The following is a 144179-nucleotide window of genomic DNA, read 5'->3' on the forward strand; positions in this document are numbered from 1 at the left end:
TCAGTTTTGACGTCACCTGATCCAGTTTTTTCAGGTGACGTCACCTGATCCACGATCCACAGATCCACAGACAACTTATTTTTATATATATAGATAGTTTTTTTTTTTTTACTTATGTCCTGGTCGTCATTTATACTCCCTGTGTCCCGGTGCTTTGTTGATTGCTAATCGAACATTCCTTTTGTCCTGGTCGCTTTCTCTTTGAGTGTCGTCATTTATTAGTTTTTTTCCTTTTTTTTTTAGTTTTTTATTGGTTTTTACCTTTATTTTAGCTTATTTTTCAGTTTTTTCCTTTTTTTTAGTTTTTTTTTATTTTTTATTTTTTTTAGTTTTTTACCTTTTTTTAGTTTTTTTAGTTTTTTTAGTTTTTTAGCTTTTTTACTTTTTTTATTAGTTTTTAGTTTTTTTTGTAGTTTTTGCCTTTTTTTAGTTTTTTCAGTTTTTTTTTAGTTTTTTATTGGTTTTTACCTTTATAGTTTTTTTAGTTTTTTAGCTTTTTTATTTTTTTTATTAGTTTTTAGTTTTTTTGTAGTTTTTGCCTTTTTTTAGTTTTTTCAGTTTTGACGTCACCTAATCCAGTTTTTTCAGGTGACGTCACCTGACACATCCATCCATCCATCCACAGACAGACAACTTATTTTTATATATATAGATATATAATATATATATATATATATATATATATATATATATATATATATATATATATATATATATATATATATATATATATATATATATATATATATATATATATTTATGTGTATGTGTGTGCGTGTTTGTGGGTGTATTACGGTGAATGTCCGAAATTGTTGAATTTATACATTCAACAGTGAATGTATGAAATACTTTTTTTCCCCTTGGACTTAGTCAGCGTTACCAGTAGCTTTTTCAGTTTTATACAAGGTTTAATGGTAATAGGTTAGGTTGGGTAAGGTTAGGTCCTTAACCAATTTCTAATATTTACAACCTAGTTTAACCTAACCTAACTTTAAATTTTACCATCAAAGCTTGCACAAGACCGAAAAAGCTGATTCGCAAAGCTAATTGAATCTGCGCAGAGAAAAAGAAATTTCTAACATTCACCGTTGAATGTGGGCATTAACTAGATTTTAGACATTCATAGTAACGGGAATCCGGCAGCTTTGCCGCCAGGCCCCGGCACTTGGTACGCGACAGACGTCTATATATACACTCTCCTGAGAATTTCCATGAGGGGGCTGCAGGATTTTCTAGCATTATTGAAAAAAAACATAAGAAAATAAATAAAAAAAAGTTTCTTTTTCAGCTGGAAGTAAGGAGCAGCATTGAAACCTAAAACGAACAGAAATTATCAAGTATATAAGGGGGTTTGTCTCCTCCACAATACGCCACAATATTGAGGGCAACTAGGCCTACTCCCGACGCCTTTTTTTTTTAATCAAAATCATCCAATCGAAGCTATGAGAAAGCCATATAGCCAAAAAAAAAGAAGAAATTTGTTAATTTTGTTTTAATTATTCATGTCCATGAGCGAAAAACAAAACATGCATTAATTCAAAAACATTCAGTAATCAAATAAAAAAACAAGTATTTTTAGCTGCAGGCAAGGAGCGACATTAAAACTTAAAACGAGCACAAATCATTCCGTATATGCAAGGGTTTTTCCCCTCCTCAATGCCTCTCTCTTTACGCTAAAGTTTTTTTTATTGTTTTAAAAAGTAGAGTCGTGAAAAAGAGTCAAACTTTAGCGTAAAGAACGGGGTGTTGAGGAGGAGACAACCCCTTTCATATACGGAATAATGTCTGTTCGTTTTAAGTGTTAATGTCGCTCCTTACTTGCAGTTAAAAAAAACTTGTTTTTCTTTAATTAATTTCGTTAGAAGAACAATGCCATTACAATATTCGATACCAACAAAATTTGGCGCAAAACCCATCACGGACCTAAAAAGATGCTATAAACTACGCAACTGTAGATGTTTAATTAAACAGATGTAGATGTTTAAATTAAACATACATAAACTACGCAACTGTAGATGTTTAATTACACAGATGTGGATGTTTAAATTAAACAGACATAAACTACGCAACTGTAGATGTTTAATTAAACAGATGTAGATGTTTAAATTAAACAGACCTAAACTACGCAACTGTAGATGTTTTTATATAAACTCGTGCTCTAATTGTATGCTGACTATAAAAGAACATTTCCCTTAGTTATACGCGGGACATTTTGCCAATTCTATTCATGTTTAGAACTGGTATGCCCAGCCTGGATAAAGCAGGAACTGCCGCGTTTGTGTGTTAATTAAATGAAAAAACAGGTTTTTTTCAACTGATTGTAAGAAGCAATATCAAAAATTAAAAAGAACATAAATTATTACGTATATGTGGGGGTCTGCCGCCTACTCAATGACTCACTTTTTACGCTAAAGTTTTTTATAACATTCGAAACAACTTATTATTCTAACCAAACGACCCTTGTGTTTCAGGAATCGTTCCTAAAGAATTGGGACAAAAGGTCAAACTTTAGCTTCAAAAACGAGATATTGAGTAGGAGGTAGCCCCCCGCATATACGTAATAATTTCTGTTTGTTTTAAGTTTTGACGTTGCTCCTTACTTCCAATTGAAAAAAAAATTTTTTTTTTATTTTTTGACCCTTTTTAAGTAGTTCCAGGGAATCAGGCTCTCCCTCCATGGAAAATTCCTTCTTCCCACTGAAATTCCCACATCGAAAGCTATCCCCACATAAAATACCCCTCCACCAGGAAAATTCTTCCCAGACAGTTCCATTCTAGCTGAAATTTCCCTTCGAAAATTTTCTTGCGGACAGTCACGGGGGAAAAATATTCCTTAGAGCACTTTCATTTGAAAAGATTGTTTTTAAAAACATGCCGGAAATCTCATCCTCCGTAGACAAGCTTTGCTGCAAATACCCCGCCCCCTAGTAGAAACTTGCACCCGAAGAAAATTCCCCCGGAGAGTTTATTCCGTTGGAAAGTCGCCCACGATGCCCCCCTTACAGAAGAATACTTTATGCCACTGCAACCCGGTAAAAATTTTCCCTTGTACAATTCCCCTTGACATCTCCAAATTATAATATTGAGCCGGCGAAGAGAAAGTAGGCTAAAATAATAAAAAGAAATTTGTACATTAATTATGCCGGAAATTTCCCTCTCCATGACAAACTATCCCCGTTGAAAATCCTCCCAGCAGGAAATTCACCCTCCCCTCCATCCGAAAGTGTATGCTTACTTTCCAATAACAAATTCTATACGAAAACAATGGGCAAATCTTGTAACTTGAAGACATTTCTTTGAGGGGCTTTAGAGGGGGTCATATTATCTGTAGAGGAATAATTATTGGGTTTTTTAACTATGCTCAACAAAATGGCTACCTCCAAACTTTGAGCTGACGACTTTAAGGAAAAATGGGGTGGGAGGGGGCCTATTTGCCCACCAATCTTTCGGATCACTTAAAAAGGGCACTAGGACTTCTAATTCTTGTTCATATTTGCCCTTTCCCGATATTCTAGGACCATTGGCTCGATGTGATCACCCCTGGAGAAAAAAAATCCACAAAAATCAACGCTTTTTTAATAAGATTCTTTAATGAACTTAATCTGATGATGAGATTTTCGTTAAAATATCTTGACTTTTAGAGGATTTTTTCATCTTTTTCTCAGCTCTCAGAATTTGATGGGTAACACTAACCTTAATCAATCGTATATATTCGGAGTCAGCATAACATGTCAACTCTTTTGATATATCTATTGATATTAAAAATCCGATTTTTAGAGTTTTGGTTACTATTGAGCCCCGTCACTTCCTACTTACAGTTCGTTACCACGAACTGTTCGACAAGCTTGTTTCAATGCCACATTAGAATACCATTGTGAGAAGATAAAGTTTGAATAAAAATCAAACAGTTCGTGGTAACAAACTGTAGTAAGGAGCGACCCGGTTCAATAGTGACTGAAACTCTAAAAAACAGAATTTTAATACCAATAGTTACATCAAAAGAATCATATTTTAATGCTGATTTAAAACATATGAGTTTCATCAAGTTTAGTCTTACCCATCAAAAGTTACGAGCCTGACAAAATTTGCCTAGTTTTAGAAAATAGGGGGAAATACCCCCTAAAAGTCATAGAATCTTAACGAAAATCACACCATCAGATTCAACGTATAAGAGAACCCTACTGTCAAATATTCAAGCTCCTATCTACAAAAGTGTGGAATTTTATATTTTTTGCTAGAAGCCAGATCACGGCGGCGTGTTTATTTTTTTTTTTGTTTTTTTTTCACAGGGGTGATCGTATCGACCCAGTGGTCCTGGAATGTCGCAAGTGGGCTCGCTCTAACGGAAAATAAAGTTCTAGTGCCCTTTTTAAATGACCAAAAAATTGGAGGGCACCTAGGCCCCCTCCTACGCTCATTTTTTCCAAAGTCCCCAGATGAAAATTTTAAGATGGCCATTTCGTTCAACATAGTCGAAACCTAATAACTATATCTTTGGAGACGACTTAATCCCTCATAGTTCCCAGGGGAGGGGCTGCAAGTTACAAACTTTGACCATTGTTTACATACAGTGATGGTTCTTGGGAAGTGTGAAGACGTTTTGAGGGGGACTTTTTTAAGGTGGGGGGAGAACAGAGTGACAGAGGGAGGGGGTTACGTGGGAAGATCTTTCCATAAAGGAATTTATCATGAGGGAAAAGAATTTCCATGCTTTTAAACAAAAGCATTATTTAAACAAAAAAAATTAGAAAATAAATAAAAAGTTTTTTTCAGCTGGAAGTCATAATTCAGGCTTTAGTGTAAAGAGCAAGGTATTGAAAAGGGGGTGAAACCCCTCATACACGTAATAAAAATATACAAATATAAAAGTTTGCTACGTAAGCTAATTCGTAAGTTAAGTATATTTATTACTAATAAAAACGTTCGTAAAAAAATAAAAAGCTTTAGTTGCCTTTTTAAGTAACCAAAAATTGAAGGGCAGCTAGGCCTCCTCCCACACCCCTTTTTTATCAAAATCGTCCAATCAAAACTATGAGAAAGCCATTTAGCCAAAAAAAAATTAATATGCAAATTTCGTTTTAATTAATCATGTACGGTGAGCTAAAATTAAAACATGCATTAATTCAGAAACGCTCAGAAATTGAATAAAAAAAACAAGTTTTTTCAACTGAAAGTAAAGAGCGACGTTAAAACTTAAACCGAACAGAAATTATTCCGCATTTGAAACGGGTTGTCCCTTCCTCGACGCCTCAGTCTTTATGCTAAAGTTTTTTATTGTATAAAAAGTTGAGCTGTGAGAAAGAGTCAAACTTTAGCGTAAAGAGTGGGGCGCTGGATAGGGGACAACCCCTTTCATATGCGGAATAATTTCTGTTCGTTTTAAGTTTTAATGTCGCTTCTTACTTTCTTTTGAAAAAACTCATTTTTGTATTTAATTTCAAAAAAGCTCAGGCCTTCTAGCTCCAAAAGTATGTCCTTTAAACTTCGTATTCTCGAAAAGTTTTAATGCATTTTTATTTTTATAGACAAACTAAAGTACCCCACTAGTTGTGAGCCGCTTTAAGGAAAAGCCCATAATGAAGAGTCAAAAATGAAGGCTTGGTGAACAAAATCTTGTTGTAGCTTGGGAATCTCTGTTTAACTTATCTTTTTTACAGTGTAAGAAAAGCGTGCATTTTGACATTTTTTCTAATGTCCTCAATTTTTCTTCGGGATTTTAAATCCTGGTTTCTACGTCTTCTCTTAAGTTTGTTATGGGGTTCAGCGCAATTCAATTTGATTATAAAATATCAACTTTGGTTATGCTTGAAGGCTAATAAAGCCTGTATTCCTAAAATTCTATTTGTAAATGGCTTTGACAAGTGCGGAAGAGTGCCTTAGGTCGACATAGGATATGACAGAGGAGTGCTCATCGATGCACTGCTATTTTTCCACTGAACGCTGTAAGGGGTGAAGCATGTGTGACCCTAAATTTCTTTTAATGTTTTTTTTATGTCTTGGAAAGAATCAAAGCACGTATACTGTATTGACTGACGTTCAATCTGTTACTTTATGTTGTCCAAAACAATCTAACATTGTTCTCTGGATGTGACACAAGGATGTGACAAAGTCTAGATGGAAACACAATAGGGGGCTCGCCCTTCTAAAGCGGCGTAGCAGTCAGTATGATTTGCTTTCAAGTGACTAACTTTCTCTCAGGTCGGTAATCAGATTTCTCATCAGGACGTCACTGTTTTCGACATTTCATGCAGAGAACCTTGGATGGCTGGAAATGGAGTCGACTTTGTTGAAATTTACTGGGACTGATTGTTTCCAGACATAAAGTTGCTTTTTCAATTGTCTCAAAATAATTATTGCTCGGCAAATTGAATAATAGGAATGTGGGTGAGTTTAGGTGCTCTATGATATGTTACACGTGTGTCACCTAAAGAACGTACCTAACATTTTTGTTCTCCATAGGTAAATTGGCAAAAGCCGATTGCTAAGCTCTTTCAAAGGGAAGATCCGTGGGAAATGTATGTTCAATCACGCCTTGGTCCACCTTATTTTAATTGCCTTGCTCATCTTCCCAATGAGAACAACAGAGCAAGTAGTTTTTGATGTTTATTTCAAGAATGCAATTTTTTGTAGGACCGAGGCGAAAAACCAGTCTTTGTGATTTATGCCTTAGCTACACATAATCGAATCTGTTGATAAAAAAAAACAGATTTAGTAATTAAAAGTGTTTTTTTCTTGATTTCAACGTCAAACTTGTGCTACATGTGGAAAATATTGAAATAACAAGAAATTCATGCGGGAAGCTAGCATCAAGTGTTCCTAAGTATTGCTTACTAGCATTATCTTTGCATCTGTTGCCAGATTTATCTTACAGATATAAAAAGTATACTTTTTTTTTATTTTGAATAGACTGCCGTCATCTTAAAACTTGATGGTTGGATGATCTCTATATAAATTAAACAAAAAAAAACAAGTTTTTTTAAATGAAAGTATGGAGTGACATTAAAACTTAAAACGAACAGAAATTACTCCATCAACGGCCCGACAACGGCTTTTCCTCCTCAACGCCCCGCTCTTTACGCTAAAGTTTGACTCTTTCTCTTAACTCTATATTTTAAAACAGTAAAAAACTTTAGCGTAAAGAGCGGGGCGTTGAGGAGGAAAAGCCCCTTTCATATATGGAGTAATTTCTGTTCGTTTTAAGTTTTAATATTGCTCCTTACTTTCATTTAAAAAAACTTGTTTTTTTTTGTTTAATTTCTGGATGTTTTTGAATTAATGCATGTTTTGATCTAGGCTCTCCGCACATAAATAATTGAAACGAAATTTGCATATTAATTTTTTTGGGTTAAATGGATTTTTCATTGTTTTAATCGGAAGATTTTGAGAAAAAAGGAGTGAAGAAGGAGGCCTAGCTGCCCTCCAATTTTTTGATTGCTTAAAAAGGCAACTATAACTTATAATTTTCTGCGAATGTTTTTATAAGTAAAAAATGTACGTACCTTACGAATTAAATTACGTAGCGAACTTCTATATTCGCATGTTTTTATTGCGTATATGAGGGAGCTCACCCCTCGTCGATGCCTCGTTTTTTACATTAAAGCTTAAATTTTGTCCCAATTCCTTAAGAATGACCCCTGAATCACAAAGGCCGTAGAATAAATAGTTGAAAATACTGAAAATACTTTAGCGTTAAGAGCGAAGCATTAAGAGGAGGTAAACCCCTCATATGCGTAATAATTTCTGTTCGTTTTAAGTTTTAATGCTGCTTCTCACTTTCAGTAGAAAAAAATTTTCATATTTATTTTTCATTGTTTTTTAAATAATACTAGAAAATCCTGCGCCCCCTCCATTGAAAGTCTCTTCCACCATTACTACATGTAAACACAGGTCAAAGTTTGTAACTTGCAGCCCCTCCCACGGGGACTGCGGGGAGTAAGTGGTCCTCAAAGACATAGTTATTAGATTGTTCGACTATGGTGAATAAAATGGCAATCTCATAATTTTGATCCGGTGACTTTGGGGGAAAATGAGCGTAGGAGGGGTCCTAGGTGCCCTGCAATGTTTTTTCACTTAAAAAGGGCACTAGAATTTTTAATTTCCGTTAGAATGAGCCCTTTCATGACATTCTAGGACCACTGAGTCGATACGATCACCCCTGGAAAAAAAAAAAAACAAAAAAACACATTTTTGTAGATAGGGGCTTGAAACTTCTACAATAAGGTTCTCTGATACGCTGAATCTGATGGTGTGATTTTCGTTAAGATCGAATGACTTTTAGGGGATGTTTCCCCCTATTTTCTAAAACGAGGCAAATTTTCTCAGGCTCGTAACTTTTGATGGGTAAGACTAATCTTGATGAAAGACTAAAAGACTAAAACTTATATATTTAAAATCAGCATTAAAATGCGATTCTTTTGATGTAACTATTGGTATTCCATTTTTTAGATTTTCGGTTACTATTGAGCCTGGTCTCTCCTTACTACAGTTCGTTACCACGAACTGTTTGATTTGTCATTTGTTACTGTATAAACTTTCTCGCAGCATAGGAAGGGGGGCCTTAGACCTCCTATCCATAAGAAAATCTTTAAACTCCTCTGGGAATTTCACCCTTGCATATAGTCACTGTTACCCCTAATGGTTGTATCTGACATCGACAATCAAGAAATAATTGCCGAAAACCGTTTGCTGAAATGCATTTAAAAGAAAGATCAGATGGGGAAATATATGTTCAATCACACTTCAATTCTCCATACTGCTGGTTCTTCAGCAGCATGATTTCAGGTAACGCGGGAGAATCTTTCCATGGAGGAATTTGTCACGAGGCAAGAGCATTTTTATGAAGGGACTGCAGGATTTTCTGAAATCCTGAAATCAGAAAATTCTTGAGAAAACCTTAGCAATGGATTTTAGCAATTACTTCAGGATTGTGAAATTGTCAGATATGACATTTAGGTGTAACACTGATGATGTAGTTAAAAGATGAAGAGCAAGACTAGCAACCTTAATGTTACTCTTGTGGGTGGTATCTCGTGGGTCTTGTTGGTTGTATAAGTGGGTGGTATCTCGGGATGAAATCACCCAGTTTACTTAGCAAATCTTCGAGAGTCTCTTGACTGAGGCGGTCTGCCCAAGCAAATTATTCTCTGGTACACTTTGCTCTTAGTTTTATTTAAATTTTATTTAAAGCTGTCTAGAGTCAATAGGCTGTCTGCTCCCTTGGCTTGGGCTCAGGTAGCAGAAAGTAAGGAAAGAAACATGCAATCACAATCCTAGCCAGACTTTTCTCTCTTTTCGCGAAATCCGAATACGTGCGCTTTTCGCTCTTCAGTCAGTTAACTCAGCTATAAAAAAAAGGAAATACATTTTGTTTCTCACTCAAATCCAAAGATATTTTTAGCAGATAAGTACTTGTTTTGTACTTTTGGGAAAGGTATTAACTGTAAAAAGTAATTGGTTTAAGGTTTGTAAATAGTTACTCCTTCAGTTGCAATAAATAAGCTATTAGACAACTCTGGCTAGACGCTGACATAAAAAAAAGCATAGTTTAGCTAAACTAAGACAAATTTTCAGCATGTGAAAACTAACGAACTATATTCCGAGAAGAAAGCACAAAAAGGAAAAATATTTCTAAAACATAAACAAAATGTGATAAACGGAATAAAACGAGAATTTTGATTTTTGAAGTTTGTCTTTTAATTTGGTTTTTCAGATTATATTTTACATTATGTCTTTTATTCGCACTATTTGACAGATGTGTGGACTCTCGCTTCAGTCAAGGCACATATCCTACTGGAAATGAATCTCAAAAATTGTTTCCAAAACATTTCAACCTTTGCTTTTTTTTCACAGGCTGAAAATTCGCGTTTTCTGTGTTTAGTTTTTATGTTTGCTTGCAGTACACGAACTAAAATTAGTAAAACTGAATTTAATTTCATTATTTACAAAGCCAAAAACTGATTAGTTTTAGCCGCTTCCCTTTTAAGTTTTTAATAACAGCCTACAAACGGAATATCTTGTTTGTACCTTTGCCTCCAACGAAGAAAATGACAATGTGTGACAAGTAGTCTCCATAGTTGCTCTCAATTGAAGGCTATTTAGGAATAAGGGCACTCCAATAGGAAAATTTTCAACATATTTTGTGCAACCTAAAGCTCACTCTCTCCTCCCAACAAAAATACATGGTCCCTCTTGTACAAGGAACAATTCTCGAAAGTATCAAGCCTATGAGAAAGCCAAGCTAAAACACAGCCATCGTTTTACCACTCTAAAAACGATCTGTGTACAGCGGGCAATTTGCATGGTCTAGGGCCCTTGCCTCTAGGACTATGTGGGTCACGTCATGTCTGGAGTTATATATACTTGATATTCTGATTGTTCAAAGAAAAATGGTAATCTTTGATGCTGTGGAGGGTTGTGAGGGTACCTTTCAGAAAAAGCCACGGGACGGGGGTCGCTCACCCCTCGGCATTTGCAACCTCAATGAAAGCCACTAGAACTTTCATTTCCCAATCGAACCAGCTTCTCTCAGATTCCTAAGACCCCCCCTACCCTTGTATTGACCAAGGGGAAAAATAACACGTGGAACACACTAAGTCACCACCTTCAGTGCCTGATAAGGCGAAGAATGTTCCTCACGAGCGCTTTGATTCTAATACATGCATATTCTGACTCTATTACATTTATTCTAATCCATCTAGTAATATTGCTCATAAAAGCCAAAAAGCGATTAGCCTTAGTGGTTTCTCTTTTGGTTTTTAATAACACAAAACGAAATATCTTGTTTCCTTGGCCCTTTGCTTTCAGCGAAGGAAATCAGAATGTATGACAAATGTGTTTCAATAGATGCCCTTAATTGAAAGTTAATCAGGAAGAAGGATAAACCTGGTCAAAAGAAATTGATCCCTCCTAGATGAAAGGGAACGAGGGAATTCTGACTCCTCTTAAGTGAACGACTTAGCTTTGCTCGCTTTGATATGCCTGAATGAAGCTAAATACTCCAGAACTGATGACGTTGACGATATACTTACTGATGTTCTTAAGATGATGAGTTCACTTAATCTTGTTTTAGAAAAAAGACAAAACTTATTAGTTTTAATGCTTTTTTTTAGAGATACAGGTTTTGTGCATCCCTAATAATAATAATAAAAATTTCAATCGAAAGTAAGGAGCAACATTAAAACTTAAAACGAAAAGAAACTATTACGTATTAAGAGGGGTTGCCCCCGCCTGATTACCTCACGCCTCACGCTAAAGTTTCTTATTACTTATAAAAAAGCTTCTTAGTGTCTAATTAGCGATCCTAGTGTTTCAAGAGTTTTTCTTAAATAATGGGGACAAAAGGTCAAAATCTAGCATAAAGAACGAGGTGGTGAGGAAGGGGAAATCTTAACACGTAATAATTTCTGTACCCTTTAAGTTTTAATGTTGCTCCTTACTTTCAATTGAAACAATTTTTTTTTTAATTTCTGATCGTTTTTAAATCATGGTTTGAAATTCGGTTCCCTCTCCACGGAAAGATTCTCTAGGTAATTCAATCTCGGTGAAAGTTTACCCTGGGAAATTACCGCTAACATCTCTACATTTAAAATCGAGTCGGCGAAGAGAAATTACGACAAATAAAAGGTCGCACAGGTATTCTGGAGAATCCCTCCAGTGCAAATTTCCCTTGAACAGTCCCCCCAGAAAATTTCCTCCCAAACCAAATCCCCAAGCAGAAAATTCACCCTCCCCTCCACCCGAAAAATGTATGCATATTTCCTAATAATAAGTACTGTGCGTGAAAAATATACAAATTTCATGGCTGAAACCTTTCCCTACGGGCTTTGGGGAGTTAGGTTATGGCCAAAAGCGTAGTTATTAGACCTTTCAACTATGTTGAAAAGTCTATCTCAAATTTTTTGTCGAACGAATTTGGAGGGGTGGAGGGGAAGAGAGCGTGAGAGGGCGACTAGCCCCTCTTAAATCTTTACAGTCACTTAAAAAGGGCACTAGAACTCTTAATTTCCGTTCGAAGGAGCCCTCTCCCAATATTGAATCGGACCATTGATTCGATACGATCACCTCTTGGCAAAACAAGAAAACAATAAGGAACAAACACGCATCCGTGATCTTTCTTTTGGCAAAAAAGATAAAATTCCACATTTTTGAAGATGGGAGGTTGAAACCTCTACAGCCACATTTTCTAATGCGCTGAATTCAATCGCCTTACTTTTGTTAAGATCACTTTAATTTCATTAAGATCACTTAGGGGCAGTTTCCTTCCTTTTTCGGAAATCAGACAAATTTTCTCACGCTTGTAACATTTGGTGATTAAAATTAAACTTAACGAACCTTATGTATTTGTTTTTTTTTTCAGAATGTTGGTTACTATTTAGCCTTGTCGCTCCTTACTTACGGTTCGTTGCCATGAATTATTTTATACTAGGTCTTATGAGGCCTAATTGTGTTATTATAAATCGACAATGCAACTCGTAAAAAAAAAAAAAAAAAAAAAACTATGAGAATATAAATGGTTATAATGAAACAATAATAATAATGCTAACTTTGATAAAATGTATTAGAATTAGATTTGGACTGGTTTTTGGCAGTTTTGTCTTATTTTGCGTTATGCAATGTTGTTACACCACCTAATCCTACGGATAATAATACATAGCTCGCTATGTACACCTTATTGACTTAGAAAGAGAAGGAGGGACGAGGGAATTGAAAGTTCGAAGAATCTGCTCCTAAAAGTGCTTAACCACCTGCATTGAAAATGTAGCAAAAAAGAAAATTACACGTAAATTTGTCAGATTTAGCTTTTTATGGGGACAGAGGCCTTTTGTTAGCTATACCAAATTTCTACCTTCTCATAGAAAACAAATATATAGCATAGAAATCATCATAGAAAACACAAATATTTGCATATATATTGAATTTGAAGACTTTTGCACGGAATAAACTTTGATTTGAGTAATATGCCTGGTTAAAAGTTTATTAAGTTTAAAACATTTTTTATTCATTTTTGCTCCCTAATTTTATATTATTCTGACATTCATATATTTTATGTGCCAAAAATGGTATATTCCTGGAAGAGTTTGTAATAAAAAAAATGATGACAAATTCCTTCAGGGTGCTTTTAGAATACGTTTTTTCGATGTCAAAACTTTGCCAATTTTTCGTATACCATTGATTTTGATTTAAAAACATACGTAACGTAATACATTATGTTTTTTTCTTATGCTTATTAGAACAATTTCAAATAGTATTCTCACGCAAGCTACACAACTACGTGTCAGCGCAGGTATTGTAAACTCTGGTTAAAGGAGAAGCAAAACCATTTTTTGACCCCAGGTAAGAATCATACTTGGCACCTTTTTAATTTGTCCTATCATATTCATCAGTCGAGTTTAAGGCTCACATTATCCTTCAAAACATATATACGACAGCCTTAGCACTGTACTTAATAATCGAAATTGGCAGCACATGAAGAGATAACAGTTTCCCTTAAAAACTGTAGAAATGAGGTCCTTATCTCTCAATAAATTGGAATAAATAGGAAATGAAAAAAAGAGAAAAAAACAAGAGGGCAACACAGGACTGTCGGTCCTGCCACACAATAAATGACAAAAACAAATAATATTATTAAAAATATTATAATATTAATATAATTATTAGTTTTTCGAAAGAAAACAAACCTAACTTAATACCGCTTCAATTAAAGGAAAAGACAATAAAAGGAATAATACTTTGGGTATTCAGCAGCTGGAGGATGTTTCATTCATCTGTAGGCTACGTCCTTAATGTCGTGCTCAAAACCCAAAAGTGTTTGCGATAATTCCCCAGGGTTTTGCATTTGATCCCCTGAAATTTATAACTGAGTCTTCATCAACCATCAGTTTTTATTGTTAGCTTTGTGGTTTTTATGATAGGCGAATTTCCTTAAACATTATTCCTTTTAAGGGATAACTCCCACAAGATAACCCCACTCCCACAAGGGAGTGGGGGTTATCTACATTTTTGATGACCTTCTGATTGGCAGATACGTACCAATCTGAGAAAAAACTGCACCAAAGACGAGAAAAAGAAATTGGTCATCCCTCCGTGCTAGGTCTTCCACCACTGAGGTTTCAACACTTTGACTTTTTTTCGCTTAGTAGTGTGCAAGCTTTTAGTATTAGGCCTATACATGAATCTAGACTTAATCTAGACTAACGCTTAAAATATTCGAGTTATTCCCTTTTTTAAGTAACCGTTAAATGATGATACCAAATGGCAACAAAACCTTATTAAGTATTTCAAAAATTGGTCTAAATTTTATTTTGACTGTAAGAGTGTAATGCCTCAATTTGTCTAAAAAATATTTAACCTGCTTTCTAAAACAAGCAATATAACTATAGCCAGTAGGTACAAATTCCGCGTTCCGAGTTCGTTTCAACTCTAACTTCTTTTTTTCTTACATAATTCCTGTCCTATCAGGTTTCATTGGAATTACTTTTGCAAATTATCAGCGGCCTTATTTCACGCAAATGCTGGGGGGGGGAATATATTTTTCAAAATCCAGGGAGAGGGACCAATTTTGTTTTCTTCATTTTTAACTAAAATACCAAAAATAGCATCTTCAATGAAAATTCCTCCCCCACTCAAAGGGAAAGGTACTTTTTAAATATATGGTAGAATACCCCCACACCACTCCAATTAATGTTAGGGCAAACTATGCGCTTTTTAAATGGCAAAGTTAATTGTAGAATATATCCTGTTTCAGGATCCAGTTATGTAAGCGAGACCCTTGGAATTTCCAACTACCTGCCATTAAGATCCCTCAAAAAAAAAAAAAAAAAACAGGATTCAGATATATTCCAGAAACGAAATATCTCTTGAAAGTTTCTGGTCATCAAAGCGTTCTTACACATCCTCTAGAGCTTTCTTTAAGCACACCAAAAAACCTCCTAACAATAGATCCTGAATCGTCAAAAACGCTAATTCAATTTCACTAATGGAACAGTCTCGTCACATCAAAATTCTCATGGTGGCTTATCCTGGGGCAATATCACGCCGAAATTGCTCATAAATCTAGGGGCTACTCACTAATTTGTATTGCACAGCCCAGAAAAGAAAGTAGTAACTGATGGTACGGACGAAGAGCCTCAAACAAAACTAGATGCAGGGCATATAAAATTGGTGATACAGGATATGTAGTAAGTGTTATGGTTTAAGGTAAACAGATATGTTAATAGTTCTTAGCCCCTGTTGATAAATACAAGCGTCATGATGGAACACTGGCATCCAATCCTCGGTACACAAGTCAAGAGACTTGCTTAGCCAATAGGAAATCAAAAAAGACCATCTCTGGCTCCTCATTGGCTAAGGGGATCAAAAGTAAGAAGTAGCCGGCGCAAATGTCCTGAGGCTTATTGGTTTCTTGCTTCCTAAGACAGTGAAAGTGAAAGCTTGTGTATAGGTGGATCTGAACAATGGAAGACAACAAAGATAGTAGTTCAAGTAAGGATATAACTAGGGCCGTAGCCAGGATTTGTTAGGGGAGGAGTTTACCAAAAATAGTTGTTTTCATGTATTTTTCTTCCTTTTTTACTAGTTGAATAACATTTTTGTGGAATTCAAACAAGAACCCCACCCCCTGGATACGGCCATTGATATGACTCAGTATTTTCAGTAGAAATATTTGAAGTTTGTGCCGTAATGGCCTTAGGCCTCATAATCAGGAGGGGGCAAGGTATACCACGGGAATGTAAAAATATAAAATAAAAAGAATTTAATGTCAGAAAAAAGGGGGAAGCTTCCCCCTTGCCCAGGTCTAGAACCGCTACTGAGCTAGTATACATTGATAATAAGTTACCTGAGAGAAAAAATATATAAGAGGAGAGGGGTTGTGCCCGAACACTCTTCTGTACAATTTTCCTGCTCCGACTTCAGCAAATAACCACGAAAATATTTTACAGGGTATGATTTTGATATTCAATTTGTACTGTTTGCAAATAGTCCCACTTTGCACAGAAATACACCTTATACAAACTACTTTTTAAGCCAAACATTGCTAAAGTTTTTTCTTCTTCTTCTTTCCATGAGAATGCGGGCGCGAAAGAGAAGAAAACCAGACATAAATCTGTGTATTACAGATGAATTTACTTTTATTTGTAATTGAAAGTTGAAGTTTAGTTGAAACTTAATTTGAAAGCTTAATTTAGTTGAAACAGAAGTTTAGTTGAAATTTGTGTGTTACTGATGAATTTAATTTTATTTTTAGTTGAAACTTAAATTGAAAGTTGAAATTTAGTTGAAACTGAAGTTTTTTGAAGTTTAGCTGAAATTTGTGTGTTACTGATGAATTTACTTTTATTTTTAGTTAAAAGTTGAAATTTAGTTGAAACCGAAGTTTTGTTGAAGTTTAGCTGAAATTTGTGTGCTACTGATGAATCTAGTTTCATTTTTAGTTGTTAGTTCAAGTTTAATTTAAACTTAAGTTGAAAGTTGAAGTTTAGTTGAAACTGAAGTTTTGTTGAAATTTAGCTGAAATTTGTGTGTTACTGATGACTTTACTTTTGTTGTTAGCTGTTAGTTGAAAGGTGATGGGTATGTCAGATGGATTTGTGAAAGAAGTGCAATGATTAGATTTCTCATTTGTTGTTTAGTAGAAATGTGCATGCCACTTTAGGTGCTGCCACTTATTTTGTAATTTTGTTGCTGGTCAATTGTCAACAATAACCAAAATTTAAATGGACTTAACTAAAATATTTTTTATTTAATAATAAAAAACATAATGAACGTAAATGACCGACGCCCTAATAGGGAGAAAACACAAATAACATAAACAGCCTAGCAAATCACAATATCGTGTTATATATATGCCCGTCAAGAGAGGGATAAACATGGGAAGAATATCCAGGGCTTGAGTCTAATCAAAATCCGGTGCAACATTTTTTTTTTTTAGTAAGCACACTATTTTATTTAATAGTAGAATATATAGAACGCTTTTAGTTTTCCAAACAAGACTTGGGGGGGGGGGGATCAAAAAAAAATTTTTGCGGCTCATTACTGGCTCTCGATAATCTCTCATTATACATGGAAAGGTAGATAAAATGAGAAAAGTTATTAAATTGTGGTATTAAATATAAAAAAGCAACCTTTTTTATCTGAAAATAAGGATCAACCATAAAACTTTAAACGGATAGAAATTAGTATATGAATGGGGGGGGGGGACTTGCCTTCCTTCGACCCTTGCTGTTTACGTTAATGTCTTAAAGCTCTTTAAAAATACTTCTCATTCAAAATCAAGGGTCAATGTGTTTGAGTAGCCTTTCATAAAGACTCAAGACAAAAAGTCAAACTGCAGCGTAAAGTGTGAGGGTTCAGGAAGGGGCAGCCCCTCTCTTTTACAGAATAGTGTCTGTTTGTTCTAAGTATTAATGTTGCTACAATTTTCCCAGAAACTTTCCTCCCCACCAAAAATTCTCCACGCGCCAAATTTCTTCCTCCCGCAGGAAATTAACCCGAAAATTTTCCGTATATGTCCCAATAACAAATGCTATATGTGAACGATACGGGCAGATTATGTAACTTACAGCCCTTTCCCCAGGGACTATGGAGGGTTTTGTCATCACCAAATGTTCATAGTTATTAAAAATTTGGAAAATATGGAGAGTCGTTTTCATAGTAATTGAACCTTTCTCCTATGCTCAATTAAATGGCTATCTAAAAGTTTTGATCGGCTAGATGCCCTCCGATCATTTTGGTCACTTAAAAAAAGGACCAGTATTTCGACACGGTCACCCCTGAATAAACAAATAAAAACGCATCCGTGATCTTTCTTCTATCAAAAAGTACAAAATTCTATATTTTATAGACAAAAGCTTGAAACCTTAACAAATTTTGCTCTCTGCTATGCTTAATCGGATGGTGTGATTGTCATTGCTTTACTTTTCGGCGGGACTTACCCCTTTTTTTGAAAATCAGGCAAATTTTCTCAGGCTCGTAGCTTTTGGTGGATAACATTAAACTTAATGAACTTTATATATTTGGAATCAGCATAAAAAGCCATTTCTTTTTATCTAAACGGTTTTTTCCAATCTAAACCAATAAATACAAGAGCATTGATCAGTATCTCGTAATTAAATTATCGTAATTTTCTCATCATGTTTCACAGTTTTTTTACTTTTTTGGGGAATCTCCTTTCTTTGTTTTCTTTTATTTCATGCTAGGCATGAAATAAAAGATTCACATTTCTTTTGCGTTCAGGTTGTACATACGACAATACTGCTGTGGAAATTTCATCGAGTCAGATTAAATTTTCAAATCGAGGTAGTGAATTTTTATTCATTCCAAATGCCAACTTAAAAACAAGGTCTATTAAATTGCCTTCCTCATTTAGTACTGAAGTAATAAAAAGATTTTCAAACCACCATGTAAGATTTAAAATTTTAACTCATTAGAGGGAGGGTCAGCGGAAAGAAATTTACATAGGCCTAGCATTAAAAAAAGAAGTTCTAAAAGAAGAATGGGTTTCTTCCGAATTCACCCATAGGAAAAGGGCTTCTTCCACTCCGATAGAAAAACCTGAAATAACCTCCCTCGTGAAATATTGATTTTTTTACATGGAAAATTATATCAAAATATTTGTAGTACTATGCCGAATGTGTATGAGTCCATTTTTTTCTGAAATTAATAGGAAAGCGAAATACCGTATAGATGTTGCCTTTAAAGGTTCTTGTAAAATATAATATTACAATACTTCCTTGATCCTTGAAATTAGTATAATTATCGGAATGATCTACAACTTTATTTTTAGGGTGGTCCGTTACTTTAGAGGATCACCTTGTAGTGTCGATCGTGAACTTTTTTCAGTTTGTGGGGTCAAACTATTTATAATTTGTTGGGCGGTCTTGCTATACCTTGTTGAGCTTGGATAAGAGATCCCAATAAATGACAGAAAACTACAAGCTGACACCTACTTTCCCAGTAATCTTAGAAAAAAACATTAAATCCTAGCGTTTTGTGCTGAAGATATTAAGTTTTAATGAAAATTACGTCACCAGAAAGTGTGAATTTTCTTTTTCGATTAAATGGAGCAGAAATTACTTTTTAAAGTCCAGGAAAACGCAGTCCATAAAAATGATCTAGCATAACCGCTAGGAATAATCTAAAAATCAGCACAGAGGAATGATAATTTGAATAATTTGGCCGCTTTGGGAGTTCCCTGTGATTTTACCCACTTTGATTGACAAGCTTGCAAGCAAAAGGGACGTAAAATTATTGTCTTTTCATTCTAATTTCACAATCAAACCACAATTTCTCTAAAGCTTTCGATGATGGCTAGTCCCCTGGGAGAATCTACTAATAGGCCTTTTGTGTAGGTCTTTGTGGAAGTCAGCCGGTGCTGGAGCTCGTAAAATGATTTTAAAGTATCACCGTGAGGAAGATTTTATCGGTAATCTCTGCTCAATCGGTATAGAAGTGCTATCTGCTCTCCACCATTTGAACCGTTAAGCATAATTGTTTAACATCTCATGTTACTCCGAAAATAATTTCCGCAAAAGGGGAGCAGTCAACATACAACACCCATGTACCCACATTACATGCCTAATCCAAAATTCTTCCCATGAATGAAAGGAGATCAGAAATTAATTTCTAACCACTCCCTTCACCTCTGAAAAACTCCTCTATATTTATCTGAAGCCACGTGGAGAGTGAAAATATTAGGGCATAATTGACAATATTATTCCTCGTTTTATTAAACCTTAGATGAATCAACATAGTTAAATGAAGCTTAAAAATACATGACTATAGTAACCACTATATGCATTTTAGGAGTGAATGCACCATCACGTGGTATTTTTGCCTCTGAAACTGGGAAGTAGTCCAGGACTTTTAGCTCAAAAAAGGGTCGAACCCGGACAAAATTGCAATATAAACGAAAATGGTACCAAAATGATCAGAAAAAAATTCTGTACAACATACTAAAAGTCCCCATAAATCCGAGTGGGGCGAGTACCCGAAAAACAGGGGAAAAGGGGGAAATGCGGGGGAAAATGGGAAAAATGCCGAACATGCCCAGAAAATAGTTTAAAGTGAGTTTTCTGGGGTTTTCACATACGCTGATTACGAAATTGACATCTAAAATTCAGTATAGAAAAAGAGTACTACGCAAAATGGGGGAACAGGGGAAAGAGGGGAGAAAAGAGAAGAATACAGGGTAGGGGTAGAAAGCGGTTTGAAAGATATTTTCTGGGGTATTCCTATCTGGTGATTACGAAATTGAGAAATAAAATGAAATAAAAAAATCGATTAACATAAAACGAGGAAATGGGGGGGGGGGGAGGGGAAAAGGGAAATATACAGGGTAGGGGTAGAAAGCATGTGGAAATGTGTTTTCTGGGGTTTTTCTATCTGCTGATCACGAAACTGACCCCTAAAATGAAGGAAAGAAAACGAGAACCATGAAAACCGAACAAAACTGGAGAAAACAACGGAAAAGGGGAAGGGAGGCCTGACTCCTGAGCCAGCTGCTAATGGCTAATAAGTAGGCCTATGGACAAAATAACTCGCTTAAGTATCAAACTTGTACTTTCTTGAATCACAGACATTTCTTACAACCATTTGAATTACTAAACATAAAGAAAACAACCGCTTGGCAGTTATATATAAAATGGCTATTATATGTAAAATTTGCACTTTCGAAGGCAGTATAGTTGACTTGAAAAACACAGCATTGATATCACTAGTCGAGCTCCTCGTCTTCGACAATCTCGTTGTCCCTGTTCAAACCGTTGATACCCTGACATTCTCCGCACGCGAACGTACACGCTAATCCATTTTTCTTGCAGCTGCATCGCGAGTTCTCGCAGCCTGTCTTACAGTTGCATCTCACGACACTCGAAAGAGTCTGAGGTGCGGGCAACAAATGGGTCATCACAGGTGAGTATTTATGGTCTCTGAGGACCCAACCCCAGTCAGCCGGGTCGAGGTCAGCTGGTTCCCCTTTCCAACGGGATACCTGGAGGCGCACTCGCTGGGAGTGGAATGAAGCTGCAGCTTCGGTTGGCGGAAGCCTTTCAGGCTTAACAAACGCCGTAGTAGTAGACGAAGAAACTTTTTCCAAGAAAATTCGATGTCGCAGCTTAGTGAGATCTTCGTTTGGTCGTGCTTTATACAAGCTGAGGAGAAGATATTCACCCGCTTTCACAATTTCATCTTTGGACGATGATTCATCCAGAAACACTTTGCATTTTTTTCTGAACACTTCGCTCTTCTTCAAAAGAGGTAGCACAGCTTGCTTTCCAAGTCCGAAAACTCGTGAGGTCGTGTCACATCCCAAGAGTGCGTGCCCTACCAGAAGCAGCCTGGATACTTCTCCCATTTTTTTTTGCACTTCGTTGAGGCACCAGAACCGTGTTATCGCTTCTTTTGCGTTCGTTGACGATTCGAAGTAAAGTGTTTTTGCATTAGGCGGGAGGTGATACAAGAGTAGAATCAGAAGGTCAGTGTCGTTGCCAAGAACTATTGTTTCAGAGTTTTCTGCTTTCAACGAAGTGTTTCAGCGAAGCAAACAGAGTTTCAACGAAGTGCAAAAAAAAAAAAAAAATAGGAGAAGTATCCAGGCTGATTCTGGTAGGGCACGCACTCTTGGGATGTGACACGACCTCACGAGTTTTCGGACTTGGAAAGCAAGCTGTGCTACCTCTTTTGAAGAAGAGCGAAGTGTTCAGAAAAAAATGCAAAGTGTTTCTGGATGAATCATCGTCCAAAGATGAAATTGTGAAAGCGGGTGAATATCTTCTCCTCAGCTTGTATAAAGCACGACCAAACGAAGATCTCACTAAGCTGCGACATCGAATTTTCTTGGAAAAAGTTTCTTCGTCTAATACTACGGCGTTTGTTAAGCCTTAAAGGCTTCCGCCAACCGAAGCTGCAGCTTCATTCCACTCCCAGCGAGTGCACCTCCAGTTATCCCGTTGGAAAGGGGAACCAGCTGACCTCGACCCGGCTGACTGGGGTTGGGTCCTCAGAGACCATAAATACTCACCTGTGATGACCCATTTGTTGCCCGCACCTCAGACTCTTTCGAGTGTCGTGAGATGCAACTGTAAGACAGGCTGCGAGAACTCGCGATGCAGCTGCAAGAAAAATGGATTAGCGTGTACGTTCGCGTGCGGAGAATGTCAGGGTATCAACTGTTTGAACGGGGACAACGAGATTGTCGAAGACGAGGAGCTCGACTAGTGATATCAATGCTGTGTTTTTCAAGTCAACTATACTGCCTTCGAAAGTGCAAATTTTACATATAATAGCCATTTTATATATAACTGCCAAGCGGTTGTTTTCTTTATGTTTAGTAATTCAAATGGTTGTAAGAAATGTCTGTGATTCAAGAAAGTACAAGTTTGATACTTAAGCGAGTTATTTTGTCCATAGACCTACTTATTAGCCATTAGCAGCTGGCTCAGGAGTCAGGCCTCCCTTCCCCTTTTCCGTTGTTTCTTCCAGTTTTGTTCGGTTTTCATGGTTCTCGTTTTCTTTCCTTCATTTTAGGGGTCAGTTTCGTGATCAGCAGATAGAAAAACCCCAGAAAACACATTTCCACATGCTTTCTACCCCTACCCTGTATATTTCCCTTTTCCCCTCCCCCCAATTTCCCCGTTTTATGTTAATCGATTTTTTTATATCATTTTATTTCTCAATTTCGTAATCACCAGATAGGAATACCCCAGAAAATATCTTTCAAACCGCTTTCTACCCCTACCCTATGTTCTTCTCTTTTCTCCCCTCTTTCCCCTGTTCCCCCGTTTTCCGTAGTACTCTTTTTCTATACTGAATTTTAGATGTCAATTTCGTAATCAGCGTATGTGAAAACCCCAGAAAACTCACTTTAAACTATTTTCTGGGCATGTTCGGCATTTTTCCCATTTTCCCCCGCATTTCCCCCTTTTCCCCTGTTTGTCGGGTACTCGCCCCACTCGGATTTATGGGGACTTTTAGTATGTTGTACAGAATTTTTTTCTGATCATTTTGGTACCATTTTCGTTTATATTGCAATTTTGTCCGGGTCAAACCCTAAAAGTCCTGGACTAAAGATCAGTATACAATTACTGGATAGTTCTGAATGGATTGGCTGTCATAGAATTATTAATCGATAGCTCTGTCTCTCTTTGGGGCATAATTGTTGTTTTGTATTGCAAAATGGCAGAAATTGTAACTTTGCTATTGAATAATCTTTTTTAATGCTTAAAAAGGGCAGAAGAACATTTAATTTTCGTTTGAATGATTCTTCACCAATTTCTAAGAACACTGGTTTGATCCGATCAAATTTGGGGAAAACAAAACAAACAAATTTATTTCATTTCATTTAATTTTTGTTAGTACTATATAACTCAAATACAACAATAAAGAAAAACTGAAAGAGTAAATGAAAAAGAAAACAAATACATAAGATAGAGTAGCCCAAAAGGTGAGCTTTTAAGGGGCCCAGTCAATACAACAATAATTTCATATTAGGAAAAAAGAAAAGAAAAAAAAAGCAATATAAAATAAAACTATATGTATCAATGCATAACAAAAAGTGGCAAAAGTTACGACCGAAGAGACAAAAAATCGGGAAAAGACCAAAATACAAAAATCTCACAACAGTCTAAAAAACCCACAAGCAGAGTTAAACAATATCGGAAAAGACCTTTCACACGAAATATCGGAGGGAAGAGAATATCCATAGTTTGGTAGCTAAATAAACTGGAGAACGCCCGGAAAATAGAAATTCGAAACAGTGGAAGTTCGATGGAGAGATAGGACGAAGGGAAAGGGAAAGATTAAAAGAAGGTACATATTTGGAAAGACTACACAGGCTTGTAAGAAGGGAATTATGTAAGAATTTATAAGTTAGGAGGACACAGTTCTTTTTTACCAGGGAATACATTTTTAATACCAGTATCATTATACAAATCAGCAGAGGGGTACACTTGGTGAAGGCCAAACATAGCTTTCACAGCTATATTCTGGAGGCGTCGCATAGGAGTTATTAGAGAAGAAGCTGCCACACCCCAAATAGAATAACAACAAGAAAGTCGTGAATCGAAAAACCTATAATACAGTGGGACCATTACCTCAGTGTGAAGAAAGGATTGAACTCTCTGGAGGACACCAACATGGCGAGAAACTATACTTCGGAGATAGGAGAGATGAGGCTTATAAGAAAGGTTAGAATCCAAAAACACACCCAACATTTTAATTACCTGAGTTTGTGAAATAAGGATATTATCACACGGTTCCGTGATCATTTTTCTTGGAAAAATGCAAAATTTAGTATCTTCGTACATAAGGACTTGAAACTTTTGTAGTATCGTTCTCTGATATGCTGAAATTAATGACATAACTTTTATTATGATTTCCCACCTTTTTGGGGATGTCTTGCCCCTTTTTCAAAAACTTGGCAAAAATTCTGAGGACCATAGGTTTGTTGGGCTCTATAAACTCAATTATATATTTCACCAAAGCTTCTTTTTAAAGTATTGTTTATTATAAGCACGAGTCACTCCTTACTTACAGTTCGTTACCACGGACTGTTTGGTTTAAAAAAAAAGTTTCTTAAATTTAGTTTATTATTTTCTTAAATAAGTTATCGTGTCCGCTGTAGAACGGGAGTTTTTCACCATTTGGCGCTCATTTTCCAAACTTAACTCTGTACTCCTTTACACGTGTATTCTCCCAAACAAAGGGAGGCCATCGGTTAAATTCAGAGTCATCTGACTGTTCGTTCAATTCATCTGAAGCATCTCTAATGAGGGTAGTTTTTTTAAGAAACAGGCAACCCCCCTCCTTTTTTTAAAGAACCAGTTGGCCAATACGCTAATAGATTGTGTCCGACTACGCAATACTTTTTAAATGTTACTTGTACTGGTAATTGGTCTAGAATAACAATTCATTTTTATAGGCTCTATGCTTACAGACAAATGGTATAACGCACGCAGATTGGGCATCTGAGACTAGAAGGATATATAATTGTCCTTTCAATTGTTCTTAAAATTTTTACTCGCAAACATTTTGGATCTGTTAGGACCAAAATTGCTGTTTTATGGGCAAAACAATACTAGAAAGCAGAATATCCCGATGGTTTTATTCAGTTTCTTACAAAAAGGCTCTTGAATCTTTGAATTTTAATTTTAATGAACCTTCTTTCAATAGTCTACGACTATTGGTTCGTTGAAGTCACCCTCAAGGGAAAAACAGAGAGGCGTGGCAATTCTTCTCTGGAAAAATAAGAAATATTATATTTTGTAGATGGTATCTTTAGGGTTCTCGCACACATGGTATTTCATTATTAAATTTTTCCTTCAAGATTGCAACCATTTTTGGGTGAGTTTAACCCCGTTTCCAAAAATTATACTAATTCCCATTTGCTAAGAGCTTTCAATGAGAAACTGAAAAAAATAAATGCGAAAAGTTATACTACACAAGCAGAGAAAATACACTCAATGTATCAATGTTGAGTGTCTTTTCGTTTCTTGTGTAGGTCACTTCAAAGATTTTATTTGTTTTTTTGTTTTTTTTTGTTTTTTTTTTTCGAAGCACTGAAGACGACTTGGTGGAGGCCCTTCTCGAAATATTTGCTTATTTTCGTTTCGTATTTTTCCACTGGCTGACACAAACCTCGTTTTTCTTACCTATTTGATTATATTTTGCATTTATTATTTGCTTCTTCTTTGTTTCTTGCGTCATGTATAGCCAGTGTGGTCTTAGAGTGTATATAAATTTTGATAATTATAAACATATCTCAGAGTTCTTATTTGCTAATATTTCAGCCTTATTGGAGTTAAAATTGCTATTTTGTGCCATGAAATGGCAGAACATTAGACTTTCTTTTGCAAAATCTTTTTTACAACTTAGAGAGGGTAGTAGGACTTTCAATTTCGTTCGAATAGACTTCCAGCTCTCGAAATACTCCTCTTTTTGTGGTCACCCTTCTCGAAACAAAAAACAACTTCGTATTTCGTATATAGGGGCTTGAAATCTCTGTAATAGGGTCAAGCTGAATTTGTAAATTTGATATTGTAATTTCTGTCAATATCAATCTTATTTTAGTTTGATCTGCCGTTATTCGTAAATTGATTAAATTTCCACAGGATCGTAGTTTCTGGTGTGTAACTTAAAATTTTAATAAATTTTACGCGTTTTGAACTATTGCCCTTGTTCCAGAATCTCTTTTTTCTTTTTTCTTAATTTTTTTTTTAGCTATTGTTGCTTTTAGCACAAGTTGCTCCTTTCCTAAAATTCAAGATATTCGAACTCGAACTGTTTGAGCACTTTTCACTATGAATAAAATGGCATATGAATGGTCTCACCATAATTTATTAGTTAATAAGTAACACTATAAATAAAGCTAAATCATTCCGTCGACAATCCAGATTTTAGGCATTATTTGCGGAAAGTCTTGTTTTAAAAGGACAGAAGTTTCAGTTACGAATATCCTATGGAAAGTGGAGCTGGCCTAAAGACAGGCTAGTGAAAATTATAGCGAACATCACACCTTTGTTAATTCCTATATTAACGGCGCCAGGTGCTTAAAGGTATCTGATATGCCGCTATTCACTTACCTGATTCTGAAACCTCGAGGTTTAAATTTCTGTTGAACCTTTTTTTGAAGGAATCAACAGAGGGATTTGTAGGAATAACATCCCCAGGAAGATCGTTTCAGATAGAAGTGCAGCGCCGGATGAAGCTCCTCCTCAAGTACGCGGTTCTTGTCGTGTCCTCCTTTAGATAATTGGACCTAGCTGTGTGTCTTCGCGTCTGCCTTGTTAGTTGGCAGACTTTCATCGCCCTAACTAATTTATTTCAATCAACTTTGGCAACTTCCATTCTTAACCCGTAAAACTTGAACTAACCATCTTACCCACTTTTTTTTAAAAAGTAATATCAAAGCAAATTTTTTCTTATAGTTTTCTTTTTTATTGTCCTTCAAACGAGCACCTGAAACTATCCTTTGGAAAATTTGTTTCTAAATTTATGGCTCGTCTTTCGAAGCGCCTCGGTTTCGAAGCTATTCTTTAACACTTTTATTAGTGTGACTTCTAAAATACTAATCTTAGTTTCAAGACATGCTCTCTTATTTTTTAGTTTTATTTTTTAAATTGGAAAAAAAACAACCTGCGCCATTGTTGTTTTACTTCGCTGTATCCACTCTCTGTGCTAATAATTTTCAATCGGTCATTTTTCTTTTCACATAGAATTGATTGTTCATCTTCATTTATCTCTTACTAAAGCAACTTGGTTTTCTCAACCTTAATTTTCAAATTTGTTCAAACTTCCTAAATTTCCAAAATCTAAAAAAAATCTCTTAATTTTGCTCACATTTATGTCTTAGACACTGAATCATTTTGCCTACGTAATCCCAGTTTAGGAGAGTTCTACCTTCCCATTTCATACCATATTCTTCCATAGTATTTGGTGTGTCACTTAGAGCCAAATTAATTGAAGTTGGGCCCAAAATTTTTTGTCCCTGATCCTTTTAAAACTTAAAGGGGTAAGTCCTTGGGCCACGAAGAACTTAATGTGAAAAAGTGTTTTCTAGGACACAGTTCCCATGAAAAAAAACGGGGCTTACTAGAGCAAAAAGGACTTTACTTCTTCTGGATGGAAACCTATATGTTTAAGTCTTAGGAATAAGTGGAACCCAATCCACAAGGAAAGACAAAAAAAAAAAAAAAAAAAAATATCAGTCTACCCGAAAACGGGCCCTGACAAAGGGCAAAGCGGTCCAAAACTTTTTCCCAGCCATTTTGTATGGGAAAGATGGTTGTTGAAACTAGGGAAGGGACTAATCGGATTGTGAATTCAAATTTCTAGTGCCATTTTTTGTGCCAAAAGTGATTTAATGCAGCCTGTCTCCTTCTCATGCCTAGGTAGTCAACATAGCTCCCGCAGCCCAATCGCGATACTTTTAAGTTGTAGAATTTAGCCATTGTTCAAAGTCAGATTTTAGTTGAAAAGGTAGCCATGTTTGGCCTCGGTTGTCTGATCAGCTAAAAGCTCTTAGAGATTGTTCGCTAAGGTAATATTATCATAGTCTCCCAAAGCCTTATTCTAGAAACGGCACGAGTACTTGAGGAAATCAAAAGACCCGGTTTGTACCCGGGTTGTCAAACTATTTGCAGTTTCTAGGCAATGACTTAGGTTATTGAGTTGAAACTTTCAGGCAGTAATGTAGGAAAAAAAAGAGGGGCAGGACTTCAAATTTGGTGTTGCGTATGGACGCTAAAAATTTTATGTTTCCGACCCAACTAAACATTTCATACCATAAACCTCTATGGGAAATATAATTTATTTACCTCTTAGCAGTGAGGTAAATCAAAAGGCACTAGGTAATACGAGGTTCACAAAGTAGCGTATTTTCAATGTTAGGACAATCCCCTAACAGTTATGCTTATTTGGAAATCCGCGCTTACAACTCGAGATGCGATCATATCTCTAGGTTATTCTTTTGCTGAGCGTTTTTTCAGGCTGATTTGAAGTTACCAATGAGGATAAGTGCTAATCTGCTTAGGCACTGAAAAAATTATTTCGAACCTTCATCACTCTGTGACATGTAAGCTGGGCACAGAGTCGATCTCGGCTGAATCTAACGGTGCTTGTTCGGACCATTTACCCATCTCATTTACAGCACCGGACATCAGAGTCTGAAGTACTTTTGAAACTCTTAGTTTTTCAAGAATTTTGACATTTCTGGACTAATTTCAAAATTTTTGAATCAGAATATGGTAAGTTTTAATATAATAAAATATGAAGTACTTTTTTTTTAATACTTTTTCTCAGCCTGAATTCCAACTAGGATTACAAATGGTTAGCCATCTAAGTTCTTTGTATACATGGGCCATTTGATTGGTAAAACGCTACAACTTTAGACGAGCACTGATAACGAAACGTTTAGAAAAGAAAATTGGGCGTGCCAACAAAGCTTTAGTTGTTTTTTTTTGTTATTTTTTTTCAAGCGAGATTGATATACGTAATTGCCTTTCCGGTAGAGGTAATTACGAAAAAGCTAAGACTCTTTTTTTGTTTTGACTACTTAAAGTTCTAACTTGAGGTTGTATTAAGAATCGGGCTTTTTTTTTATCAAACATTTCGTGGTAATAAAATGCAAGTAAGGAGCAACTCCGCGCAATAGTTTGGTAACAGTAGATCAAAATAATTGGCTTTTTATGTTGATTCCTAATATGTAAAATTCAATAAGTTTAATGTTACCCATCAAAAGATACGAGCCTTAGAAAATTTGACTAATTTTGAAACAGGGGTAATAGGTAAAATCCCCAAAAAGTCAAGCAATGTTATTAAAAATCACACTATCAGATCCAGTATATCAGAGAGCCCTACTGTAGGGGTTTGCAACTCCCATCTACAAACATTTGGAATTTTAAATTCTTTTGCCAGAAGAAGGATCCCGGATGCATTTTTTTTTCCATGGATGGTTGTATTGAACCAATGGTCCTAGAAGATCTGGAGAAGACTCAATCTAGCGAAAATTAAGAGTTCTAGTGTCCTTTTTAGCTGACCAAAAAGATCGGGGGGAGACTAGCCCTTTTTCAAGTCCATTTTCCCCCGAAGATAATTGATCAAAATCGGAAAAGGCCATCTGATTCATCACAGTTGAAAGGTCTCATAACAATGTCCTTGGGGGTGACAAGATCCCCATAGTTCCTGAGGAAAAGGCTACAAGTTACGCAATTTGTATGTTGTCCACACTTAGCATTTGATATCGGAAAACATATTGAAATATTTTAAGGGAAAAATGGATTAGGTTGGAGGAAGAGCGTGCGTAGCTTTGTTGGTCTCAGGTGGCTTGGTTCTGCAGTGAGTTATTAGTAGTAGTAGTAGTAGTAGTAGTAGTATTTTCCATGGTGACATTCTTCCGCGAATTTTCATGGGAAAGCTTAAACAGGGGTGAAAGTTTAGAGTTAAAAGAGGGATGATTTAAGAAAATCTGATAGTACAGAACAAGATCTTATGTATACAAACTCGAAAACAAAATTCTTGAAACTTAGGGTGCTTATCTAAAAGTATCTTTGTCATCACTTGCCAAACCTTTAAAGTGATATAATCCATCGACACATATAGACTAGCCTCTACAATTCAGTTTTTTAAGATGTTTTTCCTTCAATGGTGTTTAATTTAAGAATAATGACGCAACAAAATACTTAACATTACTCCATTTGCATCATTTCATGTACGAGCCCCTAATAATTATAGGTTCTAAATACATCACCGTCTTGGTTACTTTCTAGGCTCTACTCCAAACCACAATCTAATAACAATAAATTCAGTAAAGCATATATTTTGCTCACCTCCCTTGAAATATAAATTTAAAATACAATAAATGGGCAGTGACATTACTTATATTTTTATTCAAAAATGAAAGGAATGGTAAATATAAAGAATCAAATGAATGTTAATTGTTGTCATTTGGAAATCAAGGTGAAAACGTTTTAACTAAAAATTGGTGATAAATCCAGGCAACACAAAAAACAAATTGACTGAATGGGGGGTAGAGGAGGGTATAATTTAGCTTATTATTTTTTTATGGAGGTGCAAAATTTGGAAACTTAAAGAAATTAGCGTGTATGCTGCTTAGTAAATATGTTATATATAGAGTGAACATATCAGTTGCATATTGGATTTCCGTCAGTTTGATAAAAGACATGTTCTATCATCGTGTATTATGTCATCACTGAACACTTTTATTTCAGTTTTGAAATAAATATTTAAACACATTATTTTACACATTTAAACACATTATATTCTATTATCACTCACGAAAAACATTTATTTCAGTTATGTGGAAAAATTTTTTTTTTTCAAAAGAAAATAAAAGCAACATTAAAACTTAAGCAAACAAAAGCCATCCCCTTGGTAGTGGGCTGAATGTCATCACGACCATCCGCTCTTTTTGCTCAGTAAAGGTTTTCTTATGCTTTATTGAGATACCATAAATTAGGGTTGCTATTCCTAGTAATTTATCACTATTTCTAGTGATTGTTTATATTACATAAAGAAAAAAATCACTAAATCAGCACATAAATCACTAGATTATTGAACAAACACACTAAATCAACCAAACAACCAAATTTTGTGATTTCTTTTTCACCGGGTGGCGACCCTGGCATAAATACCTTTAATATGTTGGGCTTTAATAAAAAACGCAAGGGTTTGGAGATGTCAGCAACCTCTCGTATTTAGTTCAATTTCAGTTTGTTTGAAGTTTTGATATCACTCTTTACTTTTATTTTGAAACACTTATTGATTTTGTTTACTTTTTCTTTATTAGTTTTGTATTAATTTTGTTTTCATGGATTCCACCTCCTCTGAATCTTAGAACCACTAAGATAAATAATCTTAGAACCTTCGGTTCTGAATCTTAGAACCACTATAAATAATCCAAAATATTAATATTTTATCTGTATTTGTAACACTTTTGTAATTCCAGATGTTAATTCTTCATTGCCCATTAAGTTGAAAATAGTACCATTTTGTTTTAAATTGGCATTTTTAATTGGAAAGCATCAGTTATTCATTTATTCTGCTATCTATATAAAAAATTGCCTTTGCCACAGGTGTATTTCTTGTGACAGATTAATTGTCCCCCACCCCCAAATTTGAATGCCATACGGCAAGTAAGCCTCTAGAATGTGATTTATCATGTCGCTTAACCTGTAATTGAATATTGATCCTATACTAGTTAATCCTATCCATTACGTTCAGGGATTTAAAGCTATATTGTCAAAAAGGATCGGAGTCCGGAAAAGTCGTGGTAAAGGATTAGAGATAGTAATGAGGTCTTTCTAGAAGCAGAAGGTGCCCAGTCAGCTGCTCTTAGAACGCCGCCAGGGATACCTAACTCTGTCCAGCTTGATGGTGATTAAATTCCTAAAGATGCTCTCAAGTCACATAACTAATAGTTCATAAAACTTTCTGGGCTGGGTTAAGAGGATAGTTGATAAATTTTTGTCTATGCTCATGGTTGTAAAATGATGGTGGTCAGAATTCCTTCAGCCCTATGGAATACCAAAGATTATGTAGATTTTCAACGCATTTTTTTCAATATTGTTCCCCGTACCCATCCATCCAAAGCACCATAATACAACTAATATTAGAATTTGTTGCAAATTTGGTCCAAACTATAAGTTGTTGGCTAAAACCTTGATTCTTATGGAGAAAAACCAAAAGAGTCTTAAAAATGTTCTTTTATCAAGCAATATAAAAGCTATGTCAAGTGAAAACGAACATAAATAAATTTAAAAAAACTTTTTCCACAAAAGTAGTTTTTCAAAAAAAGTCTAGAGTCAAGAAAAGTCATTAAACTAAATACGAGCAAAAATAAAGTCAAGTAATAATTCAAGGGTGAAAATACCTTAAATCACTATTAATTAATGTATGAAGCCCAAAAACCCAAAGAAACCCAAAGAACAGAAAATATAAAAATATAACCAAGTCAAACATAAAATAAACAGAAATGACCACAAACGGGAGTAGGGCTAACACTCCCTAAGCATTCTAGGGAACAGAACGTCATTTGGAAGAGGAATGGGAGGGGGATCAGTTTTGTGGTTTCTAGAGAAATTGCCAATGCGCACCCGTCTGACTGATCGTCTTTCAAACAGTAAGCTGTACGAAAAATGTAGTTCTATCCCTCTTCCTAGGTCCACACTGAGATAAAAGTTGAGATGGACAGGGAATGTTCTGTGAATGAAGGATGACAGTTCGCCAAAGATCGTCCTTTTTCAGCCAATCATCTAGGAGCACACGAAAAGCAAGTATTCCCCTAATGGAGGAAAGGAGGTCACCAGGAGGGATTTAAAGGAAATTGTAACTTCTTTGGTCGGTGTAAAGACGGAGGCTTTGAGAAGATTGATATAGAGGAGGAGTGTCCGCAGTTTTATTGGTCTCAGGCGGCTTGATGCTGCAGTGAGTTGTTATTTGTAGTGGAGGTTGTAGCACTGCAGAGAAGACGTTAGTCTTATTCTTCTTTGTGTTATCTCTGTTCGTTTTAAATTACTGTCACCCATGTTACAGCGACAGAACCCGTGTTACTGTCGTGTCGCTTGTACTGGTTATTAAATGGGACAACACCGTGACACAAATATACAAATTTCGCAAACGTTGTATTTTAGAGGAAATCTAACGCGTATTGGAGATGCAGGGTGAAACTAATCGGAATAATCCTATTAATGTTTTTGAAGAGGGGCTGGCGATTTGAACTCTTAAATTTCGTTACACTATCTTGTAGGACAGTTCTGAAAACGCTAGGTTATTTGAATGAAAGGTCATAATATATTGCAATTACATAATATATTACAATATATTACTATTTCAAGCACCATCCTCTCCGATAAAGTCAATGAAAAACAGTGTCCTTTAAAAAGTACTTCCGACTCTTCAATAAATGATTGCTTAAAATGATCAGGTGTTTGGAGAATACAATGTCAATACATCAATTTGTTCGAAATGTACAAACAATTTCTCTATAGTTCTTCACTTCTGCTTCGTTAACCCCTTTAAATCTCCCTCGAAAAGTGAATTGAATCAACGAGTCAACTTTTCTACTCTAGATGCTCCGCTTTTTATTCGCCCCTCGGTAGTTCACTGATTTCATCCCGCAAAGTAGACTCTCATGTCGGCTAAAGGTAATTATTATGGAAATAGAATTGTCTGTGTTATCACATTCAAGTCATAGCTCGGATAGAAGAATTACTTTTTAAATCAAGAAATTCGATTCTATAGCACCTGCCGCTAGCAAATAAAGGACATATGGTGCCTTTGAAAGATAAAAGAATAAGAATTACCACCCAACTTCCTACCCCGGGAATTCCCCAGCAAAATCTTAGAAAAAATCTTACATTCTCTTGCAAAACAATTCAAAACCACCTCCTCGCCTAATATATATTATAATTTTTGCGTGTTTAGACCCTTGTAAATTATTTTGTGGTTGCTCCTGTATATATATATATATATATATATATATATATATATATATATATATATATATATATATATATATATATATATATATATATATATGCATAAATAAATATATATATATATGTATATATATATATATATATATATATATATGCATAAATATATATATATATATATATATATATATATATATATATATATATATATATATATATATATATATATATATATATATATATGAATATATATTTATATGCATATATATGTATATATATATATGTATATATATATATATATATATATATATATATATATATATATATATATATATATATATATATATATATATATATATATATATATATATATATATATATATGCATATAAATATATATATATGGATATATATATATATATGTATATATATATATATATATATAAATTTCCAAATCATAAAAATTTGCAATTATTACAAATGATGATTCTCTATCAAACAGTTCGTGGTAACGAACTGTAAAGGAGCGACCCGGCTCAATAGTAACCAAAACTCTAAAAAATTGAATTTTGATATCAATAGCTACATCAAAAGAATCGCAGTTTAATGCTGATTTTAAATATATAAGTTTCATCAAGATTAGTATTACCCATCAAAAGTTACGAGCCTGAGAAAATTTGCCTTATTTAGGAAAATAGGGGGAAACACCCCCTAAAAGTCGTAGGATCTTAACGAAAATGACACCATCAGATTCAGGGTATCAGAGAACCATACTGTAGAAGTTTCAAGCTCCTATCTACAAAAATGTGGAATTTTGTATTTTTTGCCAGAAGACAAATCACGGGTGCGTGTTTATTTGTTTGTTGTTTTTTTTTCTTTTCCCCAGGGGTCATCGTATCGACCAAGTGGTCCTATAATGTCACAAGAGGGCTCATTCTAACGGAAATGAAAAGTTCTAGTGCCCTGTTTAAGTGACCAAAAAAATTGGAGGGCATCTAGGCCCCCTCCCACGCTCATTTTTTCCCAAAGTCAACGGATCAAAATTTTGAGATAGCCATTTTGTTCAGCATAGTCGACAACCGTAATAACTATGTCTTTGGGGATGACTCACTCCCCCGCAATCCCTGGGGGAGGGGCTGCAAGTTACAAACTTTGACCATTGTTTGCATATAGTAATGGTTATAGCGTAAAGAGCGAGGGATTTTGGAGGGGACAACTCATTTCAAATACGGAGTAATTTCTGTTCGTTTTAAGTTTTAATGTCGCTCCTTACTTTCAGCTAAAAAAATTAGTTTTTTTTTTGTTTAATCTTAAGAAGAGATTACAACAATTCAAAAACTTTAAAAAAGAAAACCTAAAGTTTCTAGCTTAGTACATATCGTTGTTAGAAATGAGACTAGCTTCAATAATCAAATATTTTTGAAAAGTCCTAGTATGAGCTGACATTAAATAACGTAAAGAGCAAAAAAAACTGGTAATTAAAAAAAATTATTTGTTTATATTTTAACAATGGATTAAAACAATTCAAAAAGCTTTAAATAGAAAACCCTTTTGAACGCAACTAGTTATATAATGTCAGTAGGAAGACAAAAAAAAAACGACGAATGATTATTTTCTATTTTGACGTGTGATTGCAACAATTCTAAAGCCTTGAAAAGAAAACCCAAAGTTTCAATCTTAGTACATATCGTTGTTAGAAATTGGATTAGCTTCAATAATCAAATACCTTTGAACAGATATCAGAATCTGTAAAAGACAACTAATTGCATAAAGAGCAAAAAACTGGTAGTTGCAAGAATATTTGTAAATAGTTTGACAAGGGATTGCAACAATTCAAAACCTTAGAAAAGAAAACTAAAAGTTTGAAGCTTAGTAGATATTAGAAGTTGGATTTGCTTTAATAAACAAATATTTTTTAAGACAGCAAATTGTCTGCGGTTAGAAGACAAGCGACAATAAGATTCCATATATAGAAGCCTGCCGCGTGTCGAGTGCTGGGGCCCGGCAACTGTTAATTGCAAAAATATTTGCATATATTGCAAAAATATAAAAATATTTGCAGTTTGTCGTAACAAACTGTAAGTAAGGAGCGACTCGGTCCGAAAGTAATCAAAACTCTAAAAAACGGAGATTTAATAACAATAGACACCTCAAAAGAATTGAGTTTTTATGGTGGTTAAAAGCATATAAGGAGAAAAAGTTTAATCCTACCCATCAAATGTTACGAGCCTGAAAAATATTGCCTTATTTCCGAAAAAAGGGGAAACACCCTACCAGAAATCTTGGAGTCTTATTGAAAATCTCACCATCAGATTCAGTATCAGAGAACCCTATTGAAGGGGCTTCAAGCTCCCACCTTCAAATTGTGGAATTTTGTACTGTTGGCCAAAATGAAGATCACACATGTGTGTTTTTTTATTTTTTTTTTTTTTGTTCTTCCCAGGGGTGATAGTACTAAGTCAATGGTCCTAGAAGATAGGAAGGGGGCTCATTTTAAGGAAATTAAAAGTTCTAGGGCGCTTTTTAGTTACCAAAAAGATTGAAGGGTAACTAACCCCTCTCTCACTCCTTTCTCCCAAAGTTTGCCGATCAAAATTTTGAGATAGAAGTTTTGTTCAGTATAGTATAAAGGTCCAATAGCTATGCCTCTGGCGATGACATGATTCCCCATAGCCCCCGGGGAAAGGCCTGCAAGTTATAAAATTTGCCGATTGTTTACACATAGTATTTATTATTGGGAAATATACAGGCATATTTCGAGGTGAGGATTTTCAAGCGAGGGGAATTTTCTAAGGGGAGAATTTTCTGTTAAGAGGGAAGTTTTTGGGGGTAAGCATTCAAGGGGAAATTTTACAGGGGGGGATCCGCCAGAATTCCTAAACGAATATCATTTTATTTATCTTACTTTCTCTTCGGTAACTTGATTTTACTTGTGGAGATTTTATGGGGAAATTGCCTCGGTAAAATTTCCAAAAGGGTTGGAATTCTCTGAGGGATTATTCCGTGGAGGAGAATTTTCCGTCGGAAAAATTCTCTATGGAAGGTTATCACCAGGAAAAATTTTCCATGGGGAATTTCTCCGTGCGAAAACTTTCCGCGGGAGAAACTTTTCAACGGGGGAGGGGGGTCCGGGAAAAAAATTCCTTATAGGCGCAAATTCCATAGGAATCGAAAAACGATCATTAATTAAATATAAATGAGTGCTTTTTTTATTGAGATTATGCTAAGGAGAATTTTTCAGGCGGAATTGTGAGCAAGAAATTTTCTGGAGAGAATTCACAGCGAGGATGGAATTGTCCTAGTGGAATGTTTTGAGGGGGTGTGTATTTTACTCGGGAGAACTTTCAGTCAAGAAATTTTTCTTAATGGGGAATTTCTATGGAGGGAGATGCAGGTTTCACGGCATTATTTGAAAAATGATCATAAATTAAAAAAGAAAGTAAGTTTTTTCCAACTGAAAGTAAGGTCAATAGCTGATTGACATTGAATAGTACTTTTGGAAAAATTGTGAAATCATTACTGATTCAGTTAGAGAATCATAAGTATTTTTACAAAATGTTTGGTGAAATATATCGTCGGTTAAGGATCCAACTAACCAATACAACAATCAGATTTGGTTTTCACTCGGTTGAGTACTTCAAAAAATTGTATAGAATTTTATTCCGGAGTTTAGAACATAAAGTGTGCTTTCGTCTTTACATTATACCCTAGAAGTAAAATAATCTGAATTATTTAGAATCCAGTGAGACACCTGAAGTTGCATCCCAAGATCGTTCATCATCGCCACTAATCACATCTTCACAAAAAAGAACCCCTTCCCCCGTCGATGCTCCAAACTTCCAGCGGGAACAAACATTTTCATTTCCCGATGGTATTAGATTTCTTCAGCCACCCTTCCCAGCATATGAAGCCCGCTTACCACTACACAAAGACCCGAATCAACTACCCCGCCACTTCACCATTGAAGACTTAAGGAAGTCGAGCAGCAGTAGTTCCATAATATCGTCTTGGCCTAATGGAGATGGTGTTACTAGTGAATTTGAACAGGATAGAAGAAGATTTGACTCAGATTCAGGGGGACTAAACTGTCTAGTTTGTGGTGACACCAGCTCTGGAAAGCACTATGGAATATTAGCTTGTAATGGCTGTAGCGGATTCTTTAAAAGGAGTGTAAGACGTCGGCTTATCTACAGGTAAGTTTTAAAGTACTTTTACCTGACAAGTCGTAATTAAACGTAGAAATTAATTTGCTTTATTTTGGCCTTGTTACACAATTGAAAAATAAGAATATATGAAATTATTTTTTTTCATGTTTCAAAAATAAAACATTTGGATTTTGGTTTTATATTTCTGCATATTATTTCATAGTCTATTTAAAAAAAATTAAAGTGATGATTTGGTATGCTTAGTAGAAACGATGAAAAAAGAAGAAGAAAAAACAAACAGTTAGAAATAGATACATGACATCAAACTTAGATGTTATAGCTCTTATCTTAACAAAGAATTAATTAAAAAGAACAATGTGTTTCTTACAGATATAAAAAACGAAGTTGAACAAAACTAAAATAAACGAAAACAAACAAAAATTGTTAAGGTAACTGGTTACGCAAAATAGGTCTACAAAAATAGCACCAATAAAACTCGTGATATTTTCTAATGCAGAATTCTGAAAACTAGCTAGCAGTAAACTGAACACAAAAGAAAACCTCCCCCCAAAAAAGGGGTGTTCTCTTGAGAGCAGAAGATTCTATGACTAGCCTGCACAAAACAAAGACTAATTTATGTGTACCTCTATAGTCTTTCGGCGACCATGATATAGATAATGTTTAGAATACAATCATGATTCTTAAAAAAAACTCAAGCAATTTTACCATGGATATGTAGGCTATACTGTTTATTATTACTGTATGCCTTTCATGATTTATTTTTATGGTGTATACGTTTTTTTTAAATTAAATATGGCTTTTATTATTATTAATATAAACATTTTCTATTATTAAATATTTTTTATTAAATTAAAAAAAATATTAAATAGATTTGTTTTTATTTTTGTTAAATATAACTTTTATTAGATAGCCCATTTTTCAAATCAACCTCAAAAGCCTTGTTATATGATCCTTGGATACGATTTATTTATATGATCAATTTGTGGTCTATTATTATATGATGTATTTTGAGTAAAATGACTGTCTTAACTTTTCTATTTGATGCATTTCTGGAAAACACAACGTGCAGGAGGGGTGGGGGTAGATGCCCTCCGATCACTTTTACTCTTAAAAAGAGCACTAGAAATTCTAATTACCAATCCAATGAGTCCCCTACAAAGTATATACAACCATCCTTTCTATAAAAACCTTAAATACCCCCAGAGCATAACTGAAAACCCAGAAGTGAGACTAGCTTCAATAATAAAATATTTTTGAAAAGTCTTAGTATGAGCTGACATTAAATAAGGTAAAGAGCAAGAAAAAACTGGTAATTAAAAAAAATTATTTGTATATATTTTAACAAGAGATTAAAACAATTCTAATTATGTGTACCTCACTAATTTATGTGTACCTCAATAGTCTTTCAGCGACCATGATATGGATAATGTTTAGAATACAATCATGATTCTTAAAAAAAAAAAATCAAGCAATTTTACCATGGATATGTAGGCTATACTTTTTATTATTACTGTATGCCTTTCATGATTTATTTTTATGATGTATACGTTTTTTTTAATTGAATATGGCTTTTATTATTATTAATATAAACATATTGTATTATTAAATATTTTTTATTAAATTAAAAAAAATATTAAATAGCCCCAGAGCATAACCTTAAATACCCCCAGAGCATAACTGAAAACCCTTGCCCCGAGAGCTACTGGGGAGGGGTTGGTCTCGTCAAAGATATAATTTCCAGACCTTTTAACTACGATAAACAAAATGGCTCTCTCCAAATTTTGATTATATGTTCTTTAGGAAATGATGGGCGTGGGGGGAGGGCTAGTTGCTCTCAAATCACTTATAACTCTTAAAAAGGGCACTATAACTTCCAATTTGGAACCTATTGAGCCATATGTGAAGCTTAAATGACCACCTATTCCATAAGAACCTTATATGCCCCCAGGGCATGACTTACAACCATGCCCCCAGGTCACTAGGGGGTAGAGTCAGCCCTAGAGGCATTGTCTTATGTTATTTGAACTATTTTGAACAAAATAGTTTTCTAACGATTTCAATCAGATTCGTTTGGGAAAAATGGACAAAGTCTGGGGAGGGGGCTAGTAGCCGTACATCAGTTTTTACTCTTTAAAAAGATCTAATACTTCCAATTTTGAACCAAATGAGGCTCCTCTTGGGCTTATAAAACCATCCCTTCCATAAGAACCTTAAATTCCCAAGGGGCATAGCTTACAACCGTCGCTCCCAGGCTCTTGTGGTTTGTTTCAATTCGAAGAGCCTTTTATAGGAAGTTCGAACATTTTGAGTAAAACGGTTTATCTCAAAATTTCTATCAGATGTATATCGGGGAAATACGAGGTGTGTGTGTGTGTGGGGGGGTATCTTCCCTCTAATCACTTTGAAAATTAAAAAAGAACGTAGAACTTTTAATTGCCACCCCATTGAGCCCCCTCCAAAGTTTGTACGTCCGCTCTTTCTTTAAAAAATCCTTTTATACCCACAGGGAATAACTAAAAACCTTTGTCTTGATGGTGGTAGGGGAGGAGGGGGTGTCATCCTTAAAGAAATAATTTTAGGACTTTTAAACTACGCTGAAGAAAACGGCTATCTCAATCGATTGGATGTGTTTGGGTAAATGATTGGCGTGAGACGGGGGTTTGTTACCCTCCAATCACTTTTGACTATTAAAAGGGTACTATTCCTTTCAATTTCCGCTTGAATTAACCCTTTTCGAAGTTTGTATGACAACTCCTTCGATATGCCCTGGTCTACAAAAAAAAAAAAAAAAAAAAATCGTTCTTTGCTTATGTAGCGCTACAGCGCTGCCTATGATTTCAGACTTTGAGGTATATATTTTGGCATAAAGATTGGTGGTGCCACTACCTCAGCCCCTAATGTGTTAGTCCAAAAAATCTTATATTTTCAATGTTTATATTTATTATCGTATAGTTTTTCTACTCCCCTAAACGCTTAGCAAAATATAGATACGACGTTTTTGCCGACCGTCGGTGAGAAACTATAAGTAATTCATGTAGTCCGTCCAAAATTGAGGCTCTAAATGATTTTTTTTTAAACTCGTGACCTCTCTAGATGGTTTCGTCAGGCCAGAATAATGCAGGGTGCCAGTTTTCAAAAAAAAGAAATATATGAGCCGTTTTCAGGAAAAATTTATGTCTACATAAATACATACATGCACAGTTACTCCTTTAAAGAGAGTAGACATGGATATAACAAAAATATTGATCCGAGATTTTCTGTTTGTAGATGATAATATATCGGTAGTGAATGTAACGTGTCAATATCTCTTCCTTTTCAATTTAGAAAACCATTTGAATTTTTAGATGTCAAGCCGGGACTGGTACTTGCATAATAGACAAAGCCCACAGAAACCAATGCCAAGCATGTAGATTAAAAAAATGTCTTCTTATGGGCATGAACAAAGATGGTAAGTCAATTCAAGTTACCCGTTGTATTTTATGATGAAGAAAGTGATATATTCTGCAAGAACATGCTACCTAAGAAAAATAGTAAATATTTATTTTTTCCTCAATACAATACAAAGGAGCAGGAAAAGCTTGTCTGTTAACTTTACTAGTAAATAAACAAAATAAAAAAAACGCATGACAATTTTACTATTGAGCAAATAGCAATCTGGAAATCATAAATGCTTCTGAATTTTTTTATCACAAACCAATTTTAGCACCTCAGTTTCTCATTAAGATTTAGAGTTTTGTTTTTGTAATGCACAAATTTCGAAACCACAACTTCATGTCAAAGATAAATTTGCAGTAACTCAAAAAACGTATTTTTATTTGTATTCTTAGAATACAGTGAAAAAAATCATATGAAAGGTTGAAAAAATCATAAATGAAAACCTGAAATCTATCTTGGGCGTTTCAGACCCACCCCAAGAAATATTTTAGAAATGTACTTTTTAAGGGTAATGTTTTCGAGCCAATTTCATAATACTATAGAGAGAGTGTGCTAAAATGAAATTATCTATTTGTATTGTCCTTTTTATTCAAACAGTTGGTTAAACACTGAAAATTCTAGCTATCCAATGTGGAATTATAAGTGACAATTTTGACGGACTTGTGCCACCTCGTTCTCAGGCATGTCAAGTTGAAAATTTGAACCAACAAAACATTTATTATCTCCAACTCGCTATATTTTATGTACTCTAAAATGTTTCCGGTTAAGTTCTAGTTACACCTTAGTTAAGGAGTAGAAGGTTGAGGAGGTGTAAATATCTAGGATAAATTATTTGATTTTCAATTTTAAAGTCACTTTTAGCTTTCAGGGGAAAAAATTCCTCTTTTTTTATTCATACATAACAGGGTATATATGAATAAAATATTTTAACATTTTGACATTTTAAGGGTGGCCTACTGAACAATGAGCAAGACAGTAATCAAGAGCCATGACTTGGTATGTCCAAACTTGTCCAAAGGAGCCCCTTCCCTGTATGGCATTCTCAAATGAAAACAAATGTTATAAAAAAAGCGTTTCATTATTATTCATTACCCCTTGTTTCTTTTAAAAACAAAGGAGTTCATCCTCATTTCTTAACTAAATACAAAAATAACAAAACACTTGTTTTTTAACATTTGTAAAATCTATATTATTTGACTTTCAGAGTTGTTTCTGGTTTAATTGTAGCCCGATCCCCTCCTCCTTATGCGTAGAAATAACTCCGGGCTATATCCAAAATTTGGCTAATTTTGCAAGATCTTATAAATTTTTTTTTTTGTGTACTATGAGCCAACAGTTGATTAGAAGTAAGTTCAGAGATAATAGTCGCCTATTTATGTTCTGACCATCCTCGTGGGACTTTCCGGATGACAAATACTGCCAGCTCATGCAGAGAGGCTCAGTATATTGCTCCGTCTTGTGAGGTACACAAGACATAGTAATCAGTCACTTTCGTCACCTGCCTCATGGACCAAGGCCATGGAGATATCTTTGACGGTTACCTTCAGGAGACTGCTGAACTCGATTCAGTTTGAACTCGATGGTTTGAGGTTGTCAAACTAGCTCAGTTATTACTTCTCAGCTCTATTAACAAACTTTTATTGGACTGGATCCTTCAGCTTACTTCAAAATCTATATTGCTGTCAGTGTATTTGATCCTTCCAATGCTACGGATCCATCTCATCTCAAATGCTGAAGCTGTCTTTCATCTTCGGTTTTTAATATCCATGCTTTGCGTCCATGCATGAATGTAGGATTACGAGGCTGTGGAATAGGCGAGTATAATTTTGTTGAATAGGTTGTTGTTTTTCCAGAGGTTGACTAGTCCTCGGAAGTAAAAGCTAGCAAGTGCAAGCTATCATCTTACATCACAGCTATGTCAATTATCAGACGACAGAAGATTACCCAAGTTAAAGAAGTGATCTACCGTTTCTACTTTTTGTCTGCCTATGATGATAAAGAGAGAGAGAGAGAGGGGGGGGGGTATTATCCAGTTCATTTCCCGTAGCCACCATAATTTCAGTTTCTGGTTTTGATATCCGTCCCACACGGCTTAGTGGATTCGCAAAGTTTATCACCTTGTGCCTGCAGGTACTATGGATAGTTAACCGGGTCGTCTATATTACATGTGCAAGGAAGAATGTCTATCAGCACCCCTACTATTTTCTTGCCAATTGCCGAATGATGGTCTGGTCAGACTGGTCACACAGACCTTTGATATTATGGACTATCTCATTAGGGATTCCATAATGAAAGAGAATATGCCAGAATCCTTTACATCATATCATGAATAATGCCTATCAGAAATTGACGAATAGCGGGTAAGGTCCTTGGTTGAATTCAATGTATAGTTCCATAAGTTATCAAATGATGAACTTATCATCGATTACAGATCCACCTGTGAAAAAGTCGGCCTGCTATTCTTCAATGGTAAAATAAATAATTTCCTGTATGGGTTAGAAAAAGAATCTTGTTAAAGCACGCGATTGGTGACTCGTGATTTAATTGAACGGTAGTTTTCACATTTCTCTTTTGATACCTTTTGCGAATAGGGACAGTGGTATCCTTGCACCATTTTACAGGCCTGACGCTTTACAGGTAGGCTCGAGAAAGTGCGGAGGATCTCATTTCCTTTAAAACTGGACATATAGAAATCTTCTTGAAAAAAATAAACAGTCCTGAATAAAATCAAGGATACCCCCTTCATCCGAGGAAAGTAATGTGTACATATGAATCACTGAGATTCTTAGGTCCCACTAACTTCTAGATCTCATACCTTGCCTTACCTAGCCATTATCTAGCCATGATCTCATCTTTACCTAGCCATACATGTGAAAGCACTGAGATTCTTAGGTCCCACTAACTTCTGGATCTCATACCTAGCCTTACCTAGCCATTACCTAGCCATGATCTCATCTTTACCTAGCCATAAATCGGAAAGCACTGAGATTCTTAGGTCCCACTAACTTCTGGATCTCATACCTAGCCTTACCTAGCCATGATCCTACCTAGCCATTAACTAGCCATGATCTCACCCTTACCTAGCCATACATGTGAAAGCACTGAGATTCTCAGGTCCCACTAACTTCTGGATCTCCCAAATATGCATGAAATGAATGCCTTGTAAATACTGATGAGTGTGCTACCCAGAATTATTTTCACCTTGCTTCAAAAGATCTGGCTTTCACTAAAATTGGGCTTCGGTGCCCGATTCTGTACTCCTTTGCATCTAAACTCAGGATGACTGCTTGCTAATTTCGGGATCTAATGGCCAATAAGTTCATGGTAGGAGCTTGCTATTTTGGTGTCCTGTTCTCGTAATCAAATTGATAATATTGTCGTATCTAACTGTATATAAGGTAGACTAGCTACCAATACTTTCAAGAAAAAATAGATATTTAATTTCTATTTCAACTTTAATTTTAATCTCAATTTCTATCTCTTTACTTTAATTTTTATATTAGATAATTTTTTTTCAATAGTAATGCCACATATTTTCTTCTATGCATGCTATTGATTCCTGTTTTCATAGCATTACGATTTCTAAAAGTGATGCTCCCACTGGTCTCCTTTATGCAGAAAGCTATTATCCTGCCATCTATAACACGCTACTGGTTTTTCATTGCGTCGAAATTACCTACCTACTTCCCCCTTTTTAGATCCCTTTGAATTTCATATGTTGAAACTTCAGTTCTTTTTTAATAATCATAGAGAATAATTTGAAAATGAACAATAAAATCCAAAAAACGAGGTGATTTGATAGTCAGGGAAAAGACAAGAATATGTAAATTCTTGTCGAGATTTTTACCTTATATCCAAAATATAAGAACAAAAAGTAAAAAAAGGCCTCAGAAAAATTGAAAATCTAAATGAAAATCATTATAGAACACAAAATGAAACAGAAGAAACACTCTCTGAAGTGATGGTGAGAACACAGCTGAATAAAATGAACGCAGACTTCATGCCAGAATGAACTTTTTAATTGAGTAGTTATTTTTTCTAAGGTTTCTCAAATGCTAGTATTTCATCTGATATGATAAAACATCGAACTGAGGATTGATGCATCAATGTGTCAACTGTTTTGTCCAAGAGCGACAAGATTGCTGTAAAAGGCAAAATATGGTCTGTATGGCAAAGGCTTGCATAGAACAACCAAGGGTTGCGAAGTTGTAAAACCACCTTAAAACCAGGATATCTATGTTGGACTCTGAAGGGACTAAATATTATTAGCAAGATTTTTTGTACACCTTCTAAATAACTTGACTATCTCGTTGTCCAATGCCGAAAAACTGAATGCTTTTGTTTTCAGTAAGTGTTTTTTCATTGGTGTAAAATAATATCATCATTCTCATTTTGTAATGCTTGAAATAGCAATTTTCTACTCTAAATGAAGCATTAACTTCATTGAGAAGCTATTACTATTTCTGGAATGCCCTTTCTGGATTAATCAGTCCTTGCCAAATTTCTAGGAATTGAATGCATCGCTTTTTTCACTGTAAAATCTGGGTGGAATTTAAAAGGATGGAAACCGGTTCGAGAATTTTAAACTTTAATCCTATGGAGCCCAGAAAAAAGAATTTTGATCCATATTATTTCAGGTTTGACCTTCAATCTAATGAATTAAGCCAAGGTAGAAAAGCTAAGCAACCGAGACAAAATTTTTTGCTTAGTATTCGATTTGACCAGGCTTAAAAAACTCACAACGAATATTAAGGTGATTCCTGATGGCGTCATAAAAACTTAAAGCCTAAATAGTCACTTTTGAGATGGTACTATTAGGACTGGATTTTAAACTGGATGAATATGTAGACCATCATAAATAAAGAAAGCCACAATAACGACCACGATTAAATTGACTTTTCGATGGTTATGACTAACTACAGTAATGATTCTAGAAAAAAAAAAAAAAAAAAAAATAAGCTCATAGATTTCATGAAAAAGTGTTTTCCAGACATGTTTTTGTTGCAAATTTGTCTTTTTCTTTTTTGCAGCTGTCCAGAATGAGCGTCAACCCAGGAATAGTGCCACCTTCCGACCTGAAATATTTGCAGAAATGGACCGTGAGAGGTTTCTTAGAGAAGCAGCTGCGGCAGTTGGTGTGTTTGGGTAAACATATACACTATTAAATTACTTAAAACACGACCTTGTGCATGATCTTACGTCTTATACAAAACTATATGCGCTGAATTTTCGAGAAAGGTTTTAGGCATTAGATTTTTTTTCACGGAAGGGTAAGGCCAAAAATGGATTTTTTTTTTTTACCAGAGAAACAATCTACAACTGTCAAATTTGAAACTCTGCACTTTATTTGTATTTTTGAATACCAGGATTGGTAGATAATGCCTTCTCCTTCTCTTTAGGCAGGGCTGGCATACCTAGCTAGTATTTAAGGAATGTAACCGTTTTTCTTATGACACCTTTCGGTGTATTTCTACTAAAACATAGTTATTTTTATGTTTGGCATTTTTCCCATGCAGAGCAGATGTTACCCATAGTAAGGACACTCTTAATTCTATTTGGCATGAAAGGTTTTTTTTTCACTTTTCTATTTTTAAATATTGATACTTGTTAACAGTTTTATGGTAGCTCGGATAAATAGAGGTGCTAGCTAAAAAAACTGTTTACTAACAACTCTCAGGAATATATTTATTTGACTGGAAAGTAAACCAAATACCACCTTGAAAAAAAAAATCCAGTAGCCTTTCCATCCCAGCAGATATTTTTAGGAAACTAAAAGAAGGCTTTGCTAACTAAAGAAATAATAGCAGTCATGGACTCTCTCCCAAAGTTTATATCATAGAAACAAGTCTTCCTATTTTCCCGCGTAACTAGTTTTTAAATATTCTGGTTCAAATTCTCTGGAAGGACAGTTATTAGTAAAACTGTTAGCTAATAATTCTTTCTAGGACGCTGAAAAAACAGAACGGTGTTTCCACTTCGCCAATCGTTGCAAAGAGCTTGATAGGTTATTCCATACTAGGCAACCTTTCTTCAAATCTATACAGGCTTAGGTACACTAGTTTCTCCAAGTTTCAGAAAATCTTGCCTCCCAACCCAGAAGAACTGGTGACTTAGGGTAATTCTAATGAAGGTGACCTATACTCAGTAGTACACAATAAATATATTAAAAAGTTTGCACAAATTTGGCAATAAATGACACAATAAAAGCATCAAATTTACGTCCACTGCCCTCACATCTCGTAAACGTAAAACTAGCATGGTAATTTTTTTTTTTAAATATATTACACGTTAGAAAATATATTGTAGAAGTTAAAACAAAATGCATCATGTGACCTGGTCTTGAAAATCACCAATAAAACTTTATTAGTTCAATTATGGCTGTCTCACCTTCCTTTTCTCTAAGGTTTTTGCCTCAATATTTGTTGCAATTAATTCCTTTCAGCGACAGATTCTCGCCCATCTTTCATTCTGGTTAATTGAGTTTTTCTAAGACGTTTATCCCCTGTCGCTGACTGAGATCACAAACTTCCATTCAAGTAAAGGTTACCTACTCAACCGATGTGGCATATTTCATTTCCTGAAATGGTGCCAAAAAACTTTTCGTGGAAGGAATTCTGCCCGTGGGGACCCTTGCACGTAACATATGTGAATAAAAAAAAAAAGGAGTTGTAATTATTATGTAATGAGGGTTTGCATGTCTTTGTGTTTATGTTTGTCTCAGAAAAAAATATGGAATTATATCATTAAATAAGCTGGTACTCTTGGCATGTGCCCTTCTTATAAAAACAAGATGTTTATTTTTCAAAATATAGAGCATTAGTGTGTTTAAGAGAAAATAACCATTGATATAATAGCGCGTAGCCCAAGAACGTTCGGAATCATCCTTTAAGTTTAAAATTATTGTAGTGACTCCCCGGGATCACCTAGTTTCTAGTACGTTTTTTTTTTATTTCAGAAAAAAAAATACTGGTAGGTGAACCTTTGTTGTAAATTATTGGTTGTCTCTTTTAATTTATTGTATTCAAATAAGCAGTATATGTTGTAGATATAGTATTTACAGCTTCTGTACATTGCAAGACCAATGTTGTTCGCAGATAAAGTATTTTATTTTTCCAAAATATTTTTGTATATATGGAATAATCAATTCTAGTCTGGGTCTTAGTATCACGACTAAATTGCGTGATGAGACTTTTTTTTAAAGGGAAAAGTTGCACAATGTCTATTTGCCTGCTTAAAGCAATCAACATTAACAGATTAACAGAAAAATCATCTGCTAATTAACATTAACAGATACTTGACATTACAAATTTTTTTATTAATTTGCTTGATATCAAATTGTATGCAAATATTAGAGTGAAAAAAATAAAACTGTTTTTGAACATTCCTGTGAAAGTAGGAAAAAAGGGACTTCAGCTTGTAGAAAATCCTCGTTTCAGTAAATTTATTGCTGCAGTACATATTACCACAGAATGATTCTGTTCCTATTTTAGTTGTCTAATTAAAAACAAAAGAAGAATCGTTATTTTTTTCTATGTCCTCCTTCTCACCCACAAGTTCCTAAAGTTTTGAAAAAGGTATACAGGACTCCGCAATAAATAGTGGTATAACATGTACCATATGAAATAAGAAAAAAAAATATGCAAGTAGATAGGGTAAATTGTTCAATGGTTTTCGAAAGGCATATAATTCATTTGAAAGTTTATTCAACGAAAAAAGAGTGAGGAATCCCATGAGAGTGATTTGACAATATTCATGAAATTTAGCTCAGACAAAAGAAGTGTAACATTTTCCTTTTTTAAAAATGCCAGAGTTGTGTTCTAATTGATACATTTTTCTATTTTAAGTTTCCATTCTGTGTCTTCACGCTTAAAACCATCTATTTTCTGTCTTCATAAATGTCTTTATTTATATTCTTATTCAATCAGTGTACTATATATATATATATACTGTTTTCACTTTTAGTTCACCCATGTCTCTGTTTATGAATATGCATAGTAAACCTCAGTTTCAGCCGTATTTGTTGCCTCCTCCAGCATCAATTGTGGATCTTTCACCAATTGCTCGTTTTCAGCCGCAGCCATTTTCAAAACCTCCAACTAATATTCCTAAGGTTCCTTCACCTTCTTCAAATGGTAAGTTAGATGTAAAAAACCTCCTCTGGACACAAACTGTTTATCGGTTGCAACTACAAAAATTCAAAACATATTTGTCAGTTTCTCAGTTCTCTTTCAAATTTACGCTGCGTAACCTGCTATATTCGGGAACTCTGTGCTTTTCAAATATGCTAATAGAAAACCTTGGCTTCAATCATCTTTGCTATCTCCTACAGCTTTTTAATATAGATCTTTAACCAATTGATTATTTTATGCAACCCCCCTTCCCAAATCCTTCTTGTAAGGCACCTCCTTCCAGCTTTCGTCAACTTCTGACAAGACAAATATTCAACCTTTTATTGGTTCCTAAACGTTCACGTGTTTAGTTAAATAGATATATTAAAGATTCTACAATTTTTAATTAAAATATAACAGAAAAGACAACGTATTTCTCAGTTTTCTTCTCTGTTTATGCCCTGAATGTCTTTTATATGTCATATTTCACGTGACATTCCCAATATCATTTTAAACTGTCATATTTCACGTGACATTACTTGCTGATAGCGTCTTTTGAGCTACCGCACATAGAGCTATTACAGAAGAGCAATATATGAATGAGGAATGGAATAAAAGTGTTTTTCACAATGCTCCAAGAGACGAAATGTGTATTTGTGCTAACAAAAAATGTATAGATCAAATGTTTGAAAGAAAGCCGGTAAGTGATAAAGTAAAACACTTGCAATTACTAACTGGTTGCATATTTTATATTCAAAAATGCTTTTAACAAAGAATTCATAGGAAATTAGCGTTGAGAGTGGTTAAAAGGAGAGGAGAAGACCTCTCGTGCAGAGGATAAATTCTGGCCGTTTCAAGTTTAAATACTATAATTTAGAAACGAAACTTTAAAAAGGGAACTATAGTCAGAATTATAATGATCTGATAATAAAAATTATATGAATGAGGGTAAATAAAAACGTATTGAAACTTTGTTTTTGCTGATTTTTCGCTATTTCGTCCCATTTCGGATTATCTGCAGGACTCCCTTTTCTGAGGTTGTCACGCAAAATAATTATGTTAAAAATAAAGTTTTCTTTATTCATTATATTGATATCTTATAAATTCTTGAATTTTAAAAGATTTTTTAACAAAGCAATATTCGTGCAAAATGGGATAATGCCTGAAAAAAAAAAGAATCGATTGACAAAGAAAAACATTTTTTTTCGAGTTTCATGCCTCTCCACTGGAAGAAGTTGTTTAAGCTCAGTTGTTTTGGCTTGAGAATTTTCACTCATTTATATAAACAATGTTTAGAATAAGTTTGGGTCAGTTTTACTGTAAAATCGGTCTGAATTGTGAACTGGTGTAAATACTGAGCCCCAAATCTTCAGGGTAATGAAAAAAATCAGATTAATGTCTGAAAAATTGGGGTTAAACAGCGCTTATTTAATACCATCCAAAATTTTACTCGCACTTCCCGTTTTCAGTAAAATAAGTTCATCTTCTCTATTTTCCTAGCTTATATAAATTAGAAAATTCCAATTATTAGGTGACTTTAAACATTCACCAGAGGATCCTCAAATAAATGAAAAGCCTGTTCCTGTACAATTCCTGCCATTCCAAGCCAACAATTTAGTCTTCCCAGTTTTACCATCAGGAAGTGGTGAAAACGTTCATGAGCTTGCTGGACGAATACTTTTTTTGGCGCTAAGATGGGCCAAGAATTTACCGTCTTTCGCAGGGTTGCCACCAACTGATCAGGTATTTAAGTATTCGTACTTCAGATGTTTCACATATACTGACTTAGCTGTTAAAAGAGCGATATAATCTCTGGTTCGACTCTAAAATTAAAAATTTTATACTCAATGATTAGTTTAGATTTTTTAAATATTCCGACTTTTTTTTTATTAATTCACTCAAATACTTTCTGTCAAAATCAATAAAAAAAACCGTTAAAGTATAAATTGAAATACTATTTACGTTATAGAAAAAAAAAATCAATTTAGAAATTGTTACTACATACTTATTAAAACATTAGCTGTCAAGAACAATCTGGGAGGTATGAAATACTATATTACTTTAACAGTTTTTAGTAAAGATTTTAAAAAGGATATTTAAAGGCGAATCCAAATTAAATCAGTTTTAGTTGTAGTTAAGGCCGTTATCTTGAAGTAGGATTTATGAAATGAAATATTTTCCCAACATTAAGTTATCTTGTTGTGGAAAATAGAAGTCACATATTTGTCCTAAATACTAAATGAGATTCATTAAGTGTTAATGCCAAATGACGCAAGAAAAACAAAGTTCATACAACACTAAATCGTCATAAACCTTCGACCCCTCCCTTTATTTTTCATGTTTTTTACAATTCTTGTCATAATTTTCAACAATTGCTGCATAAGCATTTGCTTGCCCTTTTCGACCCCTCCTTCAATCGTCGGCTTGCTAGCGAAGTTTATAATAGGATTGTTCTTTAAACGCTAGACTTTTGGGCCTTAATGTATAAATCTGCCTTAATGTATGAATTAGATAAAAAAAAGTTTTTTTTTAACTGAAAGTCAGGAGCTACATTAAAACTTAAAACGAACAGAAATTATTCCACATATGAAAGGAGCTGTCCCCTCCTCAACGCCCCGCTCCTTGCGCTGCAGCTTTTTTATTGTTTTAAAAGAGTTATGAGAAAGAGTCAAACTTTAGCGTAAAGAGCTTACGACATTGAGTAAAACTTTGTTTTAAGTTTTAATGTCGCTTCTTACTTTCAGTAAAAAAAACTTCTTTTTTATCTAATTTCTGAACGTTTTTGAATTAATAGAGATTTTGAATTTGGCTCACCGTACATGGCTAATTAAAACGAAATCTGCATATTAATTTTACTTTTTTAAACCAATAATAACCTTATAATAACCTATTTAATTTCTGATCGCTTTTTAAATAACATCAGGAAATCCAGCTCCTCCTCTATGGAAAATCTCCTTCCCCCACGAGAAATTTCTCCATGGAAAGATTTTCCCACGTAACTTAAATTAGTGATATTTTTGGAACTAATTTTGTAAGGCATAGTAACAAAACGGCCAAAGAGGTCGAAACTATTTTCATGAAAATGAGAGTCATAAGTTGAGCAATTCTCAAATGACTGAAATAAAGATCTTTAAAAGGTTACGTAATAATTGTTCGTTTGTTTTAAGTTTAATAATGTTCGTTTTAAGTTTCGATGTTTTTCCTTACTTTCAATTAGAAAAAATTTTTTTTTATTGAATAACAACCAGAAGCCGATCACATACAATATCTTTGCTTTATCATCACATAAAAATCATAGTTATGAAGCTGCTTAAAGTAAAATTAAATGCTAAGATTGGCCGGAAAATAACACAAAGAAATTATTGCTTATATCGGCCATTATTTGACAAATTCGAACTTTAGCGTAAAGAGCGAGAAATTGACGAGGGGGCAAACTTCCTCACATACGTAATATAAGAGGGAGGAGCACTCTTTACGCTGATGTTTGAGTTTTGTTCCAGTTCTTTATGAATGACACCTGCATTACAATGGCCGTTTAATTAGAATAAATAGCGCTTTTGAAATTACTAAAAACACTATAGAGTAAACAGCAAGGTATTGAAGAGGGGACGAACCCCTTCATATACGTAGCAATCTCTGGTCTTTTTTAAGTTTTCACGTTACTCCTTACTTTCAGTTGAAAAAACTTGTTTTTTTAAAATTTAATTTCTGATCGTTTTCAAAAAAGGCTGGGATATTCAGCGCCCCCTTCGTATATTATTCTCCCCCATGAGAAATTCCTCCATGGAAAGATCCTCCCACGTAATCCAATCCTCCCCCACCACCAGAAAAAATCCCACCTGAAAACATCTGTATACTTACCAATAACAAACAATATATGTAAATAATGGGCAAAGTTCATAATTTGCATCCCTTCCCCCGAGGACTGTGGGGGCTTAAGTCGTCGACTAATTTGAACAAAATGGCTGTCTCAAAATTTTGATCCGAGGACTTCGGAAAAAAATGACGGGGGGAGGAGGCCTAGTTGCCCTCCAATTTTTTGGTCACTTAAAAAGGGCACTAGAACTTTTAATTTCCGTTCGAATGAGCCCTATCACGAAGTTCCAGGACCACTGAGTCGATACTATCACCCCGGGAAAAAAAAAACAACATACAAACGCCCATCTTTCATCTGGCAAAAATACAAAATTCCACATTTGTGCAAATAGGAGCTTGAAACCTGTACAGTAGTGTTTTTTGATACGCTGAATCTACTGGTGTGATTTTAATTAAGATTCTCTCACTTTTAAGGGGTGTTTGCCCCTTTTTACTCAAATAAGGCAAATTTTCTCAGGCACGTAACTTTTGATGGGTAGGACTAAACGTGATGAAAGTTATCTTTAAAATTAGCATTAAAAATCCCATTCTTTTGATGTATCTATTGCTATCAAAATTCCGTTTTTTTAGAGTTTCGGTTACTATTGAGCCTATATAGTCACCGATCAAATCGTTTGAATTTTAAAATTCAAACGATTTGATTATGCTGGTTTTTGTATTTCATCCGAATTTTTTACTTAAGCTTCCTTGAATACTCTATGCTCTGTAAGGGCAAAGGGTACCAGATACTGTAATGGTAACCACGGCTGCTACCAGATATTGAAATGGTGAATGGTCCTTCACCACTTACTGGAGGGGAAAGCCTCGCTGGCGCAAAATATTGTAATGGAATGCCTCGCAGTTATCACTACTGTAAAGTAAATATAGAGTATGTTAATACCCTTTTATGGTATACCCTGCTCCAGGGTATGGTAACGGACCCAACCTTTGTCACGACTAATATTTCTAGCTATCTCCTTGGAAGGCAAACGGGCCCCCTGTCGATACACTAGTGACGGTATTTCTTGCGAACTCTTTTCTTACCCTGCCTGGGTTCCTGGAAGAAAAATTACTCAAGACTGTAGAAAATAGCTTACTTGTATTCTTCCAAAGGTCACTTGGACAAAACACACATATACATAAACTCGGAAGAAACAGACTCCCAAAACAGGAGTCTTAACAGCTAAAACACAGAGAGAGAGAGAGAGAGAGAGAGAGAGAGAGAGAGAGAGAGAGAGAGAGAGAGAGAGAGAGAGAGAGAGAGAGAGAGAGAGAGAGAGAGAGAGAGAGAGAGAGAGAGAGAGAGAGAGAGAGAGAGAGAGAGAGAGAGAGAGAGAGAGAGAGAGAGGCTGAAAGAAGAATAGACAAAGGAGAAAGAGACGAAGAAAGAGGGAGAAAGGATAAAAAAGAGGAGAGCCTTAGAAATTAATTCAGTTAAACAAATGACACTGTTAAATAGTAAGAAAAAGAAAAAAGGGGAAGACATTTATAAACAAGGTGATTATAACGCAAAAAAAGAAAGGGTTGCATTTAGGGACGTGTCTAGGATTTTTGCTTTACACAAAAGCTTAAAAAAAAGCGAAGAAAAAATTTGTTTATATGCTTTTGTGTTAACTTTTTACGAGTCGGACGAAAATTTCAGGGGGTTCCAAACTGATCCTTCCCTTGGATACGACCTTGGTTGTATTTGAGCCAAATCTTAGTAGCACAGGTTTTACTCTCATTTAATCTTATTTAGTACCTTTGGACTCCTAATCTTTCTAAATTGTTTTTAGACATCGCTGCTAGAAAGTTGTTGGCACGAGCTGTTTCTCCTTTTTGCTGCACAATGGTCTGAACCATCTGGTTGTGGACTTTTCAAACCGGAATCTTATCCTTCTTATTCTATGGACAAAACGAAAGAATCCATAAGACTAGAGCTCCAATATTTTATAGACATCATTACGCGCTTTAAGATCCTGGAAGTCGACGTTACAGAGTATGCGTGTCTTAAAGCTATTTTACTATTCAAGCACGGTAAGACAATCTTCTTTAAACAGACCTGTAATTTAACTTCGGAAAATTAACTATTATTTTATTAAGAACAAAATAAAACGCTAAGCAATCAACTTCGCTAGTTTCAGATTCAAAATAATTTGCTTCAAAATAATTTTGATCAATTTCTAAGCAGGGACTTTTACTCACTGTCCTACTGGGGGTGTGTTTTTCATTCCTCCAAGAATTAGGGTATTTAGCTTCTTCTTGTTCTTTTTATTGTCTTCAAAACAATCAAACGGGTCAATTAGAAACTCCGGTAAATTTGGCAACAAAAAAATAAATAGCAAAAGCTGTATATTTTGTTTTCCGATAAAAACCTCTTTATATACTATTTTCAATCATGAGTAACTTTACTGGTAAGTTTTATTTTCTGGTATATTTTTCGAAAATAATACAAATTTATACAAAAAAAAAAAAAAAAAAAATTAAGCATGACACAAAAAATGTGCTAAAAAAAATCGTCATAGATACATCACCGTTTTACTAAAGATAGCTTCATAGTTTAAAAACTAAAAAGCAGGGGCGTAATTTGCTATGGGGCAGGGAGGCAACTGTCCCTCCCAGACTTCAAACCAAGTTCCCTCTCCCCCCCAGCTGAAATTTAGTTTCTTCAAATATCTTGTCAAAACTAAAATGAACCTGCATAATTCAAGCATCAATAGAAACGGATAAGTTTTCTTTAGTTTATATTTATCTTTACAATACTATAAACCCCTTTATATAGTTCTATACAGTACCAAATGGCTCATTTTTTAGTTTTTACAGTCACTTTCACTTGATGTGGGAAAAGTGGCTCCAATATTGCCCCCTCTCCCGAGGTTTTTGACGAAATCATCCCACCGCTAAAAAGTTGACACACGTATTAGGAACGTCGCTATTCTCGAACAATTCAAAATATGAACGCAAAGTCCGAACAAATTTCGTTTGAATAAACAAACACGGCTTCGATGAACTAGCACAAATATATGCGAATCATCCAGTAAAGTCACTTTACAACACTAAAATGAAACTACACTACCTTCAAATGGGCTCCGATTGAAACTATCCTACCTCCAAATGTCATCCGATTGAAACCGTCCTACTTCCAAAAAAGGGTTAGTTGTCTATCTTTACGAATTTTTGTGTTGAATCCGAATTTGCAGCAGAATTGGCACCACGCCAATAGATATTTTCCAAATCACCTTTTCTGTCTTATTCTACCTTCCAAAGTTGCTTTTACGAACCATGAAACTATTCTAATTCCTTATTCGGACTTGGGATGGTTACATAGTACCACAGCCAGTTATTATAAAAGAAACTCTATTGTTCGGTTGTTCCCCTGTAACCTCGTTTGAAGTACTGAAAAAAAAACTTAAAAACTTCAAAAGTTCTCATGAAAAGTAGCGACTTTGAAATGAGGATCATTTCAACCGGAGCACATTAGAAGGTTAGTTGGTTTCAATCGGAGCGAATTTGGAGGTAGGAGAGTTTCATTCTAGTCCCAATAGTGAAACCTGTAAAGACTGCGGATTTTTATTCCTTTGTTTTTCCTTTATGCCATGAAAACGGAAAATATGACCCAGTAAAGATAAAACAATATCTAAAAACAAGCGTTATGTTAGTTTTTCTGATCTCACCGAGCTGTTCGGCATGAATAAGTTGAACGTCCATACCCAAGAGTATGGGTAATTTGCAAGAGTGAGAACTGGCACTAGTTCTGATTAAGGAACCTCAGCGCCATCTAGCGTTTGACAGCACTTGACACTTTTTTCAGTATAATAATAAGAATGATTAACTTGGTTTGCGTAGTTGGTGAAATTAGTAGTTACAAGCGTCTGATTGCAGTTCCTGATAGGAAAACAATTAGAAAGCTAGAAAAGTGCAAAGTGTCGCCAAACGGTAGATGGCACTGATAATTTTTGTTGCTGACACTAGCACCAGTTTCCACTCTTGTACGTTACCCCAAGGACCAAAGACGGAATAAATATTGGCGCCACAAGAGCCTGGCATCATCCTATTTTGATCCACCGCTGTAGCAGAAGCTGAGTCTTTTAATTATACCGTAAGTTGGTCAGAAAATTGCTACTGTTCTTGTGGGTCGTGCAAAGATTTTAGTGATGCTTGGAAAAAAATGGATTTAATTTTAGTTGTGAGTTTTAATACGGAGGCTCGTGTAAATAAGAATTATTTGGTCAAGGTTTCCCAAACTGATCTGATGTGGAAGGTTTTCCACAGGGAGGTGGCATAAATTGCGAAGGAAAGCGTATTGATTCGAGAATGATGCACTTCTACGTATTTTATTTAGTATTCTATATTCGGATTTGCCTGAAAAGGTGCATTAACTGCAAGAGTAAAGCGTGGCACTATTCTTGGTAATTTCTGCAGAAAATGTCTCAAATATCTCCGTAGAGACAGGGAATGATTGGTCGCCCATGAAAAATTGATGTCCTTTGTAGTTCAATTTGCTTTATTGTTGCCACTTATTTCAATGCGGATAGATATATATTGCATATGAATTTTAGTGTTTATTCCGCCGAGAATAATGATTAAACTTTACTTTAAATGTTTCTACGCCTTCAACTACATTTTGAAAGGAAGTACAGGCACATTGGGCTGATATAGGGTTGGCGAATATTGGTACTTTTTACAGGATGGCACTCTGTCTTAACAACATTTCTAGTGCCAAATTTATGGCGTGGCTTTCTTGGGACAAAATATTGAATTCGTTTAAAAGGTTCCAAATTGTTACAGAACATCGATCTTTTTTTTAAATATTTATCGTTTTCTGAAGGAAGCAAATGCCTGGTCTTTTGTAACCGACGGAAAATATTTGTTTGGTTAATGAATATTATAAAAAACGCTGATAATCTCATAGCCCAAGGCAATTCACTGCAGGTGATAGACTCTATAACATTGGTTTCGGCTAAAAGAATTCAGTCTTTTGATTTTGCGACAATGTATACTAATCTATCACTTAATTTAGTGTTTGAAAATTTAAAAACGGTTATTAAGATATCGTTCCTCTTATCTAGTAAGAGGTTCTTAAAAATAGACACTTATAATAAAAAAAGCCAGATGGATAAACTGCTTTAACACTACAGTTAGTTTGAGATGTTACAGCCTAGATATGATTTTTGACTGATTAGAATTTGTTTTATATAATACTTATATAAGGTTTAATGGTAATTTATATAAGCTAATTGTGGGAATTCCCATGGGGGGGGGGGAATGCCAGCCCATTTATAACTGACTTATTTTTAAGTAAACTTGAATATAAATATATGATGGATAAGAATAATCCAAATAACTTAAAAGTTGCTTTGTCAATAATAAAAGATATTTAGATGAAATTTTGGTTTTATAATTGTAAGGACTTTATTGATATTTCTAAAAATATTTGTCCATCAGAGCTAACTCTTGAACCTAGTCATGGCACAGGTCTAGAAGATCACTTCTATATTTGAATATTAATATTTCTGATAATAATAAATTAGGTTTTAAAATGTATAATAAAACGGATGATTTTTATTTTGAAGTGATTAATTTTCCGTTCCCTGAAAATAATATACACTCAAATATCACATATTCAGCATTTTATTCACAATTACTCAGATATGCAAGGAATTGTAGTAGTTACATTGATTTTAAAAATAGATGTAAAATTTTAAGCCAAAAATTGATTTTAAGAGGTTTTTCTACAAATAAATTAACTTGGTAATTTAAAAAATTAAGTTTTTCTTATAATGAACTTTTAATTGAATACTGAAAGAACTATCTTGAAATACTTAGTGAAATTTTTGAATGATTTACTTTCCTTGTTACTAAGAACTGCTAGTCCCTGACCTGTGACAGTGGATTTCCAGTGGATTTTGCATATGTTCTTTTTCTCAGGTCTTAATTTGTTTTTTTTTTTTTAATTTTATTTAAGTCACATTTGCATTGATTGAGAAGATTTGATAATATTCTAAAATAGTAACAAATGTTCAGTTTTAATAGACATGTTGGATAGGTACGATCATGCAGGTTAACATAAATACCCGAGGGCCAAAATCAAGGTAGGATAAGTAAGTTCTGGAGTTATTTAGTTGTTTTACATCGTTTTTTTTTAATAGGCATATATTTCGGGGGTGATACCTAGCAAGGGGATGCCGTCGGGAATCTACGGTAGGGACGCCACTTGCCAGGGTAGGGATTTTAAAGTGTCGAAACCCTATAGGCAAGTGTGTATTCTATTGATGAGCCCTTGTGTTGGGTTGTCGCCTCTGTATTATTTGTCTTTTTTTTTTTTTTTAATATTCGGTAAATGACGACTTATACTTACTTACGACACCACTGCCTGTCCATGGATTATTCTTTATGGTTGATTGTGTATGGCTATGCTGTTCGACCCCTGTAATTGGATGGATGATTTGGGTTAAGGTCTCATTCAAGTACTGATCTATATTAAGTACTAAAGTAGGAAAACAGTCTTCCTTTCTCCTTCTGTCTTTTTTTTATGGATGTTTATTTCTGTGTTTGTGCTGTTGTACTTGTGATTTCTTTTTTCATTATATTAAGTTGGGAGAGCTCATATCTCTGAGTGTCAACAGAAATATTATTAACGACACTAACACTGGAAGTAGGTGAATATAGTTGATGTTTCCGCAGAATTGTCGTTCAGATCTTTTTTACTTGCAAATTTTCATATCTCTAAATCTTCATGTTTCACAATTCCACAATCACATTTTATACGTTACAAATAATCTTTTTTTTGGGTGAGCTCAGCACAATCTATTCCATTTGCAACTAATAGTTGGCAGAACTTTTCTTTTCAATTTATTCAATCAGTACTCTCATCTTCTTAAAAATTCTTTGCATGCAAGAATTTATCATCTTCTTACATGTAAGATTGTGTAAAAAGCAGGGCTTTAGACTTGTTTATAAGTCATAACCGATCCTGACTCAGACATTTCAATATACCAACTCCAATTCTGACTCCAACTCCTGAAACTTTAAACATAATTGCTCCGACTCCAATAAATTGTATCTGTAGTACTATAGTGTAAGTAAATCCCATTCACTATAATCAGCCTAAAATATTAATTTTGTTTATTATTGCCCCTCTTTAACAGTATTTAAGAGTATTTGGCTTGACTCCAGCCTTTATGATCATAACTACCGACTCTGAAGGGTCTTAAATTATTTCTGCTACTTCGACCCCACTCAGCAAAAACTTGCCAACACTCCAACTCCAAAGCTCTGGTAAAAAGAACGTTAAGTGTTGTCAAAACACTATAGAAACCATTGCCAATTAGCATCATATTCAAGAACTAAATTGAGCTTGAGCATTCAAGGAGATATTCAATCCTAGTTGACTGCTAGCGTGTTTTTTTTTTTTTTTTTTTTTTTTTTTAAAGGGAAGTACTTCCATGACTTTAACATGTAGAAGGAAAGGAAAATTTTTTTTTTAATATAATTTATTAATATAATATTAATAATATTTTTATACAATTTTTTAACATGTAGCAGAAAAGGGAAGGAAATTTCTTCCTTTGCAGGCACTTCTGCATCTTGTTACATGTCATCAATGATAGAAATTATGATTTTTCATCGAAACTATCACTATAAAATTTTGCTAATAAGAAATAACACATTTATTGAGAATTTTTTTTTAATTTTACTGTAAAAAGAAGACCTTAACTCCAAAACCATTAGGAATAAGCTTTCGTTATTTCTTAATCCACGAGCCTCAAATTTCATTTTCTTAAAAGACATCATGGCGTCAGGGTAGGCTTCAATTAGGCCGAGGTACAAATGGCTTTGGAAGCCCCCTCCCCAGGAACACAAGAAAACGATAAAGCTCTAGCAATATTTTTACAGAAATACCACGATTTTCAGGCTTAAAAAAAAGGAAAAACAAACTATGACAACCCTCACTCTCGGAGAAACTCGTTGGCCGAGATGCCCAATCCTTCCCACCCATAACTAGAATACAAATGATGGGAGATGCCCTTTGCACACTTTTACATAATTGTCCTTTTATAAATGTTTTTCGTGCACGATGTATGATAGAGTTTAGGTGTCGTATCATCATGTCCAAAGCCGAAAGTTAGACCAGACCTTTTCCAAAACGCATTTACCATATTCCTAAAAATCTTCTCTATAGTTCCTCATCAGTCTTAGCTGAACTTTTGTGAAGTGTTGGGGCTAAGGCTCTCTTAATTTTTGTCCTTTTTATTGGTTTTTATTTATTTTTAGCTAGGAGCTGTATGATCACCCATCAGACTTATTATTGGTTTCTCTCTTCTTAGTTTCTTCTATTAATTTTTCACTGGAGACGACTATTCGTCGTTTTAGCTGGAATATTTTCTCAGCTTTTCGCCACTTTTTTAGATTAAATTCAATTCCTTGAATGTAGCGGGAAATTCGACTTATTTCTGTAAAACAAAAGCAATATCTAATTTATCTCCCACGATCACTTCACTAATGTAAATCTTAAAATAGCACTTCCTCCACGTGCAGGGGGTGCACAGTACATGATTCCATAGTACACGTAACACAACTTGCGAATCACCGCATATAAAGAACCTATGAGGAAAGTTTCAGTTTCTAAAAAAACAAGAGGTAAGAGCTCATACGGTATGAGTTCTACCGAAATTCTAAGAATCAATAGATTGATTTAAAAGGAAAATCAGAGGCTTAATGCCGGTCGGGATTTCAAATAAGAGGTCTGAGTCACGAGGTCCTTTTAAATATCAAAATTCATTTAGATCCTTTCACCCTCTCGTTAAGTCTTTTTCTCGTTAGGTCGTTAAGTCTCGTCAATTTTTCCTATTCCTTCAGCACCCCAAATTGTCGAATTGGGGAAATATGCAAGAAATATGATTTCATCTACATGGCTTCATGACAGCGCTGAACTTAAATACGACCAATACCAAGTTAGTGCTTTAATTCAACATTTTTTCTTTCAGAGATTCCGTGTCTTCAAAGTAAAGGGGAAGTTGAAAGACTCCAAGAGCAAGCGCAAATAATGCTAGGTCAACACATACGCAGCAGCCGACCTGAAGACATAGCTAGATTTGGCCATTTGCTTTTGTCCATTCCGTTGTTTCGGGTTGTTAGTGCAGAGAGAGTAATAAACCTTTTCTTTCATTCAACAATAGGAGATACGCATTTCAGTAGAATTCTAACGGACATATTTAAGAGTTGTTAAGAGTTAACATAACTTATATTGATTACATGTGCAATTTTGTTCTCGTTTCGTTTTCATTAAAAACCTTTTCTTTCCAGAATTAATTTTCAATCAGGGAATTTGAGGGTCATTAAAGAAAAATGGTGTTTAAAAACTCTGAAACTTGGACTTGAAAATTTGGTCTGAAATTTGGGCTCTACCAAAAATCTGAAATTTGAAATTTGAAAATTGAAATTTGAAATTCGAAATCTGAAATTTGGACTCTACCAAAATGCGTGCACGTATACTTGAACCAAGGGAGAGGGAGGGGCGGGACATTTCCATTTTCTGACAAAAATATTGAGCTGTATCCTTGTATATACAATTCGTTCTTTTCATTTTTTGTTGTCAATATCACAAATGGATAAAAGAATATAAGCCAAAGTCTGCAAATTTTCACGATGAAATTTTGTCGCTAACCCGAAGTCATGTATTCGCGGTTTCCAAAGAGAAGAAAGCAAGTTTCAATAGAGTACCTTTAGGTTGTTTGGAAATAGAGAAACTAATTAAAGATTACCTTCCTCACAGGGATTACTAGAGTTGGGGCAGTAATATTCAGTACTTTAGTTTAGCCAACATTAAATTTTGAAACTCAATCAACAAGTTCTTTTTATAACACATTGATATGTAGTTTGCAAATTTTAAAAAGGATACTTAACGTTGAGGTTAATATTCAACATAAATTCTACTAAGGGCGATCTAGAAAACGATAAGAGCTCTCCTCACATCCTGAAAGTTCAACAGGGATGTTTGAATTTGCGTTGGGGCAGTAATATTCACTACCCTATTGCTTTATCACATATACGGGCTAGAATGAGACCTTTTGGAATAAACAATTTTCATGACAAAATAAGACCAATGTACAGCGAGTTGCGACACCGGATACACATCCTAGAAATAACGTTGTTCAACCTACACACTTAAAGAATTCTAAGTAACATTCTACAATCGCAGAATTCTTTAGTTAAATAACATTTATAAAAAATAATAACAGGCATATTCCAGTGGGGATAAAATTAAAGAGCACATAAAACGCTAGGAGAGCACACTTATGGAAAAAGCCACCATCACATAAAATTTTATCACACCCAGTTGCAACAGGAATTGGTTTTTTTGGCCGTTTTATAGAACATTTTGGAAGTGTCACTAAGATTCTGAGATTTGGACACTAAATCATCCAGCTTTTCACCACGTTGCAATACAGCTTCAATCGTGTTATGCTGCAATATAAACAAGAATGATTTATTAAAATACTAACCCATTATCAGGTCAAAATACAAGAAATCTATATATATATAAATAAGTTGTTTGTCTGTCTGTCGACTGACGTCATTATAAGGATTGAGCTGTATGTCGTCATGAAGTTAGTCATCATATACCAATTCAAAAACGAATGTATTCAAGCCGAAGTAGCTGAGTTGGTAAAGCGTTATGTTCCAGGTTCTAGGTCCGAGAGGTTCCAGGTTCGAACCTTGGCTTTAGCATTAATACAAAAGAAGAAAAAAAAACTAAAAAAGGTAAAAACTACAAAAAAAACTAAAAAGAAAATACTAAAAAAAACTAAAAAAGCTAAAAAACTAAAAAAAGGTAAAAACTACAAAAAAAAATAAAAAGAAAAAAACATTAAAAACTAATAAAAAAACTAAAATCTGAAAAAGAAAACTAAAAAAAGGAAAAACAACTGAAAAATAAAGGAGAAAAAGAAAACTAAAAACCAGGACACAGGGAATATAAATGACGACCGGGACATTCAAAGAGAAATTACAGACTGGGACACTGGGACACAAATAACGACCGGGACACTCAAAGATAAATTACAGGCCGGGACACCGGGACACAAATGACGACCGGGACACAGGGAATATAAATTACGACCGGGACGCTCAAAGAGAAATTACAGACTGGGACACTGGGACACAAATGACGACCGGGATACTGGGAATGTAAATGACGACCGGGACACAGGGACACAACTACAATGGGGACGCCGGGGGCACAGGGGGATATATAAATGACGACGGGGACACAGGGAATGGTCGATTAGCAATCACCATCAACAAAGCTCAAGGGCAATCATTAGAATAATGAGGTATAGATCTGAATACCGATTGTTTTTCCCATGGACAATTTTATGTTACATGTTCAAGAGTCGGTAAACCTGACAATCTATTTATATGCACAGATGATGGGACATCGAAGAATGTTGTATATTCGCAAGTTTTACGTAGTTAAAAACATATATATATCTATCTATATTCACAGGTGGGACACAGGGACACAACTACAATGGCGCGTAACTAATATGGCGCGTAACGACTTACGCGCGCGGGGGGCTTGGGGGGCGCGAAGCGCCCCCACCAACTAGGTGTTGGGGTGGCGCGAAGCGCCAACCCAACAGCTAGTTTCACATAATTTTGACGTTTTCAAAATAGTACCTTCACCGGTCCCCACTCTTGAGAGAACAAAATCTAACAAAAGAAAATACATCACTTTTTACTTTAAACTGTTTTGATTTGCAAAAAATGCATACTTTTCATTGATTATGACGACACTATATAAAACCCTTAAAGATTCAAGTTTAACCAGCTCAAATAAGCAATTCAAACATTTCAAATTTGGCAAAATAATCCTTCAAACTAAATATGCACTTTACCATTAAATTATCGACATGCTGCGTTCTGACGTACTTCTGAATTTGCAGTAGAAAGTTGACAGATATTCAAAATTATGTTGACATTTTGCTATTTAACATTTGATCTGTGCCTTTTATGTCGGTTTGTAATAGCATATCGAAAACACTTTTTTGGCTGCAAATTCAACAATAATTATTTAATCAGTTACCTGTTTAAATAAGTAATAATTATTTAAATAATTTAATAATTAGTAATGATTAATAGTTTATAATTAATTATTATAGTAATAATTAATAATATTTAATAATTAATAATTATAATATAATTTATAATAATAATGATTACAATTTAATAATAATTAGTTTAATAATTAATTTTAAATAATCATTTAAAAGTCAGTTGTCAATTTTTTTTCAGTTCATTAATTTATTTTTCATGCTCCATAATATTACTGAACAAGAGCAAACATTTTTTTTTTATCACATCAATTCACTTTTCTATTTTTGAATTTGCTCCTTGGATATACAATTGGTATGTCGACAAGGAAAATGACGGACCTCTTCTTTTCTGGCATCAAAACACGACAAAATGTCGATATTCCACAAACCAAGCCCTTGCTGTGTCGACAGAGAATTAGATAAAAGGGAAGCATTCCATGTCAAGTCGACAGAAGTGATAATTCGAAAGCAGTTTTACCTACCTTCCTTAAGAAAGAGGAGAATCACTATTGTTCAGATTAGTATCCTTTGAGATGTAGCAATATGTGATATTTGGTATTAGCATATACTATTTGTTCCTTCAACTTTTGAAGCTCTTACTGATAATTCCCAATTTGAATTCCACAAAATAGTAGCCTACAATTAAATGAGCAAGACCAAGAAGTAAAAATTCTGTAAGCATCCTAATCTTCAGAATTTATGGTGTTTAATTGAATGGGAGTGAGATGCGAGGGAAAACAAAGGGCTAGGAAATCTCTGTTAGGGCAATTGAATCCAGCAATTCATAACATAACAGTGGTAAAGAAAGATGATGAGACCCCATGACAGAATAATACCTGCCTTTCATTTGCGAAGGCGTATTACCATTCAAAAACAAACAATTGATGACAGCTCGAAGTTGTATCTTTTCGATTTCCACAAAAACTCTCACGTCGACTTACTCAAACAATTTTCAAACAGCAACTTTTGTCCAAAATTGTTAAAGATATTCATGAGTATCTTAAGGACAACAAAAAGCAATGTCATAGCCTTATTTTGCTAATTAGATAAAAAAAAAAGTCTTTTCAAGTTAAAGTAAGGAGCAAACTTAAAACGAACAGAAATTATTACGCATATGAGCGGGTTCGCCCCCTAGTCAATACGTCGCTCGTTACACTAAAGTTCGAATTTCGTACCAATTCTATAAGAATGATCCCTGAATCACGAAGGCCGTTCAATTAGAATAGATTATACTTTTGTGTAAAAATAAGCAAGGTCTCTCGTTTATGGTCTCAAAGGTTTCACGTCTATTTTCTAATATTGGTCTTTCTCTAATTGTTGAGAAATGTGAATTTCTAGTTTTTAATGGTCCGACTTCCTCTGATGCTCCCTTAGCTTGTCGTGGTTTTTCTATACCCTTTGTTTCCGCCTTTCGGTCGTTGGGTATTACTGTTACGAATTCAATTTCTTGCCTACGGCAGTGCACTGTTCGTGATGTTCAAAAGAAAATTCAAATGGGCTATTCTAAGATAGTTGCTAATCGAGGGAAGTATAATAGACGTGCACTCGGTAGACTATATGCTACATTCTGTGATCATCCTGTCCTTTATCTTTCTGCTTTTTATCCCAAACTAAAGAAAAAAGATGTTAATCAGATTCGGACTTTTTATTTCAGATATTGTAAATTTTTACTTTATCACCCCCCCCCCTTGGTATAGCAATGGGAAGATAATTCGTAAGTTTGATGTCCCTGATATAAGTGTAAAGTTGGCCCTCCTGCATGGAAGGTTGTCAGAATCAGCTTTTTATTGTTTATCGCCTCATCATCCTTAGGTCCGTCTTTCCGGTTAATCTCATTGTAGCGTAGTGTTTTTTTCCATTTGTAGTGTATTTTACTTGTAGTGTATTTGATTTTTTTTTCTTTTTGTTACTCCACAAGTGCCATAACTTGTTATGATGTGGGTTATGAATAAATTATTATTATAGCTCTTTTGAAAGTACTAAAAAAAACTTTTGCGTTAAGAGCGAGGTACTGACGAGGGGGCGAACCCACTCATATACGTAATAATTTCAGTTAGTTTTAAGTTATTTCTGATCGTTTTTTAAATATTGCTTTGAAATTCGGCACTCTCTTCATAAGAATGTCTATAACAAAATGGCTATCCCGTTCGAATGAATCCTCTCGGGATATTCTAAGACCGCTGGACCGATACGATCACCCCTGAAAAAAACAACAAAAAAAACAGGCATTCATGATCTTTCTTCTGGCACAAAATACAAAATTCCACATTTTTGCAGATAGGAGCTTTAAGCCTCTAAAATAGGGTTTTCTGATAGGCTGAATTTGACAGTATGATTTTCAATAAGGTTCTATCAGTTTTAGGGGGTGTTTCCCCCCTTTCCGAAAAAAGACTAATTTTTTCAGGCTCATAACTTTTGATGGCTAAGACTAACTCGACGAAACTTAATTATTTGAAATCAGAACAAAATCCAATTCTTATGATGTATCTTTTGGTACCAAAATTCCGTCTTTTAGAATTTCACTTACTATTGAGCCCGGTTCACTCTTTACTTATAGTTCGTTAACACCAACTGTTTGAAAAAAACTACCAGTTTTCAAGGTAAACTTTGTTTTGCTGATTTGAGTAGAAATAAACGACATTTTTTTTTTCAATTTTGATAGTGATGTGAGGCAAAGAACACACACTTTTCAACTAATAAAATTTGCTATTTTCTTATTAAAACATTTTCCCAAATTATTACAATTTAGGATATTTATTTAAAATATTATACAAATTTATCGATTTGTTATCGAAACATGATTTGTTATACTAAAAAAAAGAAAAAACTAAATTCTAAAGTGATATAGCCTACGACAAATGTTGAATATGATGCAAAAACAGAAGAAAAAGGGGGACGTTTAAACTTATTTTTCTTTTTTTTGTCTTGAAATTGCCAAAAATTATTCTCACTACACCTGTTCTATCAAGATTATATATATCTTCTTTGTTAAACATGATTAAGAAAGCTAAGATATCCAATTTAGTACTCAAGGGAATATCACTACATATTGGCGAAAATTTCAGTGAGTCACCATTGTGGAGGACTGCACTGTTCATGTCCAGATAAGAAGTTAGCTAAAATACAAAGGAGAGACTTCTAGATCCCTAAAGTCGTAGCTTGAATATAGATAGTAGACTTGACATGCATAGAAGAGAATTAGGAAAGACAACTTATCGAATAGTCATATCATTGGGATAACTTTTCTAATGAAGTCGTTGAGGCAACATTATTTGACAGCTTGAAATGTCAACTGGTATGCTCAGAATATCATCATAAGCATTACAAACCTCACGGTTGTTTATTTGTTTAGTAGCTTTTTATTCCTTTTACACTTATTGCAATGAAAACTATTTCTTTTTTAATATTGAGGTTCTGTTGTGATTCGTTTTAAAGGAAGGTTATTACCAACAGGCTCTTAATTTAGAAGAGAGATGACAAATTCATAAAGTCTTTCCTCTGTTTATAATCCAATTGAGTAGTATATTGAAGCAACGCTTACATTGTTAAAATAATAATAATTTCAACATTCTAAACCACATTATTTTATCAAAATATTATAAAAGAGGCAGCAAAGTTAAATAACAAGCTTAGGTTTTCAAAAAGTCCACGATGAAAGTGCTTTATCTTCGTTTTATACTTATTGCAATGAAATTGATTTCTTTTAATACTGAGCTTCTGTTGTAACTAAATAAATAAATGATCCATCTTAAAAAAAATTATTAATTTTCCTCGAAATTGAGGAGTATTATAAAATACATAAATGAAATTACAGAAGAAAAATGAAACGCTTCAACACACGAAACAAAGCATTGATATTAAATGGGCTTTGTAATATAACTGAATAAGGCATGTAAAAAAAACAACAAAATAAAATCAAACACTATTTAAATTCTAGGCGACAAAAGGAAAAAAGTTATGCATAAAGAGAAAATTTTCACACTTATGGTTAAAATTATCCCTAATAATCCTAGTCAATTTCAACGGTTCTTTAAATTTAAAACTTAAAACTAATTCAATATTAATATGAAATAGTGGAGAGAATAAATGTTCAATGGCAGGGTATTTTGTAATTCATTTCATTTCTGATCAAAAATCTCAACTTTGTTCTTCACCCTAACAACTCACCATAATAATTCTAGTTTCATCCAAATCAGCCTGCATCTTTGCTAGTGAATCTGCCTCCTTAGGATTTTGATATTTAGCCAGAGTGGTTTCAAGAACAGGATAATTAACTTCTTTCCCAGAAGCCCAGTCTCCAGCTGGAATTTTCTTTGTAAATTCCTCTAAAACTTGCATTAGAAGTGAATGGGCTACCCTAGTAGGATATTCTCCATCCGATATGACAACAGCAGCAAGGTTATCAGTTCTTACATAACAATGACACATATGATCTGAAAAACAATATGCAAAATACTGATACATTTTATAGTAAAAACATCAATACCAACACATATTATATTGACAGCTTGTCTTAAACATTCCCAAGTCTCTTATACACTACTACAGCCTAAGTAAATCCTATTCGGCAGCACAAATTTTGAGATAACATAAAAAAGGGAGAGAATTTTCTGAATGCCGTTTTGAGGTCAATAGGACCCCGTTAAATGAAAATTTAATGAGATTTTTGTCTTATCAAGATCTTAGGCCGGGTCGCTCCTTACTTACAGTTCGTTATTACGAACTCTTTGGAAAAAGTTGTTATGAAAAGAGTAACAACCAGTAGTGAAAAAAAAAAGAAAAGAAAAAGAGGCAAGCAGGCATTTACAAGTCTGCTTGCCATCAAAAGTTATGAAGCTAACCATTTTTATGTTTATCACAAGTCTCACTTCTACGTGAGTTTTGAACAGATTTTATTATTTGCCTGATAAGAAGTAAAAGCTTGAAGTATAGACTAAGATTTTAATAACTTCTCAAAAATAGCTTCTTCACTTATGTTACGCCTAATTTTAGAGACTTGGACTGTTTATGACCCAGATATTTCACTTTTTACTTTAATTTTAGTACACTCATTCCAGTTCAGTTAAAACACTTTACGATGCTTTCCTCTCTTCAAAAGACCGAATAATGATAATAAGGGCCATTGAAATATTTTACCTTGGCTACTGAACTTTTGCTGTGTTTATATGTACCTACTCTACAAACAAAGCTGGCCTTCAGTACAGCGTTGCTATGGGCCTTCTTCTAAATTAAGATCTTAAAAAGCTAAGTTTTTGTACTCTCGAAAATTATTTTTGATAAACGAAAGTATTTAGTAATATTGGAAAAAATCAATTTGTATTTAAATATAGAACAAAAATAATTAAATACGTAGTTAAATTACTTGATTTAATGTGTAATTAAATAAGCACTTGATTACGTTGAAAAGTTATTAAATACGGATTTAAATACTTGTTATTAATTACTTCCACAACACATATTCCCTGGCTATATAAGTAATTTGTTGATTTTATAGGTTTCATTATTGGTAATGTTGTTGCAAATTCCTTTTTTGGATTAAATGTAATAAAAAAAAACAAACAAAAAAAACAAAAACAAAAAAAACGAAGAGCTAAGAGCTCATATGGCACTTGTGATAAGGCCAGAAGAGCCAAGAGCTCACATGGCTTGAGCTCTAGTAAAATTCTAAGAATCAATAGATTGATTTAAAAGGAAAATCAGATGCTTAATGCCGGTCGGGATTTAAAATAAGAGCTCTGAGACATGACGTCCTTCTAAATATCAGAATTAATTAAGATCCGATTACCCACTCGTAAGTCAAAAATACCTTCTTTTTCCTAATTTTTTCCCCTCCCTTCAGTCCCCCAGATGGCCAAATCGGGGAAAAAGACTTTATCAAGTCAATTTGTGCAGGTCCCTGACACGCCTACCAATTTTCATCGTCCTAGCACGTCCATAAGCACCAATATCGCCAAAGCACTGGACCCCCCTTACTCACCCAAAGAGAGAGGATCCAGTCCGGTTGCGTCAACCCCGTACGACGTTTGCTTATTCTACCCACCAAGTTTCATCACGATCTCTCCACTCTAAGCGTTTTCCAAGATTTCCAGTTTCCCCCACCAACTCCTCCCAATGTCACCAAATCTGGTCGGGATTTAAAATCAGAACTCTGAGAAATGAGTTCTTTCTAAATATAAAATTTCATTAAGATTCAGACATCGGTTCGTAAGTTAAAAATACCTCAATTTTTGTAATTTTTTCAAATTAACACCCCCCAACTACCCCAAAGAGAGGGGATCCGTTACAATTATGTAAATCACGTATCTAGAACTTGTACTTATTCTTCTTATTCAAGTTTCGTCCCAATCTCCCCACTCTAAGCGATTTCCAAGATTTCAATTTTCCCCCTCCAACCCTCTATGTCTCCGGATCCGATTCGAATCGAAAATATAGCATCTGAAACATAAAATCTTTCTATATATCAAGTTTCATTAAAATCAGATCACCCATTCGTAAGATAAAGATACCTCAATTTTCACGTTTTCTAAAATTTCCGGTTTCCCCCTCCAGCCCCCGCTAATGTCACCGGAGCTGGTCATGATTTAGAATAAGAGCTCTGAACCACAAGATCCTTCTAAATATCAAGTTTCATTAAGATATGATCACCCGTTAGTAAGTTATAAATACCTCATTTTTTCTAATTTTTCGGAATTACCCCCCCCCCAACTCCCCCAAAGAAAGCGGATCTGGTCCGGTTGTTTCTGCCACGTATCTTGGACTTGTGCTTATTCTTCCCACCAGGTTTCATCCCAATCTCTCAACTCTAAGCCTTTTCCAAGATTTCTGGTTCCCCCCGCCCCATTTCCCCCAAAGAGAGCAGATCCGTTCCGGTTATGTCAATCACGTATCTAGGACTTGTGTTTATTTTTCTCACCAAGTTTCATCCTAATCCCTCCACTCTAAGCGTTTTCCAAGATATTAGGTTTCCCCCTCCAACTCTCCCAATGTCGCCGGATCCGGTCGGGATTTAAAATAAGAGCCGTCCTGGCCGAGTGGATTGGTGCACTGGATTCGGGATCCTTTATCTGAGAGGACGCGGGTTCGAATCCCAGTGTACTCAATTCTTCAGTTTGGAACGGGGGTTAGTGGCGTGACTCTGTAAGCTTAGCCAGAGTCGACCCAGCTCTAAGAACCGATCACCCGTTCGTAAGTTAAAAATACCTCTTTTTTCTAATTTTTCCGAATTAACCGTCCCCCACTCCCCCCCCCCCAAGATGGTCGAATTGGGTAAACGACTATTTCTAATTTCATCTGGTCCCTGATATGCCTGCCAAATTTCATCGTCCTAGCTTATCTGGAAGTGCCTAAACTAGGAAAAACCGGGACAGACAGACAGACAGACAGACAGAATTTGTGATCATTATATGTCACTTGGTTAATACCAAGTGCCATAAAAATCGTTAGTTTTTTCAACTGAAAGTAAGGAGCAACAAAAAAACTCAAAAAGAAAAGAAATTATTCCGTATATAAAGGGGGGTGCCCTGTCCTCTACCTCTTGCTCTAAAGTTTGACTTTATCCCCAATGGTTTAAGAACAAGTGCTGAAACACAAGGACCATTGAATTGGAATAAAAAGATCTTTTAAAGCAGTAAAAAAGTTCAACGTAGCGAGCGAAGGGTAGAGGAGGAAACAACCCCCCTAATATACGGAATAATTTCCGTTCATTTTAATTTTTTATGTTGTTCCTTAATTTCAGTTGAAAACACTTATAGAAAATTCCACCTTCGGGAAATACCCCAGACAATTCCCTCCCCATAGAAAATTTTCCTGGAACAGTCTCTCCACATATAAAACTGAGCATTTAAAGAGAAAGTAAGACAAACAGAAAGAATACCATATATGAGTTCCAGCAAATTCCCCTTGGGCAAAAATTTCCTTCTCGCAGAAAATTCTGCCGGTGGAAAATCCCCCTGAAAAACTTCCGAGGGGGATTGTCCTCTAATCTTTTGGGTCACTTAAAAATGCACCCAAAAACTGCCACAGGCAAAAATTACCACATTTTTACAGATAGAAGCTTAAACTTTTACAGTAGGACTATCTGATATGCTGACTTTTATTGTGCGATTTTCATTAAAATCGTTTTACCATTTTTGGGGTGTTTCTCCCCTTTTTCAAAGATCAGGTATTTTTTCTCAGACTCATGCCCTTTGGTGGGTATTATTAAACCTATATATATATATATATATATATATATATATATATATATATATATATATATATATATATATATATATATATATATATATAAAATCAACATAGAAACCCAATTCATTTGATGCATTAATTGTTAGCAAAATTCTTTTTTTAGAGCTTAATTACTACTGAGAGGAATCGCTTCTTACTTACACTTCGTTACCACGAACTGTTTGACCAGCTAAAACAGTAACAAAAGAGTCATAAATTTCCAATCAATACTCTTTCCAATGGTGATATCTGTCATCTTGACTATTATGTCCCACTCCTCCTTTCAACTAAGAATATAGCCTGATGTTGTATTCAACAGTTTGCTCATTTACTTATTTTTATTTTAAATATTTGGTGTAATGAACAAATATTCGATAAGACATAATAACAAAAATAATGGAAATCAACAAAAATCAACCAACTTTTGTATATAGCCCTGGGCTATATTAATACATTCTGTGGCGGACGACGGAATGGAGTTGTCATAGAAGGAAATACTGTCTTTCTAAATTGTGTTGAATGAGGCACACAATGCCATCATCTTATGCCACAATTTCTGCTTTTTTCCTGATCAAATTGGTTCATAATGACAAATAACGATAATTTAAAGAACAAAATAAACAGCAAAATCAGCAAACTTTGCATTAAATGGAGTTAAATTTTCACAGCAGCAAATACTTTCCTTCTAAGTAGTGCTGAATCACTTTTCTGTTGTTATTGTTATTTCTAGTTAAGAAAAGGAATCTTATACCACAATTTCTGGGTTTCTATGGAACTTGGTATTTACCAAGTGACATATAGCGATCGCATATAGCGAACGCTTAGAGTGGAGGGATCGGGATGGAACTTGGTGGGAAAAACCAGCACAAGTCCTAGATATAGGATTGGAATAGCCAGAGCGGATCCATTCTCTTTGGGGGAGTTGGGGGGGAGGGTTAATTCTGAAAAATTAGAAAAAATGAGGTATTTTTAACTTATAAAGGAGTAATCGGATCTTAATGAAATTTAATATTTAGAAGGAACTCGTAACTCAAATCTCTTATTTTAAATCCCGACTGGATCCAGTGTCCCTGGGGGGAGTTGGAGGGGGTGTTACCAGAAACCTTGGAAAACGCTTAGAGTGGAGAAATCAGGATGAAAATTGGTGGGAAGAATGAGCACAAGTCCCAGATACGTGATTAACATAACGGAACCGGTTCCTCTCTCTTTGGGGGAGTTGAGAGGGGGTCCTAATTAGGCAATTCGGAAAAATTAGAAAAAATGCAGTATTTTTAACTTACGAACGGGTGTTTGGATCCTAATTAAATTTTATGTTTAGAAGGACCTCGTGTCTCAAAGCTCTTATTTTAAATCCTGCCCAAATTCGGTGACATTGGGGAGAGTTGGAGGAGGAAACTAGAAATCTTGGAAAACACTTAGAGCGGAGAGATCATGATGATACATGGTGAAAAGAATAAGCACAAGTCCTGGATACGTGATTGACGAATTGGCTCTCTGTGGGGGAGTTGGGGGGGGGGGGGGTTAATTCGGAAAAATTAGAGAAAATGAGGTGCTTGTAACTTAGGAGCAGGTGATAAGATATTAATGAAATTTAATATATAGAAGGATCTTGTGGTTCAGAGCTTTTTACTTTAAATCCCGTCCAGATCCGGTGACACTGGGGGAGGGAGTTGGAGGGGGTATAAAACGTGAAAACTGAGGCATCTTTATCTTACGAATGGATGATCAGATCTTAATGAAACTTGATATATAGATAGATCTTATGTCTTAGATGCTCCATTTTTAATTTGAATCGGATCTGGAGACACAGGGGGTTGGACGGGGGGAAAGAGAAATCTTGGAAAACGCTTAGAGTGAAGAGATCGGGGTGAACCTGATGGGAAGAATAAGCACAAGTTCTATATAGCTCATTGACATGACTGGACCTAGACCGGATCCACTCTCTTTGGGGGAGATGGGGGGATTTCCAGTGCTTTGGCGAGTTTGGTTCTTCTGGACGTACTAGGACGATGAAAATTGGTAGCCGTGTCAGGGACCTGCACAAATTGACTTGATAGCAGTCGTTTCCCCAATTCGACCATCTGGGGGGGGGGGCTGGAGGGAGAGGAAAAATTGAAAAAATGAGGTATTTTTAACTTACGAATTGGTGATAGAATCTTAATGAAATTTATTATTTAGAAGGACCTCGTGTCTTAGAGCTATTACTTTAAATCCCGACCGCATCTGGTGATATTGAGAGGAGTTGGGGGGGGGACGGGAAATCTTGGAAAACGCTTAGAGTGGAGAGATCGGGAGAGAATTGGGTGACCAGATTTTAATGAAATTTGAAATTTAGGAGGTACTCATGTCTCAGAGTTCTTATTTTAAATCCCAACCGGCATTAAGCCTCTGATTTTCCTTTTAAATCAATCTATTGATTCTTAGAATTTTGCTTTTGCTAGAGTTCATGCCATATGAGCTCTTGGATATTTCTACCTCGTCACAAGTGCCATATGAGCTAAAACCCCTTGTTTTCCTGATCCAATTGGTTCATAATCTTAAATAATGACAATATTAACAAACGAAATAAACAGCAAAATCAGCAAAATGTCGTATATAGCTTAGGTCTGTATTGAGACATCTCATGGATGGAGGGGTTGGAATTAAATTTTCATGGCAGCAAATACTTTCTTTCTAAGTAGTGCTAAATGGGGTATCAATTAGCATCACTTTTCTGTTGTTATTGTTGCTATTTAAGGAAAGGAATCTTGTGCCATAATTTTTGTTTTTTCTAATGAAATTGGCGAAATGTCAAATAATGACAATATTAAGAAACAAAATAAACAGCAAAATCAGCAAATTTGTGTATATAGCTTAGGCGTATATTGAGGCTGTATTATACCACTGTATAGGAAAGATGATAAGAGAGAGTGTCGTAATTATCAAGGCATTAGTCTGGGCTCTAGGTAGCAAATTACTTAGTAATATGATACTTTTTAGACAATGAGATTCTGTGGACAAAGTTTTACGAGAAGAACAGTGCGGTTTTAGAAAAGATAGAGGATGTGTCGACCAGATTTTTACTCTTAGGTCAATAATTGAGAAGTGCCTTAGTTGTTAAGCACTTTTAGTCCCCGGTTTTATAGATTATGAGCAAGCGTTCCATTCCGTTGATAGAAGAGCTTTAGCAAAGGTATTGTCCTTATATGGTATACCAGAAAAATACTTTAAAGTGATTAGTGCTATGTACCAGAATAATACTGCTGCGGTTAAGGTAGGAAATGAGGTTAACAGCTGGTTTTGTATTAAATCAGGAGTCAAGAAGGGCTGTATTCTTTCCCCTTTTATGTGGATCATTTTGATGGAATTTTTCTTAAGGAGCACAGGAAAGGCAATGGGAGACCACGGAATTCAATGGAGAGGAAAAACTCTCCTGGACTTAGATTATGCTGATGATCTAAGCATTCTAAAAGAAAATGTAAGCAAAATGAATAAACTTCTAGACGTTTTGCCAGTTCAGGGTGCTAGAATAGGTTTGAAAATTAATGTTAAAGAAGAATAAGTCACTAAGACTAGGAATAAGTGAAGATGAAAAGGTGCCGTTGGGTTACAAAAAGATTGATCAGATGGGATCAGATAAGATGTTAAAAGTAAAATAGCCAAGGCCCAGGATATTTTGTTACAATTAAAAAAGGTTTGGATGAATAGGAAGATAAGTCTACAAACCAGATTAGAATTTTGGAAGGTACGGTGATGACAGTGGTCAAGTATGGCTCTGAAGCATGGGCGCTCCGAAAAGCAGATAAAGATTTACTAGATGTTTCCACAGAAATTGCCTACATATTGTTCTGGGTACCCGGCTGACTGATCGTATGTCAAACAGTAGGCTTTACGAAAAGTATGGTTCGATCCCGCTTTCTAGGGAAATAATGAAAGAAAGGTTGAGGTGGTTAGGACACGTTAGGTGGATGAAGGATGACAGATTGCCGAAGACCGTCTAGGGCTAAACGGAAAGCAGGTCGTCCCGTGGGAGGATTTCACAAAGAAAAATTTAAAGGAAATAGAAACTTCTTGGGAGGGTGTAAAGAGGGAGGTTCCGAATAGATTGGGATAGAGGAGAACCTTGCGCAGCTGTGTTGGCCTCAGGTAGCTTGATACTGCGGTGAATTGTTAGTAGTAGTATATTTTCATGGCAGCAAACAGTTTCTTTTAAAGTAGTGCTAAATTGGCATCAATTAGCGTCCCTTTTCTGTTGTTATTGTCGCAAGTTAATGAAAGAAATCTTATACCACACTTTCTGGTTTTTATGGCACTTGGTAATAACCAAGTGACATATAGCGATCGCTAATTCTGTCGGTCTGTCTGTCCCGGTTTTGCTGCTTTAAGCACTTCCAGGTAAGCTAGGAAGACGAAATTTGGCAGGCGTATCAGGAACCAGAACAGATTAAATTAAAAATTGTCGTTTCCCCGATTCGATCATCTGTGGGGGAGTGGGGGGACGGTTAAATTGGAAAAATTAGAAAAAGGAGGTATTTTTAACTTATGAACTCTTATTTTAAATCCCGACCGTATCCGGTGACATTGGGAGGAGTTGGGGTGGGGGGAAGCCTAAGATCTTGGAAAACGCTTAGAGCCGAGGGATCGGGATGAAACTTGGTGGGAAAAATAATCACAAGTCCTAGATACGTGAATGACATAACCGGAACGGATCAGCTCTCTTTGGGGGAGTTGGAGGGGGAGAGGGTTAATTCTGAAAAATTAGAAAAATAAGGTATTTTAACTTACGAGGGAGTAATCAGATCTTAAAGAAATTTGATGTTTGAAAGGAAATCGTGTCTCAGAGCTCTTATTTTGAATTCCGACCGGATCCGGTGAAATTGGGGGCGAGTTGGGGGGGAACCTAAAAATTTGGAAAACGCTTAGAGTCGAGGGGTAGGGATGAAACTTGGTGGGAAAAATAAACACAATTCCTAGATAAGTGATTGACATAATCGGAACGGATCCGCCCTGGGAGTTGGGGGGAAAGGTTAATTCTAAAACATCAGAAAAAAATGAGGTATTTTTAACTTACGAAGAAATTATCGGATCTTTATGAAATTTCATATTTAGAAGGACCTCGTAACCCAGACCTCTAATTTTAAATCTCGACCAGATCCAGTTTCATTGAGGGGGGGGGGGGAAATCTTGGAAAACGCTTAAAGTGGAGAGATTAGGATGAAACTTGGTGAAAAGAATAAGCACAAGTCCAAGATAAGTGACTGACAAAACCGGACCGTATCCGCTATTTTTGGTGGAGTTGGGGAGGGGGGAGTGATTCGGAAAATCAGAAAAAATGAGGTATTTGTAACTTACCAACGGGCTATCAGATCTTAATGCAATTAGATATTTAGAAGGATCTTGTGCTTTAGAACTCTCATTTTAAATCTCGACCAGATCCAGTGACATTGGGGGGAGTTTGAGAGGGAAACCAGAAATCTTGGAAAACGCTGAGAATGGAGAGATCGGGATAAAACTTAACGGGAAGAATAAGCACAAGTTATAGATACGTGATTGACATAATTGGAACGGTTCCGTTCTCTTTGGGAGAGCTGCGGGCTGTTAATTTTGAAAAATTAGAAAAATTGAGGTATTTTTAACTTAAGAACGGGTGACCAGATCTTAATGAAATTTGATACTTAGAAGGATGAAATCTTAGAAAACGCTTATAAATGCTGTAGGGTCGCTTATAAATGCTGTAGGTTCTCCATATGAGCTCTTAGCTCTTGTTTTCCTGATCAAATTGGTTCACAATGTCAAATAATGAAAATGTGAAGAAACAGAATAAGCAGCAAAATCAACAAACTTTTGAATATAGCTTAGGGCTGTATTGAGACATCTGATGGAGGGGGAGGGGCTGGAATAAATTTTTTATGGCAGCAAATACTTTTTATGAGATTATTATAGCGATTTTATTTTATAGCGATCGTAAATACTGTCTGTCTGTCGGTCCCGGTTTTGCTAGTTTAGGCACTTCCAGATAAGCTAGGATGATGAAAATTGGTAGGCGTATCAGGGACCAGACCAGATTGAATTAGAAATAGTCGTTTTCACGATTCGACCATCTGGGGTGAGTCGGGGGACGGTTAATTCGGAAAAATCAGAAAAAAACGAGATATTTTTAACTTACGAACGGGTGATCGGATCTTTATGAAATTTGATATTTAGAAGGATATTGTGTCACAGAGCTCTTATTTTACATCTCAACCAGATCCGACGACATTGGGGGGAGTTAGAGGGGGAAACCTAAAATCTTGGAAAACTCTTAGAGTGGAGGGATTGGGATAAAACTTGGTCAGAAAAATAAGCACAAGTCCTAGATACATGATTGATATAATAGGAACGGATTCACTCTCTTTGGGAAAGTTAGGGGGAGGGTTATTTTGGAAAAAATTGGGGAAAAATGAGGTATTTTTAACTTACGAAGGAGTGACCGGATCTTAATAAAATTTCATATTTAGAAGGACCTCGTAACTCAGATCTCTTATTTTTCCCAACGGATCCAGTATCATTAGGGGGGTGGAGCTGGAAATCTTGGAAAACGCTCAGAGTGGAGAGATCAGGATGAAACTTGGTGAAAAGAATAAGCGCAGGTCCTAGATACGTGATTAACATAACTGGACAGAATCCGCTCTCTTTGGGGGAGTTGGAGCGGGTGTTAATTCGGAAAACTTAGAAAATTTGAGGTGTTTTTAACTTAAGAACGGGTGACCGAACGTGAGGTATTTTTAAATTTGAGATTTAGAAGGAATTCAAGTTTCAGAGCTCTTATTTTAAATGCCGACCAGATCTGCCGACTTTGGGGGGATTGGAGGGGGAAACCGGAAATCTTGGAAAACGCTTAGAGTGGAGAGATCGGGATGAAACTTGGTGGGTAGAATGAGCAAATGTCGTAGACACGTACTTGACGCAACCTGACATTTCCATTCTCTTTGGGGGAGTTAGGGGGAGGGGTCCAGTGCTTTAGCGAGTTCGGTGCTTCTGGGCATGCTAGGAAGATGAAAATTGGTAGGCGTGTCAAGGACTTGCGTAAATTGACTTGATAAAGTCGTTTTCCCCGATTCGACCATCCTGGGGGGGGAGACTTAAGGGAGATGAAAATTTAGGAAAAATGAGATATTTTTAGCTTACGAGGTATTTTTAACTAAGTAGTGTTAAATGGGGCATCAATTAGCACCATTTTTCTTTTGTTATTGCCGCTAGTTTAGGGAAGGAATCTTACATAAAAATTTGTGTATTTTTTCCTGATAAAATTGGTTCATAGTGTCAAAGAATGACAATATGAAGAACCAAAATAAACAGCAAAATCAACAAACTTTTGTATTTAACTTAGGGCTGCATTGAGGCACCTGATGGAGGGAGGGACTGGAATTGAATTTTCACGGCGGCAAATACATTCTTTCTAAGTAGTGCTAAATGGGGCATCAATGAGCACCATTTTTCTTTTGTTATTGCTGCTAGTTTGGGGAAGGAATCTTACATAAAAATTTGTGTATTTTTTCCTGATAAAATTGGTTCATAGTGTCAAGTATTGAAAATATGAAGAAACAAAATAGACAGCAAAATCAGCAAATTTTTTTATATAGCTTGGGGCCGTATTGAGGTAAATAGCAGCGAACACCACACTGCCTTTCCATCAAATATCCCTTGAACTCTCTAGTTATTTGACAAAGCTGCATATACCAAATGAAAAATTTTAAGAGGTAAAACCTTTTTTAAATGTTGTATTCTAAGAACAACAACAAAAAAATTGACTTGCTTAGTTTCATTCCCTAAGTTGAGCAAATATCTTTTGGTATGCTTTATTGCGTGCATTTCAGAGGCAACACTATAACGTTGCCTATAGTAAAGGTCATACGGCTCCAGTCTTTAAATATTTATTTACTTTTTTCCCAGAGGCACTTCATATGGAAGGGGTCGTCGTATAAACTTCAGAGGGGGCCAATTCAATTGGAAATCGGAAGTTCCAGTGCCCTTTTTAAGCCAAAAAGTGATTAAAGGGTAACTACACCCCACACCCTTTTTCCCGAAATAATCTGATATAAATTTTAAGATGGCCATTTTTAAAAGAATATTTTAAACATCATATAAAAAACTATGGGGGTAAAAAAAAAACAGGCTCCGGAGACACGCCTTGTAAATTATGGGTTGGGGGCATATATAGTTCTTATAGAAGGGATGCTTGTACAAACTTCAGAGATGGTTCATTTGAGTGGAAATTGAAAGTTCTAGTTCACTTTTTATAAGTCATAAGAGATCAGAGGGCAACTAGAGCCCCCCACTCTCCCCCCAAAGTCATCCGATATAAGAGTTGGCTCAATTGATAGGAAATTGAAAGTTCTAGCTACCTTTACATGAGTCGAAAAGGATTGGTGGGCATCTACCCCCCCCCCCAGAAACACACACCCTCTTATCCCCAAATGCATCTGATCAAAATTGTGAGATTGCCAGTTTGTTTGAAATAGTCCAACAATCAAGTAAACATTCCAGCCCCCCTTCAGGACCCACGGGAAGGGTTGTAACTTATGCCCTGGGGCATATAAAGTTATTATGGAAGAAGTGGTCGTATAAGTGTCGCAGTTGACTCAAATGATAAAAATTGAAAGTTCTAATTCCCTATTGAAGTGTCAAAAGTGACCCGATGGCAACTGGAACCCCTCCCCCCCCCCACCAACACTTCCCCAAATGAGTACGATCAATTTTGATATAGCTGTTTTGTTCAAAATAGACCAAATATCAAACAACAAAGACTACAGGAATAACACATCTCACCAGAACTTGGGGGCAAGTGTTGTAAATTATGCCCCGGGGGCATATAAGGCTTTTACAGAAGGGATGGTAGTATACACTTAGGAAGGGGTTCATTCAATTGTAAATCAGAATTTCTAGTGCCTGTTTTAAGAGTCAGAAGTAATTGGAGGGCAAATATCCCCCCCCAAGGCCCCCTTTTCCCAAACGCATCAGGTAAAATTATGAGATAGCCATTTTGTTCAGAATAGTTTAAAGATCCAATAACAAAAACTCAGGGGTCAACACAAGCGCCCAGAGCCAAGTGGAAGTGTTTTAAGTTATGCCCCAGGGGCAAATAAGGTTTAAGGTAAGGGACGGTCATACAAACATCAGAGATGGCTCATTTGATGTGAAATTGCAACTTCTATTTATCTTTTTAAGAAGCATAAAAAGTGATTGGCGGGCGTATACCCTCCCCCCCACCCTCTTTTCCTCAAATGCATTCAATCAAAATTTTGAGATAGCCATTTTTTTTTAATAGTCCAACGATCAGATGACAAAACTTTGGGTTCAACATCCCCCCTCTAAAGAAGGGGAAGGGTTGTAACTTATGCCCCAGGGGCATCTAACGTTTTTACGGAAAAGGTGATCTTACAAACTTCGGAGGGAACTCAAATGATTAGAAATTGGAAGTTCTAGTTCCCTTTTTAAGAGTAAAAAGCAATCCAGTTACAACTAGCCCACACCGACCCCAAGACCATAAGGCTCCAATTTTTTCTCAGAGGCACTTCATATGGAAAGAATGGCCGTATAAACTCTGGATGGGGCTCATTAGAATGGAAAGCGGAGGTTATGGTGCCCTTTTCAGGAGTTAAAAGTTATCGGAGCGCAAATAGCTTTTAAGCCCTTTTTTCTTCAAATACATCCAATAAAAATTTCAATCTTAGTTCCAGGATTAGATAACAAAACTCTGCAGCAGACACCCCCCCCTGGAGCCCAATGGCAAGTGTTTTGAGTTATGCCCTGGGGGCATATATGGTTTTTATGAAAGGGCTGCTCGTATAAACTTCAGAGGGAGTTCATCTGATTGGAAACTGGAAGTTCGAATTTATTTTTTAAGAGTCAAAAGATATCGGAGGTCAATTAGCCCCCTGCCCCGCGCCCTTTTCTCCTCAAACTCAAAGTTTTAAGATAATTATTTTCCTGAAATTAGTTCAAACATCAGATAACGAAAACTCCAGGGTCAGCAAAACACCCCAGGGCCCAGTGTTTTAAGTTATGCCCCGGGGACATGTAAGGTTTTTATGTAAGGGGTGATCGTATAAAGTTCAGGGTTAGCTCATTTGATTACAAAATGAAAGTTTCCGTTATCTTTTTAAGAGTCAAAAGCAACAAGAGGGTGTCTCCCCCCACCTCCTATACCCTCTTTTCTTTAAATGCATCCAATGGATCTGAGATAACCATTTTCTTTGAAATAGTCCAACAATCAAATAAAACAAGAGCTAAAAGCTCATATGGCATTTGTGATGAGGCCAGAAGAGCTAAGAGCCAAGAGCTCATATGGTATGAGCTCTAACAAAATTCTAAGAATCAATAGATTGATTTAAAAGGAAAATCAGAGGCTTAATGCTGGTCGGGATTTAAAATAAGAGCTCTGAGTCACGATATCCTTCTAAATATTAAAATTCATTAAGATCTGATCACCCACTCGTAAGTTATAAATACCTAATTTTTTCTAATTTTTCCTTTCCCTTTAGACCCCCAGACGGTCGAATCTGGGAAAACGACTTTATCAAGACAATTTGTGCAACTCCTTGACACGCCTACCAATTTTCATCGTCCTAGCACGTCCAGAAGCACCAAACTCGCCAAAGCATTGAACCCCTCCCGCAGCTCCCCCAAAGAGAGCGAATCCAGTACGATTACGTCAATCACGTATCTACGACATTTCTATCCACCAAGCTCCATCCAGATTCCTCCACTCTAAGCGTTTTCCAAGATTTCCAATTTCCCTCTCCAAGTCCCCCCAATGTCAACAGATCTGGTCGGGATTTAAAATAAGAGCTCTCAGACACGAATTCCATATAAATATCAAATTTCATTTGGAACGGGGTCACCCATTCTTAAGTTAAAAATACCTCAATTTTTCTAATTTTTGCAAATTAACACCCTCCAGCTCCTCCGAAGAGAACAGTCCGTTCCAATTATGTCAATCACGTATCTAGAACTTGTGCTTATTCTTCCAATCAAATTTCATCCCGATCTCTCCACTCTAAGCGTTTTTCAAGATTTCTGTTTCCCTATCAAGTTTCATGAAGATCTGATCACCTATTCGTAAGATAAAAATACCCCAATTTTCACGTTTTCCAAGAATTCCGGTTCCCCCCTCCAATTCCCCCTAATGTCACAGGATCTGGTCGAAATTTAAAATAAGAGCTTTAAAGCACAAGATCCTTTTAAATATCAAATTTCATTTAGATCTGATCACCCATTCGTAAGTTACAAATACCTCATTTTTTCGAATTACTCCCCCCCCCCAACTCCACCAAAGAGAGCGGATCCGGTCCGGTTATGTCAGTCACGTATCTTTGACTTGTTTTTATTCTTCCTATCCAGTTTCACCCTGATCTCTCCACTGTAAGTATTTTCTAAGATTTCTGGTCCCCTCCCCCAACTGCCCCCCTAGTGACACTGGATCCGTTTGAGATTTAAAATAAGAGATCTGAGTTGTCAGGTCCTTCTAGATATGAAGTTTCATGAAGATCTGATAACTCTTTTGTAAGTTAAAAATACATCATTTTTTTCTAGTTTTTCAGAATTAACCCCCCCCCCCGAAATTCCCCCAAATAGAGCGGATCCGTTCAAATTACGTCAATCACGTATCTAAGACTTCTGCTTATTTCTCCCACCAAGTTTCATCCTGGTCCCTCCACTCTAAGCGTTTTCCATGATTTTAGCCCCCCCCCCAATTTCACCCAATCCGGTCAGGATTTAAAATAAGAGCTTGGAGAACCGATATCCTTCTAAATATCAAATTTCATTGAGATCCGACCACCCGTTCATAAGTTAAAAAACCTCATTTTTTCTAATTTTTCAGAATTAACCCTACCCCCCAGCTACCCCAAAGAGAGCATATCTGTTCCAGTTATGTCAATCATGTATCTAGGACTTGTGCTTACTTTTCCCACCAAGTTTCATCCCAATCCCTCCGCTCTAAGTGTTTTCCAAGATTTTAGGTTTCCCCCTCCCAACTCCCCCAATGTCGCCAGATCCAGTCGGGATTTAAAATAAGAGCTTTGAGACACGATATCCTTCCAAACATCAAATTTCATTAAGATCTGATAAGCCATTCATAAGTTAAAAATACTTCATTTTTTCTATTTTTACCAAATTAACTAGCCCCCCCCACTCCCCCTCAGATAGTCAAATTGGGAAAACGACTATTTCTAATTTAATCTGGTCCGGTCCCTGATACGCCTGCCAAATTTCATTGTCCTAGCTTACCTGGAAGTGCCTAAAGTAGCAAAACCAGGACCAACAGACAGATGAACAGAATTTGCAATTGCTATATGTCACTTGGTTAATACCAAGTGCCATAAAAACTTTGGGCTCAACACCCCCCCCCCCAGAGCATAGGGGAACTAAGAGTTGTGATTTGTGCCTGGGTCTCCCACCAGCCCTCATTTTTCCAAAATGTGTCTTATTATAAGGTAGAATAACTGAAAATGTACATACAGGTCTATTTTAAAAACTTTATCATTTGAAAAAATAGTAATATCAGATCAGTACTAAAAGTATTTCCATACTTGAAATAAAAAGGCTTTCAATGTTCAAATCTTTATAGTCAAAGGGTCAGATATGATATATTAAATGCAAAAACATTGTAATGAATTCAAAATCCTTTTATTTTTGGTCAATATTCTTGAGTGAAACCATTTTTTTTTTGCCTCTAAACACTGGCTAATAAAGAGTTAAAACCAGAATAAAAATGTATCTTTACACTTAAATTTTGAAAAATTTTACCCAGACTCCCTGCCTTGCTGGGGTGTATTCTATACCCCCTGGTACTGTCAGCCCCTCCAAATGCCTAGTCCCCCCTCCTTTTTGGCCAATCCTGCATCCATCACTGCATTAGCCTATCCTGTATTTGAAAAGAATATTGATTGGGAGAGTAAATGATAATACTGTTTCTTATTACCTTCAGAAGAGATAATAGACAACAATGAAACCAACAAAATGACATGTAGGCTATTTATTATTATTATCACCAACAATGCAAAGCTTCTGCTCGTTGCATATAAATCTAAATATATGATAAAGCACTTGAAATAACTATTATAGTTAAATACTAATGGGACAAAATAAAAACAACCTATCATATTTCAGAACTAAACCAGGGATTCTCACATTCATACTGGTAATAACCACTGCCAAGTCTTGAGCATTTCAATTGTCCATAGCTTCTAGCAGAAACAACATCTTCTGTGTTCTAGTGGTCAAAACTCAAGAAACAAACCTGTTTATGCCAATTTTTCTCTGGAGGATATAACTTGTAAGGGTGTTGCATAGAAGCTCTATAATACAAAACCTGAAGAACATGCTTGAGTCAACACTATCAGTTTGACAGATGATTCTGAAGATACTCATCAAATTGCCTGAAACTGTAAACTTGAAAGGTCTAATATTTAGGCAAAGATTTACATCTAGTAAATATATAGGTCAGTGTTGATATTACCTGAACAATTGTTTTGGGTCAAGAAACTATTGTTAATAGATACATTTTGACTTTTTGAACATCATTTCTCAGTCAATTATATGAACAGCAAAATATATAGGTCTACTGTGTAAACTATGTATTTCCTGACTGTAAGGTAAATTGCCTCAGATGTAGAACTAACTTAGCAGTACCTATCTGTGAATATTTTATTTACAGCCAGTCAAGAAAACTAATAGATACAAAAAGCAATGGCAAAAGCTGACTCAACCCTCTTCACTTTTTAATTAGACTTCACTAATGCTTTGTGATAATACTTCAAATCTACACTAACTGAACTTGTGAAATATATTACAGAATGTGGACACAGGAAATTTCAAATTCTTTATGTAAGTGTGGCATGTTTATCAAACTAGGCTAGCTGACCATCATATGCTAACAAAACCATAGACATTATTGATCATTCAGACTCAGGGTGCCCCAAGCCTCTTTCCATTGGGGGGAGGAGGGCGAAATTTGTAGATTTTACTGAATTGCTGCCTGATTCTAGTCAAAATCAGATATTTGGCGAGATTTCTGCCAATTTTTTCCTTTGAGAATAAGTTTACCATATGCCAAAAGAGTTGGGAGGGACAATGTGCCCCCTCCTTGGGATAACCCTGTCCATCTAGGCCTATACATATTTATACATGAATACTATACATGATTTGGGCCTTTGTACTTACCACCCTGTTTAATGGATTGTCTTGTTCCAGGATCAGTTCTTTCAGTTACTAATTTGGCAGAGAAGGACATGAATTCTTGAGCACTTGACCTTTGGAAAAATCCGAAACTCATTAAATCATAGGCAGCAGCTAGCTTCATAGCATTAGTAGGAGTCCTGTAAAGCACAGCAATACTAAATAATTTTACCATACTTTTTTCTAAGAAACTATATAATTTTATTCGCCTTCTTCTGTGCACGGCTTAGATACAATTACAGCACAGCCTATGGGTGCGTTTGTTTACTTGTCCAATGGGATTTTTACTAATCGAGGTTTAACCCCTAAAAGATAGCAACAAATACTTGTCTGGCCACGTGTCACTTAAAACGGCAAGATTAATTACGAATAATAACAACATTGGTCACGTGTAATTATTGTTTTAATGCTATGTGAAGTTTTGACAAGGAAGAGGCTAGGACTTTGGGCCTGTTTCAAATTTTACAGGCAAATACAGCTTCAGCAATTATTTCAGAGCTGGGTAGCCTAATACAATTTGTGTGGCCAGAAGTTTAATTGTAAGATTTCAAATTGTGGTTGTCATTTGCCTTTTTAAGTCATTCCATTCAAGATGCTTTGGATATTTTTTATTGTGATAAATTGTCTTAATGCTCTGAAAAGGGAAAATTATTTCAATTGCATAGGATAGGAAAATTTTGGTAGGCTAATTAATTCAAAGTCCTAAATTAGCCAGGCAAGTGTTTTTTTTTTTTCACTAAAAAATCACCACGTTCTTTGAACTCCAATTATATAGCCCTGTTTTTGGCCCCCTTGATCCAGTTCCTGATTGACATTTACACTAAATTTCACTTTTTCTGTTACCTATTTATGTTTGCACCAGTTTAACCATTGGGTAAAACTGGTACAAACAGTATTACTGGCTTTCATATAAAGTGAATATACCACTTGATGCCTTTTGTAATGCTGTTTACAAATATAATAATTGCTTCTACCGCAAGTTCAGATTTAAGTACTTTTTGACCTCTTAAAAATGACCTATATATGGGGTCATTACAAATCTGTAATAGTTTAGAAACAAATTTGGGCTATATGTTTGCAAATTAGGCATGTTAGAGGTGAATTTCTTGTTGTTCATATTTTGATTTACAAATAAAGTGAATATGCCACTTGATGCCTTTGTATGTTCTTTACAAATATAATAATTGCTTATTTTGCTAGTTCAAGTTTAAGCACTTTTTGACCTTACTTAACCTAACAAATTTTGGCAGTGAAAAACATACATTATTTTGTCAAAAATGACCAAAAACACGTACCTTAATTGAAAATTTGGCATCAAAGAAGAAGAAATACAGCATAATATTGTAAAATTTATTAATCCAACTTAATCATGGAAAATCAGTGCTCATAGATTATACAACATGTAAAAAATGGATTAATAATGAAGCAGTAAGTTTGAGACCAATGTTTTAAGCTTTCTTATACCCAAAAACTATTTGAGTATACTTTGGTCATTTTCAAGAGCTCAAAAACTTGTACTTGAAGCACTTATTATTTTACCTTAAATTACCTTAAATCGCATTTGCCAGCAAGATAAGGTGGTAGATCCTCCTGTAGTTCTTGCTGGTGGTGAGTGATGTAATTATGTTGGTTTAGCTTCCCAGTCCAGCCTCCACTCGGCCCTCTCCCAGTCCCTGTTGACTCCAGCCTTGAAGGAGTGGGGTGTCTCAGCTTGGATGGTAGACTCGGATAGGCTATTCCAGAGGGGGACCACCTGAATGGAAAAGAAACCACGTCGTTCCCATCTCCGACATCCAGGCAGGTGAAGCTTAAGACTGTGACCTCTTGAATTGTTAGCCAAAGAGGGGGTGAAGATCTGGTTCAGGTGACCGGATTTGAAAATTTTGCGTGCCATGATCACATCTCCTCTATATCTTCAATAGGTGAGGGTTGGAAGTCTCAGAGATCCTAGGCGATCCTGGTAAGGGACATTATTTAAGCCACGGACCAGTTTGGTTGCTCTCCTTTGGACACTTTCAAGGGCTCTTGTGTCCATTTTATTTTGGGGAAAGGCCAAAGTCAAGCCAAACTCAAGGTGGGGACAGACAAGGGATTTATAAAGTTTTATAACCACACATGACTTTCTGGTTACAAAAGAGCGCTTAATGAGTCCGAGAGCTCGATTAGCTTTTGCAACCTGAGCCTGAGTGTGGCTGTGGAATTTTAAATCTTTGTCCACAATGATGCCTAAGTCTCTTTCCTCGGCAACTGCTTCCAACTGATCACACCCTATATGGTAGGGATGGTGGGGGTTATTGTGCCCTAAGTGCAGTACCTTGCATTTTGTTGCATTGAATTGTAGGGCCCAAGTTGATGACCAAGAGGGTAGCCTGTCAAGGTCCAGCTGAATGCAGGCTCTTTCTTCTTCAGTTTCAGCAGGCCCAATGAGCTTACAGTCGTCAGCATATAATGTTAAAAGGTTGTATAGATAAGTTGTACAGTCGTTAATGTATATGCTGAACAACGTTGGCCCAAGGATGGTTCCCTGTGGGACGCCGCTTATAACCGGGGAAGTGGAGGAGAAAACTGGATCGCCATTATCAGTGTAGATCATGACACGTTGAGATCTGCCAGTTAGGAATGCTCCAATCCAATCAATCACATCCTCATGCACCTGATAAGCTCTAAGCTTCAGCAACAGGTATGAGTGTTCAACTTTGCCAAAGGCTTTGGCTTGGTCGAGTAAGATAATGTCTACCGGTTTACCCATATCCAAAATTTTAGTTGCATGATCATATGATTGAATAAAGTTGGTGTCAATTGACCTGCCCCTGCGAAATCCATGTTGTCTATCGCTAATAAGTGTATTTTCTTCTAAATAATTTATAAGAGCATGGTTAATGATACCTTCCATGATCTTGCAAATGGCTGAGGTTAGGCTTATTGGTTGATAATTTCCTGGTTTATCCTTGTCACCTTTCTTAAAAATTGGTATAATATTTGTTGTTCTCCAATCATTTGGCACTGACTTTTTGGCCAGGGACATGTTGAATATTCTGGAAAGGGGGAGGGAAATGTGATCAGCAGATTCTATCAAAAGCCGAGGGTGGAGATTATCAGGTCCAGCAGCTTTGTTGGAGTTTAAACTTCTTAGTATTTTAAATACATCTTCTTGAGAAATGATTACAGGGGACATTGGGTTGTGTACTGTTACAGGAGGTATGGTTGGGAGTGTAATGTCAGGTGGCTTAGAGGTGAAGTTTGTGCAAAAGCTGGCATTCATGCAATCAGCGATTTCTTTCGGGTCAGTAGTACTGGAGCCATCTGATTTTTTTAGCCTGTTGGTGCGTTGACGGGAAGGGTTGTTAGCTGTAACATAGCGCCAGAACTTTTTTGGGTTTTTCTTTGACTCATTTGCAATAGATTCTTCATGGTCTTGGATAACTTTTCTTGTCATGTTTCTCAGCTTGTTTCGGAGCATGGCGAATTTGTTGTGATGGTTGTCACACTTGCATTTTAGGTATTTATTCCATGCTCTATTTTTCTTTCTGATAATTTTCTTAATATTCCTGGGAAGGTATGGAAGAGTCTTTGGTTTATCTGACCAATAAACCTTTGTATGCTTCCTACATGCACCTAGTAAAGTAGACTTAAAACTATTCCAACTAGATTCAATGTCTGTCTCATCTGATAATCCCTCATCCCAATTTATATTAGCTAGTTCTTCACGGATTAAAGCATAATTGGTAAAAGTTCTCTTAAGTTTACCATCACGACTACGGTTAATATTAATGTCATTCATTATACATATGCGGTCACTTGCACCAATAGCTGGGAGGTAACAAGTGGAAGTAATCCTCTCAGGGTCATTTGTAATAAGGAGGTCAAGTAATGATGGTTGTTGTGAATGTCTAAATCTAGTGGGTTGCATTATTATCTGAGTTAGGAAGTTGTCAGCAAGGGTTTGGATGGTTGTGTAGGAGGGGTTATTAGGGGGTGAGTACCCAATACCTTCAGACCAACGAACTTCTGGCATATTAAATCACCATAAAGCATAAGTGATGAATTTAGATTACATAAGATCTGTATTATGTTAGAAACTGCTTGGTGAGATACTAGTTGGTTTGGAGCTGATGGGCTACGGTAAAGCACACCAATATTCACAATTTCAAATCCAATTAGAAGTCTAACAAAGATACATGTTCCACCCAAGTATTAGTAGGTTGAGAAATAGAAAAATCAATTTTATCTACCTTAATTCCAAGCCTAGTGTAGATAGCCACTCCTCTTCAACACAGGTTACTATCTAGGTTGCTCAGGAGTAAGTATCCAGGGATTTTAATATGTGCGTCTTCCAATTTGGTCAAAGAGTTCTTAGGACACGCCTCACAAACACAGAAAACATCTACATCCTTTTCATAAAGTAACACTTTTAGTCGCCCGAACTAGCAGTGATGTAGTTGGTCTCAGACGAATCAGATGCAGCACTTGATGGAGAGACAGCTCAAAACCGAAGCTGCGGAAACAAAGGTTGAACTTATAGAAGTCTTTCTGGCTCGGTTTGATGCATTATTTACACTATTTACAAGGGATATGGGTAAGTCTAGTGAACCATCGAGCGAGGGGGGGGAAGGACTCCCTCCCCCCGGGGGATCACGTTTTTTGACACGATGGCGCCATCACGGATGACAAGGTTTTTTTCACCGGCTGCTGCACGCCTCTTTATCTCTTCAATTAGTTCTTTCCTTCTCTGGCAGTCTTCATTGGATGCGTCAGCAAAGAATGAGATACTCCCCCTCCTCTCTCTTGAGGCATGTTTGTAAAATGTTTGTATTATGTTTGTAAAAAATAAAAAAGGGCATCAAGGAGTACGTTCACTTTATTTGTAAATCAAACATATGAACAACAAAAAATTTACCAATTATTAGTATAGCTGCACAATTTTCCCCTGGGTATGTAGGCTTAGTGGAAGGTCACTTATACCTGATCATGTCCCTACTGTTTTTACTTGGTTGAAAAAAAAATCCAAAGAAAGTTCCTATTGAAAAGGAAAGAGATCAAAAGTGAGATTGAATTTGTCATAGCTTGGAGGTTTGTCCCTTCAGTCTGTTTAAAGAAAACAGATTCATAATTGAAGCTTCGTTCATTTCAATCTTAGGGATAATCTACATTTGTTACACTTAATTAAATGGTTGTAAAGGGATACTTTTATTTATTTGTCTTGTTTGTTTTCTACATAATTTTTTAATCTTTAAATTGATATACATTTCTTACAAATTAATTAGTCATATCATAGTTCCACTTGCAAGTTTTGACCTACTTTGTAACCCTGGTCTCAAAATTGCATATAAATTTATTGAAGCTAGGAAACATAAAACTCCTCTCTGTTTAAAAGAAAATGGATGGACATAGGTAGGTTTTAATACACTAAAGTCCTAGGGCCATGGAAATTAAAAAAAAAACAATGAAGATTAACTTTAAAATTCTGGACATGACATAAATATAACATTCACAAAGAAAAACCATTCACAAAATTTTACTTTTGTGCTCAGTTGCCAACCTGAGCAATTGCCCTAAATTTTTAAACCTTGCAAAACATTCACCAGCCAATTCTTATGACCTACACTGTTGTCTGTACATCAAAAATTCATTGAAAAGGAAGGACCACCTTACTGACATTTCTTCCTTTGTACTTATATTTAATGGGTTTAAAAGAAAGCTCCTATGGCTAAGTCAGAAGCCTAGTAAAGGACCAGGTAATCCTTTAGACAGGAAGTGCAATAGGAAGCTAGGGGCCAGTCATCCTATGCTTTTGCATGTCCTTCCTGCTTACTGACCCCAGATTTCTCTAGGTAACCTGTTAAGTTTGGGCCAATTCTGGCTGAACTTACAGAGTTACATCACTGACCTTTGTCCCAAACCAAATAAACTGCTAATGCCAGAAATTAAACCTGTGCCCTTTGGATAAAGGATTCTCAACCTAGAGTGCCAGCCACTTAGGAAGGAACACAAATGTCACCAGAGAACAAAAATTATTTGGAAAAAAGAAAATATCAAAAAAAAAAATCAAGTCATAGTTGCTCATTGCTGTCCCACAAACAATATGTATTTCATTAAGACAAATAAATTTTTAAACAGGTATCAACAAAACTCCATCAGGGATTGTATTTACTTAAGGTACAATCAGCAATATTAATGCTTAGTTTTGTGATATTCTGGTTTTGAAATAATAAAAAAAAGAGAAATTATATGTTCTACTTGTTTTCCACAAGCCCATTTGAGAAAAATCATTTGTAACAACAATATACCCATGGTTGGCTCAGAATCTCTCTAAAATTCTTTAAACAGAAGGAATTTAAAAAAAAATTATACTCATCAGCAAGAAAAATATTAACATAACTCTCTAAACTTGGCACTTTTTAAGACAATTTTTAGCAAAGCAAATGCAAAACTTTAATGGTGTCCTATGTCATCTAAAAAAAAAAAAACATTAAAATGTGTCAAATGAATTTTGATGTAAGATGCCTCAAATACTTTCAGTTGAATCTGTGAAATGAAGGGCCAGGTATTCCTTTACATTTTATACAATATATAAAAAGAAAAACAGTTCAAATTTTTTCACAAAAGAAGAAGCTTGATGTAAAAAAATAAATGTATTTTTAACAGAAACCAACTGACATCAATGAAATCAAATAAAACAAAAATTCATGGAGAATAAATAATATAAGCCATATATTTAACCTATAATGAGGTGGCATAAAAGATTATTTCTAGAATTAGAAAAAAACAGTGTTATGGCTTAAAGTTCTGCTCAATCAACAGGAGTTGTCTAAGGCCAGAATAATTAAGAACTAAGGCCAGAGAAAAAGAAACTGATAACCAAAAAATAAGGCACCCACAAATTTCAGGACCCTTTAGAGGGAAAAGAAGTAGAATTAGGTACTTCAAAATACCTTCCTGGGACATACTTTAGCCTGTAGACACATCCCTCAAAGTTTCATTTTCCTAGCCTAACCTCTTTCAAAGATACCCAAAAGTAGCTAAAGTAAAATTTTACCCCTACTGTATCTTAAAAATCCAGTTTAAATAGCAATCTCAACAAATATAGACTATATAAAAGGCTATAGGTATTGGCCTAATCATTCTAAATTTTTTCCAACTAATAATTATAGGATGGTTTAGAAACTAGGCCTGTTTGATATAATAACATTTGACTAACTCACCAATGTGATAGCTGCCTCCCTAAGAATCAGCCTTTTTAATAACAAAAAAAACTTTTCTTCTGACTCCTTATGAAGCTTAGCCTATGCAAGACAGGCCTAGAACACCAAAAACCCTTTAGATACTAAGGAATATGCATAATATTACTTACAGGTCACTGAAAAGCTAAGATTATTTCTATTATTTACAGTTTCCTTGTCTTTTCTCTAGACTTAACGATTTCACATGTTTATCCATTTAAAAAAATATATAGCATTGACGTCACAATCCTCAAATAATCTTTTTATTTGGGGGTTATAAAGTGCCAGCCCACGGACAAGTAATCCTGAGCGTTTGTGGGGATAATCCGACTAACCTCTGACATCATAGTTGCGTTCGAATCGACTCGAAAAAGTCAACTTAAAAGTTGACTTTTTTCTCTGCTGCCGTTTTATTTAGTAAAAAGTTGACCTAGAAAGTCAACACAGAATTGCGAATCGAACGCTTCAATGGCAAAAAATTTAGAAATATGAAATTGTTTAGTCTAAAGAAAAGACAAGGAAATTGTTAATAGGCCTAGTGGAAATAATCTTAGCTTTTCAGTGACCTGTAAGTAATCTTATGCATATTCCTTAGGATTTAAAGGGTTTTTGGTGTTCTAGGCCTATCTTGCATAGGCTAAGCTTAATAAGGAATGAAAAGAAAAATTTTATGTTGTTAAAAACGTTGATTCTCAGGAAGGCAGCTATCACATTGGTGAGTTATTCTAATATTACCAAATCTAACAGGCTTAGTTTCTAAACCAACCTATAATTTTTAGTTGAAAAAATTAAAAATTATAGGTTGGTTTGTAACTTTATATTATAGGTTAGTTAAAAACTAAAAATTATTGGCTTCTTTTCCCAGTAAAATTGGTGCAAACAGTATTACTGGCTTTCAAATAAAGTGAATATACCACTCCATGCCCTTTTTATCCTCTATAAATATAATAATTGCTTCTACCACAAATTCAGATTTAAGCACTTTTTGACCTCTTAAAAATGACCTATATGTGGGGTCATTACAAATCTTTAATAGCTTAGAAACAAATTTGGGCTATATATTTGTACATCAGGGGGTGGGGGGTAAAGCATAGCATATATTAAATACATAAACTAACCATTGGTGTATTTTTTTTATGTTTGTGCTGTTGCACTGGTAATTTCTCTTCTCATTAAAATTCAATGTGCACAAACACATAAAAAAAAATATGGCAAAGATTAGTTTACTTATTTAATATATGCTATGCTTTACCCCCACCCCCCCCCCTGATGTGCAAATATATAGCCCAAATTTGTTTCTAATCTATTACAGATTTTTTATACCCCATATTTAGGTCATTTTTAAGAGGCCAAAAAATGTTTAAATCTGAATTTGCAGTAAAAGCGATTATTATATATGTAAACAGCATTAAAACAGGCATCAAGTGGTATATTCACTTTATATGAAAGCCAGTAATACTGTTTGCACCAATTTTACCCTTTTCCCTAGTTATATAGTCTGTATTCATTGAGATTGCTGTTTAAACTAGATTTTTAACATAAAGTAGGGGCAAAATTTTACTTTGGCTACTTTTGACTATCTTTGAAAGAGGTTAGGTTAGGAAAATGAAACTTTCAGGGATGTGTCTGCAGGCTGAAGTATGTCCCAGGAAAGTATTTTGAAGTACCTACCTCCATTTCTTTTCCCTCTAAATGGTCCTTAAATTTTGGGTAATCAGTTTCTTTTTCTCTGGCTTTAGTTCTGAAAAGACAATTCCTGTTGATTTGCCATACTGTTGTTACCATAACACTGGGTTTTCTAAATTTAGAAATAATCTTTTATGCCACCTCACTATAGGTTAAATATTTGGCAGATATTATTTATTCTCCATGAATTTTTTTTTATTGGATTTCATATGATGTCAGTTGCTTTCTGTTAAACATACATTTATTTTTAAAAATCAAGCTTCTTTTGAGAAAAAATTTGAATTATTTTTCTCTGAAAAATATCACTGAAATATAAAGTGATATAAAATATGAGAAATATATGAGTGATATAAATATCACTGAAATTTTCTCTGAAATATCACTGAAAGGGGATAGGTTAGGAAAATGAAACTTTAAGGGATGGGTCTACAGGCTAAAGTATGTCCTGGGAAGGTATTTCAAAGTACATATCTCTACTCATTCTTGCTCTAGAGGGCCCTGACCCTTGATGACCTTCAAAAATAGGCTATCTGTGTTATAAAAGTGAAACCTTACAAAATAGATCTTCTGCTGAAATGAAGTACAATAAAGTTGTTCTCAGCTTAACAACTTTGCTCAATCCCAATTTATAAGGTTTTAAAGATATTATTTATTATATATTTTTTAAAGATTAGCAAAATGAAACTTTAAGGGATGGGTCTACAGGCTAAAGTATGTCCTGGGAAGGTATTTCAAAGTACATATCTCTACTCATTCTTGCTCTAGAGGGCCCTGACCCTTGATGACCTTCAAAAATAGGCTATCTGTGTTATAAAAGTGAAACCTTACAAAATAGATCTTCTGCTGAAATGAAGTACAACAAAGTTGTTCTCAGCTTAACAACTTTGCTCAATCCCAATTTATAAGGTTTTAAAGATATGAAAAAACATTTGCTAAATTTTGAAAAAAAAAAAAAATGTTGATATGGCTCAGAATTCTACTCAAATAAAAGGAATTGAATTTTCAGAACTAAAGGCAGAGAAAAAGCAAATGGTACCTGAAAATTAAGGTAAAATGTTGTTTTGTCAAAATTTCAATAGGTATAGATCTGTCATGGAGTCAAATTTTAGGGCTCTCTAGAGGGAGAAGAAGTGGAGGTGGATGCTTTAAAATACCTTCCCAGGATATACTTTAGCCTATAGACCCATCCCTGAAAGTTTCATTTTCCTAACCTAACTTCTTTTTGAGATAGCAAGAAGTAACTCAACTAGAATTTTATCTGTCTGGTAAAAAACATCCTTCAAATTTTAGATATGCTCTAATTATACAGGGGCAAAAAAATTGCTTTTTAAAATTGCCATTATGAGGTAAGATATTAGCTAAAATGCCTGTATAAAGCAAACTAGCCTACCTAGGGAGTCAAAACACTTGAATTTGCTTGCTACTTCTTCAACAGTGGCAAAAGGTCTGACAATGAGTAAAGTATGGAATTTAAGTCAGAAACGCCTTTTATGCTTTTTCTATTCTCACCAAAATAAAACACAAATCCCATGTTGACTTGCACAAAAACCTCAAGATAAGTTGTAGTAATTGGTCCTTTAGCCTGATGTAGCTGCTATTTGCTGCTATGAGTGCATAGTTTATAATGGGAGCTTAAAATTGTCTTGGCAAGCTGCATGGTTGAGTATACAATCCTCTAGGCTATACTCTCTTTCTTTATGTGCATATTATTGTTTAAAAATGATCAAGCTTCACATTAATCTCCTTCCATGACCTATAGTTGAAATTTGCTTGGGAAATATTTATTCCACTAAAAACTCACCACCTATTTTTGAACTTCAATTATACAGCCCTGTTTTTTTTTTTTTACCCCCCTTAAGCCTGTATCCAGTTTCTGATAGCCATTTAAATTTCATTTTGTCTGTTGCTCATTTCTTGTCAATATTACTGAGGGGCCACAGATAAGCACTAGAGTCCTCATTGATAAATAATATGTGCTTGTATATATATAGCTTGTTGCTACTTATTTTCCTCTGGGAATACAATGTTTGATGTGGCATAAATCAAAGAAAGGACCTGTAGGCCTAGAGAAAAATATGTTAAGAAAACCGATTTTTATAATTGCACAATAATTATAGCTTACATAATTTTACATGCAGTCCTGCTCTACTTTACCCCCAACCCTCCTAATATAGAAATATATAGCTGAAGTTACATGTTACCTGTTGATTCTGCCAATCTATCCCTCAACCTTTAACTCCCTGTTAATTGAAGCAATTGCAACAAAGCAAGAATGTTGGAAAAGGTAACAGGTGACAGAATACATTGGAACTACATAATTTTGGCTATATATTTGCACATTAGGCAGGTTGGAGGTAAATTATAGTATAAAGATGCATGTTTTTCCCTTTGGTATGTAGGCTAAGTAGAAGATCACTTGTACCTGATGCTGTCCCTGTTGTTTTTAGTTGGATTGGAAACATCCAAAGAAAGTTACCTTTGAAAAGGAAAGGTGAGATTGCCCAAAAGCGAGATTGAATTTGTGAAAGCTTGGAGGTTTGCCCCTTCAGTCTGTTTAAAGGAAAATGGATTCATAATTGAAGCTTTGTTCATTTCAATCTTAAGGGTGACCAATATTTGTGACAATTCATTAAATGGTTGTAAAGGGATACTTTTGTTTATTCATTAGTCTTCTTTGTTTTCTAACAGTTTTTTTTTAATCTTTAAATTGATATCCATTTCTTACAAATTTTTATTGATACCAGAGGTCCATTTGCAAGTTTTCACCTACTTTGTAATCCCTGGTCTCACAATTACATTTAAATTTACTGAAGCTAGGACACACAGAACTCCTATCTATTTAAAGAAAATCAATGGATATAAGTAGGTTTTATTGTATTTAAGCCCTAGGGCCATGGCAATTAAAAACAAAATAAAGGAGATTAACTTTAAAATACTTGACATTAAATAAGCATAATAGCCACAAAGAAAAACAAATAACAAAATTATACTTCTGTGTTCAGTTGCCAACCTGAGCAACTGTCATAAATTTTTAAATCTTGCAGAACATTCACAAGCTATCTCTCATGACCCACAAATTTGTCCATACATCCACATTTCAGGGAAATGGAAGGACCATCACACTGGTATTCTTCATTTCTACTTATATTTAATGGGTTTTAAAGAAAGTTTCTATGGCTAAGTCAGTAGGCCAGTAAAGGACCTGGTGATCCTTTAGCCAGGTAGTGCAATAGGAAGCTAAGGACCAGCCAGCCTATTCTCTTGCATGCCCTTCCTCCTTACTGTCCCTAGATTTCCATCTGTACTCATTTAAAGTTGGGCCAATTCTAGCTGAGGTTAGTCATATCACCAACCCCTGTCCAAAACCAAATAAACTGGCAATGCCAGGAATTAAACCTATACACCTTGGACAAAGCGTTCCAACCCAAAGCGCCTACCACTTAGCAAGGAACACAAATTTGACCAGAGAACAATAATTATTTGAAAAAAATTGCTATAGTTGTCCCACTACTGTCCTATAAATGCTATAGGCCCATTTTATTTAGACAAATCAATTTAAGACAGGTATCAACAAAACTCCATCAGGGATTGTATTTGCTTAAAATACAATCAAGCTATGTGAATGCTCAGCTTTGTGATATTCTAGTCTTGAAATAATAAAAAAAAGAGAAAATTTATATTTTCTATTTATTTTTCACCAACTCATTTGAGCAAAATCATTTGTGACAGCCAAATGCCCATGGTTGGCTTAGAACCTCTCTAAATGCTCTGAAACAGCAGGAATTAAAAAAAATTATACTAATCAGCATTAAACTGTCCCTTAAATTTGAACACGTGTATTTAATTTGAAAGTGATGCTACTGCTAGTCAGGTTACTGTGCTGTTCCCACTGGCTCTACTGCAGTTAAAAATGGGCAGTTACCACGCAGTAACTGCAGTTACTGAAAAACCATCAGCTGGAACACACCCATAAGCAATTATATCTGTATATTATATCAATTATATATCTTATATTATATTATTATATTATATATATATACATAAGCAATTATATCAATTATTTCTTATAGCAATTATATCTGTAAAGAACATACAAAAAGGCATCAAGTAGTATATTCACTTTATTTTTAAGTTAAAATATGAAAAAAACAAAAAATTTACTCCGGACCTGCCTAATTTGCTAATATATAGCCCAAACTATAAATTTTAAATGTATTTTGCCACCTTTTAGCCTACTTTTTTTTCCAGTTCTTGTTTTGCCACAGTTGCTTCAATTATCAGGTACTAGGGTTGAGGTATAGATTGGCAGAATCAATAGGAAATATGCAATTTCAGCCTTAGATTTCCATATTAGGAGGGTTGGTGCTAAAGTAAAGCAGAGCTGCATACTTCTCTAGTGCTTAAGTATGACCCCTTAGCAATATTGACAAGAAACGAGTAACAGAAAAAATTCGATTTGGACTAAATGGCAATCAGGAACTGGATACAGGCTAAAGGGGGCCAAAAACAGGGCTGTATAATTGGAGTTCAAAGAACTCCAATTATACAGTGATTTTAAAAAAAATCACTGTATATAAGTGATTTTTTAGTGAACTAAACGCTTCCCTTGCTAATTTAGGACTTTAAATTGATTAGCCTACTGGAATTTACCTATCCTATGCAATTGAAATATTTTACCTTTCCAGAGCATTAAGACAATCCATCACAATAAAAAAAAATATATCCAAGGCATATTGAATGGAATGACTAAAAGAAGACAAATGAAAATCACAATTTGCAATCTAACAATTAAACTTCTGGCCACACAAATTGTATTAGGATACCCAGCTCTGAAATAATTGCTCAAGTAGCTTTGCAGTAACTTTAACTAATATTGCAATAACTTTATAAGTTTTTTCTTAACCATTTTATTATCTACCTATCCCCCCACCCAGTAAAAGATAAAACCCAAACACCCACACAAGAAAAAAGCCAGTTTTAACAAGGATAATAACATAATTTCTAAGTCTATTTTAGTGCAACCTACCCAACAACAAAAAATCTGGCTCAATAACTCACCACACTGGTACACAAAAGTGGTGCCTTCATCCTGGATCCATCTGAACACATACTCCATGATTACCTATAATTGAAACTTTTGCCCTCTTTCCGAGTTAACTTGAGACGAACGTACAAAATGTAAAAGTTGTTAAAAGTCAACTTTTCATTAACTTTCAGTCAACTTTTACAAATCGAACGCTAAAAGTTAACTCAGAATCACAAATAAAACGTCAGAATGCTGGTTTCAGTCAACTTGGAATGTGATTCGAACGCAACTCAAATGTGTCTCAAAAAACGCTTGGATTAATCAGATTAGTAATCGGACAAGTAAACAAACGCACCCTATATACAAGGGTCAGTGTTTCCACTACATGATGGCAAGTTTTCCATTCTGGTAGACCGAAAATCCATAAAATTCCGATGACTGAAAACGAAAAATCCGTCAATTTTTCCGTTAAATAATCTTAAAAATCCACAACAAAAATCTCTTCAAATAGAACTCTTGTGGTAAGCAGTTGTTACAACAAGAACAGTGTGCTCTGTTGAAACACTTCCCGGAGTTCAATGCTGCCTTCAAGAAAGATTCCACCAGATCCGTGGGCAGTCAAACGAGAAAAAAAAGCTAAAAATTATATTTATTCACCTCTTGAAAAAGGTGGTGTGAACGGGCTAGATAAGAGGGTTGGACAAATGATGCACTGGCTACTTGAATTTCACCCAAAATACCGTCAAGCCGAATTGCGGATCAGTAAGTGCGTTCTTACCCAGAGTTGTCTTTCGAGTTCACATTTCGTTTCTCCCTTTTTGTGTTTTTAATGTAACTAATGACCTCCCCCCCTCCCACGAAGATACCAAAAGAGTTTTAAGACCGATGTTTAACAGTTCATGGATATTTTTCATATAGTCCAGAATGTCGCCGAGTATTTCGTTGCCTGGAAATTGCTAAATGAATTCCACAACTATCTCACTGTGAAAAAGAACACAACTTCATGAAACCAAGTATGTCAGTGACGCTTCTACTTGAGTTGGACTAGAGTATATCTCGGAACGCCTGTTTATCAGTCTATAGACTACACTTTCTATCTGATCGTACAGCTCAAACATACAATACCCTCTTAAGTGTTATACAAATCAGCCTGTTGTCTAAATTATTAGACAGCTAAGCTAACTCAGTAAAAATTGTCCTTTTATCGTGATAGACTACGATCTGCAGTTACTTTGGGCTAAAAGAGCTCGTCGAATTTAATGTTTATGTACGGTAGATCTGTTAGAACTCATGAAGGCCAGTAACTCGGAAGCTAGCTCCTTTGAAAGCCTCTAAATTTTAATAAAATACACGCTTAGTGACTAGAACGGACACGGATATCGATTGACTAAAATATATAATGGTGTTTAAAAAAAGCAAACAACCATTTTCTGGGCTACTGGGATACAATGGAAATCAGCTATCACTGCATGTCGGTGACGGCATCAGCTTCAGAAACAAGAGCTTGACATTGTATACTAGCTAGTGTTTGACACTCTTCAACCATCACGTTTGCCTTGACCGACATGATTCTATTGGTCAGCTTTGGGTCCAGGATGATCGATTCGGAGTGAATTTTTATCCTTCTCATTCCTGCCTTCGTTTGCATTGCAGTCCTTAGCGAGATGGATGAGAGACGATTCCAAGAATCAGTTTTGATGTTTTTTAGGACAATAAAGAAATGTTCAACGACGACGTTTCAGAATGGTAATGAAAGCAAATACCAATTCACGACCATGCGTTAGCAAATCTTGGACTTCTAGTGGGAGTATTGGCCTCGGAAATCTTTCTCCAAAAGCTCAAAGTTTCAGTACTTTTAGGGAGGTCTGAGACCAGCATTTTCCGTCACTCGTCATGAATGCTTTTAGCATTCCAGTTCAGAAGTTCGTATTCGCGAAGAAATTTTGATACCTTTATTGGAGCTGTCGAGTCGGTGGCCATCACAGGGTCTAACAGATCAGCGTATACGAACATTTCGTCGTCAAATATGAATCTTGGTTGTATCTGCTTAATCCCCTCGACGTAAAGACAACGGGCTGACAAATACACCAAATTAACAGAAAGGTCTTCAGTGCGAGTCCTTTGGTCTGACTGCAACGTCTCCAGAGATTCACAGACGAGTATCCCAAGATATAACTCTTTCAAAGCAAAGTATTCCCTGACATTTTCAGGGTTCAACTCTAGCGCAGACGTCCCTCTGACGTAAACTGCTTTCATAAGGTTTGTTAACAATTTACGGATCAGCAGCTCGACTTCTGGTTGAATAATGAAAGAGCGGCTTTTCCCTCTAGAAGATTTTGTTAAAATCATTGAATAACTCCAGAACATAGCTTTCAAATTCCAACTGGATTCTCAGAAGTGGATTACCCGACACTTGTACAGCCCGATCGTTAGCGTGTGTAGGGTCTTCGAGAGCTAACCCTTGGAAGTAGAGTTGCAAAGGACTTCACTCTTCGAGAATCCTATCAACGCAAAATTTAAGTGAAAGCCAACGCGTCTGCCCAGGCGAGAGCATTCGATGGATATCTGTGTAAGTAAATCTTTGGAAGACAACAAAGTCGCTCTTAGCACTCATGTTGAAAAGGGCATGCACGGTACGACATAATCTGCTAAAACCTTTGTTAGCTTCTTACAGGCATAAGTAGCTGTATCAAATGGCTGCTACACTTTACACAGGTGATCCAGGGATACTGTGCTTTGATCCTGCTGACAACGGAATCGTCAGAGCCAAAAATGATATTGCAGGTATCCAAACAGAAGCCGATCCAGTTGTCGAGTGGTATCTTTCTATCTTTGATAGCTTTCTCGACAAGCTCAAAGACTGTTTCTGCTCTTGACACAGGGCTGCCGACCATGTCCTGCAGGTCAACTTCTATTTCAAGTTCTGAGCTACCAAATTGGGCGGCAACAGTAAGTTGTTTCACCAGACTGACACCGATTGTCTCATCGATAATGACCGTGAACTGAGTTGACTCGAGTTTTTCGCAATTAATATCATCAAAATAAGTCCGTAGCCCTTGACGAACAATGTTAGTTGCTTTCTGTTTTCCAAGAGCAATCTTTTCAGTTACAGACTTATTTGGTAGGCTTTTCACAAGTGGAACTAGCTGGTCAACCACCGTAACAATATATTCAGCCTCTATAGTTCAGGATTCCCGGGTGTCGAAAGTACCAACCGGTTAATACCGGCTAAAAGGTGATTTCTGTCGGTATAGTTAAAATCAAGTGGCATGGATAAAATCAAATAACTGGCTAAAATCAAATTTCTAACTGCTACTATGTGATTTTGGTAGCACTCGGCTATTCCAAGACTGTCATACTTTTTTCAGGTATTAAAGAAACCTTGTAACCACGTGTAACATTCTGTCAGTAAAACAAGAAGGAAAAGCTGTGAAATCACAAATTCTGTTCTTGAAGTATGCTATTTACTAAGTGCGTATCGTATCAAGGTATACAAAAAAAACACCTCCTCGGTTTCCAATAGCTTCCTCGCTTTAATATAACACAGTACTAACTCCCTGTATAAACATATCGCGGGAATCAACTTGACCTGATGACTCACTGCATAGCTCACGGTTGCTTGAATAGTGGATACAACTCGATCGTGTTAACCCTAAACCATTTTCTGGACTGGGTAAGTGAGCTAATTAGTCCATGGATCAATCCTGGTTGAAAAATAGTCGGAACGGAAAACAACAAAGAAACAACAGTAAAGATTGATACTTAAAAAGATCGGTGTGATTTGAGAATAAAAACAACTAAGTTCAATTCTTACGTAAAATCTTAGAAAATCCGTCAAAAATCCGGAAATCCTACAGATCAAATTCTCATCCGTCGAAGACCCAAAAAATCCGTTTTTGACAGAAAAATCCGTCAAAGTAAAAATTTTGACAAGGGCTATTGAAACTCGATTTAGTTTTAGGACACAGTGCGCGGTATCGATATTAGCGGCTGGAGACAGAAAACTGGGAGTACGAATCTAAAAGATCGGAGCAATTGGACAAACAAAACAAAATTGCGTTCCTGTCTATGGTGCTGTAGTACGATTTAGGAGGCACCAAGTTCAGAGCTCTGTACCAAAAGCTTCTCATGGGTAAGCTAGGAGTTTTCATAATTGTATTGTATATCTAAAGTGTGCAATAAAGTTATGAAAACTCGGTTTATTTTTGGGACACAGTGCGCGGTAGCGATGCTAGTGGCTGGAGACAGAAAACTGACAGCACAGCTTATTTACCAATGTTGGTATCTAAGCTGTGTATGCAACAAAACAGAATTGCGTTCCCACCTAGTACAGGGAGGAGGCACCAAGTTCAGAGCTCTGTACCAAAAGCTTCTCATGGGCAAGATAGGATGTTTTATAACTGTACATTGGTATATAAGCTGCGTCCTATGACTAGTTCAAATAATTTAAGTCGAATCTTCATTGGCTGTTTTCTACATTACTGAAACGAAAACAAGGAGGAAGTAGCAGCGCAGCGGCACACAAAAGGCATATAACGGAATTCAAACGCTGGATTTAGTCTCAAATCGTGTTTCAGCCTCTTGTCAAAACTAAAAACTTCACCAATGACTAAGCTTAAGACTCAGTCTAACAAAATACGCAAAAAATTCATATTAGTTGATGATTATCCGCTTCAATGAACAAACACATGAATGGAATGAATTCAAAACAGATTCTTCAAAAGATCTTGTTGATAATATTGGAAACTACTTATTATTTTTTTAATAATTACAATCCAAAACATTACATCCACACATGGAAGTCAAACTTTTTGAAATTTGTGTTAAAGTATATATCATTCTTTCGTATAATTTATTTTCATTCACTAAAAGTCCTTTTCCACGAGTCATTATGTTGAATATCTTGATGACTCTTATGTATCTAATTGGTTAAAGTTCATCAATTTTGTAGACTACCGGTTCAAAACTGCCAACCCATCTGAAGAAGGGTTTCAGATTTAATCCAAGACAACGTCTAGTTTTTTAACATTGTCAATAGCAGCATTTTCCAAACTGCGAGTTATGCCTCCCTATGAGACACTAGTCTGAGGGAAGGACCGACCTTTAGGCAGGATTGGCAAAAAGTCTGGTGAAACTGCAACTACACAGTCACACAAAATATCCTTTTGCGATGCTGCTCAATACTTTGTTCAAGGACGATTAATTTGACGATCATAAAATAATTTAGTTTCTCAGATACGCATTTCAAAATTCACCTTACAAGCAGAAAAACTGATTTAATTCGATTTGTTTAAAAGAATAACTCATGATAATTTTATTTGTAAACCCATTCCTGGTAAAGCCACATTCTATGATACTTTTAGCATATCTGGCAATTTTTTTGAATGAGAAAGGCATATTGTGGAAAAATCACGTATGGCTTTGAGTAGACGGTATTAAGTGAGATAGAACCAAAACACAAAATTTGGCTTTTAGCTCTAATTATAGTGAACGTACCCGATGTTCACTGAATGCACAGCATGTCCAAAAGAGCAGCTCTTGAAAAAAAAATACGAGTGCACTCTGTCATTCGTTATTCTTGGTTGGTGCATTATCCATTTTGTCATGGTCCTTGCTCGTCATTGTAAAAGAAAACAAATCAATATATTATTGCTTATAACAGTTAACACTCGGGAAAATTACTTTGAAGAAAAGGGAGACAGACAAGCACAAGCACCAAATTTACTGGTCCCCAAAAAATTACTAAGTTTGATATCTGTACTTTATAGGTTTTGTCATTGGGGAGCATTCTACACTAGCTAAAACCACAAAATGGTTAAAAGAGAAAATTGGTTACCTACAGCATGCTTATGATGGCTTTAGCTTATTTCAATCCTAAGGGATCTAATCTTGGAGGCGAAGGCAAGAAAGAGGTAAAAGATAAGGCACTATACTGCTTAAAGCCCGAAACGGCAGTACTGACCCCGTCTCTTTGACGTTACCTTTCTCGTTACTTTGAATTTGATTATAATCCGTTGTAAAAACAATAATAAACGGAGTATAAGATAAAAAAAGAAAAGAAAAGAGAAAGAAGGAAAATGACAAATATAACAAAATTAAAATTCATAGAATTAGTGCAGGAGCCCAATAATTACCCAAATAGTTACACAAAAACAAAACACATAATAATCACAATAATTTCAAAAAATGATACATTTACTGTTTTAAAAAAGAACACCGTGGGTATCCATTGATTCCTATATTATGAGCTTCAATGCATCTGCCAATGACAACATTAGGGTCTAAAATACCGTATCTCCTATTGGCTCTACAATTACTTGCCCAAGACGGGAGGATGAGGAAATATTTAACATACCTGTAATACATCCGTAGGGGTTGGGTATTTACATTGCCGAGAAGGTGCGTCAAAAAGGTGCAAGGTAGGTAAAATTTGGCCGCGTAGGCCTATGCGAGTTATACCTTTTGACTAGTAGCCAGTGATTAAAACAATATTTTTTGGATACTAAGCTGCAGTAGTCACTGGACGTCTAGCGCTGGAAATGACGGATGAGGAGCTTTCTAGTGTTTTAAGAGGGTCACCGATAATTGGGAGGCCAAGATATTTCATTACCAGGTTAGGAGCAACCGATACTCCATCAAGATCAACCTTACATCCTTTGGGAAATAGACCCCAGTTGAATAGCACAAATTCTGACTTTTCAGCGATAAACTTAAAATTTATCTTTAAATATTCTCGACTCAAAATGCATATTTTTTTTTCAAACGCCAGTACCTGTTGGCTGGGGTTAGGAATATCATGTGCATAAGTAATAAAAGATACATCTATCCCTTTTAAAATACAAGAGGAAAACATTTCGGACTGTGTGTCCAGAATAGTTATTAGATACTTTTATTACCTTCCTTACGACACGGCAAATAGGTATGACTATCTCTGTAATCATTTCATCAGGCGGATTATCCATTGTAAGAATGCCTTATTTTTATGTAAGTTTTATAACTGAATTTTTGGTAGAGGCTAAAATTTCCTTTGGTTTAATAAATCAAGTATAAACCGGCTATGTCAGTTAGCCAGTAGTTTTCAAGGTAAAACTCAAGTTGTAAACGTACTGAAATGTTTGTTTCAGAGAATATTCTGTTTGTTCCAGAGAATAGCAGCTATTGAAAAATTTGATCGATAATAAATAGTTGAAGACCCAATTCAGTCAAGTTTCGTATAGGACTAAATTGAACGTCCTAAGATGTTCCGACGTTGCAAGTTTTTACAGCAACAAAGGAAAAAACAACTTATTTAACAAGAGACTTGAGATTGGCTAATCCTTTGATGGCTGGTGACTCTTATAAGCCTCACCACGATTATGGGAGAATGCTCGTTTCTGATTGGTCAAAATGACAAAGTCTGTAAATATTCGGTATCTAAGACAAGAGAGCTATCGAATGGTGAATTTATTCCCACAATTGAGTCATCGAGTGTCTTTTGCGCAGGACCATAGTTGATGATGTGGAAATTTCTTCATTACGAGAAATGAAATAGGTCAAACTCAGGTAGAGTGGAAGTTTCTGTTGGATGGTGAGGGAAAAAGTATTGTGATGTTCGTTAGTTTTAAAAGGTTAGGTCTGTTTGGTTTTTCATCATTTTTTTTTTCACTATTGTATTTTGACAAGAGCTTTTTGTCTATGAGTCTTATAAGACTGATCCACCACAGGGGAGGTAGTGCAAAGAAACTTTCTGAAAAGTCCTGCGTATTATAGTCAAGTCCCACATGAAGAATAGCCAATAGTACTCGAATAGCCAAGTACCGCATAAAGTCTGCGAGAGTATTTCGAGATGACGCTGAGGCAGATCTGACACCAAACTCTTCGGTATACCAGAGGTGAATCTGGAAGAAAGCTCCAGAATGCGAGAAGAACGTCAGTTGGAAAGGACACATTCAAAGTCCCGACTCTGCGTCGGTAACTCCAATTGCCTTTTTCCTGAAATTTTTCGAATCGTCCATGATAAGCAGTCTTGTAGAAGAGACAAACAGATATGCCTTAGGATGGAAAGGCTTGGAGATGAAATGCAGATTTACAGAAATGGAACATTTCCTCAGAATTAGCTAAATAATGAAGCTGTCTACTCAAGCATTGGAGTGGTATGTTTTGAAACAGTTCTTATAAATACTGAAGCTACTCCAAATCAACAACCAAATATAAGGTTTCCGCCACCCTAACAGATTCAAGCGATAAAGGGCAATCATTACGTGGTATCGCACTGTTTAAAATTAACTGTATCCTTCCGTATCAGTACACAAGTAGGGCTTCCTTATAGCAGTCCTAATTCAAAGAAGTGTCTTATACCAAATGCAAATGCCCACTGACAACTGAGATATAGCCTTTGAAGACAAATTTTATCGACCGTGTATCAAGTGCTGTATGTAACAATCACTACTTAAATCGTAAAATTACATGTATTTTAGCAGGCGGCATTAACTGCGCACTGTCAGATCACAGTAACTGCGTTCGAAAGTTTTACTTGCCTTGGGTCTTATCTTGAGGTTGTTACAAAACAACTACTGTCACAAAAGGGTGAAAAGACTTAGGGTTTTCTAATATCTAGCCATATCTAGCATAGAATGAGCTTCAGGGGAAACAGGTAGCAAAATCATTCAAATGTTGCATCATACCCCAGGTGTAATACATCTTGCATATGAACATTCAATTTTAATCAAAAAGTACGTTTTATTTTGATAGTACGTTTTTAACACTTACAAAAGGCACTAGATATAGCAATTTTGTGCCAAATGAGACCTTAAATATCTCCTGATTATGTTTTAGCAGTCCACTAGGGCAACAGAAAAAAAATGTAAGAATAACAAAAAAAGGAGACAGATCATTGCTTTCAATACAAAAAAGTCATTTTCCTTGCTTTTCAAGATTTAGGACAGCAATTTTTTAAATGGTGTTTTTCGGCTATGTTAATTCCAATACTGCTGTTTTATTTTGGTCCAACGTCGTTTTTATAAGGTCTCAACCTATTTTTTAAAATTCTCCTAAATTTCATTTTTGCACCGAAATTTTATTATTAAGGTTAATTGATATAATAGTACCATTCCTGAATGAGTTTCAAATAACAATTCTTCCTCACTTGACAGTTTTTGTTTTTCGCCAGAACGTATTTTTAACTCTTCGGTTATTATGGGCTAAGTTCGTTCCCTATTAGGGTACCTCTAGGAGTACCCGAGATGACAAAAATCCAAAAAACGGGGCAATAGAAAGGGGCAATATACTTAATTTTCCAACCCAATTTATTAGTAGATGCCAAATAAAGGCGTGGCCTTAGATAGTCACCCGTCAAAGGTTTAGAAAAAAGACCTGAACGGGGGTGACATTCTGCAACTTAAAAAAAGGTTCATGTAAGTAGTTTGGAACGACCTCTTATGATGACAGAGCAAACTTTACAGTGCCATCATTCTGACGTCTTTTTAGCTTTATCTTGAAGCCATTAAGGCTGCTAGCGAAACAAAACCAAGATAGTGTATTTTTTCACATTGTAGATAATTATGACGGATTTGTTCAGCTTACATCTTACACCCTTACCTCATCAGCAGCTCACTAGTTTCAGCTTCGTTGGTTTTAGCTTGTTACAAGCACTGACCAACTTTTCTTTATCAGATACCAGATGCTACATCTTAAATATACGATGGAATGACTTCCAGTCTTTAGCAATTGGCGAATCTATTTTAGATAAATTGTCACTGTCAGTATAACATGAATTACTGTTAAAGTAGTGTCGTTACAGTCCTGTTCATCATTAAACTGTTGTAATGCATTAAAATTGAAGTTTCACCCTCATTCTCTTGCTCTTATTTAGCAGCATACTATGGAAAGCATCAACAAATTGCTGTTTTGACTAGGCCTAAGGCCGAAGTTCTGAGTGATCAGATTGAGATAGGAAGCACAAGCAGATAAATCATGAATTCCTACAAAGCTTTTGTATTTAACTGGTGCAGATTGCTTGCACAATCAGAATAAAACCAATGGGCAGTAGCATATGCAAATTTTATGATTTGAGTTCAAGATAGGCGTAGCTGTGCAAGTTTAGTTCATTTTTACTCACGACAAAGTGGCCGTGTTCTCTTCAGTTTAAATTAGGAATATCTTCCTTTAAACACGGTGCTTTTCTGCTTCTTCCGTGTTTTTATAAAGATTTGATGCAGGCAAGGACAGACAGGCTAAAAATTAGCAAATTATTTGACAAGTTAAAATTAGCAAAGATTTATTTCGAGATTCAATGAACATAGGACTGTAAATCCAGATTCAACTTTAACATTCTCAGAATCTTTCAACTTAAAGCCCTTAGCTATCCATGACATACTGCAGAGAGGGGCTTTTAAGAGTCAGGATGCATGTAATGTCTTTTCATAATCTTAGCCATGCTTGAGAGCTTAAAGGCATATAAGCCTTTTTGACAATCGGAATCCAGTACCCAAGTTTTACAAGCAGGCTGAAGTTAAACATTATGATTAAAGTTAAATAGTTCTAGTTGTAGTAGTAGAAGTTACATTAGTTTTCGCAGTCAAAATCGCAATCGTAGCATTAGTAATAGTAGTCACAGTCAAAAGTAGTAGCAATCATAGTCGTGAGTCCCTGCAGTCGAAGCTCTAAGTTCGCTCTCGCAGTCGCAAGTACTTGTAGTTGTAAGTAGTCGCAATCTCAAGTAGTCATCAAACAGTTCGTGGTAACGAACTGTAGTAAGGAGCGACCCGGCTCAATAGTAAACGAAACTCTAAAAAACGGATGCTAAGAGACATATCAAAAGAATCGGACTTTTATGCTGATTTTAAATATATAAGTTTCATCAAATTTAGTCTTTGTCATCAAAAGTTACGAGCCTGAGAAAATTTGCCTTATTTTGGAAAATAGGGGGTAACACCCCCTAAAAGTCATAGGATCTTAACGAAAATTACACCATCGCATTCAGCGTATCAGAGAACCCTATAGAAAAAATTTCAAGGTCCAATCTACAAAAATGTGGAATTTCGTATTTTTTGCCAGAAGACAAATCACGGGTGCGTGTTTATTTTTTTTTTTTTTTTCCCAGGGGTCATCGTATCGACCAAGTGGTTCTAGAGTGTTGCAAAAGGGCTCATTCTAACGGAAATGAAAAGTTCTAGTGCCCTTTTTAAGTGACCAAAAAAATTGGAGGGCACCTAGGCCCCCTCCCACGCTCATTTTTTCCCAAAGTCAACGGATCAAAATTTTAAGATAGCCATTTTGTTCCGCATAGTCGAAAACCATAATAACTATGTCTTTGGGGATGACTTACCCCCCACAGTCCCTGGGGGAGGGGCTGCAAGTTACAAACTTTGACCAATGTTTACTTACAGTAATGGTTACTGGGAAGTGTACCGACGTTATCAGGGGGATTTTTTTGGTTTGGGTGTGGGGTTCAGGGGAGGGGGCTATATGGGAGGATCTTTCCTTGGAGGAATATTTCATGGGGGAAGAAAAATTCAATGAAAAGGGCGCAGGACTTTCTAGCATTACTATAAAAAAAAAACAATGAAAATGTAAACATGAAAAAGTTTTTTCAATTGAAAGTAAGGAGAAGCATTAAAACTTAAAACGCATATGAGGGGTTCTAAGAATACTCTAGCATAAAGAGCGAGGTATTTAGGAGGAGATAAATACTTCGCTCTTTATGCTAAAATTTTTTTAAATAATTTCAACTATTTATTCTACGGCCTTTTTGGTTTTACTGCTGATGATGAACACTATATATATGCTCGAAATATCCAATAAAATTTTTTATATCTGTTCATTGTCGATTAAAGGTTTCATCCCTATTTTGAACTGTTATACTTTCGTTATGTTAGCATTATTTTATGTTTCCATTACTATCTGAAATATTGTATGACAGATAGATCGATAGATTTAATCACACGAAAGACGAATCGGGCCATGGTTACAGACACAAAACAAGCGAAAAAATACAGCAGCAAAACACAATATGAAAAGACACTAAAACTAATTAATTAAGAAAATCAGGCCAATACCTCAAACCGACCCGGACGAACTTTCCAATATTATTTATACCTAAGTAATACCTACTTCGAGAAATTTCCAAATCCAATCCCTCCACCCGACTTCCCAACCAAATATTTCCAAGCACAACTCCCTACGCTCCCCTAAAAAATATGCAAAGACTCATCTATCTCTCCATACAAAGGGCTACTGTAAGGACTATCCCTGTCTGGATATTTCATACGTTCTCCAAGAGAACGTGAACTATGTAAAAATGTGACTAAAAAGCGGCTTTCACACTGGAGTTGACAATGATTCCATATTTCCTTGAGTTCTTTTCTTCATATTTTTCTTGTTGTAATAAGTGCTTGACAGCGAGGACTTCTTTGTGATTAAAGGTATACATCTATTATAACTATGCAATGAGTGATCTGTAATGTAGTGACTTGTGATGTCATTTACTTTGAAGTAAATCACTTATTCACTTATTTACTGCTTCACTTATTAATTGTGATTAAACTGCATAAAAAGTAAGTTTAATTATTCTTTTATAGCTGCAAAAATAAGTACTACAACCTTTAATCAGAAAATACTTCGATAGAACTTAAAATATATAAATATTAAATTTCATACAAATGTGTTTTTCAACTGAGCTGTTTCAAAACGTTGCTTTGATCATTAAAACCAGTACACCTATAGAAATGGCATCCTGTTATTATCACCCTGAAGCATGTTTAATTGAAGATTCTCACGCAGGGGATATCATTTGTCCGGAATGTGGATTGGTCTGTGTTGATAGATGTCTTGATGTTAGTGTAGAATGGAACTACACTAAGACTTCGCGTCCTGTCGAAAACAGTAAAATTGTTCACCCTGAAGGTGATAAGCCAGATGATATGCCGCCAAATGTGCCAAGCGACGAGTCCAGGAACCAAAAGAGAATTTTTAATCAAACTTTGAAAATGGCTGCAAGAAACATTAAAGAAATGGCTGAAAAACTTAATTTAACGAAGGCAGTAGTCGATAAAGCTATTCAAATATTTAACACGATTCATGATAAAGAATACTTGAAAGGGATGACTAAAGATTCTATTGGCTCAGCTTGTTTATATCTCATTTGTCGACAAGAGTCCATGCCAAGAAAATTTAGAGAAGTTTGTGCTGTTTCCAAGGCTCGTCAAAAAGAAATTGGTAAGGTTTTCAAGTTGATACTCGAAAACAGGGAGTTTCTACCTCACGAAATTTAATAAATTTGTAACAGTCTCAATCTTAGAATTCAGTTCAAAATGCTGTTTCTTACAAAGCAAAATATCACATCTGAAGATGCATCTTTTTCCCATTCAACTGTCTGGATTAAACGCGTTAGAATATATATCTAAGTTGAGAATCAAAGCTCAGAATTTGCTGCGAAATGTCTTTTGCACCATCCTACGTTGCTATCAGCTCAGCACCTGTTTGCTTTTTATCTTAATCAACATGACTGTTTCCATTCAAAACAGTGTATCTGACGGACCACCACCAAAGGACTAATCCATAAGCTTGCATCTTTACCACGCTCATCACCTAAGCTATCACTACCATCAGAGTTTATATTTGCTATACTTTTTGTAAAGACGTTTTGAAAGCGTTTCTTTTTTGCAGTTTTAGCAAGTTTTAGCAAGTTTCGTGACTTAAATTCAAACATTGCTAAGTAGTTCATATGCTAATTTATTGACTTTCTGAATGCAAGCAGACTATGAAGAAAATGAGGAGGTGAAAGTTTTCTATAATTTTTCTTGTGTTGAAAAACAATGTATATGCATGAAAACTACTAAACCACATTTTAGGAATAGTGTAAATACAGAAAAAACAATGTTCTTTAGAAACTGGTCAAGGCTTTCCTGTAAAAACCGATACACTGTTTAGGAACGGGACAGCCGACAGCTGTTGCACATATTAAGATTTTTACTGCTAGCATACTAAATAAAGAGCGGGATCCTAAATGAAGAGGAGGGATTTAGTTCCAATTTTATTTTATCCCTCTTCTTATTCTTCGTCTTGTTCTTTAACTTTATCTTTATTCTGTTGATTGTGTGAATAAATTAGTTATTTAAGTGAGCCGCGGCTCACTCTTCAGCTGATTTTTTTTCACAAGGGTCTATGGTTGTTTTTTTTTTTTTTTTGTAAAATGATGAAAACAGTGGAATTAAATTTAAAATATGGGGTAATGGCACAATATGTAGAAATATGTCCGAAGTGGTAGCTGGAAGGTATAAAAAATTCTTCTATTTTATATATTGTTTTGTTTACGCAGCATAACAGTTAATATGAAAAAAGAAAATGAAATGTTGGTACATGAAAATTTAATAAGCTGGTGGAAGTTAACGAAAAGTTGGAATGTCCCAGTTGTAAACACAAAATATTAATACAGCATCATAGTACACAACAAGTCAACTATGAAGCGGAATTTTCGGACACCCTTACTAAATAATTAGGAGATATTTTGAATTATTAACTATTCTTTGAGACCAACTCTATAGGTAAGTTTCATGAAGATCCAAACTTCACGGACACTTGAAAGAAAAAATTTCAATGTTAGGAGGGAAATTGGGATTAAGTTCAGTGACAGAAAGAATATTAAGACATCGCAACCTTTTAGGAAACCTAGTAAAGAACAACCCTAGCCTATAGCCCTCAATTTGAGATTTCCAAACTTCATTCTTTTCTAATTGTCTAAATTTATTTTCAACTGAAAACTATATGTGTCTTGCACAGTTTTCGAAACAACTAGTTAAATTAAGCTCAGTATTTGGTATACACTGACATTCATTGCTGAAAGCTCATCAGTTCAAGATTTTATTTCACTGAAATTTTTAGTCTTATTTTCAATGTTGTAATATACGTACAAAAGAAAATATTGGTAACTAGCTGTTGGGGTGGCGCTTCGCGCCACCCCAACACCTAGTTGGTGGGGCGCTTCGCGCCCCCCCCCCAAGCCCCCCGCGCGCGTAAGTCGTTACGCGCCATATTAGTTACGCGCCATTGTAGTTGTGTCCCTGTGTCCCACCTGTGAATATAGATAGATTTATATATGTGTTTCAAACTACGTAAAAATTGCGAATATACAACATTCTTGGCTTTCCCATTGTCTGTCCATATACAAAGCCGTATGTACTAATAATGACGTCATATGCAAACGCTCTTTTTACAAACAAACAAACATGCATACACACAACTCGTTTTTATATAGATAGATAGATAGATAGATACAATACAAATTAACTACGTAAAACTTGTGAATATACAACAGTCTTCGCTGTCCCATTGTCTGTGCGTATAAATAGATTGTCAGGTTTACCAACCCTCAAAGATGCAACATACAATTGTACATTGGTAAAGCAATCTGTATTAAGATCTATACCGCATTTTTCTAGTGATTGCCCTTGAGCTTTGTTGATGGTGGTTGCAAATGCTAATCGAATTGGGAATTGCAATCTTTTAAATTGAAAAAGCAGATCCGTTGGAATCATGGGAATGCGAGGAATAAGAACAGCCTCACCCTCATAAGACCCTGTCAAGATTGTGGCCTCTATTAGGTTTTCCATTGTTTTTTTTTTTACGGCAAGTCGCGTGCCATTGCAAAGCTTTGGTGGGTTGATATTTCTTAAAAGTATTATTGGTACGCCTATTTTTAGTTGTAGCACGTGTGGTGGAAACCCTGAAGGACCTATGGAATTTAAAAATTCAGATGGATAATTAACCGCTTCATTTGGTTCCAAAATACAGATTAACTGCGTAAAACTTGCGAATATACAACATTCTTCGCTGTCCAATTGTCGCTGCATATAAATAGATTGTCAAGTTTACCGACCCTCGAACATGCAAGTACAATTATCCATGGGAAAAACAATCAGTATTAAGATCTATACCACATTTTTCTAATGATTGACCTTGAGCTTTGTTAATGGTGATTGCAAATGCTAATCGAATTGGGAATTGCAATCTTTTAAATTGAAAAGGCAGATCCGTTGGAATCATGGGAATGCGAGGAATAAGAACAGCCTCACCCTCAAAAGGCCCTGTCAAGATTGTGGCCTCTATTAGGTTTTCCATTGTTTTTTTACGGCAAGTCGAGTGCCATTGCAAAGCTTTGGTGGGTTTATATTTCTTAAAAGTATTATTGGTACGCCTATTTTTAGTTGTAGCACGTGTGGTGGAAACCCTGAAAGATCTATGGAATTTAAAAATTCAGATGGATAATTAACCGCTTCATTTGGTTCCAAAACTGTGTCGACTGACTTGTAAAGGACTGCCTGGTCTCGAATCTTGGTCAAAACAATATTGTTGATTTCGTGGACTTCTATATTTTTGGGTGCGAGAATCGCTCTTTCACTTAGCCATTTATTATTTTTATAATTTTTTAGAATATTCGGAAATACTTTTTCAATCAATTCATTTTTGGACGTCACTAAATTATAGAAATCAGCAGGTAGTTGTATACGTCCTGAAATTGAGTCTACTGGGAGCTTTCCGTTTCCCATTGCCAGCAAATGATCTGAAAATGTTTGACCAGAGTCATCGTTTTGCAATCGGACACGCATATTTGTAGTTAATTTTAATGTTTTTACGTGTGCCCATAAATTAGAATTTTTCAGGCAAGCATTCATTTCGTCTGCAGGAGTTGATCTAGGTATTATAGGTAATGTTTGCCTGAAATCTCCCGCAAGCAATATTAATGTGCTGCCAAAGGGTTTCGACTTCCCTCGCAAATCTTTCAAGCATTGATCCAGAGCCTCGAGCGATTTTTTGTGTGCCATTGTGCACTCATCCCAAATAATAAGTTTGCATTGCTGCAATACTTTACCCATCCCAGATGATTTGGAAATATTGCACGTGGGAGTTTCTGTAGAATGCAAGTTCAGAGGCAATTTCAAAGCGGAATGAGCAGTTCTTCCACCAGGCAGCAATGTTGCGGCTATTCCGAACGACGCAATTGCCAACGCTATATCATTTTTTGATCGAATTGATGCCAGAATCAGTTTTATCACAAAAGTTTTACCAGTACCTCCTGGCGCATCCAAAAAGAAAATTTCTCCAACGTTGTTATCGACACAATGCATTATCGTATCATAAATGTCTTTTTGTTCCGACGTTAACTTGGAAATGTTATTTTGTACATACGACAATAGATCACTCGTACTGTAACTTTGTTCACGATCCAATTCTACACATGTCGAAACAGCAGCGATACGGTTAGGTGAAGGCATTCCCAAATCCTGAAGAGGTTTATTTGCCATACTTACGCACAAATCTTCTATAACAACTAAAGTGTAGTTATAAATTTCTGATGTAAAATCAAAAGTCATATCTGACGTCTCTAACTGTTTTCGATGGAGTATATCTTCGGACATTTTTGACTTATATTTTTCCCATAACTCTGTAGGAGCTGATGGAGAGTAAGTTGTTAGAATGATGCCAAACAATGCACGAATTTGACTTGGGGTTGACGTTTCGCACGCGTCATTGATGCAGTTATCCCAGTGTTGGTCATTCTCCAATAAATTCAGAGCTTGGCATGCACTACGTTAAGTGTCATGTATAGTACCATTTACAGTCCTCAAATACTCAAAGGATGTCGGACCGGGTACATTCACCAAAAGCAGGCGTAGAAAGAAGCATTCATGTTGATTGGGGTGAACGGTGTAGAGTCTTCCTATCGTGGTATCTTTGAAGATGGTAGGTTGGCCGTCGACTGGCTTACCCTGTTTTCGACGTTCAAATACTTTATTTTTAGTATTCCACGTGTAATACGAAGGCATTTCAGTATATAGCAGTTTTTTTGCAAAAGAATCATTTTTGCAAAGCGAAAAAAAAGCTGTTAATGTTGTATCCAGTGGATTCAGGACTCTTTGTTGCACGTTGGTTTCCGTGAAATAAACACGTTGACCATTCTGTAAATGTACCGCTAAGTGAACAACAGCTGGACTACGTTCATGTATCGGAAATGAAAGAATTCGCCAAACAGCTTCATTACTGCTTATGTATCTTCCAGCCTGATATTGTACGATTTCATCGAAATCTTTGATTTCGGGTCAGGATGCATGTAATGTCTTTTCATAATCTCAGCCATGCTTGAGAGCTTAAAGGCATATAAGCCTTTTTGACAATCGGAATCCAGTACCCAAGTTTTACAAGCAGGCTGAAGTTAAACATTATGATTAAAGTTAAATAGTTCTAGTTGTAGTAGTAGAAGTTACATTAGTTTTCGCAGTCAAAATCGCAATCGTAGCATTAGTAATAGTAGTCACAGTCAAAAGTAGTAGCAATGATAGTCGTGAGTCCCTGCAGTCGAAGCTCTAAGTTCGCTCTCGCAGTCGCAAGTACTTGTAGTTGTAAGTAGTCGCAATCTCAAGTAGTCATCAAACAGTTCGTGGTAACGAACTGTAGTAAGGAGCGACCCGGCTCAATAGTAAACGAAACTCTAAAAAACGGATGCTAAGAGACATATCAAAAGAATCGGACTTTTATGCTGATTTTAAATATATAAGTTTCATCAAATTTAGTCTTTGTCATCAAAAGTTACGAGCCTGAGAAAATTTGCCTTATTTTGGAAAATAGGGGGTAACACCCTCTAAAATTAATAGGATCTTAACGAAAATCACACCATCGCATTCAGCGTATCAGAGAACCCTATAGAAAAATTTCAAGGTCCAATCTACAAAAATGTGGAATTTCGTATTTTTTGCCAGAAGACAAATCACGGGTGCGTGTTTATTTATTTATTTTTTTTTCCCCAGGGGTCATCGTATCGACCAAGTGGTTCTAGAGTGTTGCAAAAGGGCTCATTCTAACGGAAATGAAAAGTTCTAGTACCCTTTTTAAGTGACCAAAAAAATTGGAGGGCACCTAGGCCCCCTCCCACGCTCATTTTTTCTCCAAGGTCAACGGATCAAAATTTTAAGATAGCCATTTTGTTCCGCATAGTCGAAAACCATAATAACTATGTCTTTGGGGATGATTTACCCCCCACAGTCCCTGGGGGAGGGGCTGCAAGTTACAAACTTTGACCAATGTTTACTTACAGTAAGGGTTACTGGGAAGTGTACCGACGTTATCAGGGGGATTTTTTGGTTTGGGTGTGGGGTTCAGGGGAGGGGGCTATATGGGAGGATCTTTCCTTGGAGGAATATTTCATGGGGGAAGAAAAATTCAATGAAAAGGGCGCAGGACTTTCTAGCATTACTATAAAAAAAAACAATGAAAATGTAAACATGAAAAAGTTTTTTCAATTGAAAGTAAGGAGAAGCATTAAAACTTAAAACGCATATGAGGGGTTCTAAGAATACTCTAGCATAAAGAGCGAGGTATTTAGGAGGAGATAAATACTTCGCTCTTTATGCTAAAATTTTTTTTAAATAATTTCAACTATTTATTCTACGGCCTTTTTGGTTTTACTGCTGATGATGAACACTATATATATGCTCGAAATATCCAATAAAAATTTTTATATCTGTTCATTGTCGATTAAAAGGTTTCATCCCTATTTTGAACTGTTATACTTTCGTTATATTAGCATTATTTTATGTTTCCATTACTATCTGAAATATTGTATGACAGATAGATCGATAGATTTAATCACACGAAAGACGAATCGGGCCATGGTTACAGACACAAAACAAGCGAAAAAATACAGCAGCAAAACACAAAATGAAAAGACACTAAAACTAATTAATTAAGAAAATCAGCCCAATACCTCAAACCGACCCGGACGAACTTTCCAATATTATTTATACCTAAGTAATACCTACTTCGAGAAATTTCCAAATCCAATCCCTCCCCCCGACTTCCCAACCAAATATTTCCAAGCACAACTCCCTACGCTCCCCTAAAAAATATGCAAAGACTCATCTATCTCTCCATACAAAGGGCTACTGTAAGGACTATCCCTGTCTGGATATTTCATACGTTCTCCAAGAGAACGTGAACTATGTAAAAATGTGACTAAAAAGCGGCTTTCACACTGGAGTTGACAATGATTCCACATTTTCTTGAGTTCTTTTCTTCATATTTTTCTTGTTGTAATAAGTGCTTGACAGCGAGGACTTCTTTGTTATTAAAGGTATACATCTATTATAACTATGCAATGAGTGATCTGTACTGTAGTGACTTGTGATGTCATTTACTTTGAAGGAAATCACTTATTCACTTATTTACTGCTTCACTTATTAATTGTGATTAAACTGCATAAAAAGTAAGTTTAATTATTCTTTTATAGCTGCAAAAATAAGTACTACAACCTTTAATCAGAAAATACTTCGATAGAACTTAAAATATATAAATATTAAATTTCATACAAATGTGTTTTTCAACTGAGCTGTTTCAAAACGTTGCTTTGATCATTAAAACCAGTACACCTATAGAAATGGCATCCTGTCGTTATCACCCTGAAGCATGTTTAATTGAAGATTCTCACGCAGGGGATATCATTTGTCCGGAATGTGGATTGGTCTGTGTTGATAGATGTCTTGATGTTAGTGTAGAATGGAACTACACTAAGACTTCGCGTCCTGTCGAAAACAGTAAAATTGTTCACCCTGAAGGTGATAAGCCAGATGATATGCCGCCAAATGTGCCAAGCGACGAGTCCAGGAACCAAAAGAGAATTTTTAATCAAACTTTGAAAATGGCTGCAAGAAACATTAAAGAAATGGCTGAAAAACTTAATTTAACGAAGGCAGTAGTCGATAAAGCTATTCAACATTTTAACACGATTCATGATAAAGAATACTTGAAAGGGATGACTAAAGATTCTATTGGCTCAGCTTGTTTATATCTCATTTGTCGACAAGATTCCATGCCAAGAAAATTTAGAGAAGTTTGTGCTGTTTCCAAGGCTCGTCAAAAAGAAATTGGTAAGGTTTTCAAGTTGATACTCGAAAACAGGGAGTTTCTACCTCACGAAATTTAATAAATTTGTAACAGTCTCAATCTTAGAATTCAGTTCAAAATGCTGTTTCTTACAAAGCAAAATATCACATCTGAAAATGCATCTTTTTCCCATTCAACTGTCTGGATTAAACGCGTTAGAATATATATCTAAGTTGAGAATCAAAGCTCAGAATTTGCTGCGAAATGTCTTTTGCACCATCCTACGTTGCTATCAGCTCAGCACCTGTTTGCTTTTTATCTTAATCAACATGACTGTTTCCATTCAAAACAGTGTATCTGACGGACCACCACCAAAGGACTAATCCATAAGCTTGCATCTTTACCACGCTCATCATCTAAGCTATCACTACCATCAGAGTTTATATTTGCTATACTTTTTGTAAAGACGTTTTGAAAGCGTTTCTTTTTTGCAGTTTTAGCAAGTTTTAGCAAGTTTCGTGACTTAAATTCAAACATTGCTAAGTAGTTCATATGCTAATTTATTGACTTTCTGAATGCAAGCAGACTATGAAGAAAATGAGGAGGTGAAAGTTTTCTATAATTTTTCTTGTGTTGAAAAACAATGTATATGCATGAAAACTACTAAACCACATTTTAGGAATAGTGTAAATACAGAAAAAACAATGTTCTTTAGAAACTGGTCAAGGCTTTCCTGTAAAAACCGATACACTGTTTAGGAACGGGACAGCCGAGAGCTGTTGCACATATTAAGATTTTTACTGCTAGCATACTAAATAAAGAGCGGGATCCTAAATGAAGAGGAGGGATTTAGTTCCAATTTTATTTTATCCCTCTTCTTATTCTTCGTCTTGTTCTTTAACTTTATCTTTATTCTGTTGATTGTGTGAATAAATTAGTTATTTAAGTGAGCCGCGGCTCACTCTTCAGCTGATTTTTTTTCACAAGGGTCTATGGTTGTTTTTTTTTTTTTTTTGTAAAATGATGAAAACAGTGGAATTAAATTTAAAATATGGGGTAATGGCACAATATGTAGAAATATGTCCGAAGTGGTAGCTGGAAGGTATAAAAAATTCTTCTATTTTATATATTGTTTTGTTTACGCAGCATAACAGTTAATATGAAAAAAGAAAATGAAATGTTGGTACATGAAAATTTAATAAGCTGGTGGAAGTTAACGAAAAGTTGGAATGTCCCAGTTGTAAACACAAAATATTAATACAGCATCATAGTACACAACAAGTCAACTATGAAGCGGAATTTTCGGACACCCTTACTAAATAATTAGGAGATATTTTGAATTATTAACTATTCTTTGAGACCAACTCTATAGGTAAGTTTCATGAAGATCCAAACTTCACGGACACTTGAAAGAAAAAATTTCAATGTTAGGAGGGAAATTGGGATTAAGTTCAGTGACAGAAAGAATATTAAGACATCGCAACCTTTTAGGAAACCTAGTAAAGAACAACCCTAGCCTATAGCCCTCAATTTGAGATTTCCGAACTTCATTCTTTTCTAATTGTCTAAATTTATTTTCAACTGAAAACTATATGTGTCTTGCACAGTTTTCGAAACAACTAGTTAAATTAAGCTCAGTATTTGGTATACACTGACATTCATTGCTGAAAGCTCATCAGTTCAAGATTTTATTTCACTGAAATTTTTAGTCTTATTTTCAATGTTGTAATATACGTACAAAAGAAAATATTGGTAACTAGCTGTTGGGGTGGCGCTTCGCGCCACCCCAACACCTAGTTGGTGGGGCGTTTCGCCCCCCCCCCAAGCCCCCCGCGCGCGTAAGTCGTTACGCGCCATATTAGTTACGCGCCATTGTAGTTGTGTCCCTGTGTCCCACCTGTGAATATAGATAGATTTATATATGTGTTTCAAACTACGTAAAAATTGCGAATATACAACATTCTTGGCTTTCCCATTGTCTGTCCATATACAAAGCCGTATGTACTAATAATGACGTCATATGCAAACGCTCTTTTTACAAACAAACAAACATGCATACACACAACTCGTTTTTATATAGATAGATAGATAGATAGATACAATACAAATTAACTACGTAAAACTTGTGAATATACAACAGTCTTCGCTGTCCCATTGTCTGTGCGTATAAATAGATTGTCAGGTTTACCAACCCTCAAAGATGCAACATACAATTGTACATTGGTAAAGCAATCTGTATTAAGATCTATACCGCATTTTTCTAGTGATTGCCCTTGAGCTTTGTTGATGGTGGTTGCAAATGCTAATCGAATTGGGAATTGCAATCTTTTAAATTGAAAAGGCAGATCCGTTGGAATCATGGGAATGCGAGGAATAAGAACAGCCTCACCCTCAAAAGGCCCTGTCAAGATTGTGGCCTCTATTAGGTTTTCCATTGTTTTTTTACGGCAAGTCGAGTGCCATTGCAAAGCTTTGGTGGGTTTATATTTCTTAAAAGTATTATTGGTACGCCTATTTTTAGTTGTAGCACGTGTGGTGGAAACCCTGAAAGATCTATGGAATTTAAAAATTCAGATGGATAATTAACCGCTTCATTTGGTTCCAAAACTGTGTCGACTGACTTGTAAAGGACTGCCTGGTCTCGAATCTTGGTCAAAACAATATTGTTGATTTCGTGGACGTCTATATTTTTGGGTGCGAGAATCGCTCTTTCACTTAGCCATTTATTATTTTTATAATTTTTTAGAATATTCGGAAATACTTTTTCAATCAATTCATTTTTGGACGTCACTAAATTACAGAAATCAGCAGGTAGTTGTATACGTCCTGAAATTGAGTCTACTGGGAGCTTTCCGTTTCCCATTGCCAGCAATTGATCTGAAAATGTTTGACCAGAGTCATCGTTTTGCAATCGGACACGCATATTTGTAGTTAATTTTAATGTTTTTACGTGTGCCCATAAATTAGAATTTTTCAGGCAAGCATTCATTTCGTCTGCAGGAGTTGATCTAGATATTATAGGTAATGTTTGCCTGAAATCTCCCGCAAGATATATTAATGTGCTGCCAAAGGGTTTCGACTTCCCTCGCAAATCTTTCAAGCATTGATCCAGAGCCTCGAGCGATTTTTTGTGTGCCATTGTGCACTCATCCCAAATAATAAGTTTGCATTGCTGCAATACTTTACCCATCCCAGATGATTTGGAAATATTGCACGTAGGAGTTTCTGTAGAATGCAAGTTCAGAGGCAATTTCAAAGCGGAATGAGCAGTTCTTCCACCAGGCAGCAATGTTGCGGCTATTCCGAACGACGCAATTGCCAACGCTATATCATTTTTTGATCGAATTGATGCCAGAATCAGTTTTATCACAAAAGTTTTACCAGTACCTCCTGGCGCATCCAAAAAGAAAATTTCTCCAACGTTGTTATCGACACAATGCATTATCGTATCATAAATGTCTTTTTGTTCCGACGTTAACTTGGAAATGTTATTTTGTACATACGACAATAGATCACTCGTACTGTAACTTTGTTCACGATCCAATTCTACACATGTCGAAACAGCAGCGATACGGTTAGGTGAAGGCATTCCCAAATCCTGAAGAGGTTTATTTGCCATACTTACGCACAAATCTTCTATAACAACTAAAGTGTAGTTATAAATTTCTGATGTAAAATCAAAAGTCATATCTGACGTCTCTAACTGTTTTCGATGGAGTATATCTTCGGACATTTTTGACTTATATTTTTCCCATAACTCTGTAGGAGCTGATGGAGAGTAAGTTGTTAGAATGATGCCAAACAATGCACGAATTTGACTTGGGGTTGACGTTTCGCACGCGTCATTGATGCAGTTATCCCAGTGTTGGTCATTCTCCAATAAATTCAGAGCTTGGCATGCACTACGTTAAGTGTCATGTATAGTACCATTTACAGTCCTCAAATACTCAAAGGATGTCGGACCGGGTACATTCACCAAAAGCAGGCGTAGAAAGAAGCATTCATGTTGATTGGGGTGAACGGTGTAGAGTCTTCCTATCGTGGTATCTTTGAAGATGGTAGGTTGGCCGTCGACTGGCTTACCCTGTTTTCGACGTTCAAATACTTTATTTTTAGTATTCCACGTGTAATACGAAGGCATTTCAGTATATAGCAGTTTTTTTGCAAAAGAATCATTTTTGCAAAGCGAAAAAAAAGCTGTTAATGTTGTATCCGGTGGATTCAGGACTCTTTGTTGCACGTTGGTTTCCGTGAAATAAACACGTTGACCATTCTGTAAATGTACCGCTAAGTGAACAACAGCTGGACTACGTTCATGTATCGGAAATGAAAGAATTCGCCAAACAGCTTCATTACTGCTTATGTATCTTCCAGCCTGATATTGTACGATTTCATCGAAATCTTTGATTTCGGGTCAGGATGCATGTAATGTCTTTTCATAATCTCAGCCATGCTTGAGAACTTAAAGGCATATAAGCCTTTTTGACAATCGGAATCCAGTACCCAAGTTTTACAAGCAGGCTGAAGTTAAACATTTTGATTAAAGTTCAATAGTTCTAGTTGTAGTAGTAGAAGTTACATTAGTTTTCGCAGTCAAAATCGCAATCGTAGCATTAGTAATAGTAGTCACAGTCAAAAGTAGTAGCAATCATAGTCGTGAGTCCCTGCAGTCGAAGCTCTAAGTTCGCTCTCGCAGTCGCAAGTACTTGTAGTTGTAAGTAGTCGCAATCTCAAGTAGTCATCAAACAGTTCGTGGTAACGAACTGTAGTAAGGAGCGACCCGGCTCAATAGTAAACGAAACTCTAAAAAACGGATGCTAAGAGACATATCAAAAGAATCGGACTTTTATGCTGATTTTAAATATATAAGTTTCATCAAATTTAGTCTTTGTCATCAAAAGTTACGAGCCTGAGAAAATTTGCCTTATTTTGGAAAATAGGGGGTAACACCCCCTAAAAGTCATAGGATCTTAACGAAAATTACACCATCGCATTCAGCGTATCAGAGAACCCTATAGAAAAAATTTCAAGGTCCAATCTACAAAAATGTGGAATTTCGTATTTTTTGCCAGAAGACAAATCACGGGTGCGTGTTTATTTATTTATTTTTTTTTTCCCAGGGGTCATCGTATCGACCAAGTGGTCCTAGAGTGTTGCAAAAGGGCTCATTCTAACGGAAATGAAAAGTTATAGTACCCTTTTTAAGTGACCAAAAAAATTGGAGGGCACCTAGGCCCCCTCCCACGCTCATTTTTTCCCCAAGGTCAACGGATCAAAATTTTAAGATAGCCATTTTGTTCCGCATAGTCGAAAACCATAATAACTATGTCTTTGGGGATGATTTACCCCCCACAGTCCCTGGGGGAGGGGCTGCAAGTTACAAACTTTGACCAATGTTTACTTACAGTAAGGGTTACTGGGAAGTGTACCGACGTTATCAGGGGGATTTTTTTGGTTTGGGTGTGGGGCTCAGGGGAGGGGGCTATATGGGAGGATCTTTCCTTGGAGGAATATTTCATGGGGGAAGAAAAATTCAATGAAAAGGGCGCAGGACTTTCTAGCATTACTATAAAAAAAAACAATGAAAATGTAAACATGAAAAAGTTTTTTCAATTGAAAGTAAGGAGAAGCATTAAAACTTAAAACGCATATGAGGGGTTCTAAGAATACTCTAGCATAAAGAGCGAGGTATTTAGGAGGAGATAAATACTTCGCTCTTTATGCTAAAATTTTTTTAAATAATTTCAACTATTTATTCTACGGCCTTTTTGGTTTTACTGCTGATGATGAACACTATATATATGCTCGAAATATCCAATAAAAATTTTTATATCTGTTCATTGTCGATTAAAAGGTTTCATCCCTATTTTGAACTGTTATACTTTCGTTATATTAGCATTATTTTATGTTTCCATTACTATCTGAAATATTGTATGACAGATAGATCGATAGATTTAATCACACGAAAGACGAATCGGGCCATGGTTACAGACACAAAACAAGCGAAAAAATACAGCAGCAAAACACAAAATGAAAAGACACTAAAACTAATTAATTAAGAAAATCAGCCCAATACCTCAAACCGACCCGGACGAACTTTCCAATATTATTTATACCTAAGTAATACCTACTTCGAGAAATTTCCAAATCCAATCCCTCCCCCCGACTTCCCAACCAAATATTTCCAAGCACAACTCCCTACGCTCCCCTAAAAAATATGCAAAGACTCATCTATCTCTCCATACAAAGGGCTACTGTAAGGACTATCCCTGTCTGGATATTTCATACGTTCTCCAAGAGAACGTGAACTATGTAAAAATGTGACTAAAAAGCGGCTTTCACACTGGAGTTGACAATGATTCCACATTTTCTTGAGTTCTTTTCTTCATATTTTTCTTGTTGTAATAAGTGCTTGACAGCGAGGACTTCTTTGTTATTAAAGGTATACATCTATTATAACTATGCAATGAGTGATCTGTACTGTAGTGACTTGTGATGTCATTTACTTTGAAGGAAATCACTTATTCACTTATTTACTGCTTCACTTATTAATTGTGATTAAACTGCATAAAAAGTAAGTTTAATTATTCTTTTATAGCTGCAAAAATAAGTACTACAACCTTTAATCAGAAAATACTTCGATAGAACTTAAAATATATAAATATTAAATTTCATACAAATGTGTTTTTCAACTGAGCTGTTTCAAAACGTTGCTTTGATCATTAAAACCAGTACACCTATAGAAATGGCATCCTGTCGTTATCACCCTGAAGCATGTTTAATTGAAGATTCTCACGCAGGGGATATCATTTGTCCGGAATGTGGATTGGTCTGTGTTGATAGATGTCTTGATGTTAGTGTAGAATGGAACTACACTAAGACTTCGCGTCCTGTCGAAAACAGTAAAATTGTTCACCCTGAAGGTGATAAGCCAGATGATATGCCGCCAAATGTGCCAAGCGACGAGTCCAGGAACCAAAAGAGAATTTTTAATCAAACTTTGAAAATGGCTGCAAGAAACATTAAAGAAATGGCTGAAAAACTTAATTTAACGAAGGCAGTAGTCGATAAAGCTATTCAACATTTTAACACGATTCATGATAAAGAATACTTGAAAGGGATGACTAAAGATTCTATTGGCTCAGCTTGTTTATATCTCATTTGTCGACAAGATTCCATGCCAAGAAAATTTAGAGAAGTTTGTGCTGTTTCCAAGGCTCGTCAAAAAGAAATTGGTAAGGTTTTCGAGTTGATACTCGAAAACAGGGAGTTTCTACCTCACGAAATTTAATAAATTTGTAACAGTCTCAATCTTAGAATTCAGTTCAAAATGCTGTTTCTTACAAAGCAAAATATCACATCTGAAAATGCATCTTTTTCCCATTCAACTGTCTGGATTAAACGCGTTAGAAAATATATCTAAGTTGAGAATCAAAGCTCAGAATTTGCTGCGAAATGTCTTTTGCACCATCCTACGTTGCTATCAGCTCAGCACCTGTTTGCTGCAAGCCAAAAACTGCCACGTCACTGCCTTTGTTGACGTATTTACATATGTATTTGATTGCCTTTACGGAGTTACAGTATTCAACGTTTATGTGTGCATTAAATGTTTTTGATAATAATGGGGAATATGGAACAACCCACTGGTTATCTACTTCGATGGTGGTACCGTTACGCTTCTTTATTATTGCTGTTTTACCGCCATCTTAAGTAGATCTTCTTCTATATTGTGGGTAGCCATCATTGCCAGTAATTGTGTTTGATACTAAAAGTCGAGGATATTGCTTTGTGCACCTTCCTTTGGCCATGCATGGTGAATTTTCGTTCAGTGCACCGCAAGGTCCATGTATCATATTTTTTACAATAATATCATGTAACCCCTTATCGACATTTTTATCAGGTATTTCAGCGGAAATCACATCATCAATTTCGTTCGAAGTAATTTTTTTATGTAGCCAGATTAGTATATGTGCGTGTGGCAAACCTCGTTTTTGCCATTCCACTGAGTACATCCAGCATCGCACTGACCCAAACACTTCAAGTTTTACAATGTAGTTTATCAGTGATTTCAACTTTTGCCGGAAGACACGGGCCGTAATGTCATGCCTATGAACCGCCGATTGTCCTTGAAGTAAAAGCTGCAGTATCTCGTCCCAAGATTGATTACATGTAAATGTAATAAATAAATCTGGACGACCATAGAGACGAACATACGCAATAGCATCTTGAGCATATTCATGCATATGACGGGGACTGCCAGCATATGACGAAGGTAAAATTGTTAATCTTCCAACGTTTGTGGTATTACCGTCATTTATAACTGCATTTCGCAAATGAATGTATTGTTCAGAGCGGAGCTTGGTCTGATTCAGGCGGATATATAGCAAACGTTCTGATTCAATTTTAGCATACATATCAACGACGAATTGGTGAAACAATTCACGGCATTTTAAAATATAATTTTCTTCATCCTGCCGAATCATTAATCTATAGGAATAATAATGCATTGCACTGCATTTCTTATTCATTTCTTTGTTAGTGGCTGGATTCATCAATTTAATATTAAAGTGATAGCCGTCGGCTCCATCCCAAAAAATGATAGGATATTGTAGGGCATCGTAGCATCGATGAGTTTCAGCAATTCTTAACAACTGAGCGTTTCGCTTATGAAGAATAATATCTCGAGGTAAAAACTGATCACCGACCATAACGATTGCCACTTCGTCGATAGTTGGAGCATTGTATCTACGCACATGTTGGCCAGGAGGCGTTTTGTCAGCGGAAATAACAATTTTATGCGTATCAGTAGGCATCAAATTGATGGCTGTTTTGAACAGACGCACTAAATTATTATTTTCGTGGAAAAGATGTTGCAATTGGGAAACGATTGTCCTTTCAACGTTGGGAGAAATTTCGCAACGTGCATTCAATTCAGAATTTCTATCACTGATGAAGTACAATCGTAAAAATTTATGATTCTCGCCTGAGAATGGTAGAAGGGACCCTGCTCTATGATAAATTTGCCCTTTTACTTTGAAAGTAGACATAAATTGATCTGGATTTTCAATTTGGGCTCCAAACGACGTCATTTGGAAACATGAGTTGTATTTTCTGATTTTTGACAAAAAACGCTTAGATTCTGACGTAGTTCCAGTAAGGAAAGTCTTCAATGGCTCTGGTGGTGCAGCCAATAGAGGAAGTTTAACTTTTCCTGAGGCGCAACACATTCCCATTGTTTCACCATTGAATTTCAAGGCCTTGCAATAGGGACAAATTTTAGACATTGTCCCGATTTGAACACATCTACTCAAGCTATAATCATCGACTGGGTTGTACCTGAATGCCAGGCGATAACTTTCAGGTTGCTCTGATTCCTCGTCACGCTTTCTTTTCTTACTTTCTCTATCAGCAGCAAGCCTGATTTCTTGCTGTTCTTGTGATTCCTCGGCACGCTTTCTTTTCTTACTTTCTCTATCAGCAGCAAGCCTGATTTCTTGCTGTTCTTGTAATTCCTCGGCACGCCTTCTTTTTTCACTTTCTCTTTTAGCAGCAAGTCTGCTTCCGCGTTGCTCTGGTAGTTCCTTGGCACGCTTTCTGTTCTTTCTTTCTCTATTAGCCTCAAGCCTGTTTCCTTGCTGTTCTTTTGATTCCTCGGCACGCTTTCTGTTCTTTCTTTCTCTATCAGCCTCAAGCCTGTTTCCTTGCTGTTCTTTTGATTCCTCGGCACGCCTTCTTTTTTCACTTTCTCTTTTAGCAGCAAGTCTACTTTCGCGTTGCTCTGGTAGTTCCTCGGCACGCTTTCTTTTCTGACTTTCTCTATCAGCAGCAAGTTTTTTGGCATAGACTCTTTGAGCATCTTCATCGGCTTTTGCCATGGTAAGTTCATCAGTCATTGTAAACTTAAACATTAATAGATTTCTACGTGAACATATGTCTTAAATATCTTGAATGACGTCACCGTCAAAGCAAAAATGACGACAACTAATTTCATGACGTCAGTCAACACAGAAACATGACGTCACCTGATCCACAGACAGACAACTTATTTTTATATATATAGATATAATTCGTTTTCAGTAAAGTGCCAACGATGAAGAAGGCTTTGGATTTTTAAAGTTAGGGAAGAGGGGTAGTAGCCAAACTCTTGTTTGAAAAACTTATTTCTTAGAAAGTTTTTTTTTTTAATTAATTTCTGTTTGTTCATTATTACCAAAGTTTCAAGTTTTTCAATATTCCCATTTTTAAATCAATTTGTTTTCCAACATCAACAATTTAGCAAAGCATCAAAACTAGCATCAAAAGAATAATATCAAAGTATCGAATAATATCAAAGTAACAAAGTATCGAAGCAAAGAAAGTATCAAAGTAAACCAAGTATCAAAGTAACAATAAACAACTTGCATAGCTTACATCCCTTACCCCATAAAGCAGTAAATCAAAGTATCAAAGTAAAGAAGGTATTAGAAAATAACGAGAATAAAGAAAGTAACCTTGGTTCGAGGGCTGTTTGGAGTTTTTCAGTCTCTGAGTTATGGCTAATTGACTTTTGGACTATTTTCAACAAAATGGCTATCTCGAAATTTTGATCGGATGCATTTGAGCAGAGAAGGTCGTTTGGGAGAAGTGGGAATGGTTAGCTTGATCATTTTTGACTCTTAAAAAGAGAGCTAGAACTTTCAATTTCCAATCAAATAAGCCTCCTCCGAACTTTATAAATCAGCTCCTTCCATAAAAGCTTTATATGTTAACAACGAACAACTAGCATAACTTATAGTCCTTGTCCCATGGGCCGGGGGAGTCAACCCCGGAGCCATCATTATTTTGCTTCTGGATCCATCTGAATCTCTGAATCGACTGAATCCATCTGGGGGAAAGGGAGTAAGGAGGGCTGGTTTTCCTCTGATCACATTTGACTCTTAAAAATTAACTACAACTTTCAAGTTCCAATCGAATGAGCCTCCTCAAAATTTTATACAACTACCTATTCTATAAAACCATATAGTCTTGGGGCTTAACCTATAACCCGAACCTCCGGGCTCTAAGGGGTTGTGCCGACCCTGAAAGCATCGTTATGTGATATTTAAACAATTTTGTACAAAATATTTATCTCAAAATTTCGATCAGATGCATTTACGGAAAAGAGGGCTTAGAGGGAGGGCTAATTGCCCTCCAATCACTGTTGACTCTGAGAAAGCGAACTGCAACTTTCAATTTTCAATGAAATGAGCCTCCTCCAAAATTTAAACGACTATCCCTTCCATAAAATCTTATATGCCTCGGGACATAGCTTACAACCCTTGTCCCTGGTTTCTGGGGTGATATCATCCCAGTAGGCATTGTAGCATAATATATGGACTGTTTTGAACAAAATGGCTATATCAAAATTTTGATCAGAGGCATCAGGAGAAAGGGACGCGTAAGGAGGAGGGCTAATCGACCTCCAGTCAGATTTGACTCTTTAAAAGGAACAAGATTTCTCAATTTCCAATCAAATAAGCGTCCTCAAAAGTTTAGACCAAAACCCCAAGTTTTTACGACCACTTCTTCTAGTTGGGTGTGAGCTTCAGCGCGACTACAAGTATGAGTGAGTGAGTGACTGAGTGAGGTTGGGTGAGTCAGCATGTGAGTGTGAGCCCTCCTGTGAGTGGTAATATTTATGCAACACTCCCCCCTCTGTATAAAATTTTATTCCCCCCGGGTAGAGCCTATAAATTTAACCCCGGACTCTAAAGAGGTGGGGAGAGTTGTGTTAATCTTGAGGCATTGTTATATGATCTTTGGACTATTTTCACAATTTACCTATCACAAAATTGCAATTGGATACACTTGGGGAAAAGAGGGCTTGGGGAAGGCTAGTTGCCCTCCGATCCCTTTTGACGCTTAAAAAGGGGACTAAAACTTTGAATTTCAAATGGAACGGGCCTCCTTCAAAGTTTAACTTCCATAAAATACTTATACGACCTCAGGGCATAAATTGCTAAGCTTCCACTCGGGCTGTTTAGGTTGTGTCGACACCGTACTTATTGTTATCTGATCTTTGGCACTTGTTGTCTAATCTGTTATCTGATGAAGGGTTGTAAGTTATGCCCCAAGACTATATGGTTTTTATAAATAGGATGGCCGTATAATCTTTGGAGGAGGCTCATTTGATTGGAAATTGAAAGTTCTAGTTCCTCTTTAAGAGTCAAAAGTGATCAGAGAGCAACCAGCCCCACCTCTTTTCTCCCCAGTGGATTTGATCAAAATTTTTAGACAACCATTTTATTCAAATTAATCCAAAGGCAATATAGCTATGGCTACGGGGTTGAGTGTCCCCAGCCTCCGGGGACCCTATAGGCAAGTGTATTCTCCTGATGTGCCCTTGTGCTGGGTTGTTGCCTCTGAATTATTTGTCTTTATTGTTTCTTTTGTTTTGTAAATGACGACTTATACTTATTGACGACATGACTGCTTGTCCATGGTTTATTCTTTATGGTTGATTGTGTATGGGTATGCTGTTTGACCTATGTGACAGTATGGATGAGTAGGGTTAAGGCCTCATTCATGTGCTGGTCTATATTAATCACTAATTTAGGAAAACAGTCTCCCTTTTCTCCTTTTTTTTATGTGTTTGTGCTGTTGCATTGGTGATTTCTCTTTTCATAATATAAAATGTTTATGGGGATTGAATAAGGCTTGGATGTACAAGGCGTTCTTTAACAGCTTCATCGGGGTCAAAAAAGTACATTTCGTGACATGAAGGTGGTTAAAAATCAACTTCAGTGGTTGGTAATGGATACACCATAAAATGGATTTTGTGAAAAACTAGCTACATTGAAGCTAAAAACATATAGCTCTTGTAAAATAGACCGATGTTTGTTCCTTGACATAGCTAGTATTTATGTTATAAATGACGTCAGTGAAATAGATATGTTGATGTGAGTATTTTAAACATGACGTCTCTTATGGCTTTAACATGTATGGAAACTTTCATAAAAAGCACACAAAAAGTTTGTTCTTACTAACAGAAAAAATTGAAAATAAAAGCAAGGCGTGTTCATGACGTTTCATAATCATCGAAAGATAAATCTTACTGCCCGACTGCTTTAACCTTGATTTCTTAGTCTTAAAAACTTCCAATTTATCAACCTAACAAGAAAAATTAGTTTCTAGTTTTTCTTAAGTAATCAGATTAACGACACTTCTTGACTACTAAGGTCCCTGCTTCAGCCCTGCAGTGCATTGCTGCAGCATGATTCGATCTCTGGGTCTCGTATTACCAAGCTAAGGTCAAACCCATTGCGCCACCACAGGAATCTAGTTTTTCTTAATTTTTTAGATCAAAACGTTTAAATTTTTTATGTTTTAATATTTTAATTTTACTATAGTCGTATAATTTATTTGAAACCCGTCGAATATGAAAACTGTAGAATGACAGAGCACAAGAAAACGATAAAAACGAAGATAAGAGAACAAAAAGAAAAGGCACTTAAAAGAAAAAACAGCAGCAAAAAAAGTACAATAAATTCTAAAAGAAAAAGGAACTCTTGAAATCATTTCTCAGCTGTGGTCACTCTTACCATTGACATCGACTCACAAAAATGTATATGAGGGCAAAATTTGTTTTAAAAATCAAGGAGAGGGAGGGGGGGAAATTTGCCGTTTTTGCTGTAAAAATACCAAATATGGTACTTTTCATATCCCCTAAGTATTTTTCAAAACCTAGGGGGGGGGGGAAATTTAAGGGGCAAGAGCTCTCCTACCCAATTGATACTATAGCGACATAATTTATCAACAGCACTAGAGGCGACAATAATGCCGTTCCAGTGGATGTAATGGGCTATATCCGCGAGAAACATTTAATTGTTTACATTTTTACCTTTAATAATACACTCTGTGGGTAATATCGTTTCCCAAGCGGTTTCAAAAGCTTATTACAAACATTATAATTATATAAACATATATAATTTATGAACTATATATATAGTTTATATATAAACTATATACACATTATAAGACTAGCCATAATTTGTGAAGCTCAATTTTTCTTTACCTTTTGTGTTCTGTTTGTATTAGAGCGCCCTGGGCGTAATGTACTTTACCATGCTTTTTTAAAGCTAAGCACTAACTACAAAATTATCAAATTTAAAAACTTATTACAATATTCAAAGCTCACTTTCCTATTCTTCTATTTCCCGTTCCTTTTCTAATACTGAAAATAAACTAGATGATTATGAAACTTAAAACTAATCAAAACATTAAAAACTCAATCTTTTGCCCTTTTTTTCTTATATATACAGTGTTACCATCTGTGAATAATTCATATTTACAAATAACATACATGTTTATTACTCTTGATCGTTGCAAAACGATTAATACAGTAAATATAAGATATTCAAACAATAAATATTCAATAGTATCTACCTGTAACATGTCACATAATTAGTTTTGTTTCATCCTAATTTAAAAAAGTTATGCTTACTAATGAAGCAAAACCCGAATTAGACATAGATTTAGGCAGGAACGCTCGCTGGAGAACGATTATCAGTGATGCCCCAAATATCCCTTCATCTACGACAGACAAAGTACAATCAAAGCTTCTAAAAAGGAGCTCAAAGACGTAGCATTTCCTTCCAGCGAATTACGAAGGAGAAAGTACGAATAATACGCTGAAAAAGTAAAATCTCTACCCCCCTGGATACGGCCTTGGTGATATCACTTCATAGCAGGTGATCACAGTAGGGACCATCAGCTGCTACTTTCTCTTCTTCATTAACAGGTTAAAGGTCATTAAAGGCATCGTATTTATGGCAGGTGATCACAGTAGGGACCATCAGCTGCTACTTTCTCTTCTTCATTATCAGGTTAAAGGTCATTAAAGGCATCGTATTTATGGCAAATTCTTTTTAATTTATAAAATACAGACAGTCAAAGACCAAAATTTTCTCAAAAAAACCATCAAGTAGAATATTAAAAGATCTAGTAAGTTACTTAAACCAAAACTGAAAACATTCAAATGTAGTCAATAAATCTCTGAACTTAGAAGTCAGCCTAAAAACACTCTAAATTTGGTAATTATAAAGATGGCTTAAAATATACCCGAATTGAATAGGCTAAGGGTGGCCATTTTTATCTTCAAAACCCTAATCTTGTGTAGCCATTAAGCTGTTTCAAGAAGCACAGCAAGAAAATTCGAAAAAATGTACAAGCGACTATAATGAAAAAAAAATCTGTTAAATAGGCCTTCACGAACCTCTGCTATGATCGATCCAGCTCTGATACTAATATTATTTTTTTTTGATTAAATGATTAAGATTCAAATTATTGTTTTGTTTATAAACCGATTGACAAAAAATTTACAGATAGTACAGTAGGAGGGTTAGGATAACGTTAAATATAAGGCCTATTTGTATTCACGGAGGAATAGTAGAGAGGTAGTCTGAAATTTTAAAACTGATATTTAAAGTGATAATTTTGAAATATTTGACGAGACCAGAGGTTTACTTTCTTATAATGTCTTTCTTTTATTGTTTTCTTATAAATACTGAAGCTAAACCAAATCAACATTCAAATATAAGGTTTCCGCCACCCCAACAAGTTCAAGCGATAAAGGGTAATCATTGAGTGGTGTCGCACTGTTTAAAATTAACCGTATCCTTCCGTATCAGTACACAAGTAGGGCTTCCTTATAGCAGTCCTAATTCAAAGAAGTGTCTTATACCAAATGCAAATGCCCACTGACTACTGAGATATAGACTCTGAAGACAAATTTTATCGACCGTGTATCAAGTGCTGTATGTAACAATCACTACTTAAATCACAAAATTACATGTATTTTAGCAGACGGTATTAACTGCGCACTGTCAGATCACAGTAACTGCGTTCGAAAGTTTTACTTGCCTTGGGTCTTATCTTGAGGTTGTTACAGAAAAACTACTGTCACAAAACGGAGAAAAGACTTAGGCTTTTCTAATATCTAGGCATATCTAGCAAAGAATGAGCTCCATGGAAAACAGGTAGCAAAATCATTCAAATGTGGCATCATACCCCAGGTGTAATACATCTTACATATGAACATTCAGTTTTAGTCAAAAAGTACGTTTTATTTTGATAGTACGTTTTTAACACTTACAAAAGGCACTAGATATAGCAATTTTATGTCAAATGAGCCCTTAAATATCTCCCGATTATGTTTCAGCAGTCCACTAGGGCAACAGAAAAAAATAAATGCAAGAATAACAAAAAAAGGAGACACATCATTGCTTTCAATACAAAAAAGTCATTTTCCTTGCTTTTCAAGATTTAGGACAGCAATTTTTTAAATGGAGTTTCCGGCTATATTATTTCCATTAATGCTGTTTTATTTTGGTCCAACGTCGTTTTTGTAAGATCTCAACATATTTTTTGAAATTCTCCTAAATTTCGATTTTGCACCGAAATTTTACCATTAAGGTTAATTGATATAATAGTAACGATTCTTGAATGAGTTTCAACTAACAATTCTTCCTCACTTGACAGATTTTGTTTTTCGTCAGAATGTATTTTTAAGTCTTCGGTTATTATGGGCTAAGTTCGTTCCCTATTAAGGTGCCTCTAGGGGTACCCGAGATGACAAAAAGCCAAAAAACGGGGCAATATACTCAATTTTCCAACCCAATTTATTAGAAGATGCCAAGTGAATGCGTGGCCTTAGATAGTCACCCATCAAAGGGATAGAAAAAAGAACTGAGCGGAGGTGATATTCTGCAACTTAAAAAATGGTTCATGTAAGTAGTTTGGAACGACCTCTGATGATGACAGAGCAAACTTTACAATGCCATCATTCTGACGTCTTTTTAACTTTTTCTTGAAGCCATTAAGGCTGCTAGCGAAACAAAACCAAGATAGTGTATTTTTTCACATTGTAGATAATGTAAGCTTTAATATGACGGATTTGTTCAGCGTACTTCTTACACCCTTACCTCTTCAGCAGTTCACTAGTTTCAGCTTCGTTGGTTTTAGCTTGTTACAAGTACTAACAACTATTCTTCATCAGATGCCAGATGCTACATCTTAAATATACGACGGAATGACTTCCAGTCTTTAGCAATTGGGAAATCTATTTTAGATAAACTGGCACTGTCGGTATAACATGAATTATTGTTAAAGTAGTGTCTCTTCATCACAGTCCTGTTCATCATTAAAATTTCGTGATGCACTAAAAATAGAAGTTTCACCCTCATTCTCTTGCTCTTATTTAGCAGCATACTATTGAAAGCATCAACAAATTGCCGTTTTGACTAAGCCTAAGGCCGAAGTTCTGAGTGATCAGATTGAGATAGGAAGCACAAGCAGATAAATCATGAATTCCTATACAACTTTTGTATTTAACTGGTGCAGATTTGCTTGCACAATCAGAATAAAACCAATGGGCAGTAGCACATGCAACTTTTATGATTTGAGTTCAAGATAGGGGCAGCTGTGCAAGTTTAGTTCATTTTAACTCACGACAAAATGGTAAAATGGCCGTGTTCTCTTCAGTTTAAATTAGGAATATCTTCATTTAAACACGGTGCTTTTCTGCTTCATCCATGTTTTTATAAGATTTGATGCAGGCGAGGACAGACAGGCTAAAAGTTAGCAAATTATTTGACAAACTAAAATTAGCAAAGATTTATTTCGAGATTCAATGAACATAAGATTATAAATCAAGATTTCACTTTAACATTCTCAGAAACTTTCAACTTAAAGCCCTTAGTTATCCATGGCACACTGCAAAGAGGTCCTTTTAACAGCCAGGATGCATGTAATGTCTTTTGATAGTCACAGCCATTCTTGAGAGCTTGAAGGCATATAAACCTTTTTGACAATCGGAATCCAGTACCCAAGTTTTACAAGCAGGCTGATGTTAAACATTATGATTTAGTTCAATAGTTCTAGTTGTAGTAGTAGAAGTTACAGCAGTTTTCGCAGTCACAGTCGCAATCGTAGCATTAGTAATAGTAGTCAAAGTCAAAAGTAGTAGCAGTCGTAGTCGTGAGTCCCTGCTGTCGAAGCTCTAAGTTCGCTCTCGCAGTCGCAAGTACTTGTAGTTGTAAGTAGTTGCAATCTCAAGTAGTCATAGTCGTAAGTAGTCATGGTCGTGAGTTGCTGCAGTAAAAATAATCGTAGTCGCAGTAGCAAGAAGTCGCAGTAGCAAGACTGTATGTGATAGTCGTAGACTGTCATAATCCAAATCAGGCTTAGTTACTGTCGTATTCACACGCAGTCACAATCGCTAGTATTTATAGTCAGCAGTAGTTACAGTCGCAAATAGTCAAAGCCAGTAGTAGTCGCAGTCACAGATGCAGTCACCAGGTAGCTCCGGTCGCATTTTCACAAGCATTTGCAATCACAGTCGCGAGTAACTGCAGTAGCTGTTGCAAGTAGTCGCAGTCACAGGTTGTAAGGATCAGTTTTGCGTTTTTCAGAATGTATATGATTACAGACCTGATAAAAAGAATTCAGAAGATTTTGTTCGTCTTGTCTTTCACTCTTTTTATGCGACAAAAAAGAATGCAAAGAAGTCAAAATTTTGTTATTCAATGAGTAAATGTATAATGAGTTTGTGGAGTTTTCAGGTTGACTCCAGGCGATCTCGAGACCAATGCTCTGTTAATCTCATTTCTGGTGCAAACTTCATTCTATGCTTTTTTAATAGTGTTGTTTTGCCTACCAAAGTTCAAAGGCTGCTCATCATATTAGAAACAGCCCCCCCCCCCCTAACAAATTAATCGTAACATTTTTAACAACGCTGAATGAATTATCTACCTTTGGATTTTGGCCCAATACCTTTTTGTGTATTTATCTATATTAGCATTAGATTACTTCGAAGACCACACAGCCTTTCCATAGCGAAAGCATAACAGTTCAAAATAGGGATGAAACCTTTTAATCAACAGTGAACAGATATAAAAATTTTAACTGGATATTTCGAATACATATACAGTGTTGATCACTGTATCGGTTTTACTGCTAATGATGAACCTGTATCCAGTTAAATATCCATTCGAAATATCCAGTTAAAAATTTTATATCTGTTCATTGTCAATTAAAAGGTTTCATCCCTATTTTGAACTTTTATACTTTCGTTATATTAGCATTATTTTATGTTTCCATTACTATCTGAAATACTGTATGACAGATAGATACATAGATTTAATCACAGGAAAGCCCAATCAGGCCATTGTGACAGACACAAAACAAGCGAAAAAATACAGCAGCAAAACACAAAATGCAAAGACATTAAGTCTGATTAATTAAGAAAATCAACCCAATACCTCAAACCTACCCGGACGAACTCTCCAATATTATTTATACCTGAGTAACACCTACTTCTAGAAATTCCCAAATCCAATCCCTCCCCCGACTTCCCAACCAAATATTTCCAAGCACAACTCCCTACGCTCCCCTAAAAAACTATGCAAAGACTCATCTATCTCTTCACACAAAGGGCTTTATGAGGACTGTCCCTCCCAAGATATTTCATACGTTCTCAAAGAGAGCGTGAACTATGTAAACATGTGATTAAAAAGCGGATTTCACACTGGAGGTGACAATGATGCCATATTTTCTTGAGTTCTTTTCTTCATATTTTTCTTGTTGTAATAAGTGCTTGACAGCGAGGACTTCTTTGTGATTAAACGTATACATCTATTATCAACTGTGCAATGAGTGATCTGTACTGTAGTGACTTTTGATGTCATTTACTTTGAAGTACAATATCTGCTTTACTTATTAATTCTGATTAAACTGCATAAAAAGTAAGTTTAATTATTCTTTTATAGCAGCAAAAATAAGTGCTGCAACCTTTAATCAGAAAATACTTGGGTAGAACTTAAATTATATAAATATTAAATTTCAAACAAATGTTTTTTAACTGAGCTGTTTCAAAACGTTGCTTTGATCATTAAAGGCAGTACACCTTATGAAATGGCATCCTGTCGTTATCACCCTGGAGCATGGGTAATTGAAGATTCCCCCGCAGGGGATATCATTTGTTCGGAATGTGGAATGGTCTGTGCTGAGAGATGTCTTGATGTTAGTGTAGAATGGAACTCGCGTCCTCTCGAAAATAGTAATATTGTTCACCCTGAAGGTGATAAGCCAGATGATATGCCGCCAAATGTGCCAAGCGACGAGTCCAGGAACCAAAAGAGAATTTTTAATCAAACTTTGAAAATGGCTGCAAGAAACATTAAAGAAATGGCTGAAAAAATTAATTTAACGAAGGCAGTAGTCGATAAAGCTATTCAACATTTTAACACGATTCATGATAAAGAATACTTGAAAGGGATGACTAAAGATTCTATTGGCTCAGCTTGTTTATATCTCATTTGTCGACAAGAGTCCATGCCAAGAAAACTTAGAGAAGTTTGTGCTGTTTCCAAGGCTCCTAAAAAAGAAATTGATGAGGTTTTCAAGTTGATACTCCAAAAGAAGGAGTGTCTTCCTCACTAAATTTAATAAATTATAAGTTGTCTGTCGACTGATGTCATGTTTGTGTGTCGACTGACGTCATGTTTGTCGACTGACGTCAGTATGAGGATTCAGCTGTATGTCGTCATGAAGTTGTTTGTCGTCTGACGTCATGTTTGTCGACTGACGAAATTACAGACCGAGACACCGGGACACAAATGACGACCGGGACACAGGGAATATAAATGACGACCGGGACACTCAAAGAGAAATTACAGACTGGGACAGCGGGACACAAACAACGACCGGGACACTCAAAGATAAATTACAGACCGGGACACAGGGAATATGAATGACGACCGGGACGCTCAAAGAGAAATTACAGACTGGGACACTGGTATATCTATATATATATATAAATAAGTTGTCTGTGTGTGTGTGGGTATGTCGGGTGACGTCATGTTTGTGTGTTGACTGACGTCATGAAGTTAGTTGTCGTCATGTTTGTTATGGCGATGACGTCATTAAAGGTATTTAAGACATGCGTTCACGGAGAAATCTATTAATGTTTAACTGTAAAATGACTGATGAACTTACAATGGCAACAGCCGAGGAAGATGCTCAAAGAGTCTATGCCAAAAAACTTGCTTCTGATAGAAAAAGTAAGAAAAGAAAGCGTGCCGAGGAATCAAAAGAACAGGAAGAAAACAGACTTGAGGCTGATAGAGAAAGAAAGAACAGAAAGCGTGCCGAGGAGCTACCAGAGCAACGCGAAACCAGACTTGCTGCTAAAAGAGAAAGTGAAAAAAGAAGGCATGCCGAGGAACTACCAGAGCAACATGAAACCAGACTTGCTGCTAAAAGAGAAAGTGAAAAAAGAAGGCGTGCCGAGGAATCACAAGAACAGCAAGAAATCAGGCTTGCTGCTGATAGAGAAAGTAAGAAAAGAAAGCATGCCGAGGAATCAGAGCAACCT

At 35.7% G+C, this 144179-nt stretch overlaps 6 protein-coding genes across 6 annotated transcripts; 5 read left to right on the plus strand and 1 right to left on the minus strand.

Moving 5' to 3' along the window:
* Nucleotides 1–15428: 15428 nt before the first annotated feature.
* On the plus strand, nt 15429–62794 carry LOC136026994 (photoreceptor-specific nuclear receptor-like). The gene is made up of 8 exons (XM_065703876.1): nt 15429–15480; nt 37680–38136; nt 41454–41557; nt 46575–46689; nt 49507–49676; nt 51184–51395; nt 55283–55523; nt 62474–62794. The coding sequence occupies exons 1-8, from the start codon at nt 15453–15455 to the stop codon at nt 62713–62715; spliced, it is 1569 nt and encodes a 522-aa protein (XP_065559948.1). The 5' UTR covers nt 15429–15452; the 3' UTR covers nt 62716–62794.
* Nucleotides 62795–63673: 879 nt separating this feature from the next.
* LOC136026995 (synaptobrevin homolog YKT6-like) lies at nt 63674–88239 on the minus strand. The gene is made up of 3 exons (XM_065703877.1): nt 87992–88239; nt 69752–70017; nt 63674–63953 (listed from the first exon to the last, which is right to left on the minus strand). Exons 1-3 carry the CDS (start codon nt 88179–88181, stop codon nt 63816–63818), a joined length of 594 nt encoding a protein of 197 aa, XP_065559949.1. The 5' UTR covers nt 88182–88239; the 3' UTR covers nt 63674–63815.
* A 26403-nt stretch (nt 88240–114642) lies between these two features.
* On the plus strand, nt 114643–115188 carry LOC136027676 (transcription initiation factor IIB-like). Its single transcript, XM_065705123.1, has one exon. It carries the CDS (start codon nt 114643–114645, stop codon nt 115186–115188), a length of 546 nt encoding a protein of 181 aa, XP_065561195.1.
* Nucleotides 115189–122342: 7154 nt separating this feature from the next.
* On the plus strand, nt 122343–122888 carry LOC136027678 (transcription initiation factor IIB-like). The gene has a single exon (XM_065705124.1). It carries the CDS (start codon nt 122343–122345, stop codon nt 122886–122888), a length of 546 nt encoding a protein of 181 aa, XP_065561196.1.
* A 6645-nt stretch (nt 122889–129533) lies between these two features.
* On the plus strand, nt 129534–130079 carry LOC136027679 (transcription initiation factor IIB-like). Its single transcript, XM_065705125.1, has one exon. The coding sequence runs from the start codon at nt 129534–129536 to the stop codon at nt 130077–130079; it is 546 nt and encodes a 181-aa protein (XP_065561197.1).
* Nucleotides 130080–142717: 12638 nt separating this feature from the next.
* On the plus strand, nt 142718–143245 carry LOC136027680 (transcription initiation factor IIB-like). Its single transcript, XM_065705126.1, has one exon. It carries the CDS (start codon nt 142718–142720, stop codon nt 143243–143245), a length of 528 nt encoding a protein of 175 aa, XP_065561198.1.
* Nucleotides 143246–144179: the final 934 nt, after the last annotated feature.

The sequence above is a fragment of the Artemia franciscana genome, chromosome 5 (assembly GCF_032884065.1).
Source record: "Artemia franciscana chromosome 5, ASM3288406v1, whole genome shotgun sequence".
Lineage (NCBI taxonomy): Eukaryota > Metazoa > Arthropoda > Branchiopoda > Anostraca > Artemiidae > Artemia > Artemia franciscana.

What these genes read in the sequence shown, in the direction of transcription:
- LOC136026994 (XM_065703876.1), top strand. Translation starts at nt 15,453, where the DNA reads ATGGAAGACAACAAAGATAGTAGTTCAA. An exon ending in TATGGGCATGAACAAAGATG is followed by an intron (nt 41,558 to 46,574) that starts GTAAGTCAATTC and finishes TCTTTTTTGCAG; the next exon opens with CTGTCCAGAATGAGCGTCAA. An exon ending in TCCTTCACCTTCTTCAAATG is followed by an intron (nt 49,677 to 51,183) that starts GTAAGTTAGATG and finishes TCCAATTATTAG; the next exon opens with GTGACTTTAAACATTCACCA.
- LOC136026995 (XM_065703877.1), bottom strand. Translation starts at nt 88,181, where the DNA reads ATGGTAAAATTATTTAGTATTGCTGTGCTTTACAGGACTCCTACTAAT. An exon ending in ACAATCCATTAAACAGGGTG is followed by an intron (nt 70,018 to 87,991) that starts GTAAGTACAAAG and finishes ATTGTTTTTCAG; the next exon opens with ATCATATGTGTCATTGTTAT. An exon ending in ATGAAACTAGAATTATTATG is followed by an intron (nt 63,954 to 69,751) that starts GTGAGTTGTTAG and finishes TTTATATTGCAG; the next exon opens with CATAACACGATTGAAGCTGT.
- LOC136027676 (XM_065705123.1), top strand. Translation starts at nt 114,643, where the DNA reads ATGGCATCCTGTTATTATCACCCTGAAGCATGTTTAATTGAAGATTCT.
- LOC136027678 (XM_065705124.1), top strand. Translation starts at nt 122,343, where the DNA reads ATGGCATCCTGTCGTTATCACCCTGAAGCATGTTTAATTGAAGATTCT.
- LOC136027679 (XM_065705125.1), top strand. Translation starts at nt 129,534, where the DNA reads ATGGCATCCTGTCGTTATCACCCTGAAGCATGTTTAATTGAAGATTCT.
- LOC136027680 (XM_065705126.1), top strand. Translation starts at nt 142,718, where the DNA reads ATGGCATCCTGTCGTTATCACCCTGGAGCATGGGTAATTGAAGATTCC.